We start from the raw sequence: 144,179 nt of genomic DNA on the forward strand, positions 1-144,179 counted from the left end.
CCCGCCACCTTGACGCTTGCTCCTTTCACTCTGAAACTCCTCCAAGAACTCCAAAAAATCAATGATGACTAGTTGTCCTCTCTGTTTACCTTGTTTGGGTCTGTCCACTATAGTTTTTGGGCTTCAACATCCCTAGGTCATGCTAGGGGCAATCGCATCGATGGGAGGCTGATTGGTGGTGACACTTCCGCTTTTGCCCTTTCCCTTGACCTTCTTGTGCAATGCTGCAAGTCCAAAGGGTAAGTGAGGACACTATAGCAAACCAAAGACATTAGTTGAACAAGAAAAATATTGCTTACCAATGTATGCTTCGGGTTCATCTTCGGGAAACTCGCCATCCACATAGTCCAAAAACCATGGACAGTCTCTCCACGTTTCCTTACCATGAAGCTTCTCTATCCAATCATTGGGAGAGAGATCGCTCTCCTCTCTCTCAGACTCCAGCGATGCATCACTGCGATGCTCGGGGTATGGACTACAAAGACATATCTTAAGGGCACCCAACCACTATCTACAAATAACAAGATGAATAGCTCCATCACTAAAAACACACGATTGTAATAATACATCCTGATAACATTGTACAACTCAATACGTACATAGCAAGCGTCAAACAGTACATGTGAAATATGAATGCTCCTCTATGTTGTGTGTGGCTCGTATGGCTTGCTTCCACCACACAAAAGCCTTGCCAAACTTCTTTTGTCAAAAAGCTTGCAGTGCCTCTCCAAGAGACCTGCCACAATTGTGTGAGGTGCGTGCATGTAGCTTCTTCAACATGGAGTTCTCGGCCCCCATATTTTCCGCCACACTCAATACACCCCTGCACTTTAAGTATTAGTGATGTGGTAATACTAGATAAGATTCAGTACTCTAATGTTACTATGCTTACCTTTCAAGCTGCCACCAATATAAGTGCATTCTCAACCATTGCGAGAAGGGCTTCTCCTACGTGAGAATAGATACCTCCACTAGCGACACATTGCCCTTGGCCAATATTTCAATCAAACAACATTTTTTTAATTTACCATTGGGATATATTTTTAATAAATTAAGGAGAACAAACAATGATTCAAAAGCAGATAGTACTTACTCCCCGGGACCAATGCATACCCGTGCAACCTCGAAGACTTTGTATGGGGTCATTTTACAACCCTTCTCTCCCCAACCCACAAAAGAGATGCATTTTTAAAAAAATATCTTTCATTCTTGGGATTTGCTATGAATGCTTTCTCTAGTCCTTTTGCACAAAAAAGTTATCGGTCTCTTTCACAACCAAATCATAGCTTGCTTTGTAATCATCTTCGTCCATGTGGTACTCTCTACTCTCCTTGACTGGCAAATTTTGTGTTTTCAGCCGATACATAGCATCGAACTCTTCCTGCAATACAAATCGCTCAATCAAAGTGATTTCCAAGAAAAACCCCGTGTGAGTACCTAATGCATGTGTATTATAAATTTAGAATGACCTTCCACATTAGTTACAGTAGCAAAGACATAGGTATTGTAAGCCATTTTGAACGGTTCATTGTCATCCCACGAAGTGCCCTCTCAGCTTGCACCCTTTCTTCTTCATTGAATTTTTCCAATAAGGATTGTGGGTCGGCAAGTGGTAATTTTTGCATCATAAATATGTCGTGTGCAATGTGTGAAACATAGGGACTCATGTCACCCTATTTTTTAATGTAACATTATATTAACAATTAATAACTCAAGTGCACCAATAGAAGTGTGAAGAATCTTACTTGTTGATCATGACGAGCACTAATAGAAATTCCACCTTCTCCGTGGGGTCAGCACTTCACAATTGTGCACTCAACCTTTGGTGTAGAGAATTGATCCAGCCACTCCCATAATCCCCAGTCTTTCCACCCATGAAGCCTATGGTTGTCATCCTATACAATGAACATTTTCTCCTCCATGTGAAAGAGCTCTAGATTGTCTCTAATTTGGACATCATATGTGACCCACATCACTAACTCTCTCCCATAAGTGCCACGCCTATCGAATGGTGTAGGATCTTATCCGAGAAAAGCTTCAAACACAATGAAGCGAGCCATCGTGGGTTGATAACCTCTTTCGGCTATAGAGGTTGTGAGTTCTGCCACACAACCATCATTAGAATAACCATCATTAATTCTAATGGCCGGGTTGGCCAAAACACAACAAAGGGAGATGCAAAGCAACAAGTGATTGTATGGCACAACATGTACATCAATCCAACTCGATGAGATGTGGCTATCAACCACAGATCAAAGAGATCGGTAAGAGGATCATTACCCATGTTTTTTGTGAGGTTCATCGTCGATGTGGCTGCACTTGTCAAAGGAGGCACTTGCACCGCCATCAACACGGACACTCTAACCACGGAACCCACTCTCTTGAGTGATGTGCAGAGGAATTTCTTCTTGAGTGGTGTAAATCGTCATTTTCTTCTTGGCGGTCCATGTCTTTGGACTATTTTTTTGTTAAAATTGACATTTTGTTTGTTAATTAGGGTGCTTATGGTTTCCAAGGAAAATATAAAAGGCGAGAGTACCAGAAGGGTTTGAAGGTGGGGGGAGAATATTTGAGAGAAATGAAACTAGAAATGGTGAAAGTGTGAAATGGAGACCACTAACACTAAGGAGAGAGTGGAGAGTCAAAAATCAAAGAAGAGAAAGGGACCTTTTATAGGCAAAAGGGGAGGGGGGGGGGCTCAGGGAGCGCATGTCAACAGGAGGGGGGGAGCAGCACAGCAGGGATCAAGGGGGGGTCAAAGGGGGGTAGGAAACACAGAGGAGTGGGGGGGGATAGCGCTCGCCCGTCACATCGGTTGTGGGGCTCCCGTAGTCCGCACAGGCCCGCGAGCGCACTTGGGTTGTCGTCCATGTTGCACGCCATGTGGATGATGGCCAAGTGTGCTTGCGGGCATGCGTGGCCACGTGATGCAGGTTTGTTGGCTCACGTGGCCCACATTGCCATGTGATGCGCACAGGCTGGTCCGTGTGCACCCATTGCCACGCGGTGCGGGCTAGCGTCCGTGTGGGTGTGGCCAATGAGAGGGAGAGAGATGGGAAGGTTCGCATGGCGGGGATGGGAAGAGAGAGAGAGAGAGAGAGAGAGAGAGAGAGAGAGAGAGAGAGAGAGAGGAGGAGGAGGAGGAGAAGAAGAGAATTTCAAGAGGGAAATTGAATAACTAATACCACACTTGGGTGATAGAAAGAGGGTTGTTCCCATGGGGGAGGGGACGAGAGAGGAGGGGGGCCAGTTCCCACGGGGGAAGGGGATACACACACACACACAGAGAGAGAGAGAGAGAGAGAGAGAGAGAGAGAGAGAGAGAGAGAGAGAGAGAGAGAGAGAGAGAGAGAGAGAGAGAGAGAGAGAGAGAAGAAGAAGAAGAAGAAGAAGAAGAAAAAGAAAAAGAAGAGAATTTCAAGAGGAAAATGGCATAACCAGTACCACACTTGGGTGATAGAAAGAGGGTTGTTCCCATGGGGGAGGGGACGAGAGAGAAGGAAAGGGCCAGTTCCCATGGGGGAAGGGGGTAGAGAGAGAGAGAGAGAGAGAGAGAGAGAGAGAGAGAGAGAGAGAGAGAGAGAGAGAGAGGAGGAGGAGGAGGAGGAGGAGAAGAAGAAGAGAATTTCAAGAGGGTAATGGCATCACCAACTACACAAGGGCGGCTACAGACGGTTGCCTCTCATGAGAGAGGGCAGCCCTTTTGGCTTATAAAAGGAGGCCATTTCTACATTTTGTAGTGTAAAGTTAATGCAACAAGGTGGGTGTGAGGTGGTGAAAGTGAAGCAAGGTGGGAGCTCTATTAAGGGTATAATCCCTTTGTAACCTACTTGGCTGCTTTCCCGTGGATGTAGCCCACATTGGGTGAACCACATATATTGTGTGTGCTTTCTCTCTCTCTCTTTCTACTCTATAATCTCTCGTGTGTGGTAATTTGACTCTCTCCAATAAGTAAACTACTCATTCATCTACTTAGCTACGTCTTATTTCCTAACAGCTGGTATTAGAGCAAGGTTTTCTCGTAGCTAAAGTATCTCAAGGAAAGGATTCCTTGAATTGAGTGGGAGTAATGGCGGAGGAAGGGAAGCTCAAGGTCAAGAATTTTAACGACAAAAACTACCAACATTGGAAGATGCAGATTGAAGACTATCTCTACTAGAAGGACCTTCATTTGCCACTAGGCGGTCTTGCAAAGAAGCCCGCAATGATGGCAGATGAAGCATGGATTGTCATTGACCAAAAGGCACTGGGAACAATCCGTTTAAGCTTGGCGTCAATGGTGGACTTCAATGTTTCGGAGGAAGACCACGGAGGACTTGATGAAGTCACTTGACAACCTCTACAAGAAACCATCGGCATCGAATAAGGTATTTCTCATGAAGTGCTTGTTCAATCTAAACATGGCAGAGAATGATTCAGTTGCAGAACACCTAAATGACATTAACACCAACATAAGTCAACTTCAATCGGTGAAAATAAATTTTGATGACGAAGTGCGAGCTCACCTTATACTATCGTCTCTATCGGATAGTTGGGACAGCCTTGTGATGGTTGTAAGTAATTCTATCTCTAGAACAAATACTCTTAAGTTTGATGATGTTGTGGGTGTTCTCCTAAGCGAGAAAATGCAAAGGAGAATCATCAAGTGTTGCACTACTGGTGAAAACAAGAGGAAGGCCTAAGAAGAGGTTCAAAAACCAAAAGGGTCGTGATCTCTCAAGACGGAGCAAGTCAAGCACAAAGTCAGTTCTTGAATGTTAGAACTGCGGCAAGAAGGGCCATGTCAAGAAGGATTGTTGGTCCAAGAAGAAGAAAGAGTCGGAGTCTCAAGACAACAAACTAACACATCAAAGGCCAATGTGGCAGGTAAAGTAGAGCAAGATGCTCTAATTCTCTCATTAGACAATGTGTCTAATTTCCTGAATAGTAGATTCAAGGGCTTCATTCCAGGCGACACCACACAAGCAACATTTTTAATTTTGGGTATGTATACTTGGGAGATGATGAAGCTTGTGAAGTTGTCGACAAAGGTATAGTTTGTGTCAAAACTGCTAACAAAAATGAATGTAAGTTTAAAGATGTTAGGCATGTTCCTTCTCTTCGCAATAATTTGATCTCTACAGGATAATTGGACGATGAAGGTCACAACATTGCATTCAAAAACAAACGATGGAAGATCTCAAAGGGATCTTTGGTGATTTCTAAAGGAGAAAAGGTTAGTACACTTTACTTGTGTACTGTCAGCTCGCAATCTTCAGCTTGTGCAACAACTAAAGAAGTCGACAGTGCGGTGTAGCACTACCGGCTTGAGCATATGAGTGTCAAAGGAATGCAAATCCTTCAAACAAAGAAGCTTCTACTAGGTTTGAAAGAAGTGGACTTAGAGTTCTGTGAAGAAAATGTTTATGGTAAACAAAAGAGGGTAAAATTTCAAAAATCAGGAAATGAAAGAAAGAATAAGAAACTTGAGTTGGTTCATTCTTATGTTTGATGTCCTGCAAGCACACCATCACTTGGTGGCTCATCGTCCTATGTAACATTCATAGATGATGCAAATAGGAAAACATAGGTTTATGTAATGAAGAATAAATCCGATGTGTTTTCCATATTTCAAAGGTGGCAAGCTTTTGTGGAGAATGAAACAGGTGCCAAGGTTAAATGCCTCAGATCCGACAATGGAGACAAATATTGAAGCCCAGCTTTTGAAAGCTTTTGTGCTAGCAATGGCATTTGGAGGCAAAAGACAACCCCAAGGACACCTCAACAAAATGGGATTTTGGAAAGGATGAATAGGATAATCATGGAGCAAGCACGAAGCATGCGGCTACATGCAAGCCTACTGTTTGAGCTTTGAGCGGAAGCAATAAGTACGTTTGTGTACTTAATCAACCGGTCACCCTCAACGGCATTGGATGGGGGAGTTCTAGAGGAGGCATGGACAGGTATACCAATGAACTATTCATTTCTCAAAGTGTTTGGGTGCAAAGCTTTCATGCACATAGATAGAAGCCTAGGTCAAAGCTAGATGCAAAGTCCAAAAAGTGTTTCTTCATTGGCTATGGAGAAGGTGACTTTGGGTATCGCCTATGGAATCCTGAAGATGGTAAAATCTTTAGGATTAGGGATGTAATTTTTAACGAAAAGAATATGTACAAAGATTGCTTGGAAAGAAAATGAACAAAAGAAACAGGTGATAAGTACATGGAGCTTAAGGACGGTGAAGACTCAAGGAGTGCAAACAGTATACAACAAAATCAACCAAATGAGGAGCCGCAACCTATTCCCCAAAGATCTACAAGAGTAAGTAGACCTCTAGAAAGGTTTATTTCTTCCTTCAACCATCTTTTGGTCTCAGATTTTGGAGAGAAGGAATCATACGAGGAAGCTATGCAACACGAATCCAAAGAAGAATGGATAAAGAGCATGCAAGTGGAGATGGACTCATCACATCGTAACCAAACATGGGAGTTGGTTGAGTTTCTTAAAGGTAAGCGGGAACTTCAGAACAAATGGGTGTACAAGCTGAAGGAAGAAGAAGGTGGGAAGAAAGGTACAAGTCTACGCTTGTGGTAAAAGGGTTTTCTCAAAAGAAAGATGTTGACTTCAATGATATATTTTCTCCTATTGTAAAAATGAGCTCAATTAGTCTTTTCTTAATCTTTGTGGCTGCTCATGATTTAAATCTTGAGCAAATGGATGTAAATACAGCATATACTCAATGTGACTTAGAGAAGGAAATTTACATGCTTCAACCAAAGGGGTATGAAGTAAAAGGTAGGGAGAAAATGGTTTGTAGATTAAAGAAAAGCTTGTTTGGTTTAAAGCAAGCATAAAGATAGTGGTACTTAAAGTTTGATCAATGGATGTTGGATCATGGATTCACAAGATGCAACTCAGATCACTGCGTCTACACAAAGAATTTGGGAGATGGGAAGTTTGACATCCTAATGTTGTATGTTGATGACATGTTGATTGCAAGTGCTAACATGCAAGAAAAAAGACCTAAAAGAGGAGTTATCTAAATCTTTTTCAATGAAAGATTTAGGTGCTGCAAAGAGGATACTTGGTATGAAGATATCAAGGGACATGACAAAGAAGATAATAAAGCTTTCTCAAGAGGATTACATCAAGAAAGTACTAGAAAGGTTTGCAATGCAAAATGCAATAACGGTTTCTACACCTTTGGCTGGTCACTATAAACTAACCAAGGATATGTGTCCAAAGACACATGAGGAGATAGCCTATATGTCTAAAGTTCCATATTTTGCAGTGGTACGTTCTCTTATGTATGATATGGCATGGACAAGGCCAGGCATTGCACATGCAGTGGGAGTTGTGAGTAGGGTCATGGACAACCCAAATAAAGAGCACTGGCAAGCTGTGAAGTGGATACTTAGGTATCTAAAAGAGACAACAACAAATGCTTTGTATTTTGAAGGAACTGATATTTTTCTTCAAGGGTATGCTGATGTAGGTATGGCAGGTGACAAAGATACTTGAACGAGCACTATTAGCTATGTCTTCATGGTTGGAGGCACAGCAGCTGGACTTCAAAGTTGCCGAAAGTGGTCCCACTCTCTACCACAGAAGCAGAGTATGTAGCAATGACAGAGGCAAGCAAAGAAATTATGTGGCTTCACAGATTCTTAGAAGAGCTTCGATTCAAATAAGACAATTGTGTCTTATACAGTGATAGCCAAAGCGCTATCCATCTTGCAAAAAACTCATCCTTTCATTCAAGGACATAGCACATTGAGGTGAGATATCACTTCATACGCACTCTTTTGGAAGAGGGACAACTAAAGCTAGGAAAGGTGCATACAAGTGAAAATCCTGCATATTTGTTTACAAAGGTGGTCAACAAGAAGAAGTTGAGCTTTTGCTAATCTTTAATTGGCAGTCAAGGATAAGAAGCCGGGATGGAAAGCAGTCATAGGTTTGGTTTGGAGATTAGTCTCCAAGTGGGAGATTGTTAAGTATGGAGCTTGATTTACCCCTTTTATTTTTTTGTATTAAAAACGCACATTTGTAAGGCCCCCATTATGAAGAGAAGCCATCGTGCGTGAAGAAAAAGCACTCATCAAAAATCCCAAAATATTCCTTTTTTCCGGAATATTATGGCCGAACGATGGCCGGAAAGTGGTCGAAGAACGGCTGATCATTTGGCCAGTTGGCCGGTGGCCAATGGTCGGTGGCCAGTGGCCGAATTCAATGGCTGGTGGCTGATCTCAAAGGTGGACTTGTCTTCTCAAGGGTGGCCACACATGGCGGATTGGAGAGTCCATTTGGACTTGTCTACACAAGGGTGGCTACACATGGCTGCCTCTCATGACAGAAGGCATCCCTTTTGGCTTATAAAAGGAGGCCATTTCTACACACAATTTGTAGTGTGAAGTTAATGCAACAAGGTGGGTGTGAGGTGGTGAGAGTGAAGCAAGGTGGGAGCTCTATTAAGGGTATAATCCCTCTATAGCCTACTTCTTGTTTAAAGTACTAAATCCATTAAGTGGCTGCTTTCCCGTGGATGTAGCCCACATTGGGTGAACCACATATATCATGTGTGCTCTCTCTCTCTCTTTCTACTCTATAATCTCTCGTGTGTGATAATTTTTCTCTCTCCAATAAGTAAACTACTCATGCATCTACTTAGCTACATCATGTTTCCTAACAAGCAAATGATGTTCTCATACAAGAAGACTACTGTTGATTTTGAAGTGTTATCTGGTAATGCCTTAGCTTCAACAATTTACTCACATAGCAAGTAGCCAATATGATGTATCGGTTATTCCTAGGAGTGATCTTCTTGAATGGACCCATGAAGTCCAATATCCACTTCATGAATACTCCTAGTGGTTGTGTTGGGGTTATGGCAACTGCTATTGGTCTTCCCATCCACTAACAAACATCACATGTCTTACAAATTGCTCTGACATGTGCCATCATGCTTTGCCACCAGAGGCCTACCTGTGTAGGATTTTCTTGTAGGTAATATCAATGGAGAAGTGACCATATGCATCCCCATTATGAGCCTCTATGATAACTTGCATCCTTCCTTGCATAGGCACACATCTCCAAATTACCCCGGTAATACCCAATATGTATAAAGCTCCTCCAATGATGGTGAGATTTAGACTCTTTATTATCAGTTCCTTTTTGTTTACATGGGGCCAATCTTTGGAAAACTTTCAAACTGAAGGAAGTCATGCATGTCTTGCCATTCCAGATATGGTCCTTGTAAAATAGCTTGGCATCTACTTGTTCATCCCGCAATGATGTGTCTGAGAAGCCCTCCGTAGTTCTTGACAAAAAATCAGCACCAATGTGTTTTCCTAGCTTATAGAAGATTTTTAAGCTCAAAATTCATTAAAAAATGTCATCCATCTAATCAGCCTACCTTGAATGATCACTTTGTTGATTAGAAAGAGGAGTGTATGATGTTTGGCGTAGAATTAGAATAGTTTTCCCAACAAGTAGTGTTATAAATTTGTGGCATTGAAAAGCATTCCCAGTGCTTCTTGCTCTATTGTGGAGTATCCTTGTTCAGTTGAACTGAACCAATGACTTGCAAAGTAGACTGGATAGTCCGTTTTTCCATCGGGCTAGGCCAGTATAGCCCCCATCGCAATTCCAGATGCATCCACATGTACATTAAAAATTACATCTTGGTTTGGTTGGCAGAGGATCCTGCTTATTGTCTCCTTCAAGCACTAAAAACTCTATTCACATTCATGGGTCCAAATGAACTTCTTCCCCTTCTTGGTTAACTCATACAAGGGTCGTACCTTAACTGCAAACATATGGATGAATCTTCAATAGAAATTCACATGTCCCAAAAAAGAGCTCAACTCAAAGACATTTGTTGGCACCCTAGCCTGTTGAACATATTTAATCTTATCATTAGCCATCTTAATTCCATTCCTATAGAGGATGTGTGTCTGAGGAGCTGACCCTTTGATACCATGAAAACTGGTTTAAATGGGTTCAAGCAAATACTCTTCTCTTGGAATCACTCAAAAACCATTTAAGGAAGAGTAGATGAATTTCCTCACTAGAGAACATAGTGAAATAATCCATAAATGTTGCTAAGAACTTGTGCAAGAATTCACTGAATATTTCCATCATACACCTCTAAAAAGTAGCTAGAGCCTTACAGAGTCTGAATGCCATGACTAGGTACATGAATGGTCCCCATTCAGTGATGAACATTGTTTTGGCTCTATCTTTGGGTGTGATTTTCAATTGATTGAAGCCACTATAGCCATCCATAAAGCTATACATCTGGTGACTTGCAATCTCTTCAAGTAACATATCTGTAAATGGGATTTGAAAGGGACCTTTGATATTCTAAGTATTGAGCTTTGTGTAATCCACACAAAACCTTAACTTCTCATTTTACAATTGGGAATATCTAGTCATATCTTGCAACCTCAGTGATGAGCCCTGCCTTAAGGAGATGATCAATCTCCTCTTTGACCTTCTTAGCATAGTCTGGGTTCATTTTGTATCCCTTTTGTCTCATTGGTTTGGAATCGAGCTTCAATGGTATCATGTGTTAACACACTTTATGATCAATGCCTTTTAAGTTAGTGTATTTACATGCAAGTACATTCCACCTCCTTGTCATCTTGAAGTAACTAGTTTGGACTTTCTCCTTTTTCTTGGTTCAGTGATTGTGCTTCTTTTTGTATGAATTCTCGTTGCATATCCGTTAAATGGGTTTCCTAGATTTTCTCATCCAGACTCAATCTCTGTTCTTCCAAAATATTTGTCTAAACTTTTTGCATTCATCAAAGTGGTCTCTGCTACTAGTTTGAAATTTAACTTCTGTTGGTGTGACTGTTCTAGTGAACGCCCACCAGCTGAATTGTTCCTTTCCCAATAATCAACTCCATGAACTAGTCTGAGTACTGTTTCTTTGCCTATCAGCCATTATAGCATTCATTGAGGCTAGCACCCTCTCAGTTTTCATTGTTGCGTATTTTTTACAAAGTTGTTTTAGTCAAAGAGGCTTTTTACAGCTGCTTGTATTGTCTGTCTTGATTTTAACTAAGAAGTTGGTTCTAAATTTCTCTTTACCCATTCTAATTTTCATCTGTTCAACTAGACGTATTGCATGAACTATCCTATGGTTAACCATTCATATTCTCAGTGGTGATGTCTTTAAATCGTGAATCCCCAATTTTTGTCATAGGAGATGTTTTCCGAGGATATTAGCTCCAGCTCCCCCCATCCAATATTGCTTCAAATAGAGGTTTCAATTTCCTCTTGAGCTTGTAATTGACTTGAATAATTGGGACCTCATCATTTCTTATGGCTATCAAGTCCACTGCTCTTACCTCAACTTTCACCTTCCTCTTCTATCTAATAAACTTTTTAGCTTTTGGTAATGTGCATCTAATGTCATCGAGCACTAGAGTCAACTTCTGGATTTGCTCAGAGACCTTAACATATATCTCATCCTATTCATTACCAAAACTACAATTTGAAGTGCAAAATCTTTCCTTTACGTGGCTATCTTTGCAATTCCACTGAGTTGACTTTCTCTATTTGCCGCATAATTGTGTGGTCTCTTTGATTGATTCTTCTCCAAGTTAGTGCCTCTAGCTTCAGTCAACTCTAATCTTGCTTTTATTACTTTCAACCGGACTCTTTATTGTAGCAATCATAGATTTATTCAATCTAGTCAATGTTTTCTCCTCACTAGACTCCATAAGGTGTTTCTCTTCTTGAGCCCCTGAAAGATGATCCTAGCAGCTAAACACTCTAGCTATTCTGGAATTTTATTTGACATTCTCTCTGTAATCTTTGCTGCTAGCTCTTGTTGTTCCTACCATTCATCAACTAATTTCTCCTTGCCTTTTACCTTCCATGTGGATCTCTACTGCTCCCATTTCTTGGTTTCAAAAGCATGCTTCTTAGGTTCTTTTAGAATTTCCTCAATGAATACACCTTTGCTTTTGGCCACTACCCCTACTGGCATTGGTTTAGGTGTTTTCTATTTAGATCCTTCTAGTTTGGCAGCCTCAATGCATTGATCTACAAAATGGCCATATTTTCCACAAGTATAGCAATATAAAATTATGTTCCTAGAGTCAGCTCTTTCTCTGCCCCAACAAGTACCTCTTGATATCTGCCTTGGCCACCTACAACACTCATGTTGGTCTTATTCTCCTTGGAGCCACTTCCTCCATCTGCCTTTACTAGTTCTATATTCGACAGTGCAATCATAGACAAGTTTTTCCTTTCTTGAAGTCATGAATCTTTATCCCGCAATTGTTACACATGACCATAAGCTTTACAATACATGCATTGGGAATATTCATCTAGTTGGTGATCTCTAGATTTGCAATGTGAAGACCAAATTTCTAGTTTTCTCATTGAAGGTCTGGTTTTTGCCATATCATCAATTTTCTTGGACATCTCCTCCAGCTTCTTTGTCTAAGATCCCTTCTTTTTACTCTTAGCTTTATCATCCAAGTCACTATCAGAAGAACTAGAGCTAGAGGTAGTCTTAGACTCTTCACTGGTCATCTTCGTGTCATCAGAATTCCTTCTGCTCTTGCATCCTTTCTCCTTTTTTGCTTGTTGTTCTAGTTTTAGAGCTCATTGTACCAGATCATTGAATTTCATTGACACGTTTTGGATTCTCCATGAATCTAGTTGAAGGCCTTTTTCCACTAGAAAATCTTCTTGGTGGCATGACTACAAGAAACTAACCCCAAAACCAATTGGGAGAGTGATCCATTATCAAGACAATTCAGCTCAATCCACTGTGATTTTCATAATTGAATCATATGGCCTCTTTAGATAGCTATTTTAGGTTGGGTTAAGAGTTAGTTCAGATAGACAAAGTTTAGGCAATTGATTAGACAAAGGCACACATACTAGAAACTTGAAATAGTAATTGAAATGGAAATGACACATAGAGTGCAACTGGAACTGAATTGTATTCAAATCAAATCAATACAATTGGAACAAAGTACAGTGTGAGCCAAAGGTTCCCTCTTATCTTACTGACAAGAGAATACAAGAGCACAGTGAGCTCCAAGACACTAGACTCAAGAATACAATATATTATCACTCCCCAAATTTTCCCCCTTTAAAATGAAGTAATGGGCCCTATTTATAAATGCCAAACTAGGTCTTTGATTGACTATCCAATTTGTAACTACCAGTATAGTCGTCAGATTGGATTACCATCCAGGAACATCAAGGAAGAGATTGAGAAATCAAAAGGAGTGAAATTCATCTACACAATAGAACACATTGATTGAGTATACCCAATCATGGTGGTTAAAATAATAATAATAAAAATTGAGAGTGTGTGTGAATCTCAAGAAGGTGAATGTTGCAACCATAAGAGATAATTGTCGTCTTCCTATCACTGATCACATCTTAGAGAGATTTCCACAAAGAGAAGCTTACACGTTCTTGGATGGAGTCTTTGGCTATAACTAATTAGCCATTGATCCATAGGACTAGCACAAAATGAATTTTACCATGGAATGGGAAATATTTTCATATAGAGTCATGCCTTTTGGGCTAACAAATGCCTCAGAAACATTCTAAAGCGTAATGAGCCATTCTTTCAAGGACTACCTAAGAAAAATCTTAGAAGTTTATATGGATTATTTGTGTGTGGATTCTTCCAAAATAGCATACCACTTTGAGCAACTCAAGAGTGTCTTTGAGAAATGTGGTCTATATACAATTTGTTTAAATCTTAAGAAACGTGTATTCATGGTTAGACAAGCCACTAGGAAGAAGGATGAATGAACCACAACTACATTCTTTGTTAAGAGAAAGAAAAGGAGAGAATTTGAGCTCTTGTAATCACACACACACACACACACACACACACACACACACAAAGATGGAGGCAAAACTTGTTCTTCTTCTTCTTCACCAACTCAAGATAAGAGGTCTACAAAACATAAGGGAAACCAGTACAACAGTCTAGTGTGAATTACTAGTGTGAGTGATGTTGGTGGGTAAGTATACCATCACTCCGATAGGTAACCTAGCTCGATGTAGTACAATTGTAGTATCATTGGTGAAGATATGTGTCTCCACCAAAGCATGCCAGTGATGTGATTACTGTTGGTGATAGCCATCCAAAAGTCATACATATTGAGCTTGAAATCTTAACACTCCCACTTAAACTCAATTCCATCTCTCGTATGCCAAGCATCGCTCAAAATTGTCATAGGTTCTCCACTCCAAGGGCCTTCGTGAAGATATATGCAACCTACTTATATTTTGCCATGTACTCAAGGTTACTATTTTCTGCCAAGACCCTCTCTCTGATGAATGTTAATGCACCTCAATGTGATTTGTTCTATCATGAAACACTTGGTTTTATGCCAAATGTATGCTATTGAGGTTGTCACACTAGATGACAACCGGCCTTTTTACCTATACTCCAAAGTCCTGAAGTAGGAATCCCAACCATGCTACCTCACATGCTGTCTTTGCAGCATCCGTAAACTCTGCTTCTATACTCAAAAAAGCAACTGTAGGTTACTTCTTTCACTCCTAAGTTAAGAAATGAATTTTGTGGTAGACATGTGATTGTATGTGCTACCAGCCCGATTTGCATATGTGTAACCATGGAGCTGCAACTCCATATCATCCCTATAAAAGAGTGCATAATCCAAGGTAGCACTCACAAAGTGCAATGTGGGACTCAATGTATCTGTGATTTCTGGGGAGGTTTCATAAATTGACTCACCAATCTAACTGTGTAGCTCAAGTATGGATGTGAAATAGTCAAGTAGTTCAAGCTAGCCACAATCTTCTTATACATTGTAGCATTCTCTATACTGGACCTACAACATTCCCCAACTTCAAATTTTGATCTAAGGGCATTGTAATTGGCTTACAATCAGCCATACCATACTTTTTCAACATGTCCAAATCATATTGTATGTGAACAATTCCAATGCCCAAGAAACATTGCAAGTTTTCCAAGTCTTTCATCTCAAACTTGTGCATAAGTAGAGCATGTGCAACCTCTACTTCAACCACATTATCACCTCTAACAACCAGTTCATCCACATAGATGTATATCACCACAATTTCTACCTCATTCTTCTACACATACAATGAATGATCCACATCAGACATCTCAAGTCCCAATGAAATGAGGAATACCACAATCCTCTCATACTAGGCTCTAGGTGCTTGCTTCAACCCATACAATGCCTTCTTTAACCTACATACAAGGTCATGTGGTCTCATATTTTGCATAACCATGTGGCTATTCCATATACACAAGTTCCTTCAAGTCTCTATTCAAAAAGGCATTCTTTACATCCATTTGTTTCAACACTCATCCTAAAAAAATGCATCCACTACAATAAACACACAAACAATAGCCATCTTGGCTACGAGGCTAAATGTCTCCTCATAATCAATCCCATATGTATGTGCATAACCTTTCATCACACGCATGGCCTTGTACCTTCTCACACTAACATCAACATTATTCTTTATTTTCTAAACTCACTTACATCCAATCGCCTTATTTCCCTTTGGTAATGGCACCAACTCCTATGTTCCATTTTCATCAAGGGAATCCATCTCTTCATCTATAGCTTGCTACCATTTTTCATCTTTAATAGCATCCTCAAAACATGTGGGTTCAACCTCTTTTGTGATATTCCCCATATTTGCACAACGATGGGCCACATAACTGTCATAAGTCAATCTCTGCACAGGATTTCTTAATCTTTCAGGCTGTATGGTCCAAGATCACTTCCAAGCACCTTGTTCCCTGCTTGCATCCTCCTTGCACCTAGAGTCTCCTCAAGGGTAACCTAGTGCACATCATGTTGAGAAGCCACCCCATGGCTTCTCACCATGATGTGCAGTAGGTAAACCTTATGGCCTAACCAAAACCTTCAATTGTGCACATATATTTTTTGCATCCACATTATCTCTTACATCAGCTCCTAAAAAATCTTTCACATCTGCATACCAACTTGCCATTTCATTGAAAACAACATCTTTTCTCGCCCTAACTTGTCTTGTGATAGGATTGTAATATTTGTACCCTTTTTTCTCAGTAAAATAGCCAATGAACACACACTGTTTTGCTTTTGGGTCAAGATTACTTCTTAGTTCATCTAATACATGCACATAAGTAATCCATCTGAACACTTTAAAGTCTAATACATCTAGTTTTTTACCACAAAAATTCTCTTTTATTGTCATATCATGTATTGTAGTAGCAGGGATCCTATTAATAATTTAAGCATCTATATCAGTAGCTTCAATCCAATAACAATGAGGCATATTCTTACGCTCTAACAACTTTTGCAATATTCAAAATTGTTTCTACCCTATGTAGAGGAGTCTTCCTCAAGTTCCTTCTCTTTCACAATCAATAAGGACTCCAAATTTTTAAATGAGGGAATTTTTTCTCAAAGATGGATACCAGCTTTAAAATGTTTGTATTCTGGACCGAAGACTTGCATAGAGACTCTGTGGGGCACCTATTAATGCAAGTGACTCGTATATATCCTTTATATTCAATGAATAGTCATTGATAGACAAGATTTTCTTTTGCACTGTATTCAGCTTAGTCTTCAATTGTAGCTTCCTTACCTTTGTGTTGGTCACATCCAACAACACTAAGGTATCACAAGCCTCCTGAGTCCTTAGGGGTATGAGCACCTTGTATGTGCCCAATCATAGTGTTTTGCACACTCACAGAAACCCCGTATACATGACCTTTTGAGCTCCATGGTTTTAATTTGTAAACATATTTATCCGCACAATACTTGCATCTCCCTTTGGTAATGGTGGTGTTGTCTCATGCTCTCCATCAATGTACTCCCAATAACATTTACCCATAAGGAAATTGGTCGTTCTTAACTTCCAAGCATGGAAGTTGTTCTTGTCTAGCTTCTCACTGACAATCTGATTGAGTCCATCATTGTTGGATGACATGTTTCCAACCCTTCACCATGTCTTTGAGCAGCCTCCTAAAAATAGTTAGTTACCACTTATAACCACAATATGCATATATACACTTGTTTCATAGAGCCAAATAATATTTGTGAACTCTATAGCTAAATGATGAATAGGCATGTCAAATTTTGTTTAATTTTGACGACAATGAAGGGAGGCCTAAATTAGACCCACAAAGCATGATTCTGTAAAATCTTTAGAAACACGGCAATCAAAATCCAAATGAATAATTTTTTGACGAGAAAGTATACTTTCTGTTCTATTAGGATTAACTATGGGATATGATAGAAAGTAACTAGGGAAGCATAGGTATGTATAGTCCAAGTAGGCCAAATAGTGTCCCATTCTGACTATTGACTTTTGGAGGAGAGCTCTCGGGACCTCTTTTTGATGTGTGCTTTTGGACTTATTGTGGCTTCTATGGTACACAGTTTTGCATGAGACATATGGCGTGAGTTCCTAACCTACTAATAACGAGTAGTATTGATTGTGTGTATGTTGTTAGGATACCTCAAAAAGACCATAGGTTAGCAGAACCTTCCCGAGAAAAAATGGTTGCAAAAATGTCCATAGACCAAACTTGAAGGGGGCCATAGCATAGGCATATAGAGCAATCCCACAAGCTCAGATGACCATTTGATTGGGGTCCAAGGAAGTGTATAGATAATAAGCCCAAATTTTGCCAAGTATTGGAAACAAGTTTTTCTTCACAAGAGGCTCCCACATAGAGGTTATAACAAATGTACCTTGGTGGGAAAAAAAGAAAACACCATTTGGGGCCCATGGCAATAGGAAATGGTCCGAAGGTGCACAAAGTGTCATTTTTTACCTTTGGTGGAAAATCAACTCCAAACAGATCAAAATTCAACATGGGGGTTCTACTCAATGTATGGGACAAGCTCAAATGCTTCAAAGTGGAAAAAAGTTGTCATGACTAGCGTCAGAGAAAACACCACGAATGTAAGAGAGCAAAGTGGAGAAGTCTAGTCCAATTCAACCATTGAAAGCCCAAAAATGCTAAAGCTTATGTACTAGGCGTACTTAGCATGTGTGTAATTAAAAAAAATCTTTGCAAAAATATGCAAGGATAGATAATAAGCGTGATTGTTATCTAGTAGCCCAAAATGACCCAATTTTGATAAAAGTTCTTTGCACTTTGCTTTCAGACGTTATATTGAGCCCATCTATCCACTAAGACAAAAAAAACAGTTTCATGTTTACACCTTGTCAAAAAACGCACTTATGCTTCTGCTTTCCAATTTTTTTATTCAAGCGACTTATGGAAGAACCAAATTTCACCGAAACCACATTTAGAGCTTCATCTCATCAAGGGCATACAAGTAGTCATAGATGAAGACACCTCTGAGCCCATCACAAAGAAAGTGGATGCCCTAATTTTCTTGCAATGCATGGAGGAGTCTAAAGGCACTACTTCTCTACCACAGATGGCTCCACGAGAGCTCGAGTTGGAAAAATGGCCAGTAGATCCTTTCAGTGCAGTGGCACAAGAAGCTCTAAAAGTAAATATTGAGAACTTGATATAAAGGACATATGGAAAGAGGAAATTGCCTAGGAGGAGGATGGCCTACACTTAGCAAATGTTGCACATTTGACCTCCCAGCAAATCATAAATACTCACCAACATCCATACCCTCTAGTGAAATATGAAGCTCAAAGTGAAAGAGAGACTGCTCACGAACCAACTAGTAGACCATGCAGAACCACCTCTGACCTAAAGAAAGTTTTGGTTAAAGAGACACCCAAGGTAGTCAATACTATACACACAAGCTTCTCAAGATTAGGAAAGATCCCACCACCTACGGAGTTCCATGAGTGGGGAGTTGGGATAGCCGCCAAATTATTATGGAGAAACATCCAACCTGAGTAAATTAACCTAGGCTCTCTCCACCAAAAGAAAAAAACACTTAGAGACTACATGATGAAGACACTTACAAACTCCATATGTGGTGTGTAATGGAAATGGCCTTTGAACTTTGAGAATAGCTGAAATAAGAGAATTAGAGTGAGCATTTTTGTGAGACTACTTTGAGAACATAGAGGGTGAACTTAATTAGCAGTAGCAACATAGCCATTATACTTAATTAACTTGGCATGAACAATACTTTTGCAAGAAAGAGAGTTAGAGAACTTGACAACAGTTGAGGACCGGATTTATGTGGAGCCGGTCCCCCCTCCAATAGGCTTTTGTATTATAGATTCTCCCATCAACAAGAGAGACTTGGTACAATACAATCTTTGTGCTCCTTGTGACCTAGGTGATGCAATGAACATAATCTTTGTAAAATGTTAGCAGCAATCTAACACGGATACCATTTTTCGGAGTTCTCATTGCAAAACACTTATTATTTTGATAAATCGAGAACATTATAACTCCTATTTTCTCGGATAAACTCTGTAATTAATGAGCCGGGGCTACAAGCTTCCAGATTGTATCAACCTGTCATGACCCATCTTTGGTAGAACTCCTAGATTATTAGTTTTGACCACCAAAAACCTTGACTAAGGTTTTTGGTAAGGAGTTTTACCCATCTTTGGTAAAACTCCTAGAACTCCTAGATTATTAGTTTTGACCACCAAAAACCTTGACTAAGGTATAAAAGCCAATTTTTGTAAGTTATTTTCAAGTTTTGGATAATGAAATACACAGCGTGAGCTAACGACGCTCACTCCTCTCCTTCTCGCGCTTCCTACTCCCTCCCCAGTTGTCACATTGCAGTCGCATTTGTTGCATTGCAACCACAGGTAAGAGCTCTACGCATTGACGTAAACACATCACAGTATTTCGTAGCTTTTGGCATTGCCGACCCGTGGTCTAATTCATCATAACTAGGAATTTAGACTTTCAAATCAAAAACTAATCATAGGCAGGGTATGGGGCATCTTTGCTAAGCATTTAGATACATTCTCGATCGAAAACGACTAGGTCAAAAATCCACTGTTGTTAATAATCACGATTTTGGAACTTGACCTAAAGTGGGGTTTGAAACCATACACATGTGTGCTTGGGTCTTATAAACATGTCCTAGAAGTTTCGTTACGTCTAGATGTCATTTGATGCTGTAACGGATGTGATTTGTTTGCTGATGAGCGATTGGCTTTTGGTGATTTCAGTCGCTTGAGTGTAGCTTGAGTTAGATGCAAGTTGTTAGTTGTTTTACGAGAGATTAACAACCTCTTGTAGCCTCTATGCACTAGTCAAGTCAGCTTCATCCCATGGATTGACAATTTAATCGTGGTTCTCACTAATAGTACAATAAGATAGGATGGTGAGGTTAGACATGCGTCCCACATAAAAAGCATTAACCATCCCCGGCCTCAGTCCCAAGGCCTTAAACACCTTCAAAGGTGGAGAGAGCTAGCAAGGAATGAGGGCAGGGAAGAGGAAGAAGAAACATTCATAGGAAAAAGAAATAGTTCCTCACTTATCATCACTCTTCTTGCTTAGCATAGCATAACAGCAGAGTGATGAAGTTGAAGAAGATTGCAAGCTTAAGCATTGGAGCATGGCTCTTGGTTGGATTTGCATTCCATAGCCAAGAGTGTTGGTGTAGGCTCTCAACTTCTCAACAAGCTTGGAGAAGGAGATGGAGTTCTTGCACTTTGCCCAAGTGAGGATGAGCTTGTGAGCATGTGAGAGAGAGAGTATATCCCCCAAGCCACCCCTAGATTCTCTTGGTCGACCCCTCCTTGTAGCTCAAGCTGAAATTTGATTGGACCCCTACAAGCCTAGCCAATCACATGCTTTGATCACATCAAGCAACCATGCTAGCCTTGGTACAAGTGTCCCTCTTTCCCCTTTGAGAGGAGGTCTTGATAGATGCATAAACAATTGATTTAGTTAACTAAATTATCATTGGACCCCTTGAGAGGCCAACCAATAGGCTTAACGCACACCATGAGGGAAACATGAAGAGGAACTTGACAAGTGTCCTATTACTTCTTTAGACCAAGCTAGCCTGTTGAGGGTGTGTGTGTTCTCTCTCATGCTCCTACAATGAGGGCTCGCCCCTTCATGAGGAGGGATATGTTTGACTTTGTGGAACACCTCATGCCCCTCAAGAACCTTAGTCATGGAGCACCTTAGCATCTTAGTCATTAAGCACCTCAAGCACTTAGTCAGCACAAGCACGACAAGCAACTCAAACTTGGGCCGGGTTCCCACCTCAAGTATAGCCCTAGCTTGCCTAAGGTCAAAGGATTTTTAACACTAACCTTTGGAGGTCTTTAATGAAGCTAACCCTAAGGTCTGTAAACTCCATGAGCTAGCCTTGCTCTTTGACATACCATCTCTCATTTGGACCCCTTTAACCTTGGCCCCGTGTTGAGATATATCCATAAGCACATGTCTATATTCTAACCCTTGTTCCCATTTATTCTCCAACATTAAATTATCAGTTTAATATGAGAAAATCGTTTGGGTTGGTTAGATATTAGATTTTATGACATTACTCTCTCTTGAAATCATAGTCGTCCTCGACTATGAGGTAGAAGAGATAAAGCCTTAATCATTAGTCGATGTTTCTTAGCGGTTAGAGGATCCTTTTTTACCCAATGACATCATTCCAACATGGATGACTAATCCATTTGGTGCTGGGGAGACGTAGCTGCCGCAAGCATGTTTGCTCTTTAGTCGATTTCATTCTCCAGAAGTAGAGAGACAAATTCTACTTGGTGTTTGAGAGACATCATTGTCACAATAAAAAAAGAATTAGTCTTATAAGACAAAAACATTGATCATTTAAAAGAAACATGTATATTTGCTTACTCTAATGTAGCATTGTTAGGATTGACAAGGTTCATACTAAACTTAAGCTATATTCCTTGCATCCACCTAGCATCTTCAAAAGGATAATTTTTGAACTTAATAAGATACCATTGGATACTTTTATCATGTCATAGTACCTTGCCTTCATGCCGAAGGATATCTTTGGGTTGTAGCACTTCTTCTTGGTCTTTGATTTTTGGAGGGTCTTCAATAATTGGTTCACTTAGTGGCTCTCCTTTGTAGGGCTTAGGTAGGCTCGCATGAAAAGCATTGTGTATGAGCCAATGGTTGGGCAGCTTCAATTGATAAGCCATCTCATTGAATTGACTTCAAGATTTGAAAAGGACCATAGTATCTTTTTGCTAGTTTAGCATATTACTTTTGTTGGCCCGAAGGATTTTTGCCCGTCGTTTGTCTCAATCGATCCTTGGGAAACTTAAGTAAGACACAATCATTTTCTTTGAACATTAAGGCCCTTCTGTGCTTGTCAGCATTAGCTTTTTGCCTTTGTTGAGAGATGGATATAGCCTCCTTAATCTTTTGAAAAGATTCTTGTAGGTCACAGCTATACTCATCGGTAGCAAAGATCTTCCCATGTACTTTAAGTAGCAAGAGACTTTTAGGTCTTCCCTCTATGATTTCAAAAGGTGATTTTCATGTAGAAGTATGGATAGTATTATTGTACGCACTCTACAAGGGGTAGATACTTCTCCCATTGTGAGCATTGATCTACTTCTGTAACATAAGTCTTTAGTAGATCGAGTATTGTAAAATTGGCTATCTCACTTTGGCCATCTATTTGTGGGTGATAGGCCAAAGAGAAATTCAATCTTGTACTTAGATTTTCAAAAGACCTTTCAAGAAATTATTGGTCATTCTAGGATCTCAATCTGACATGATAGATGTTGGCAATCCATGGTGTTTGAAAATCTGAGATATGAAGAGAGTTTCCATTTGGTGTGCCTTAATAGTCTTTTTGACAAGAATAAAGTGTGCTCGCTTGCCAAACCTGTTTATTGTCCATATTCCCATATTCCCATGGATAGGCTTGCGTAATCCAAAGATAAAATCCATGGATATACTCTCCCATGGTGAATTAGGGATTGGCAATGGCAGGAGTAATCCAAGTTGCTTGAGGCTCTTGAGACCCCTTGGGTTTCTTAGCCCCTCTGTGTTGGCTACTACAAATTTTCTTTCATTGTATCCATGTTGTGAGCGTGTATTACCATGTGTATTAGCAGGCATGTGAGTACTGTGTGATTTATTATCATCGTGATCATCATGAATGTGAGCTTGCACTATGGCCTCCTCAAGTGTTTTGGGATCTTGAGTCTTGACGTGCTTCTTAAGCTCTGTCATCAATCGTCAATGAACCCACGTACTTGTTAAAAGGCGTCTAACCCTTCCAACTTGAGAATAACATCCCAATAGTGTGAGATATATTCAAGTAATGAGGGATGTTGGCACATGGACATGTGTCCCAAGCCGTCCAATTTCTATCTACCTCATTTGTGGGCAAAAACTCTTTTCTAAATACATCGTCAAAGGCAACCCAAGTCTGTGGTATGATGTTCTTCTCCTTGAGAGACATCCACCATTTATAATCCTTGCCTTCTAGAGTCACACTTATTTGCAGTGCCCTGATTACATCCGGAGTACGTCCTAAGTTGTGAATTACATCCCACTTGTTGAGAAAGATATTCATTGTATCCTTACTACGCTATCGTTCCTCTCCCTTAAAAGTTGGTGGCTTTGTATTTTCAACAACTCGTCCACATCCTTCGGAGTGAGAGAGTGCAGAGAAATTTGGAGGGGACCTTGACCCTGACCAGAAGGACCTTGCCTCCTGATTGGTTATGTGCTCATGCATGTGTATGTCAAATAGGTCCCTTGGCTTGTTGTGGCATAAATTGTACCATTAAAGTGGATAATTTACTAACATTTTCATTTAATGATGCAAAATTCGTTTCCGTAACAGATATGTGTGCTTGAAGTGCTTGAAATTTCTGAATATCAAGCAAATTGTAAGTATCATCTCCTCCTGTAGCTTCACAGGGAGCCTTCGTGGGAGTATCCAGCTGCGAGCCATCATTGGGAAGATTGGGTGTATGGTGCTCGAAATCAAAAGTCATGTTGATATCCAAATCCATGGTGACTGTGGAGTGCTAGGAAGAAAAAGAAGAATACCTCGATATCAAAAGATTTGATGCAAACCCGTGTTATCCGTTGTCGTTACTAAAAATCACCGCTAATCACCTATGCTAATTACGTTATTTTTAGGTAAGTTTGTCCCTTCAAGTTCGCCACGGAACTTGTCTGCTTGACTATCGAATCCCAAACCATTGTCAAGAGGTCAAGCTTCAAAAACTTTGCAATTAGTCAAAATGAATCAAGAGCTATGGTCATCTTAGTTGAAAGCTGAAATTTTTCTGAAACGTCGGAAGTTTTTGCAAAAATTTGATGACTCGCCTATGAATTTTTTGGCCCCTTGTAGATGGACTTGGCTGAGGTTGTCACCTGTTCACCTTAAAGGCGAGCGGAGGGCTTTAGCGTGGGCACTTGCCCTAGGTAGTTTTTTTTTTATTTTCCCTAAGGACTTGGATGTCCGTGTGAATAGGAGGTAACACACAAAACTCCAAGTGCTAGCGATGGCGGTCAGGGCAGAGTCACCAAGTGAAAGAAAGAGAAACAACACTTGATGCATTGCTCTAGTGCACCCCCCGCCTACGTGACGGTTTCTCTTGAGCGCCCCCTCGTGCACCTTCTAAGCCAGGTTGCACACATTTTCTGTCAAAGTTGACAATGCAGAAGTGTAGAGAACAAGGGGAGTGAGCACGAGAGAGAGAGAGAGAGAGAGAGAGAGAGAGAGAGAGAGAGAGAGAGAGAGAGAGTCTCATGAACCAATCAACCTTGGCAATGAATAACTGAATGTGTATACAATGGTGGCAAGGGGTTGCTTACATAGCAAGCCCGGTAAATTTCCCTACCAAAGACTTTGACAAATAAGTAAAATAAATACCTAAAATCCAAACTAAATAATGGGATCACATTGGGCAGTTCACTTGAGATGCCTAAAATTTAACACCCTATTTGCAGCTCATAGTGGACATCAATAGTGAGACCAAGTTGATGAAGAAGCTACCATCGACAACCCAGTAGTGGCCACCAACTGGATACACTTCAGTGTTGCTCTCCTCAACTTTGTACCTGAAAGTAATGCCATCTTGAGCATCAATTGCCTTTGTAGAAACTTTGAACTATAAACCATACTACGTCCAATAATCCCCATTCATGAACTATGAACACATCACGTCCAAAATATAAAACTTCAAGATAATGAATTGTTGGAACAATCCATAATCTAACCAACAACAATGAATTGGCTAGCCCATCCATAGTGTTTTAGACGTCTGATTAGTTCCATGCCAGATGCATGTGCATTGAACTCCGACCTAGGGGTCCAAACACCCATAATTTGAACTCCAACACAAGGATCCAAATTAGCTATAGGGAGCATTCCTTATCCCTCTTTGCCACTCACAAGCCTCTCTGTGGCTGAAGCTAGTGGTGACATCTATCAATTGACTGGAAATCTGACGTCGAGGCCACTATGGCCACCGCCATGAGTGCCATGTCAATCTCCTCTGTCAAATCTTTATTATCATAACCTTTCAAATCACAATCATGACTGTGGCCGTATCTCTGGAGTACTGAGGCAACTAACTGAGTACTGGTACTGTCATCTTGTCCAACTGACCTTTGCCACTGTCCTCTAGCAGACTTCTCCATTTGCTTTTGACTTCACAAACTCGAGCCAAACAATTTACTGGGTTCCTTGAGAATTGTGCCATTGCATAGGACGCTAAATGGGTGGTTGACGATCCGTTATCCATAGCCACTCATTGCTTTTGGTCGTTGTAGTCATGAGCGATCAAGCAAGGGGAGGATATGTTGAAGTTGCAAGATCTGGTAATCGGGTACCTTCTCGCACTCCAAAAAATGGCTGTACAAACCAAGCCAAAAAAGAACCAAGCCGATTCAATTCCACCGCAAAAGGAACTCCACACCCAATGGGCTTCGCAAAATCCGCTATCCCTCTCTGAAATCCGAAACTCTCACTGATAGCCGCTTCGCATGTTTGCCATGTGGTAGGCCTCAAACAAATCCAAAGCTCCACAATAAACTGTGCATATCAAGGGCTAAGAGTTTCGTCCAAGACAAAGTCAATCTGCTCCACGACATTCCCAAACTGCTCCAAATATTGGGTACAAAACCCTCTCTTTAGTTCCACTCTCAAGCCGCTTCACAACTACTCACAAGCCGCCTCACCACTTCCAAGCCAATGCCCAAAGTCTATCCGTCGTCGGTGAGTTGCCTCCAATACCCAAGGGTGCGAGTCTTCCTCTCCTTTGAAGATGCTCCTCAAAAACTCTCCCAAGCCGACTAAGGACAATGTGCCCATTGTTCGATGCTCCTAGCATTCTAACACGCTGAGCCGTCAAGGGGCCTTGTTGTCAACAATGCACTGGGAATTGCTTCTCAAAACGCAGTCATGCAGTGGGTCCACAAGCATGGAGGGGCAACAGGTCGTGTGTTTCAAAAAGCAAGAGAGAGGGAAAGTGGCACTGACAACTGCGCTATGGTGAGAGTTTTAGAACGCCCGCAGCGTCCACCACTGCAAACAGCCACAATCAGGCAGCATTTCAAAATGCTGATGGCAGGCAGGGAAGCAGCCTAGCACACTCTGCTAGGCAGCACGCGTTTCAAAATGCAAGTGCGGGTGAGGGGGCATTGATTCAGCACAGTAGAATCACTTTTCTATGAACACGAACTCTATGCAATAGTGTCTACCTTGAAGGCATGGGAGCATTATGTGTAAAAAGCTCAGTTTGAGATTGTGTGTGACCATGAAAGCATAAAATGGTTTACACAACAAACTAATTTGAAGGGTTGAAAGGCCAGTTGGGATGAGATTCTTCAGGAGTATGATGCAAAGCTCCGGTATCATAAAGGACGATACAATGTGGTAGTTGAAGCTCTTAGTCAAATTCTTGAGATCAACTCTCTTCTATTCACGGAAATATGAAGTGAGATTTTGGACTCTCTTAAGGACATATATGAGCATAACGATGCATACTCCAAAGTGTGGAGCTATGTGAAAATGAGGGATCCTTCTCACTTCAATGTTGATAGTGTGTCGTTAACCTCCACACCCAGTTCTCATATATCGATTGATAAACTGCAAAGATGGAAGAATTTTTCCAACGATAATGGTACCTACTCCACAAGGGAAGAGTTTGTTTACCAATGGACGTAGACATTCAGAGCCAAAATTCTTTATGAGTGTCATGATAGTCCAAGTGTAGGGCACCCAGGCATTATAAAAACGTATGCTCTCGTAAGTTGACAGTTTTATTGGCTAGGTTTACACGGCTATGTCAAGATTATGTCTTGCATTTGCAAAAATGTCAAAGCAGAGCGCCTGAAGACATGAGGTCTCTTACATCCATTAGAGATTCCTAATGGTAAATGGGAAAGTATCTCTATGGATTTCATTGTAGGTTTACCAACCACTGTAAAAGGTCATGACTCGATATGGGTGGTCGTAGATCGATTGACTAAACTATGCAAGTTTATTCCAACCAAGTCAACAATTAAGATTCCAAAATTAGCTAAGTTATTGTGGACAATCTATACAAGTTGTATGGATTGCCAAGTAGCATTATGAGTGATCATAATCCCAAGTTTAACAATCACTTTTGGAGGGCTGTGCTTAAACAAATGGGTACACAACTCAACCTTAGTACAACGGATCACCCTGAAATGGATGGTCAGACTGAAAGAGTCAATCAAGTGCTGGAGGATATGCTACTAGCATACTTTAGCAAGAAGCAATCAGACTAGGAAGAGTATCTACCTATTCTTGAGTTTTCTTACAATAATGCTAAGCATGTAACGAGACTGGATTCAATCCTTTCATGCTAATGTACATTTTCAACCTAGGTCACCAATTAGAATGGGGTTGGCAACTGAAGGACTCCAATAGGTCAAGGATTTCATCCAAGACCATAAGCTTATGTTGAAACTGGCTCGTCAAAATGTCTGCCAAGCGCATGATTGGTATAAGAGGTACAATGATGAGAAACGTCGGCTAGTTACCTTCATGGAAGGGGAAGATGTATTTTTACGTGTGTCAAAGCATTCAAAAAGTTTGAAGACTGGGCCTTTTAAAATACTCAAGTGAGTTGGTGATCAAGCCTATAAACTCTCACTACCACCACACTCTTGTATTCATCTGGTATTTCATGTAAGTCGTTTGCGTAAACGCTTACATGGGGATGACAATGTCATTGACCAGTAGATTTTGGTTGATTTTGTTGAACGTCACCCAACCACATGAACTTGAACCAACCTTAGACTATCATGATTTATGTACTTGTCATCATGTACATTGACAAGCTTTAGTCAAGTGGAAAGATCAATCTGAAGAAGGTGCCACTTGGGAAAACATTAGTGTCCTTAAGAAAAAGTTTCCCACTTTTGTTTTTGAGAACAAAAACACTTCTCCAAGGGGGGAGTAATGTCATGCCAAGGGCAACCATAGGGGGTCAAGGACCGGGCCGGTGCATGGATTCCTACAAGGCCACATGCCTATAAATAGGGAAACTGGGAGAAGGAGTCAGCCAAGCAGTCCCTCAAGGCTTTACATGGTACATACGACAACTCTCAACTTATCAGTATACATGGCTATGAGCCAGATTCAATCAAGGACAACAAAATCACACTAAAATTCACTCTCAAGAAAACATTTACTTTTGAATTTCACGACAACTAGCCATAGAGGGGAACCAACATTAGACAATTTCAAGTTCCTCTTGTTTTTTTGTGTTTTGATCTTTATTTTAAATAAGATTTCCTATTGTGCAAATCAAAGTGCTTTGAAAGACTTAACGAGAAGCAAGGCTTCTAACTCGTGCCAAGATAATGTCCATTGACTTCAGATCAAGGGCATTGGCACACAGGATTGCAATATAGGGATATAAGCTCACATTTTACGTATGACATTGTCGAATTGTGATGTATCAATACGAGTACAGCTTGTGCAAGGCACTTAGGGTATCAGCTCAAACTATTGAGGCCATCATTGTGAGCCAAGGGCTTATCATTTTTCACATTCCACCCCATTGTTGTTTACGCTTCTGTTATAACACCAACTAATCTATCAAGAAAAAGGTAATACTTTGTTTGTTTCCAATGCTGTTTATTGATGCTTCTTCTTCTGTATTATTATAGGGGTTACCCATAGTTGTAACCTTCTATTCAATAACAACTGAGGCTGGTATATTTGCTTATGTACATTGCATATGTTTACAACACTACACATGATGGTTCTTATCTGTACTAGGCGTGCATAGCCTCGCTATCAGCAAGCAACTAATGGGATAACATGAATCGACTAAAAGAGCCCCAAGGCAAGTAAGTTCTTATTTTAAAAACCAAAGAAAATCTAGTATGACTACCTTCTTTTTGGTGTTGGGAATCTTTCTCTTCTTTTCATGGGGAGGTATGATTGTTTCAAGACCCAATGTGAATAAGATTCCACCTTGAGGGGTTTTGCTACTTATTTTGATCTAGTTGTGAATAAGATTCCAACTTGAGCAAATTTGCTGCTTAGTTTATAACATTGATTGTTCACTTTTTCACGTGTCAATCCTTCTATTAGACCATTTCAAGCAAGTAGTATCGAGAACAATTTAGTGGCCAGAAATTGTTGGATACCGAGTAAGACTTGTTAAGGTTAGATGGTTAAACAACATTAACATTAATGAATTACCACATCTAAGAGGTTTATGCATATTGCAGTAGGAAGGATTTATTTCTTTTCATAAAGCTATTTACCCTCCTCTTCCATATGTGCTATGAGCATATCTACCATAAGCATTGTGCAAGTTCGAACGAGTTTGTCAAAAATGTATGCACAATATGTGTTATGGACCCTAGTGTTTAGCAAAGGCAGATTTGGAGTGGCATGCAAATTCATGAAAATTTTACACCAAAGGTGTAGTATCTTTATGAAAAATTTTGTGGATTTATCAATCACCGTACGAGGTCATGATTCGGTATGGGTGTTTGTGCATAAGTTGACTAAACTTTGTAAAGTTAAATCAGTTCATCATTCAATCTCTAAAGTCAACCAAGTTGGTTGTTTATAATCTGTATTGATTATATAGAGTACTTATAAATATTGGGAGTAATTGTGACCCCCATTTACCAATCATTTATGGAGGACTATCTATAAACGGTTGGGTAGAAACAACTTAATATCAATACTACCCGTCATCCAGAGATGGATAGACAATATATAAGTGTTCATCTCATGCTAGAGGATATGTTAAGAGCATAAGTAAGCAAGAAGCAATCCAATTGGAAAGGTTATCAAGTGTTAATCTCATGCTAGAGGATATGCTAAGAGTGTATGTTAGCAAGAAGCAATCCAATTAGAAAGGTTATCTCTCTAGTTTGGAGTTTGCTTACCATGATACAAAGCATGTTGTGACTATGTTTAGTCCCTTTATGTTTAGGTCACGTTGTCAACCTTGATTACTAACTACGATGGGGTTGCCTACTACTGATGAGAAATGACAGTAAGTCAAGGACTTAATCTGTGATGATGCCTTGTGTCAGCATTTCACTTTCAAGGAAAGTTGAGAAGAGGTATTCTTACATGTTCCAACACCTTCAGAAAGTCTAACGTGGTTATTCCATAGGCACCTCTTAGATATGGTAATTCATTAAAAATTCTCAAGTGAGTTATAAATAAGAGTCTACATACCATGTTAGATATAAGACGGTTACACAAACAGTTTACAAAGGAAGAACAATGTGGAGAATCATGACATTTTTCTTGTTTCATTGAACTTCCTATTGAATCGTGTATCGGTCAGATGGACAGCTGGACTAGGGAGGGGTGCCACTATGAAAAACATTAGTGTTCTTACGAAGACATCACCACTTTTATTTTTGGGGACAAAAACGCTTCTCCAAGGGGGGAGTAATGTTAGACCAATAAATAGACCAAGGGTCAGGACTCACATGCGGTTAAGGGGTTTATATATAGCTGGCCAAGGACCTATATATAGGACGGTGGGGTGGAGAAGTGCATGTGATTGTCCCCCGCCTCACAATCTCGTTTTTGAACACTCATGACTAACAATAACATTAAGAATTTGGTTTTTTTACACCTTAATGTCAAGCATAGTGCCGCATATCTTCAAAATTAGTCATCAATAAGGGAATTTGGATAGAATCCCTTACTTTATGTCAACCAAAAAAGAAAATCAATGCATCACGGCCATGACCTTGGTGGTAACAAATATCCTAAAAACAATGCATTCCAAGAGACTACATTTTGGAGAGATGCTTTGACCTTGTTGGTAAGAAATATTCCACAAACATTCCAAGAATCTACATCTTGGACACTAATTTCATATAGAAGTTGTTGTCCTTCCAAGAGCATATGCAACTTGAATTATATGTCAGTAAAGGCACTACCAAGCATGGTGCCATTTTTCAATAGCCTATAATCTAGCAATGTCATCATAAAATTATTCAAGAAGTTATGCCAACAAAATATATGGCATAAAAAACACATGATTGGTCTTTTTGGATGCAGAGGCTTCTTTGCCAAAAATTTGAGAGTATTCATGAATTAATGATAGAATAGAGCTTCCTTAACTAGCATATCCCTCTAAAGTGTACCTCAAGGAACCATATTAGGAGGAAAGCGGTCACTTTACATTTATTGAAATAGCTGAGAGCTTCCAAGACTTGCCCCTATGATAGATCTTCTTGATAGACATGTTGCCGAAAGCATCTTGAAGCACTAATTATTATGAAAATTAAACTAGCCGCATATGTGGGATCTTGAAGCAAATGAAAGCAGAGAAACAATGGAAACTAGAAAATAAAGAGAATGAAATATTTTGATTATGTTGGAGTTAGGATTGCAGGAATGCGCTCACAACTTGGAGATGGAGAAGAAGCTCAAGGCACATAAGAGAGAATGTATTACTTGGTGTGCAAATACCCAACCCATTATAGCCTCAAGCTCATACATAGTATCAACTTGCGCAAAGAAATTCGACCACACTTCAGTGATAGAGAGGCCAAAATGTGAAGGTCTTTGACGCCATAAAAAACTTCTATGGCAGCTATCGAAGAATAGTAAAATAAAGGGAAGCTTACCAAAATACCCCTCTAACTTGTGGAAATTCCCATTTCAAAAACTCCCAAAATACATCCCAATATTTTGTTATAAATTCCCAAAATGCCCTTCAGATTTTCCAAAATTCCCAAATTACCCTGGTAGTGAGATGAAATTTCTCCAAAGATGAAAAAATTTGTAGCTTTTCATAAGAAGACCGATTGTTTATCAATACAGGATGCTAAAACTAGAATTTGAGTTGATTATGTAGGCTTTGGAGATGAATTGCTTGGTTTTTTAAAGACATAATTGCCTTTTTTTGTGAGGTAATCTATGACATATTACATGCTAAGCACTCGAAAACGGATCTCGATTGTAAAAAAGGAATAAAGATTAGAAAATCTTGAACAATCCAACCAAAATAAATACAAGGGTATTTTGAGAATTTTTGAAATTTGAGGGTATTTTGGTAATCTTTCCTAAAATAAAATAAGATTTGTAGGCAGAGGCCCAAAATGATTTTGGCGACCCTCAACACTATCTAGCACGGGGTCTTAATGACCCCAGGGCGATAAAAAGTCAACACCTTGATCTACGATCCCCTGGCCAGAGACTCAAACCTCTTGTTTGGCAGTCCGATGCCTTAACCACGTGCACGCACGCGGGGTTGCGGGGTTGCTTGTCCCCAAGGTGAAAGCACTCGCTGATAAAATGAACTCGAACAGGGGAAAAAGTAAACACGGATCACAAAAGTAAACAACGACAAATTGAATGGTATCTGAGTTTCGCGAGAAATGTGCTTCACTTTAACGCCGTAAATCCCACCGCTTATACTTTATTCATTCAATATCCAGTGTTGGATACTGCTGAGGGAGGCCCTCGGTAAAACAGAAAGGATTATGCTCGACTTTCCTTATAAATTGGTTCACATCGAGCGAGGATCTCGACTTCGTTACGTTCGACTCGAAGGCAAGCTCTCGTTCCTGCGTTCTAAGGTTCGTTTCTTTTCTGCTACTCGTGCCAAAGCAATCCTGTGTGTTTCCTTCCATTCTCACCAGTTACTGTTTTGACACACACACGTTGCATGCACTCGTGCTGATGAACAGTACCCAAGAGTGTAATTTTTTGCTCGGGACTCAACACAGCCCCTTATGGCTGTACAACGCATAAGGCCACATGCGTGCGTTCAACTATATCTGTGCATATGGCACATAGACAAACATGTCAGCGTGTCTTGTATCTGATTGTGTGGCCGTATAAATCCCCCTTTTTTTTTGGCAAGGAAAAGGAGCCGATTTCTACTACTTGAAAAACTCCTCAGAACGCCCAAATGGTGTTGATTATAAGACAAGTATAACCTGGTTACAAAGCAGGCCCAAAGGCAATGTGGCTTGTTGTATACAGTTTCTGAGATGTCTGTATGAATCGTTGATTATCTTTGTTCTACGCGTCAAAAAGCTGAGCAATTTGTGCATCAACCACCTCTTCTAATTCTTGCTCTGTGTACATCCTAGGAGTAGGAGGTTTCTTGAGAGCCGGTTTGAGGGGTGTTCTGTGGTCTGCGGCCACTGTGAGTGCACCTCATTGAAAGAGGTCTGGCTCATATATTTTGCAAATTTCGGGTCCTTCACGAAATTAAGCATCATCTTTGTTGCATCGCCGATCAACCGTCGACGCTCCATCTCTTCGATCTCCGCCTGCGTAGGCGGGCTGTACTCAATCTTCGTTGTGATCTCTTCACGCATCTCCGGATGCAGAGGAAGTCGACTGATCTCTGTCTGAAGCCATAAGTGTCGCGTAAAAAGGATCGGATTTCTCGTAGAAGAGAAATCGGCCGTCCTCTGATACCACGGTAATAGACTTGGATACTCCAAGTCAAGATTCTGCCACAAAAGTTCACTTCAAAACAGTTCACAGCCCAAAAATTGATTCGACACTGGCCCGGCGGAGTTCCGTGCCTAGAGATATTGGCCCCAAAGACTGAAGCCCCTTTCGGTATTTCTTTTTATATTAATCTGTGTTCAAAGTACAAGAGAGTAGGCAAGCGCTCACTCTCAGACTTTGCGTCCAGATGCTCTACAGAGTGGGAGGCCTACCCACGTATTTAAAGAGTTTACAAGGGATGCCAAAAGGAGAGCCCCAAAAGCTGGTAAAATTTAAAAGCCTTGTAAAAATAAAGCATTCAGGCTCTCTCTCTCTCTCTCTCTCTCTCTCTCTCTCTCTCTCTCGCGTAAAATAAAGCAATGAACCTACGTAGCCAAAACAGCCGACGCAAAACGCAAAAAAACTTTGCTTTCCGTACGCTCAGCCACGTGTCAGTCCGTACAGCTTCTGTGAATCGCGGGGACTGCTGTACAACATGCCACGTCAGCCCTAGCGCTGAATTTTTGCCATGTCCGGGAGCTGGCCAGAGAAATTGTGTGTGTGTGTATCTGCTGCTCCCCTGCAGGCTGCCACGTCATTGATTTGTGACATGGCTCTCATTGTTGTACTGGTATGTACTGATCTAAGTACATTCCAGTTTCAGTTTCGAGTTCCGGTGTCATTTTCATTTCCAGTTTTAGTGTTGTGTTATTTCGAGTTCCAGTCTCATGTTTCAGTTCCGGTCCTGTCTGATCTAAAGTTACAAACTGATATGAACTAACACTAACTACCAACCTGGAATAGCTGTCATAAGTGTTCAACTCATTCCATAGGCGATGCCATGTCATCTGTAAGGTGCAGCGAAAGTGAATGTTGATAGTGCTCAGGATGAGAGAGAGAGAGAGAGAGAAGCATACGACACCAGACGGTTCTCAAACCCTCCTCGAAGGGCCCCCCCCTCTATGGTGAGAGGTCTATGCTATAGATTGCACAAATCTTGTACAATAGTCTATATGCAATGGACTTGCCGACGATGTCGACGACAATGATGGCGATGACGAGGACGGGCTGAAAACTGAAAACGTAAGGGCTGATATGCTGAAATCTGAAAGGGCTGATCTATTGCGTGTCGGCGACGACGACGGTGGTGATGACGGCGACGATAAGAAATGAAATCTGAAATCTGCTGGCTGATTTGGAAAACGCTGACTGAACTGAAGGGCTGATGCGGATCTGCTACGTGAAGGGTGAGATCTGCGAAGCTATGGGCTGATCTGCAAGTGTCGATGGCTGAAAACCAAAAACGTTGGCAAGTTCTGCTGGGTATGAATGCTGGAGACCGAAAACGCTTGGCAATTCTGCAAGTCTGCAAAACGCTAGTCTGATCTGCAAGCCTGCAAAAATGCGAAGTGCTGGGATATGAAAACTCTGGCTGATCTGGGAGATCCAAAAACGCCAGGTGTCTTGTTAGCTGAAAACGCTAGGCTCTCTACCGGTTTGCTGAGGAGAAGCACTACAAGTTGTGAACTTCTTTTGTTGCCTCTTTTGCTTGTAGTGAGCGCCCCCTCTCTGCTTATAAAGGTCCATCTGGCTGGGTCGAGCAGTCCCCCTACAGCCCCACAACCTTGGAAATGGATAAATCAAATAAATAAAATCATAAAAATGCCTGCAAGTGAACTGCCCCCAAACTGTCTTGGAATTTGGGTGTACTGCTTAGGCAATGCAAATGTTGGGTGATACTGGGTTGTGCAATCAGAGGATATGCAACTACTCTTAAGTGCCTGGACATGCACGGCCTGCGCACAGGCTCACAAGTGTTATGAGCGCGTATAGAGCTAGAAGAGAGCAAGAGGAGGTGCTCACAATGTAGAAGGACTTGGGACTTGATGATAAGCTTAATCTTGATTATAAGACTTAATACTTTATTAAGAGAGCTAGATACAAAACTTGGATTACATGACTTGAGTACAAGACAAGGCTTGATTGCAAAGACAAGACTTGAACATAAGACAAGAACTAGAAGAGGGCTTTCCTCATAGGAGCCTCACAACTGGTGTTGGCAAGACTGAGGGGCTTGTGGCTCAAGACCCCTATTTATACTAATGCTTGAAGAGGTTACTTGAGGAGGTTAGGACTTTCTAGGTTCTTCTTGGGGAGGTTAGAATCTTGTACAACCTTCTTGATCCTTCTAGTTCTTCTAGAACCTTCTGGATCCTTCTTCAACTTTCTAGAGCTTTCCAGAAACTTCTAGATTCTTCCGGAATCTTCTCCAAGCTTCTAGAAACTTCTTGATCCTTCTAGTTATTCTAGAACCTTCTAGATCCTTCAACTTTCTAGAGCTTTCGAGAAACTTCTAGATTCTTTCGGAATCTTCTCCATGTTTCTAGAAACTTCTAGATCGTTCTAGATTCTTCTTGAGCCTTTCTAGCGATGATGCAGGCGACGATGCAGGCAACGACTGACTCTCAAGCATCCATGACATTACCCCCTCCTATAGTGACGAGTTCCAGGAGGAGTTGTGGTGTTCCTTGAGTTGGGCTTCCATGGATGTTGTTGATGGAACTCTTGGACTTTGAGAGATGCATGTTGTAGATTGTGTGCTGGTTCTCGGGTTCGTTCACTAACATCATAGCCTTTCCAATGCACCAAGTACTGTAACCTGCCACGCGAAACTCGAGAATCTAGGACTTTCTCGACCTCATATTTGTCATGTCCTTGAATCTCAACCGGAGGAGATGGTTGTAGGGCTCTTCTTGGGATCTTAGATGTGTGACCAGGTTCTAGGACTGAGACATGAAAGACCGGATGGATTTTCATGGATGAGGACAATCGGAGTCGATAGGTGACTGGATTGACTTGACGGATAATTTTAAACGGGCCAAGCCTTCGATAATCAAGCTTTTGACAGGGACGAGATGAACGCAGATCACGTCGGAGGAGCCACACTTTATTCCCTTCTTTGTATTTTGGATGCTGCATGCGATATAGATCTGTACTTTCCTTATACTTGGATTGAGCTTCTTTGATATGAATCGTAAGTTCTTTGTGAATTGCAGATAATTGTTGTGTAAGATGAATAGTAGCTGGATTCTTGACTTGATAGTGTCTGTGGATATCTTGTTTGGGATGTTGACCATAATTAGCAAAGAATGGAGTGTGACGGGTGGAGGCATGAAAACTGTTATTATAGGAGAATTCTGCTAGCGGTAGGAGCTCGACCCAATTATCTTGGTGATAATTGATAGTACAACGGAGATACTGTTCCAAAACTTGATTTACTCTCTCTGTTTGTCCATCACTGTGTGGATGATTGGCTGAGGAGAGGTTGATTTGTACTCCGAGTAGCTTGAATAAGCTTTTCCAAAAGCTAGAGATGAATTGTGGGCCTCGATCAAAAACTGTCATCCGGTAATCCGTGATAACGATAGATATGTTGTAGAAAGAGTTTGGCCGTACCTTTGCTGGTGATGGTTTTAGTGGTTGGAATGAAGTGTGCCATTTTTGTAAACCAATCCACGACTACTAAAATGGAGTCAAATCCTCGTGACAAGGGTAGCTCTACAATAAATCCATGGAGATGGATGACCATGGTTTGGTTGGAATGGGCAAGGGATGGAGTAACCCATGAGGACGATGACGAGGGGCCTTTGATCTATTGCAAGTGTCACTAGTGCCTACATACTCCTTGACAAGCTTCCACATTTGAGGCCACCAAAAGTCGCAGGAGAGAAGCTCAATTGTTTTATTAACCCCAAAATGCCCTGCTGGTGGAAGATCATGCCGTTGCTGAAGTACCTCCAAGCGTGTTGGTCCTGGTGGAATATAGAGAAGACCCTTATAGTAAATTAGTCCATCAATTTCTTGAAAATCCTCATTAACCTCTTGTCCTTGTAGTTGTTGTCTAATATTCTGAGCAAGTGGGTCTTTGGCAATTTACGTCTTCACCTTAGAAAGAAAAGTAGAATCTTCAGGAGCTTGGCTCATGGTGGCGTTTAGCTTAAGCTGCTCAGGTTTCAAAATCACTAACTCTTGTTGATCAAATGCTGCGTCGCCTTCTCTAGGTGCAAGGTAGGACCTTCTTGATAAGGCATTTGGCTTAGCTTGTTGACGGCCAGGTCTATAAGAGATAAGAAAATCAAACCTTGATAGGATACCACTCCACCTGGCTTGGCGACGATTCAAGACGCGGGATGTCATGAAGTATTCCAAATTCTTGTGATCTGTATAGACAGTGATCTTATGAGGAGCTCCTTCAAGTAGGTGACGCCAAGTGTCAAAGGAGTCGATGATTGCTAAGAGCTCTTTGTCATGGATTTCATAATTGATTTCTGCACAGCTGAGAACTTGCGGGAATGAAAAGCCACTGGATGTACTTGACCATCCTCTCCTACTTGGGATAGAATAGCGCCAAGGGCAAAATGTGAAGCGTCTGTTTCTAGGATGAAAGGCTTTGTAGGATCTGCGTGAATTAGAATGGGTGCGGTCGTGAAAGCTTGCTTGAGAGTCTGAAATGCTTTTGCGGCCTCTGAGTCCCAGACAAACTTATTATTTCCTGCCAACCTTGTGAGTGTTGTAACCACCTCGGAGTACCCCTGTATAAAGATACGAAAACAATTTGCAAATCCGAGGAAACATTGAACATCTCTTACCGAGGTCGGTGTCTCCCAATCAAGGATGGTTTGAACCTTCTTTGGATCCATGGAGATTCCCTTTTCAGAAATTACATAACCAAGAAATTCCACCTTAGATTGATGAAAAGAGCACTCACTTCTCCAACTTTGCATATGACGTTGATGCACGAAGCTTTTCAAGCACTAATCGTACATGGTGCTCATGCTCTTCTTGATCCTTGGAAAATATCAAGATATCATCCAAATATATTACCACAAAATAATCCAAATACTCCCGAGAGTATCGTTCATCAAATGTTGGAAAACAGCTGGGGCATTTGTGAGACCAAATGGCATGACGGTATATTCAAAGTGGCCATACCTTGTCCGAAAGGCTGTTTTCCATTCATCACTTTCTTTGATTCCGACTAGGTTGTAAGCACCACGAAGATCTATTTTTGTAAATATTCTTGCTTTGCCAAGGCGCTCAAGAAGCTTTGGGATCAAGGGAAGAGGATAGCGATTCTTGACGGTGATCTTGTTTAGGCCCCTATAGTCCACGCACATCCGGAGAGTTCCGTCCTTTTTTACAAAGAGTATTGGAGCTCTTGCTGGGGACTTTGAATGCCGTATGAACCCCTTAGCAAGATTCTCATCAATATTTTTCCGTAATTCTACCAATTCATCTTGAGATAGCTTGTATATTGGGCCAAAAGGGGGTTGGGTTCCCTCCTAAAGCTCTATAGCACAATCATAGGGTCGATGCTGCGGTAAGAGGTCTGCATTCTTCTTCTCAAAAACATCATTGTAATCTTGATATTGATGTGGCAATGCCTCCATGATTTTTGTTGTCGACGTGTCGGTTGGTTTTGCAAATATCAGGAAAGTTGGATACTTTTTGGCTGCACGCATGAAGACCTTGGCTCCAAGATATATAGGCCTATTATGCCTTCCCTTCTTTTTTTGGACTTTTCGTGGTTCAATTCTCCGAACCCTCCAATCGATGTTAGGATTATGTAATTCAAGCCACGGTAGCCCAATAACAATTGGACTGCTTGGGCTTTGTATAATATTGAACGCTATTCTCGAAACATGCTCCTGCAATGTTACTTCTATGGGGCGAGTTTCATACGTGACATCCGCTGAAGCGAGGGGACGACCATCAATGACTTCTACAGTTGCTGGATTAGACTTCTCCACAAGTGGTATGCCTTGTTCTTTTGCAAATTCTTTGTCCATGAAGCACCCCGTTGCGCCTGAATCTAGTAATGCTTCACAATCCATGTGCCTACCCGGCATATGGATCTTGATTGGCAACACAAAACTTGAAGTGGAATCAACGGGAAGAAAGAGACCTTTTTTTGCTTGTCTTTTGTCCAATCGGTCGGTCTCTATTGGGGTTGGACGTCCGTGTTTTCCGAACACGTTGAGGCCATTGCACCATGAACCTTCATCCTTCTCTTCCTTGGACACTGTTGAACCATGTGCCCCTGCTCTCCACAATACATACATAAGCCATTAATGCGTCGCCTTTGCTTCTCCTGGGCTGAGAGAGGTTGAAACCGTGCTGAATCAATTTGCATGGGCTCAATGCTTGATTCATGGCCCTGTTGAGGTGTGTAGCCAGTATGTGTCACTTCTGTTTGGGGTCGCAATGGTGCCCCAAGACGCCTCTCTTATCTCCTCTCAAATAGTCGATTATCACATTCTATTGCTTGAGAGATGAACTCGCTTAGTGTGTGAACCTTTGGCATAGTCAATAAAAGATCTTTTACGTCATCCTTTAATCCCCACTGAAATTGGCTAATGAAATATTCCTCATGCCAAGTCAGATCACAAGTGAGCTGTTGAAATTCGGATGCATAGACGGATGCAAGTCTCGATCCTTGGCGGAGATTTCTAAGTTTGGTTTCAACAACCCTTGCTCTATCAGTATCCCCAAAGGTTGCAGAGAACTCCCGCACAAAAGCTTCAAAGTCATAAAGAAGAGGAGATTCTTTTTCAAGTAAGGGAGCAAACCAAGAGAGAGCCATACCCGAGAGGAGGGTCCCAATAAGGATACCACTCTCGTTGCATTCGAATGAAGAGGCGCACTTGTTGGAGAAAACCTCCAAACTTTGATCTAGTCCCATCAAATTTTTCAGGCATGCTAACCTTCGGCTCCTTCTTATGTAGATCTTGCAGCTTGTGCTTGATGTGTGCTTGTCTCTTGAAGCTCTTGAATTTGATGTTGAGGATTTTGCAACACCCGTCCCAAGATTAGGGGTTGCCCTGCTTGAAGTTGAGCGTTACTCTCGCGAAGTTCTTGTAACTGAGCTTGGATGCTTTGCAATGCGTTGATGACACCTTCCATCGTCGGCTCCATGATGGCTTGAGAAGATTAAGAGATGGCAGTCTTGCCAAACTGTTATGAGCGCGTATAGAGCTAGAAGAGAGCAAGAGGAGGTGCTCACAATGTAGGACTTGGCACTTGATGATAAGCTTAATCTTGATTATAAGACTTAATACTTTATTAAGAGAGCTAGATACAAAACTTGGATTACATGACTTGAGTACAAGACAAGGCTTGATTGCAAGGACAAGACTTGAACATAAGACAAGAACTAGAAGAGGGCTTTCCTCATAGGAGCCTAACAACTGGTGTTGGCAAGACTGAGGGGCTTGTGTCCCAAGACCCCTATTTATACTAATGCTTGAGGAGGTTAGGACTTTCTAGGTTCTTCTTGGGGAGGTTAGAATCTTGTAGAACCTTCTTGATCCTTCTAGTTCGTCTAGAACCTTCTGGATCCTTCAACTTTCTAGAGCTTTCGAGAAACTTCTAGATTCTTCCGGAATCTTCTCCAAGCTTCTCGAAACTTCTTGATCCTTTTAGCTCTTCTAGAACCTTCTAGATCCTTCTTCAACTTTCTAGAGCTTTTCAGAAACTTCTAGATTCTTCCGGAATCTTCTCCATGTTTCTAGAAACTTCTAGAATCTTCTAGATCCTTCTAGATTCTTCTAGAGCCTTCTAGCGATGATGTAGGCGATGATGCAGGCAGCGACTAACTCTCAAGCATCCATGACAACAAGGGTACCAGAACACTCCCTAGGCTAACTTGAACCCTAGACCTTGAATAGCTTGTCCACATCATAGTTACCAGGGAACGCGTTCCAACTTTTCACGGGTCTGGAACGCCGAAATGATGTTCCGGCCGGTTAGAGTTGCAAAGAACGTCGCGGAACGCCAGGGTGTTCTGGATGACAAGTTGGTACCGAAACGTTTGGACCAGAACGGGGTGAAACAGGCCGGAACGGCAGAAAATGGGCAGATATCCCCAAGCTCCAATGGTCACAACGATTTAGATTCTGGGGGGGGGGGGGGGGGGGGGGGGGGGTTTGTTTCTTGGCAACCCTTATAAAATGCTCCCCCCTCACCCCTTTCCTTCACAATTGCAACAAGCCTCAAGGCTCTCTCTGTCCCTTGCTCTCAAGCTTTACCCTCAAGCTCTCAAGCTCTCTCTCCCTTGCTCTCAAGCTCTATCCTCAGGCTCTCAAGCTCTCCCCCTTGGGCTTGCCCTCAAGCTCTGTCTCCCTTGGTCTCAAGAAGTGAATCCACTCTCTCAGGTTCTCAAGGAGTGAAGCCTCTCTCTCCAGTGCTCTCTCTCAAACCCTCAGGATCAAGCTCTCTCTCTATTTCTCGGATAATCCATGGCCACTTCTTCTACCCCTTGCAATTATTTGAGAGCTCTAATCTGTACTTGCATGTGTTATTGTGTATGGGCATTGTGTCTGTTGTGTACATTGTATGTACTATGACCGCGACGCCGCCCATCACAATCAAGTCATAATAAGGTTGAATGGTCTTCAAATCGTGTTTCTTGTGGGTATTAGAGTCAAAGGACTCTAGTACTACTTGTATTCAAACACATAATGCTAAAAATTTCATTATTTGGGTGTTTTTTATGCCTCCCGTTCTGCGCCGTCCTCGTTCCGGACCCCTTGCCGTTCCCCCGTTCCGCAGGGAGGCCCGTCGCCGTTCCGCGTTCCGCGTTCCGCGTTCCGGGTAATTATGGTCCACATGCACATAGGGTTAGGTGTGCACGTGACATCCCCTCTGTTTTAAAGTGAGGTACTGGTACCGAACTGCCTTGTAGTCTGCCAACAACTTTGGGTAGTCTTTGAAAAAGTCTTCGTCAACCCACACGACTTCGTGGGTTCCTCGATCCTTGAACTTCAAAAAGTACTGTCGCACTTGTTTCTTTGAACCATGGCGAAACCGATGCAACAAGACTTGCTCCGGTTCCATGACTTCGGCTTCATCTATGATTTCTAGTTCTTCTTCTTTGGAAATGTCCTTTGGAAGTGTACCTTGAAACACTTTCAACCGAGAAACATGGAAAATGTTGTGCATTGATCATGAGTTAGACAACTGCAATTTCATAGAAACCTCATTGATCTTTTTAATGACAGGAAATGGTCCATACATTCTGAAAGACAACTTAGGACACTTCTTCCCGACTTGGTTAAGACGTTGCTTCATGATTCTCAAATAGACTCAATCCCCTTCCTTGATAGTAACATCTTGACGATGCTTGTTAGCCTGCTGTGAATAAGACTTCTGAGTCTTGCTTAGCCGAAGCTTCACCCTCTCAGTAATCTCATCCAATGATTGACTTTCAGCATTGGCATCAGGCAATAAGATTGACCGAACGAGTCAAAAGACTGGAACAGACGGCCAAATGCTCTGCCTCATACGGAGTTCTACCAATGGTAGAGGAATAAGAGTCATTCAAAATTGCTTGGACCAACGGGAAATGGAACTCCCAATGAGACTGTTGATTATGCACATAAGACTTTAAAACATCAAAAGCCAATTGATTGTGAATTTTTGTTTGACCATCTGATTGTGGATGAAAAGCAGATGAAAAATTTAACATTGTGCCAAAATTTTCAAAGCCACCTTGCCAAAAATTTGACGTGAACTTAACATCTCTATCTGAAACGATTGACTTTGGCAAACCACAGAGGAGGTACCAATGCTTAAGGAACAACCGTGCTACATCTTGTGCAGTGATTGTGGCCTTACAAGGAATTAACGTACAAAATTTGTTGAAACGATCAATGATTGTCAAGCATTGTGTGTTCCTTGCATGCAAACTAGGTGGAAGATTAGTGACAAAATCCATAGAGATATCTTGAAAAGGTCCTTCGAGAATAGGCAACGACATCAAGAGACCCTGCTGCCTACCCCTAGGGGCTTTTACTTTTTGACGGTTTTGTGTCGAAGACGGTGATGTCGACGACGGGTATTGTTGGTCTATGTCAAGGACGATGATGTCGACGACGACGACGACGACAATGACGATGGTGGCTGTTACAATGACGACCATGGTGTCGTCGTCAAGTCCAGGACTGCGATGACGATGACGAAGGTATTGCCGTTAAGATAGGGATGTGCGATGACGATGACAATGACGATGACGGAGGTGTCGTCGTCAAGATAGGGATCTATGATGATGATGATGTCGACGACGACGGCATCAAGGCTGAAAATGAAAAATGCTAGATGTTTTGCTGGGGATTTGCTACTATGGCAGTACTGCGGCCTGGATCTGCAACTGCTTCACCGGACTCGGGCTGAAATGCAAAAACGTTGGGACTGGAATCTGAAATCGCCAAGCTGATCTGCTGAATTCTAAAAACGCTAGGTTGATCTGGTACTAGATGGGGTATCTCGCAAGGATCTGCAACCAGAGGATGTGGGTTCTCGTAAGGCTAAGACTGGGAACTGAAAACGCTGGTGGTAGTGACTGAAAATGTTGATTGCTTGAGGCTGAAAACGTTGGGCGGATCTTGAGAAAACGCTGGGACATGTGGGTGCCTGCCCTTCTGTGTCCTGCTTCTTTTGCTTCTACTGAGTGCCTAATGGTTTCTTTTATAGCCCTTTAGCAATTTGCCCAACTTTTCCAACAAAAGTCACTTATTAAATAATAAGTGAAAAATGTGTACTTTGGCAAAAAGGGTTCTACTTTGGAAAATGCTCATGCTGAAATGACTGTAATGTAAGAGAGGGTATGCAACTATGAGTGGCCTGGGCATGCACATCCTGCTAGAGGCTCACAAAGTGCCAGGCTAGGTCCTACGCTAAGACTGACGCTAGACTATGGCAGAAGCGTGTCCACGTGGCATAAGTGAAGTGCACACGTGACATCTTGAGAGAGGGCAACACACATAGACGGTGACGAAAATACAACAAACCTTCACGAATGAGATAGTTGCTGGGCCCTTGGGTAGCAAGAGCCTGCAACCATTGCTCACCAAACTTGGAATTTGCATACTGATTCTTCATGTTGTCGAAAGAGACACCCTGAATAGAAACTGTGGATCTTGACTCAACAGCCAAGATCTGTCCTTTGCGACTTAACGCATTTGCAACAGGGTTAGCTTTACTAGGCACATACTGTCTTGTTGGCTGAAAACACTAGGCTCTCTATCGGTCTGTTGAGGAGAAGCACTGCAAGTTGTGAACTTCAGCTGCTGCCTCTTCAAGGAACTTCCGTTCCTTATTCCAATTCTTGGAGAATCAAGGTTCTCGCCTCTGGATATCACCTTCCAGATACAGGGCATGGCATCCCTGCAACTCTTTTTCGACTCTGTTCCAGAGTTCTCTTCCTGCAGAATAACTCTGCTTTCCTGGACACGAAGTCCTTCCCTTGGGAATTTCAACTTCCGGATCACATCTCGAGAGTCTACCTCTCTTTGATCCGTGGATTTGCTTCCCAAACTTGGGTACGAAACCCTTGGGCTTATTTGGCTCTAGTTTTTTAGAGCGCTTTCTCCTGTAGAGGCTCATGCCTTCCTCTGCTCCTACTCCCTGACTAAGAGGAAGTACACCTGGAAACAAATACTTAGAGATCATAACATGAAAATCGTTACCTTCAAAGTCTCGACGCTTGAAACGCAACTCGGTTCTCGAAAAGCAATTCCCCGGAAAAGATCTCTACATAGAAAATGCTCTCTTCCAATCCTACACACAAAAGAGGGGTGTTCTCGGGTTCCTTCTCGTAAATCAGCCTCGTCTACGACGTTTATGGGCTGAAAACAGAGAAAAACAGCAATATGTCGCGATGGAAGCACGCTCTGTAGGCACTTCTTTGCGATGGAACTCGCGCACTGGGTCTTGGCAACATCTGGTACACTTGGGACAGCCATGGGCATCACCGGCAATGTCTTCTTTGCGGATGAAATCTGCAGCAGCATCTTCTTCTTGCAAGAACTGATCTCCTCCTTTGAGTGAGGGCATGTGATGCTTTTATAGCTCCTGGCCCACGGCACGAATAGCTGCTCACGTAGAGATCGCGGCCCTTTTTACTTTTGTTTTTGTTTTTGTTTTTTTGTTTTTCTTGTTTTTTTTTTGGCGCTGTTTTGCCACAAAAAGAGAGAAAAATCGTTGGCTGGTTTATAGTGCTTTATTTAATCATAGATTGCCCACTTATTAAGTGGGCGGCAGGTCACCTTTAAAAATGGTCCGAATCTGTCGAAAAACTCAATAAAATCTTATAAGTTAAAAACAATGCTTTCGCAGCACTTTCCAAGCGTCTCTGGATGCAATCACATGCACAGTTGCAATGCAGACATAGACTTCCTCGCGAGAAAGCATCAACTCCCAAAAAGCAATTCCGCTTTCTTAGAAAGCATCTGATTTTCCTCAAAGTTTCCTCTGAATCCATCTTCATTCAAGTGCTTGCTTTTCCTTGTGCACAATTCCAACACAGTTCGGAATTTCCTCCTGACTATGGATATTCCCTTTCCGATGCACCCGTCACCCACCTTGTGACGCATCAAGATTACCCACCACCTTGTCCTTTCCTACCGAACTTATGATACTATCTCCTTCGCGATGCTCTATGTCACCCATCTTATGATGCATCAGAGATGTCCGTTTCCGGATGGTCAGATACTTCTTCCCGATGCTCCTTGTCACCCATCCGATGTGACGCATCAGAAGTACCCGTTTCTGGTGGCCTTACAGATATTCCCGTTCACAGTGCTCCTGTCATTACTCCGAACGACGCACTAGGAATACTCTGTACTCGAATGTCTCCAACGAGAAAAACCCTCACTTAAAATTCCAATAATTCATTTAGAATTATTTTTCATGGTGTCCCAAGCGAGAAAACCCTCTCACTTCTAAATCCAACCATTGATTTAGAATTATTTTTCTGTCAGATAAAGCCAATTTAGCAACACCCCTCTCACTTATAAACAATTGTCCTCAACTGTAGAGGTCCAACTGAACTGTCGGGGAGAAACCGGAAAAATTCCAAATCTTGCTCAATGGTGAGTTGAGCTAGTCCTTTCTCAAAAAAGAACTTAAAAATTAAATTAAACAAAAATTCTATAATTTTAATACTTACCTTACCGGTTCATGTCCATCCTCTAATACCTCGAGGATGTCCTTCACCAATCATCAAACTTACGAGCCATGTAAGAACTCGTTATCAGCATCTTTCCAATGGATCGGAAGTTTCCTCATCCAAGAATCTGTTAACTCACTTTCGCCTTCTCAATCCCGAGAAGAATAATCCTCCTAGAAATCAATCTACGTCTCTGTCCTTGCGCATAATCTTGCGTTGTTACTCTTGAGGGTATTAAAATTTTCCCAACTCTGCAAGCTTTACCTTGCAAGACTTAGAGTTCCGTCTGCTTACTTCTCTCTTGGCTTGTCATGGCTTCTTCCCGTGTCTTCCCAGAGTTGTCCTCCTTTACAGCGAAAGAGAGGAGACCATGCTCTGATACCACTGTCACAAACAAGAGCGCATAGCAATATAAAATATATTCGTATCACTTAATATTGAAGCCAGAGGATATATATATATATATATATATATATAGAGAGAGAGAGAGAGAGAGAGAGAGAGAGTACTGGGACCAGAAAATGGGCTGGTCCCCCCCTCCCTGTAAAAGTATCTTTATTACTGAGGAGAAGTCTATACAAGCACTTGAACCGAACGTATTACCACGTTCGTTCAAGAATAAGACTCGATGGTTCCCGGAAGCCTTGGCTTCCTATTCCTAGGGCAAAACCCTATTCCAAGGAACTTCTGTTCCTTATTCCAATTCCTTGAGAATCAAGTTTCTCGCCTCTGGATCTCACCTTCCAGACTCGGGGCATCCCTGCAACTCTTTTCTGACTCTGTTCCATAGTCCTCTTCCTGCAGAATAACTGCTTTCTGGACACGAAGTCCTTCCCTTGGGAATTTCAACTTCCGGATCACATCTCGAGAGTCTACCTCTCTTTGATCCGTGGATTTGCTTCCCAAACTTGGGTACGAAACCCTTGGGCTTATTTGGCTCTAGTTTTTTAGAGCGCTTTCTCCTGTAGAGGCTCATGCCTTCCTCTGCTCCTACTCCCTGACTAAGAGGAAGTACACCTGGAAACAAATACTTAGAGATCATAACATGAAAATCGTTACCTTCAAAGTCTCGACGCTTGAAACGCAACTCGGTTCTCGAAAAGCAATTCCCCGGAAAAGATCTCTACATAGAAAATGCTCTCTTCCAATCCTACACACAAAAGAGGGGTGTTCTCGGGTTCCTTCTCGTAAATCAGCCTCGTCTACGACGTTTATGGGCTGAAAACAGAGAAAAACAGCAATATGTCGCGATGGAAGCACGCTCCGTAGGCACTTCTTTGCGATGGAACTCGCGCACTGGGTCTTGGCAACATCTGGTACACTTGGGACAGCCATGGGCATCACTGGCAATGTCTTCTTTGTGGATGAAATCTGCAGCAGCATCTTCTTCTTGCAAGAACTGATCTCCTCCTTTGAGTGAGGGCATGTGATGCTTTTATAGCTCCTGGCCCACGGCACGAATAGCTGCTCACGTAGAGATCGCGGCCCTTTTTACTTTTGTTTTTGTTTTTGTTTTTTTTTTGGCGCTGTTTTGCCACAAAAAGAGAAAAATCGTTGGCTGGTTTATAGTACTTTATTTGATCATTGATTGCCCACTTATTAAGTGGGCGGCAGGTCACCTTTAAAAATGGTCCGAATCTGTCGAAAAACTCAATAAAATCTTATAAGTTAAAAACAATGCTTTCGCAGCACTTTCCAAGCGTCCCTGGATGCAATCACATGCACAGTTGCAATGCAGACATAGACTTCCTCGCGAGAAAGCATCAACTCCCAAAAAGCAATTCCGCTTTCTTAGAAAGCATCTGATTTTCCTCAAAGTTTCCTCTGAATCCATCTTCATTCAAGTGCTTGCTTTTCCTTGTGCACAATTCCAACACAGTTCGGAATTTCCTCCTGACTATGGATATTCCCTTTCCGATGCACCCGTCACCCACCTTGTGACGCATCAAGATTACCCACCACCTTGTCCTTTCCTACCGAACTTATGATACTATCTCCTTCGCGATGCTCTATGTCACCCATCTTATGATGCATCAGAGATGTCCGTTTCCGGATGGTCAGATACTTCTTCCCGATGCTCCTTGTCACCCATCCGATGTGACGCATCAGAAGTACCCGTTTCTGGTGGCCTTACAGATATTCCCGTTCACAGTGCTCCTGTCATTACTCCGAACGACGCACTAGGAATACTCTGTACTCGAATGTCTCCAACGAGAAAAACCCTCACTTAAAATTCCAATAATTCATTTAGAATTATTTTTCATGGTGTCCCAAGCGAGAAAACCCTCTCACTTCTAAATCCAACCATTGATTTAGAATTATTTTTCTGTCAGATAAAGCCAATTTAGCAACACCCCTTTCACTTATAAACAATTGTCCTCAACTGTAGAGGTCCAACTGAACTGTCGGGGAGAAACCGGAAAAATTCCAAATCTTGCTCAATGGTGAGTTGAGCTAGTCCTTTCTCAAAAAAGAACTTAAAAATTAAATTAAACAAAAATTCTATAATTTTAATACTTACCTTACCGGTTCATGTCCATCCTCTAATACCTCGAGGATGTCCTTCACCAATCATCAAACTTACGAGCCATGTAAGAACTCGTTATCAGCATCTTTCCAATGGATCGGACGTTTCCTCATCCAAGAATCTGTTAACTCACTTTCGCCTTCTCAATCCCGAGAAGAATAATCCTCCTAGAAATCAATCTACGTCTCTGTCCTTGCGCATAATCTTGCGTTGTTACTCTTGAGGGTATTAAAATTTTCCCAACTCTGCAAGCTTTACCTTGCAAGACTTAGAGTTCCGTCTGCTTACTTCTCTCTTGGCTTGTCATGGCTTCTTCCCGTGTCTTCCCAGAGTCGTCCTCCTTTACAGCGAAAGAGAGGAGACCATGCTCTGATACCACTGTCACAAACAAGAGCGCATAGCAAGCTAAAATATATTCGTATCACTTAATATTGAAGCCAGAGGATATATATATATATATATATATATATATATATATAGAGAGAGAGAGAGAGAGAGAGAGAGAGAGAGTACTGGGACCAGAAAATGGGCTGGTCCCCCCCTCCCTGTAAAAGTATCTTTATTACTGAGGAGAAGTCTATACAAGCACTTGAACCGAACGTATTACCACGTTCGTTCAAGAATAAGACTCGATGGTTCCCGGAAGCCTTGGCTTCCTATTCCTAGGGCAAAACCCTATTCCAAGGAACTTCTGTTCCTTATTCCAATTCCTTGAGAATCAAGTTTCTCGCCTCTGGATCTCACCTTCCAGACTCGGGGCATCCTTGCAACTCTTTTCTGACTCTGTTCCATAGTCCTCTTCCTGCAGAATAACTGCTTTCTGGACACAAAGTCCTTCCCTTGGGAATTTCAACTTCCGGATCACATCTCGAGAGTCTACCTCTCTTTGATCCGTGGATTTGCTTCCCAAACTTGGGTACGAAACCCTTGGGCTTATTTGGCTCTAGTTTTTTAGAGCGCTTTCTCCTGTAGAGGCTCATGCCTTCCTCTGCTCCTACTCCCTGACTAAGAGGAAGTACACCTGGAAACAAATACTTAGAGATCATAACATGAAAATCGTTACCTTCAAAGTCTCGACGCTTGAAACGCAACTCGGTTCTCGAAAAGCAATTCCCCGGAAAAGATCTCTACATAGAAAATGCTCTCTTCCAATCCTACACACAAAAGAGGGGTGTTCTCGGGTTCCTTCTCGTAAATCAGCCTCGTCTACGACGTTTATGGGCTGAAAACAGAGAAAAACAGCAATATGTCGCGATGGAAGCACGCTCCGTAGGCACTTCTTTGCGATGGAACTCGCGCACTGGGTCTTGGCGACATCTGGTACACTTGGGGCAGCCATGGGCATCACCGGCAACGTCTTCTTTGTGGATGAAATCTGCAGCAACATCTTCTTCTTGCAAGAACTGATCTCCTCCTTTGAGTGAGGGCATGTGATGCTTTTATAGCTCCTGGCTACGGCACGAATAGCTGCTCGCGTAGAGATCGTGGCCATTTTTTGTGTTTGTTTGTTTTTTTTTGTTGGGCTGTTTTGCCAGAAAAAGAGAGAGAAAAATCGCTTACTGGTTTATACTGCTCTATTCAATCATAGGCTGCCCAGTCACCTTTAAAAATGGTATGAACCTGTCCAAAAACTCAATAAAACCTTATAAGTAAAAAACAATGCTTTCACAACACTTCCCAGCGTCCCTGGATGCAATCATATGCACAGTTGCAATGCAAACATAGACTTCCTCGCACGAAAGCATCTGCTTTCCCGAAAAGCAATTCCGCTCCCTTAGAAAGCATCTTATTTTCCTCAAAGTTTCCTCTGAACTCATCTTCATTCAAGTGCTTGCTTTTCTTTGTGAACAATTCCAACATAGTTCAGAATTTCCTCCTGACTATGCATATTTCCTTTCCAATGCACCCGTCACCCACCTTGTGACGCATCAAGAATACCCACCACCTAGTCCTTTCCTATGCATATTTCCTTTCCAATGCACTCGTCACCCACCTTGTGACGCATCAAGAATACCCACCACCTAGTCCTTTCCTAATGAACTTACGGTACAATCTCCTTCGCGATGCTCTCTGTCACCCATCTTATGACGCATCAGAGATGTCAGTTCCCGGATGGTCAGATACTTCTTCACGATGCTCCTTGTCACCCATCCGATGTGACGCATCATAAGTACCCGTTTCCGGTGGCCTTACAGATATTTTCGTTCACAGTGCTCCCGTCATTACTTCGAACGACGTACTAGGAATACTCTGTACTCGGATGTCTCCAGTGAGAAAAACCCTCTCACTTAAAATTCCACTAATTCATTTAGAATTATTTTTCTTGGTATCCCAAGCGAGAAAACCCTCACTTATAAATGCAACAATTCATTTAGAATTGTTTTTTTGTCAGATAAAGCCAATTTAGCAACAGTGAGCGCCTCCCCTCTACTTATAAAGGTCCATCTGGCTGGGTTGAGCAGTCCCCCCTACAGCCCCATGACCTTGGAAATGGATAAATTAAATAAATAAATTCATAAAAATGCCTGCAGCTGAACTGTCTCCAAACAGTCATGGAATTTGGGTGTACTTTTTGGACAATGCAAATGTTGGGTGATACTCGGTTGTGCAATCAGAGGATATGCAACTACTCTAAGTGCCTGGACTTGCGGCTTGCGCATAGGCTCACAAGGGTGCGAGAACACTTCCTAGGCCAACCTGAACTGTCACACCTGAACTGTCACGAGGACGTGGTAACTACTAACCTTAGTTGTTGGTTTCTTTCCGTTGAATTTTATTTAATTTTTGAGACCCTCTTTTTGAAGTTGCAAATGGTCGGACATTGTATGGCCAATGTGAAACGGTAGTTTCACCCTCAAACGGGAAGTTGGTCGGCTCTGGAATCCGAGTAATAAAAGGGTATCTAGGCTCAATTCAAAGTCATTTAGGTCCCCTCGCTGCACTTAACAAGTTTTTTTTTTTTTTTTTTTGAGAAAAAGATCCTTCTATTAGTTAATGAAAACTGTCCATAGGGCTACATCCACCTCTGCAAGAGAGGGCTACAACAAGCATGGTGGGGAGACTCTCCCAATGAAAAAACAGCATATATACAATGGGGCTAAATCAAGAGATGGGAGGAGGGAAAAGCCACACAGGTGGACAGTAGTGCCATCTGAGCACCCCCTGGACCATGGAGTAGAACGGCCCAGGGCGCCAGAGTCGAAGGAAAGCCTCGCGGCGCTCCCGCATGCGGTCGGAGCTGCCCTGTAGTCCCTCAAGCTGTCCTCTGAGAGTATGGATCAGCTCTAGCCAAAAGTCACGAACAGTCTCTGCTGGTGGTACAAGGCGAGCCTCAAAGATGCGGAAACAACGGGCCCGCCAGATGAACCAGAGAGCTAGGCCACTGATGAGCTCCCAACACTCCGCTCTCACTGCTCCACTCCTGTGGAGTAAGGTCTGTAGCAGGCTGGAGTGTAGGTCGACCCCCCTGTATCACTATCATCCTGCTGGTGGAAGATAGCTCAAACTGAAGTGCTGGGCCCGTGAGGGTGGACCAAGCCGCTGCCCCCCAAGTGTACTGTTGAGCCGTGGAGAGGGCAGGCATCAGCCGAAGAACTCGTAGCCACACCTGCTCGGCCGGGGGACAGTCCCAAAGACAGTGACGCTGACTCTCCACCAACTGGTCACAGGCTGTACATGCGGCCGAGAGACCACTATGTACAAGCCAGCTCCCTACTGCTGTGGCTCTGTGTGCAACCAACCACTGGAACAAGGTGACGCGCCTCGGCTGTCTGGAGTCCCACAGCCTCTGCCAAAAAGCTGCCAAGAACTCAACTGTGATACCCTCCTCCTGCCAATGATGTGCTGCAGCGGGGCGGGCCTCACTCTGTGCTGCAAGTATATGACGTCCAAGCCGAACGGTGTACTAAAGAAAGGGACTCCTGGGCGGTCTGCAGAAGAGAATGGGTCCCTCCATAGCCACTCACCAGGATCCCACTGTACTCGTGCCAGTGGACAACACTCCCAAGCCCATAGCCTCCAATGTCCTGTCTCAAGAGCTGCTGGGTCAGGGTCTATGACGCAAGTCCTCCCACAGATGCCCACAACTCGGATCCTCTGGAAACAACACTCAGCTACTTGCGGGGCCTCTACTGCAACTCTCTGTAGTCGTCCCCCACCCTGAAGCTCGAAGAACAGGGCTGGGACAGTCTCTGAGCAAGCCCTGACTGAAATGAGAACCTCCAGTCGTGTGAAGGCTCCCATCCACCGGGGTGCTACTGGCTCGAGAGGCGTGAGCCAGTCAGCTGGAACTGACTCTGAGATGTCCTGACACATGCTCTGAACCCCTCTCATGCCCTGTAGCTGGACAACCTGCACCTCCTCTGACAAACCTGTGAACTCTAGCCAGTCACCTAGAGAGCGCGCTGGACCTGCTGCCATGGGACCCTAAGAAACATGAGGCCTACTCCCAACCAAGTGGCCTCGCTGAGTGCTAACCATGGGGTTCCAGACGAGGGGCTGCCGTAGGCGCTCCTCCGTGCACGTCGGCTGTCTCTGCTCTAGGCCACGCCGTAATAGCTCCCAAGAACGAAGCAGACTCACAGCGAATCGGTCCTCTAGTCTCCTGCTCAAACCAACTCGACGCAACTCTGTAAAGATCCATCTGGTCGAAGGTTGCCAAGGGCCTCCTGACTGAGGCACCCTGGCACGAAGCCTCTGCAACAAGAACTCCTTCCAGGGCTCCTCGCCTGGAAGAAGTCCTCTGACGACGAACTTCCCAAGAAGGGCTCTGCTCTGCTGTGCTGGATCAATGATCCCAAGCCCTCCCTGAGAACAAGGAAGTGTGATGACCGACCAAGCCACCTTGGCTCGGGCAATCTGAGTGTCGCGACCTGACCAAAGGAAGTTCCTGATCAACCTCTGTACCTGGCTGATGCAAGAACTCGAGAAGATCCAGCAAGAAGTGATGTACCACATAGTCGCCAACAACACCTGGTTGGCAACTACTACTCTACCAGCCAGCGAAAGTCGGGCTGAGCTCCAATGTAACAGCTTTCTCCTGATGGACAGGAGAAGAGGAGCAATCTGCTGCTCGGGGGACAAATCCAAACCAACCTGACAACCCAAGTACCGAACTGCAGTCCCTGGAGGAATCCACCTGAAACCCTCTCCTGGCATCCAATCTGGCACAGGAGCACTACCAACCGAGAAAGCCATTGTCTTTCTCCAGTTGATCAGTGCGCCCGATGCACAGCAGAAGGTCTCCAAAGCCTGCCCACATCTGTGTAAATTGGCCTCCTGGCCCTCTAAGTACAAGGCTGAGTCGTCGGCAAACTCAGCGTCCAGAAGCTCATCTCCCCGTAGAGGGAGTGCTAAGCCCCTCAAACCAACCTGCTGTGACACCAAAAATCTGCTCATCGCCTCCGCATAGAACAGAAAGAGAAAGGGGGCAAGAGGACAACCCTGTCTGACCGATCGTGTGAGCATGAAGCGCTCACCTCTACCTCCTGCCAAAAGCACCTGACTGTGAGCCTGTCTGTACATAGCTGACACCCCTCTGATCCAAGCCTCTGAGAAGCCCATCCTGCGTAGCGTGCCCTCTAGAAAGTCCCAGTCGACTCTGTCGTATGCCTTCTCAAAATCGAGAAGAAGAATCACAAGGTCCTCCCCACGGAGCCGTGCAAGGGCAGAAGCCTCCCAAAAAGTGAAGATGTTGTCAAGGATACTGCGTTCCTTGACAAAACCTGTCTGAGTCCCATGTATAAGGCTCTCCAAAAGTGGCTGAATCCTCAAACTCAGAGCCTTGGCAAGAATTTTGTAGGCTGAGTTGAGAATGGTGATGGGGCGCCACTGTCGAATCTCATCCAAGGAGCCACCCTCCTTTGGAATGAGGTAAATCAGGCCCTCACTCATGCTATCCGGCATCACTCCTGTGTGCAGAATGTACTGAAAGGCACTACAAAGATCTGGGCCAAGCAGGTCCCAGTACTCCAAGAAGAAGCTGGGAGTCAGCCCATCCTCACCTGGACAGCTACCACGAGGGAGGGCCCTAAGAGCCGTGTGCAACTCCTCAAGCTGAAGAGGTAACTCTAGCCTCTGCCGCATCTCCTTAGTCACAAGACAGGGCATCTGTGCCCAAACCTGCTCCCTGCATGCATCCTGTCTCTCTGACTCGGGCTCAGCCGACAGTAGCTCACGGTAAAAGTCAGTAGCGACTGCACGCATATCCTCAGGCTCACAAACAACTGACCCATCGGGTCTCCTCAACTGATTGACCTTGGCATGTGAGTGCCGAGGTCCCGCTGTCTCAAAAAAACCACCTGTCACTCTGTCACCCTCCTGAGTCCACTGAGATGCCTGTCGATGAAAGGCAAACTCATGGCGCCTCTCCTCTGTGCAAGCAAGCTCCTGTCGAGCCTGCTGTAACTGCTCCTCCAACCATGGACTGTCTGGATGCTGCTCCTGCATCCTCTGTAGTGAAGCAATGCCTCGTCTGAGACGCTGCTGCTCCTCTCTCGCTGCAGCCCGTCGAGCCAGAGACTCCTGGAGGAAGAAGTGGCTAAGCTGAGCTAGGCCTGAGGCCACTCTGTCTGCAGGTGGAGCCTGGCTATCCATGCCTTCTGTCCATAGAGCCTCGACCCTCTCTTTGAGTGCTGAGTCCAACAAGACCCGCTCTGGGATGCGAAGCATCGTGCTCCCACTCCTCTGCCTATCTGCCACTGTGAGAATCACTGGTGCATGGTCCGAGAAGGATGTCCCTGCCAGGATGCCCACTGATCCCCCCAAGTCACTGAAGTGGTCACTAGTGTAGAAGTGATCTATGTGCGATAGATTCACTCCTCCCACTCTGCGGTCCGATCTAGAGAAGGCAAGACTCTCTGGAGGCCTCACAAAGCCAGAATGCTGCCATGTATCCGAGACCCTCAGCGTCATACAAAACCTCTCCCAAGCTGCTAACTCGACTCCATGCACAGTAGCATGGCTGCCTCCGATCCTGTCAGAAGGGTCCTCCAACATGTTGAAGTCCCCTCCTACACACCACTGGTCAACCTGTGGCAGAGACTCAACAATCTGTGACCAAAACTCTGCACGAGCACTCGCCACATTGGGCGCATAGATGTTCAGGAAACCCACAAGGCTACCCTGAACCTTCATAGTAATCCACTGAGCCCTGCCTGGTACAATAATCCCTCTGCCCACAATGGCTTGCTGTAGTGAGTCCGCAATAGTCATACATACCCCACCCTGGATGCCTCCAGGCCCAAAAGCAGCTGACCAAAAGGTATCATAGCGTCCACACAAAATCTGACCACATCGCCGAATGCGGCTCTCAGACAAATGGTGCTCCTGAAGCATAAGGAGATCAATCTCTCCTCCCACAAGGCAACGCTGAAGCTCCTGACGCAATCGGCCCCGCTGTCGCTAAAACTAGGGCCCACCTAGTCCCTGCACGTTCCACGAGACGATCCTCATGGGGAGCGAGAGAGAACAGATGCTGCCGCAGCAGCAAGACGAGCTATCTTCGAAGCAGGCTTGGATGGGGAGTAATCCGCATCCGAGCGTCCTCTAGATAGGCGAGACTGCAATGAGTGCCTGGTCCAAGCCCAAGCAGAGCGAGCCGTGCGTAAAGCAACCTCCTCTGTCCAGGAGTCCTCATGAATGAATACATAGCAAGGCAAACACTGCGTATCAGCAAAAAAGTACACCACAATGTGTCTACATCCTGTTGAGTCTGGGGGTGTCACCGCAAACTTGGCCAGTGGCCACAACGTCTGCAGCAAATCTGTAACGCCAAGTTCTCCCATATGGTGAGAGAACTCGAGAACCTGTGTATGCAACCATCCCACCACTGAGTCGAGGGACCACTCTGTCTCAGTCCTGCCACAGAGGGGGAAGGAGAAACCAACTGTTGAGTCCAAGGCCTCTGTCCCCCTAGCGGCGAGGAACAAAGCGTGGACTCTGAAGCAGACTGCCTCGTGGTCTGCTGCGGAGTCGCCAAGAAAACGAGTAAACCCGTAATCGAAGAAATCCCAGCGGCGTCGGAGGTCAATGCTCGTCAAACCACGCGGGATAGCTGCAAGAGAAGATGTCTGAATCTGCAGAGGGGGCCGCATGGAGGGCTGACCCTCTCTCGCTAGGCGACTCGTGGCAAAGGCGCTGCCCAGAGATCTCCTAGCCGCCGGCGAGGGTACAGTCTCCTAAGCCGACTGAGGTACTGAAGCAGGAGGAGGGGGAGAAGGGGCTGGGGGGGGCGGGGGAGAGGAGAAGCGGGGTGGGGCGGCAGAGACATGTGGGGGGCGAGGTGGGGGGTGAGCGGTAGCAGAGGGCGGGGGAGGGCAGGAGGAGGAGGATGGGAGATCGGTAGGCGGAGCGGCTGGCGAGGGTGAAGCGGAGGTGGAGGCTGGCGAAGGAGGCTCCTCCTGCTCAAGAGGCCCAAAGCGGTTCCCCGTGGGAACCCACTGCTGCTGAGTAGGCACCTGGGGGCCACTCTGAGTGCCAGGCTGTCGCTGAGGCCCCTGGCGTCGACGGCCACGGGCCTGCTGCCACCCCTCCTCCGCTGGAGCCCCATGCTCGGAGGGTGGCGCTGAATCTGTGCTCTGCTGTGGCTGCGGCCCAGCCTTGGCAGGTTGGGGCTGAGGCTGGGATGCGGGTCGTGGTCTCCTCCGAGGACAGGCCTTCGCTAGGTGGCCCATCTATCTGCAAATGAAGCACTGGTTCGGGAGACCCGAGTACTCCACACTCTGTCGAAACCAACCCCCACTCACCCGAGGCAGAAGGATGACCTTCGGGAGCGTGTGGGTATCTCTGACCAAAACTCGAACTGAAGGGATGCGAGCCGCCTTGGCAGCTACTGATGCTGCCGTACGAGGTGTCTCCAGGACTGTCCCGATGGCGGAGCCAATCCTGGAGAGAAGTGGAAGGTACTCCCTCCGTAAACCCGGAAAGCAGACTGAGATGGGGATGTCTGCCTCCTCTACTAGCACATCCGAAGTCGGGTCAAAACCATGTCGCCACTGTCGAAAGTGGGCGCGTGATGCTCGGATGGCCAGTGGACTCGTAGCAATGACCTTGGAGGCCATCTCGGAAGTCTCGAACTCAATCTGGTAGTACCCCCGTCCGAGAATCTGGACATCCAAGATCTTGCCCACCTCTGCGAGAAGGCGGGCCTGGAGAAGGTCTCGCAGCTCTCCTCTGCTAGGTCGAGTGCCGAGAACCTTGCAGATGACCGAAGTCGCCTGCAAGCGCTCTACCTCTGCGGCAAGGCTCGCTTGCTCTGTCGGCGAAAGAGCAAGTCGAATGGTGGGCTCAGCGGGGTCGGGCGAGGGGGCTTCAGGCGAGTCCCTCTGTGGCGAAGCTGGAGCCTCCATCTGTGTCTACTGCTGAGGCGTAAGAAGAAGATGGCGGGCGGAATCTGCAACTTGGCACGCAAGGCACTGCCCCAAAACGGAGTTAATGCTAGGAAATTAACTCAAGTTGGCGGATACTAGGAAATTAACTCAATAAAGGCACAGTGCCAAGGTGGGGTCACCAAGAGAGAATTACCCGAGAATTGGGCTACATTGTATTTATGGACGCGGTCCAGTGGTAAAAGTTGGTCAGATGACCAGTGAGAGTCCAATGGAAGCATCTCCTAAAATTTAGGGAACTGTTGTTCTGGGCCATGAAATCTGTTTGCGTCATTAGCTCCAGAATGACAAGAGGAACATTTTATTACTCTGCCGCTAAGTCAACTGAGCAACCGGTTGAGATAGTTTTAGACCGGAAGATACAAAACGGGAAAACCATGCATGAGTGCCACTTGGCACATTTTTGGGCATTTTCCACCTTGAGAGAGAGAGAGAAGTGTTGAAATAAATGTGGGAGCTGCATTTTTAGTTCATATGGTGGATTGTTGCAGGTACGAAAGCTATTGTGTGCAAGCTTTCCCTCTCATGTATAGTGTAGTGCGAGAAGTGATGTCACACTACACTACTCTCTCTCTCCCCTCCGTGCATTTATGTGATGCCCCACAAGAGGGCTCTTCATTTGACCTATGTACAGTTGTGTGGTCTTATGCTTCTGTGCCGGATGTTGATGGTGCTGAGGACTTGGTTTCCCATGCGTTACTGAACTGATGATGGAAGTGGTCAGCCCTAGGCTCACCCTATATAGGTTTCTGCAAGTTGGTCGAGCAATGCAAGGGGGCCAAAATAATACCCCATTTCTTCATAAAATGCTGGTCGATGTCACTCATTAATAATTATAGTATTATTAATAAGACGTGCTTCCTATGCTATAACTACCTAGGCCAGATAACTAAAGTCCTTAATGCGAACACTCCCAAGTCCCTAATGCCTACACCTAGTAGGCACTGGCAGATGCTTTTGTACAATCGAGGGTATGCAACTAACTGAAGTTCTTGAACATGCAAGTCTTATGAACAAGCTCACAAAGATTGCTAGAACACTTCCTAGGTTGTTCCTAAACCCTAGAAATAGGAGTCATAGCTTGTCCACATGCACATAGGGTCAGATGTGCGTGTGACATCCCCCCCTTTTTGAGGTGAGGTACTAGTACCGGGTTGTGTGGCTTCTTTGTAGTCTGCCAACAACTCCAAATAATCTGCGAAGGAATCTTCATCGGATCGTACTGCCTCGTGGGTTCCTCAATCCTTGAACTTCAAAAAGTAATATCGTGTTAGCTTCTTTGAAGCGTGCCAAAAGCGATGCAATAAAATAGAAACTCCGGCTCCATGACTTCTGCTTCGTCTACGATCTTGGGTTTATCCTCTTAAAGAAGCTCCTTTGGAGGATTTCCCTAAATCAACTTCAACCAAGAAACATGGAAAACATTGTGCATTGACCACAAATTAGGTAATCTCAATTGAGTAGACACATCATTTATCTTTTTAGAGACTAGGAATGGCCTGTACATCCTAACTTGTTCAAGCCTTTGCTTCATGATTCTAAGATACACCCAATCTCCTTCCTTGATAGTAACATCCTAATGATGCTTGTGAGCCTGCCTTGAATAAGATTTTTAAGCCTTTATTACAGGCTGTCCAAGCGAGAATTCAATAGCAACCCACCAACAGAAATTGCAAATAGCTGAACTGAACTTGAATAGAGAGAGAGAGAGAGAGAGAGAGTTTCATCCCCAGATGCAGTAGCCCCAAAGATTGACACCCTTCCGGTATTTCTTTATTGATTGTTGATCTTAAAGGTGCAACTCCCAAGGGCAGAGTAACAAGCATAGAAGAAACGAGGCCCTTCTGTTCCTGGAACGGAGACAGGAACAACGTCGTTCTGTTTCCAAGCATAACCGAAAACAGGGGCTGGAACGGGGCCAAGAACGTCTGAAACACAAAACGGGGATGCGGAACGGCAGGCTAAGAATAGGAGCCTCTCCCTTAAGGCTCTCTCTCCCTCTTCCAAGTCCCGAGATCTCCCCCCCCCCCCCCCCCCCCCCCTCTCTCTCTCTCTCATTTTCACACTTCATTTTCAATTTTCATTTTTTACATTCAGTACTTTTTGAACTTGTACTTCAGACATTGTATTAGATTCACCACTTTGTATCTGAAGGTCTCATAGGTCATTTTGGCCTTTTTGAAGACGTTAATATATCATTTCATTTCATTTCTCTCTCTCTCTGGAGTCTCATCACTTATGGTGCAAGCTTCCGCTCCAAGCTTTTGTGTGGAGTCTGGACTCTTGTGGTCGCAACCAATTACTACGTGGCCTGATCGCATGTAAGCCTTAAGCATCATTGACAAGCATGCCTACATAGGATTCTACTTGGAGTCTTGACTAATGGGTGTGCGTGTGTATGTGTCTCTCTACTAACATATAGGTTGAGGCAAGCCTAAATTGAGCATATCTTAGGTTTACCGTTCCGGATCCCGTCCATTCCGAGCGCCCCGTTTCCATTCCCTGTAACTTTGCCCGAGGGTCCAACTCTCTGAGACTATACATCCAAATGCTCTCGTAGAGTGACCACCAGAGACTCTTATAAAGAGTACAAGGGATGCCCAAAAGCTCTTGCTCTAAAATCTTTGCATCCCCAAAAGCTTTGCTCTCCAAAAGCATGCAAAAATATGCCAACACTCCAACCAACTCAAAAAGCGGAAATCTGTATAACAGTGCCATGTGGTAATCAACAAGATTATACAAAAATTTATACGCAACCCTTCCGCTTTTGTCTTTTATGGTTAAGGCCCCTTGGCCCATGTCCATAAGCTCTTCAAGTTGGCCAAGGAGTTTCTAAACTCTAAACCCCTTGTCCTCTTGGCCAGTCTTTTTAGTTGGGTATGCCACGTCACAAACTCGTGACACCCCCCACTTGAAAGAATTGTAATCGCCTTCGATTACGTCTGCAAAAACAGCCAAAGGACAAAAGCTATCTCATTAGACACTGACTCTATGTACCCCTACACTAGACTGCTCACATCCACAAAGATGATATTTTTGTCGAGGGTCCTAGACACAAATCATGATCATTGTAACATACTTAGCAATCACATCTAGACCATGTTGATCTTTTCTTGGATGTCTTGATATCTTTTCTCAGATTTCAAACATGTCACAAGGAGGTGTATTTTTCCTACTGCCTTCTTTAAATATGTATTACTTATTTTTACTTTATTTTTGCTTGTTTTCCCCAAAACCCTTGAAAAAGGTGTAAGTGGACATTGTATGGCCAGTGTGAAACGGTTGCAACCAGACGGGTTTCTCAATTGGAAATCTTGGTCGGTCAATCAGTGACTAGTCAGGCTAGGTAGCATTGAATTTTGATGAGTATGCCAGCATGTGCGCCCCTAAATGGAATCTGGGCCACACGACTCACAAGAACTCGCTGGCAACTTTGTAAGTTGGGAGGAGTTAGGAAATTGAACCATAAGGAGCAAATTGGACACTTGTCAGCAAGAGAGCAACCTGCTAGACAACTCACATCCCAAGAAGCACAGGCCCAGCTTGGGGCCACCCAAAATGAGAAATGAAATGAAATGAAATGATATATTAACGTGTTCAAAAGGCCAAAATGACCTATGAGACCATCAAATACAAAGTGGTGAATCTAATACAATGTCTGAGTACAAGTACAAAAAGTATTGAATGTAAAAAATGAAAACTGAAAATGAAGTGTGAAATGAAATATGAAAATGTAGAATAGGTCCTCAATGACACTCTGGGTGTCGTGCCAATGCCTCTGATCCTCTGCTGGAGTCTCCGTCGATGGAGTGTGCTCCTGTGTCTCGGTCGTGGTTGTCTCGATCTCCCGAGCTCAATCGCCCTATCAATGAGGGTGCCTCTGGTATGAATGTGGGTACAACCCTGTGCTGGTGGTTGGTCTCTTGGCTCCCTCAATCCAAAGAAGTCTGTGATCTGTCTCTGTGATAGTCGTACTCCATGTCTCCTCAACAGACTATCTCTATGTCGATGTAGCTCAAGTAGATATAAGCCAAGGCATCTCTGATCCTGATACCTCATGACTCTATCTAGGGGTCCAAAACCCTCCCTGAATAAGCAATGGAAGCGCCCTTGTATCTCATAATACATAGTGCAGTGGCATATGTAGTGCAGCTCTGTCTCTGGCTCTCTATCGCATAGTTGGCATATCCCAGACTCCGGTGGTATCCCTCTGAATCTACCCGTCTCAATCTCCAGCTGGTGTGAGGATGTGCAAATCTAACCAATAGCACATCTCAGACCATGAGACAAATGAGTGTCCATGTAGCTCGGACGAATCACAAACCCATCTCCCGAAAGTTGGAGAAGATGCTCTTTGTAGAAAGCCATCTTCGCGCCCAACTCCTGCATCGGCTCTACCCATGTCCTCTTGGTGTCCCACTGTATAAGATCCAGACAAATGAGTCTAGTGATCTCCGTCCGTGTGACTGGTAGGGAGGGTGCATCCAGGGAATACTGAAAAGGAGGCAATCTATCCATGCTGAAACCATGCCTCTGAAACCATGAGGTCATTTGCGCATACCAACATGATGCGTCTCCCTGCATCGCTAACTGTCTAGAGGACTCAAGAGCCAATCTAGTATATCTGCCTCTATGTGTTTCCCATAGACTGTGCATAAAGGACACTGATCTGGTAAGAGCCTCAATCTCTATAGGAGGGGCGGCTATCTCCGCTCGAATAATCACATGTGGTACAGAGGCCTTGGCTCTAATCATCGGGATATCATAACTACCAAGGGTCTCTCCATGCTCCTCCAATTGTCATGATTCACAGATGGTCCCCAAACCTCGACCCCATAAAGCATAGCTGAAGCAACCAAAGTATCAAAGAGCCATAGCTTTGTTCGTGGTTCTTGAAACTGAACCTGCGAACACATCCTCTCTAGCCCTCCCAATGCCGCATAGGCTCTGGACAGTCTAGTCTCTGCTGCTCTCCTCAGAGTAAACCTCGGTCCCGTGAATACTACCCCCAGATATGTATATTCATCTGTGTACTCCACAATGTCCTGACCATATACGAGTGTAGGTGCCGATCTCTTGACCCACTGTGGTGTGGTGTTAAACACCATAACATTGGTTTTACCAAGGTTCACAGACAATCCACTACCCTCTGCAAAGCTGTGCAATGCATCCATGTCTTTGCATGCCCTCTGGCGACTCTGATATCAACACAATATCATCAGCATATAATAATAAAGGGATCCATGTCCCTGCTAGCTAAGCGCCTCTGTCGCCCTCTCTATCAATGTAGTCAGAGACCTCATCTACATACATACCAAAAAGTGTAGGGGACAAAGGACATCCCTGTTTCACTCCAATAGTGGAATGAACAATGTCAGAAATCCCCTCAAGAGTGTGTACCTGACCAGTCATTGAGCCGTATAAAGCCATGATCCCCCATATGATCTCTGTGGGTACTCCCAACTTCAGTAGCCTACGCATCAATCTGGCCCTCGGCACTGTGTCAAATGCTTTGCGGAAGTCCACAAAGCAACAGTGCATCCGTCTCCCATGTGCCGGACCCTCCTCAATAATGGCTCTGAGTGTAAGAATATGGTCCAAAGTGGAGAAACTCCTCCTAAATCCAGCCTATCCTGCTGCTCGTATACCCTCATTTTCTGCCCATTTACTCGGTTGCTGTTCAAGAATGGATGCATACAACCATGCCAATGTGTGCCCTATCATAATAGTACGGTAGTTCCCTGGCATTGTGGGGTCCCCCGCCTTGAAGAGAGGTACAATAGTAGATAATCTCCAAGACTCAGGTAGTCACTCACACATGAGACGGTTAAACAATCGTGCAAGAACCTCTGACAGTAAATCTCTAGCATGTATCAAGTGCTCTGCCACCAAACCATCATGATCATATGCTCTCCTAGTCCTCATCCTATCAATGGCGTTCTTCACCATCTCAGTGGTAAAGAAGGTACTAGTGGTTGGACATGGCTCTAGAGGGTCTGGCAGTGGTGGTTGCCTAGGCACTGTATATAATGATGCTGCATACTGACCCCAAATCTCGGGAGAGGTAATCACTGGAGGAGGTGAGTGCTCATGGAAGAGACGCCAGGCCTCACTTGAATCTCGACTCAAAAAGAGCTGATACAAATCACGTTTCATCTGGGCTAAAAAGGCCCGCTTCTTCCGTCGCACTAAACGCCGGAGGGCAATCCGAGACTGTCTATATGTAATGACTCCAAGTATAAGCTCGCTCTGAATCTAAACTCTCATCTCTCTGCACTCCTCACCATACCAACTATTCTAAGGCATGTTCCCAGAACGTCTTCTCTGATCTGGTTGAGTGTGTGGGTATGCCTCTGCTGCTGCCCCATGCAAGATCTCCGTCAATAGAGTGGTGATCTCCTCCACGGTATATACAGGCTCGGCTGCCCTCATCCGCCTGTAAATCTCCTCCACATAAACTGAGTCCGTCTCTAGTGTAAAAGTATACCGTATGTGTGCAATCCTCCGTGGTGTCTGAGAGGCACTATACTGGAAAGAGACTGAAAAAGTCAGGAGAGCATGGTCCACTGCTACTCCAACAGGTCTAGGTCCCACACTGAGCTCCTGAATACTGGAGATGAAGCTCGGTGAAGTCATGACATAGTCCACTGTACTGGCCCCATGTCTGTGTGGAAAGCATGTGAATCCCCCAGACGAAGGAAAAATCTCTAGACCATTAAGTATGGCCAAACCATGCGTAGTCGTCATCTCCATGAGATATCTCCCATACTCTGTGTGCTCTCTATCCTGCGAGTGTCTGTCAAGCCCCATCTCCGATATATCCATCTCTCTAAGCATCTCCTCCGAGGTATCATAATGCTAGGGAAAGTAACATATAGCAATGTATAAGAATCTGCCCAGTCTCACCCACATGTATCTCGCCTAGTCATCTCTCCGGACAATATGTAATAGCGGCTGCAACTCCTCCCTGAATAAGACTGCTACCCCTCCTGAACCTCGACTCCCATGCTGGGATCTAGTGTCTGGCCGACAAGCTGTCTCCCATGAATAACCAGTCATACTTGGCATCAACTGTCCAGATTTCTGATGTGTCTCTGAGTAAAAGACAATGTCTCTATCTGTGAAGCTATCCTCAAAGGCACCCACATCCAGCTTATATGATCCATTACAATTCCATGCCGCCATCCGGAGTGTGGTCCCATATGTCTCGCACCGTCATGTTGTGCGTCTTTCCAAAACCACTACTTTCCCTCCTCTATAAAAGGCAATTTTCCCCTTCTCCAGTGCTGCCTTGATCTTTGGCATCACCTCTTGCATATGTGCTATTTGTGCTAAAGTAAGGTCATCCCCCATAAATATCCCAGTTTTCTTAAGTGCTGGTCTCTTCTTCTGGAATTCCTTCCCTGTTTCCAAAGTCGAGAGACGCAAAATAAGTGCTTTCTCTTTGACATTTCCCTTCTCATCCACTCCCTTCTTTCCTACTCTCCAAGCACCTGTGTGCATAGGTTCCGGGATGCCCATGCGCTGCAAGAGTTCCTTCACTTCTTCTTCTACATTTTCGGTGTCTTTGATACCAGTAATACGCACATGGAGGGCTCTATTCCTCCTCTTCTGTTCCTCCTCAATGGTCATATTGATGATGGTAGAAGTCTGTGCGGCTTCTGGCATGCGGGCCTTCCCTTTCTTTGCACCTTCAATCCATTTTTCTGCTTCGTCAACCTTCTCTTGTGTTTTAAAAAGGCGCTCTGCCCATGAGGAAGCCTCTTTCGAGTTTTGTTCTTCCCCTTCGTGTAGAGTTTTCACCTGCTCCTTAATTTCTTCGAGCTCCTTTAACATCGAGGGCTGATTTCCCCCCTCCATTTTGGGCATAATTTTGCAAGCTGCAAGTTCCCCTTAAAGCTCTTCAATCACTGCATCCTTTTCCTTCATGCACTTTTCCACATTGGTTTTCCAAGATTCAAAGCTTGCAATTGCCTCATCCAACTTTTTCTGCATAATACATTCCATTACATTCACTTCTGCCCGCATTAGAGCTGCATCTCCCCTTTCACAGATAGATACATCTCATCATGCTTACCAAGCATCGCTTTATCCAATTCTTTCCTCATATCTGCATACATAAAATTCTTATAACTCTCTGTGTTTGCATACATCTCCTTCCTGAAGTCATCTCTCATAAAGCTGAGCTCGGATTTAATCATCACTTGAACCCTCTCCATCATTAAATCATCTTGGACTCTGACGGTTTTCCGTGCCCGTAGAGAGCTTGGCGAGAGTATACTACCTCTGTTCCTCCGCTTGAATGTCGCTTTCATTTATTTGTGGGGTGGTGAAGCCACTTGCATCACCATCCTCGGCTGGTTGGTCCATCCGAGAGAGAAGAACAAAGCGAGCAGTGAGTCAAGGCCCTCACCAGCTGCCACTGGTGTTGATGTGACAGAGCAATGTAAGTTGCTGTAGAGACACAGTGGGCCTGCTAGCTGCCGTAACAACCCTGGCTGCCCTCGCCCTCGCCTTGGTTGGCTGCCCTCGCCCTCGCCCTGGCTGGCTTGCTGGCCTCGCCCTCGCCAAAAAGTCTCTTCGCCCTGGCCTGCTCGCCCTCGTCCTAGCTGGCTGCCCTCGCCCTGGCTGGCTTGCTGGCCTCGCCCTCGCCAAAAATCTGTTCGCCCTGGCTTGCTCGCCCTCGTCCTCGCTTGCTCGCCCTCGCCCTGGCTGACTGCTCGAAGAGAGAGAGAGAGAGAGAGAGAGAGAGAGAGAGAGAGAGAGAGAGAGAGGGCTGATTTGGACTTTGGGAGTGGATTCTTAGGTTCACAACTTCAATGGAAAGCTTGCCTTCTCCCTTGTCGCATGTAGCGCGTTGATTCGCTCCCTCATGCATCTCTCTCCCCCTTACATATATGGTAATGCCCCTCTAGTTGAGCTCTTCATACGACTATGTAGAGTCTTGTGGGTTTGGATTAGCTAATTGCTAATCTCCCACACGTATGCACAATTTCATCGCGACATATTGCGAAACAGATGTAGCTCTATGGAGCAATGTGAGAGCATAGTTTATGATGCTCAAATGAGTAATTAAGTAGTTGTTATGTACTTTTTCCATACATAATTTGAGTGCAGAAGTTTGTACTTGGAGAGTACACCACCATGTTTGATATATGTGTGGTAACCAGTTTGGTGGGATTGTTTATTCGTCCAATGCTACATTTCCGAAAGCATGTATATCTTAGATTCCCATCATAGAGTATATGTGATATCATGAGATGTCAGTATGTATTATTGGCATGTAAGCGAGGTCGCTTGCAGTATTTCAAGGGGGGGTATATCATCAAGAGGGTTATTTTTCCTGCTACCTTCTTTAACTATGTATTACATACTTTTATTTATTTAATTTTGCTTCTTAACCCTTGAAAAGATGCCAGTGGGCATTGCATGGCCAGTGTGAAACGGTTGTAGCCAAAAATCAGTTTCTCACATTGGGAATTCAAGTCAGTCAATCAATGACAGGTTGGGCTAGTTAGGACTGAATTCTGATGAGTAAGCCAACATGTGTGCGCCTAAATGGAACCTAGGCCACGCGGCAAGTCTAACAACTTTATAAGTTGGGAGGGGTGGTTAGGAAACTGAACCATAAGGGGCAAATTAAACACGTCAGCAAAGAGCAACCTTTTGGACAACTCATATCCCAAGAAGCATAGGCCGGGCTTGGGGGCGCTCAAATTGAGAGGGGATTGATTTGGACTTCTTGTGAGTAAATTTTCAGGTTCACAACTTGAATGTAAAGCTTGTCTTCTCCCTCGTCTCATGTAGCGCAATGATTCCACTCTCGTGCATCTCTCTCCCCCTCACACACATGGTAATACCCCACTAGTTGGGCTCCTCACATGAGTATGTACAATCTTGTGGGTCCTATGCGCGTTTTCCAAGGCAAGAGCCTTCTGAACAAGAACCAGATTAGCTAATTGCTAATCCTCACAAGTACACACAGTTCCATTATGATAGATTGCGTAACAAGAGAGTTTTCTCGCATAAAAACTAGTCCAAATCAAAGGGAAAGTGTCCCATTGCGTGCGGGAGGTCCCAAGACATTCATAGACCTGTTTGCTCCGCTCAAAACGATCCAAAACTGAGAATTTCAGCAAAATAGCACTTGGGAAGCTTCAGGGAAGCCTTGGGGAGGTTATACAAAGTTTGGGCACCTGTCAGTGAACAACACAAGAAATTACAACCCGGAAATTTACTTACGACTTACCAAAAAGCTTCTTAAATGCAAGGGAATCCGTCCTAGACTTATACTTTTGACCTACAAAGATTTTGGCGCCGTTAATAGCCAAAATTGGGTCGAAAATTTACAATTTCAGCCCTTGACAGGTTTGGATAGCTTGGTGGGAGTTTGCTCTAAGGTTCAAATTGTTTGTTTTTAACAAAACAAAGAAATACCGAAAGGGGCACCAATCTTTGGGGCCTACAGAGTGTCGGTCTTTGTGTGTACAATGACAATCTAGTTGCTAGATGCATTTGTGTTCTCTCTCTCAATCCACTGTGTAAAATTAATAGGTAATTGAATTAGTACTGCCCTCTACTGTTGTGTACTGGCCAGTTTCACATGTCAATGACTATCCCAAACAAAGACAATACATTCACATAGCATGCATTTCATAGACCGAACTCTTAGTTCACACTAAACACTGAAGCGTAAACATTCAATCTAGTCATCTGATCTAGTCCAAAACTCTTGTGATCTAGTCCTTCCAAAACTCTTGATGCTCTAACATCAGTATCCAAACATCTCATCCAGATAGAAATCGCGATGCACTAGAATCACATTCACTTCCATCACATTCAGATCTTGCTGATCTCTAACAGATGTTTGATGCACTAAATTCATCAAATCATTCATCAGACAAAATTCCAAAGACATTGCCCCTTTCTTACATTACTCTAGCAATACACAGATGAAAGAGCATATGTAATGAGTTCAATCTAGATAATTTACAATTCAGCATACATTTTTTAAAGTCATCCTGTAGAATATTGTCAGAGAACATCAGTACCCCTAGAATCTCAAAGGGAAATTAGTTACTTTATTCAATCTAAGCAACCTCTTGTCACAAAGTGATGATGTCACGTGCACATCTAACCCTATGTGCATGTGGACAAGCTATCCCAGGTCTAGGGTTCATGAAACCGGCCCGTAGGGCGGTAGACGTAGGCTCACACCTGAAACTTTACTTTACTTAAATACACAAAGAAACTTTGCAAATAAAAACCTGTAATGGGAATTAACACTTCAAAGCACACACGGCTCGGAAGCTAGAATGCTCCGAGCAGACGCCGACAACCTGTAGGCCCCAAAACCTGGCACCCCTTTCGGTATTTCTTTATTCCTTTAGAGGGTAAAGTTACAAAACTAGAGTCCTAGGGATCTTCACCGATATCCAATTAGATCAGACCTGTTCTGGCAAAATTTCGGCAACATAATGACCCCAAAACTTGCCCTGAACAAATCCCCCTGCTGGAACTCGCTTCCAAAGACATAAACCCTTTGTTTTCAGCCCAAAAACAGCAAGTATAACTCGCTGTACTTACTGGTTTTTACCCTGTTTTCAGCCCTAAACAATCCCGAAACTGTCCTCTGATAGTGGGACACTATGCGCATAACCAATGCTGAAAATGCACCTGTAAGGTGAGGTTATCACCCTCACCGGTGCCTGCTTTTGGAGTAGCAGTTAACTCTCTTGTTCATGCTCAAAGACGCTCTTTCCTCTAGCGTTTTGCGGATCCAACACCTCAACATTTTCAGCCCAAGCATCAACACCTCTTGCGATTGCAGATCTCAGCACAAGCATCCTCACCATCAGCGTTTTCAACCATCAAGCATTCAGCCCATTAGGGTTTTGGAAGCCAATCAGCCCATTGCAGATCTCAGCCCTCAGAGACACTAGCGTTTTCATATTTCAGCCATAGCTAGCCTCTCGATACCATTGCAGATCCAAGCCAGATAGCCTAGGGTTTTCAGTTTTCAGCCCATAGCCTCTCAGTATCATGCATCTTGTGCATGATCCCATGAGCATCACAACATCTAGATCCATTGTATTAGCATTTGTGCAAGCTAAAGCAAATACCACTCAAGCAATGGAGTGGGCGGCCCTTGAAGGGGTTTTTTGGGACCCCAGCCCATGTTAGTCTTCTCTCACTCACTGAACCTTCACTCACAGTTCCATTCTGTCTTCTCTCTCTATTCTTTGCACATCTCTTATTAAGTAAAAGGAACCTTGTGTACATGTGGAGCACTCATCCTTAGCTACCACCATCAACACTTTCGCTACACCTAACAACACAAAAGCTTCTTCTTCAATAGCAAGACCCAAAAGTTGAAAATGGAAAAGCAAACAGCTTATAATGCTCTTATACCATTGTAGTTAGAAGGGTGCCATTGTGTTGACAGACAATAACAATTGGATTGGACACCACTGAATAAATCTGCAACACTTAAAATAGTGAATTTCAAAGGGAACTTCACACACTTGAGATGAAACAGGGATTGGACAGCACTGAATAAATCTACAACGCTTAGGAGCCCCCATAGGCCCTCCAAATTGGAGACGGTGTTCAACTCGAGTTATAACTCTTTCAATCATGGCTAGACTTTTCTAGTCCAAAGAGTGACTCTGCTAACCTTTTCTCAATAACGTTTTCCCAATAGCTAACCTTTTCTAGTCAAAAGAAAAACTCTGTAGAACATAAGGGTTCCTGGTTCTTGACTGCTTTTGCCCATAACTATGCTTTATTTCATCTTTTTTATGCAGGCGACATCATGGCTCACAGTCATGTTATAATCCTAACATCTGCCATTGTTGCGACTGGACTCCTTTCTTTTATTTTTGGGATCGTAGCAGAGAATAAGAAGGTATAAGTTGTCGTTATGTGCTGCTTCAAATGTGCTTGAGAGAGTGTTCTCATATGCTTAATTCTTTGGACAGCCGGGTAGTGGCTTTGCCACACAGCAAGGAGACTTGACATATTGTGTGTACCCATCGGATCCGTATGTGCCGTTGGGTGCTCTGTCAGCGATTTTTCTGGCTGCCATGTCAGTGTTAGGTGTAACGTCCGTCTTCTTTGCATATAATAACAAGGCAGTACCAGTGGTTTCGCTTGCAAGGAGTAAAATGCTGGTGACATTCGGCATTATTTCCAGGTAGTTCTCTTCTTCTTTCAAACTGCAAGCTTTGTTGTAATGCACAAATAAGGTAGGCATGCTTGGTTTTCTATGTTAGTGTGTTATTAATTGAGTCTAGGGCGTGACGGTTATTGGCCTGCTGTGCCTAAGCCTAAGAGGGCTCCCCCATAGGCCTGCTAACGGTGATTATGGAGGCCCTTCAGAAAAATTAGTGGTAGCCCCATAGCCTCAATCGCTTTTCTGATTACCTGTTGCATAGAGTTCGCGAGGTAGCCCTGCGATTTCGATTGGGGGTCCTTCAAGCACCCCCTACAGCTCACAATCGCCTTTGACAGGAAGACGGAGGTCGTTTTAATTCTCATTGTGAGCTTGTCTATCAAATATAGATAGGTTTATGGCTTGTAGCAGGTGTCTGTTGCGCCTCAAGCTCCATTACAGGGCTGTGTGTCAAATCCAGATGGCCCTCCGACTGTTGAAGGCCCTTCCAATTTGGAGGGCCTATGGGGGCTCTTAAGTGTTGTGTTGTCAAGGCAGTTAACTTCTCTCTCTCTCTCTCTCTCTCTCTCTCTCTCTCTCTCTCTCTCTCACACACACACGCAATTAGTTATTCCCACTGTTGTGTTTTCAAGGCAGTTCAATTCTCTCTCTTCCCCCTTGAAGTTCTCTCTCTCTCTCTCTCTCTCTCTCTCTCTCTCTCTCTCTCTCTCTCACACACACACACACACACACACACACACACACGTGGAGGCAAGCCCTTGTGAGTGTCGCAACTTCTTAACCTTGTTTTTCATGTAGTTTTACATAGTTGGCTATATATAACAAGGCAAGATTCAATCGTTCTGAGGCTTGAAATCAAATTTTCCTATTATACATGCAGCACCCTTTTTTTTGTAGCTGAAGGACTCATATTGTGGGCTATCATCACGGAGAACTCCCATCACGTTCATCGCATTCATACTACAGCAAATTGCCCCACGGCAAAAACTGGTCTGATGGGTGGTGCCGCTTTTCTAGCCTTGGACACAATGCTTTTCTGGTTGGTTTGCCAGATGTTGACCATGAATGCAAGGGCAGATTATTTGGAACTTGATGAAGAGGATGAAAAAGGCATTTACGGGCATGCTCCAGATTTTGCTGCAGCAGTTCCGGCACATCCTGCCATAAAAGCTTGATTGTGTAAATTCTTGTAGATTTTTTCAACTATACTGGCAATGTAGAGATACTCCCTTTATAAAATATGTGCTCAGAAATGAGCTTACTTACGGAACGTTCGATCTTCTGCTTTCCAAGTCTGTCCAAACAGATGGGCTCAACACCATAATAAACACTACAGTGTGAATTCTTGTATGACACTAGACACGTCAAGAATCATTATGGATTTATAAGGAGTAATTTTTGCTTTAGAAATGGTGGTGATTTCCTATTGTTATGGAGCAACTGAAGGGCGGAATGAGCTGACGGAGTCGCGCTTGATGACGGGCAACCTGGATTTCTATCCAAGAACCTTGATACTTTGGAGGTTTCGTAGGCCATCCGGATACACAACTATAAGCCCGCTTGATGGCCCTCTGAGCGGATCTACTCCCTTATAGTTGCGTATCATTCGGGGTAGCCTGCCAAACCTCCCAAGCACTGACGGTTCTTGGATAGAAATCCTGGTTGCTCATCAAGCGCAACTGTGCTGGTTTGTTCCAAAGAGTGACCACATACAATCTCAAGCGACGGAAATAGATCGTTGGGAATACAATTTGGGTGCTAGGTGCCATTATCTAAAAGATGATAATGAGGTAAGCCTTCAAAATCTGGGATTGTATGCTTGAAGCGTGGATTGTTACAGAGTTTGCTAGTTCGCATTTCATAGATCTCATTGTGCAGAATATTACACAACTTGATATTAGCAAGACATGGCTTTACACCTCTTATCACCAGGGGGCAAAAAATTTGAGGCTACTACTCGAATGCTGAGTATGTCTAAAACCTACACTTGACTACATTTTATGTTGCGAAGGAAGAGATGGAAGTTTGACATCTTTAGGGTAGTTAACAAAATGATTGTTCATCTTTTTGAGTTTTCAGTTGCATCATATGCCAAAGCAATGCTCTTGTGAACACTTAAATATAAAGTTTTTGATTGTGTTAAAGAAATTTTATTTTCTCAAGGCCAAGATCTACATTACAATATCCTCACACTTTGAACGCCGAGATTGCTTGTGTGTGCATACCAAGTGCTTGTTGCTTGGAAGGAAAAGACTAGTGCAGGTATGTATTTGATTAATGAGATCAAGCACCTCCGCCTATATATCCCTTTTTGGACAAGGCCTACAAATTGGGCCACTATTATAAACTGGGGTCCAGGAACAAAAGTCCATCAATATCCCTACAAAAGCTGGCTCAGAAGGGTGCACTCTATCACTCAAAACTACCTGATGCGTTAAAAAAATGTGAGATTGTCAACCTTAGAGTAGTCCCATGAAGGTAGTGATCTCCTTGGCTTTATTTGTGATATCATCTCCTCGAGCAGCCCCCCTATCCGCTTGGCAAGGTCATAAACACAATCTTTGAGACATCCTCAGGTTTGCCTCCTTGCTCAAGTTGGACAAACTACCTCACCGCTTCTTTCAAGAACTTGACCCTCTTGAGTAACTGAGTAACATCAGTTGCAAAATATGTGAGCACTTCTATGCTTCCATCTCAACCACGAAAATATTCTTTGCTCCAATTGCAATTCCCACATTGAACACAAAAGCCAATATGGTCCCCTCAAATTAATTGTTTCATGGTTAGGGGAGTTCTAAACGTTGCATAAAGGGCTTTAATTTTTGGTTGATTTTTCTAGAACACAAAAATAGAGGAATAATAGTCTTATTGCACTGCAGAGTTTTGAGAATTTGAAGTTCCATTGTCTTTTCTCCCATTTTTCCCATTTACACAAGAATCGTTATTTCTTATAGTTGGGATGTTGTAGACTTGTGCATCTAGTTCATGTGCCTGCTCTAGAACAATGTGGGTCAGGATTGGTAAAAAAGGGACCGAGCTCTAATGGAGCTCGAGACTCTACCTTGTATTAGTGGTAGCCCTTATGGTTGTAATTACTGCTCTGTGGAGATTTTCATCCATTACTTTCCTTTATGTTACCTACTAGCCCGCAAAAATTGAGACCACTTCATAAGGCCTTTTTAATTAAGCTATTCAACAAGCGTTTTTGTCTTGTATGGGGGGAAAGGCTAGGCATGCTTAGGATAGACCAATAGATTCAACAACATCCTCTACCTTTGTATCGTCTTTCTTCTTATCGTGTATCTTACTAGACCTCCTTGTATTTTTCTCTACAATGTGCTTTTGTTATCTTTTGTGCTGGCTCATAAGTATGAAACAACGCCACCTAATGTGTCCTTGATGATCACAATGCCAACATACCAAGTCTCTGCGAGTGCCAGAGTTACCTCACACGACCACACATCAAGCATAATCTTGTCCACGCATCATGAGTTGTCCTCTCATGCATAAAATCAACATAAATGGACTCTATAGGGTGCAATCCAATTGTATAATTAGTTAATGCATCTAAATTATCGAAATTTCATAAGAAATAGACTTAGGTTTTAGCGACTTTCCACTTAAAGGGTTCATCAAAGCAAGCCTAGTCAATGCATCAAGCACGCACTCTTTCCACACAAAGAACTTTATACCATCAACTTTCGTCAAGGTGAGGAGCGACATGATTTCATCCATATCGATAACTAGATGCAAGCAATATAATTGAAATTCTCCTGACATGGTTCCAAATGCAAAATAGTCCAAATTGATGTTGTTCTAAGTAATCAATCAAAATTCTAAACCATGCAACCACAAATAGTCCAAACCGATGTTGCTCTAATTAACCTAGTGTTTCCTAGTTCCATTCATATCATGTTGATGTAAACTACATCAACAATATAGTATGCATCAAGAAACATACACAAAGATTCATCTAGTTGTGTAGTATCAACATAGCCTCATTATTCATATACTTGTGTCAATTCCTCTCCAAATGTCAAGGAGACCAAATAATCTCCCACAATATTCATAAGAGCATACACATCAGCTATGCGTACCAAAATTGAGCATGAATATGTATGTGTCACACCGCATTTGGATATGTATCAACTCAACATTCACATCCAAAATCAGCACTAATACACAGAAATGCAAGCTTAATCAACTCTCAAAGAACACCACATACATCACCAAAATCTCAATGGACCACAATGCATTAAAATATGGGCATTTACATTTTTTACCACTCCTATACATTTGGTCTCTTCTTATTGTAACTATAGCAAATCTATGCAAAATTCAAAATTTTGATGTCACCAACGCGTTCGGAGAATGCCAATGTTAGAGTTTGAGATTCATGTCCGATGGTAGCACCTGTATCTCCCAGGAAGAAATTAGGAGTGAGGATTGTTTCGTGGCTATGCCTAGCCACACCTGAGGTAGATGTACTTTCTCGATCGTGCATTCAACTATGTTGCCCACGTAGCCGACTGCCAGAAGGTGGGACCCGTGTTCCTAGGCTTACTTAGGGTCAAAGTCTAATTTTTTTTACGTTTTCCCTTATAAAATGTGGGTAGTATGTCACTTTGGTGATTACATATATTCTACTAGGGCTAGACATCTAGTTATGGATCGTGGGGTTTCATTGCACTAGGTAGAGCATTTTCCGAGCTTCCCAATATTTCTAACACTTCATCTCTCGTTTGCCCCCCTCCCCCATTTGCAAGTCATGTTGTAGATCGGCTATCTGTGCCCGTTCGATGAATGGTAAATGTTGTTGCCTATCGATCTCGAGAGGAGATTTTCTTCTGGTTGCAAATGAGACCATCACCCAATTCTCCCTTTTTCACTGCATGTTTGAAATGGTATCAGGGACACGATGTGCTCTCAAGTTGGATCGGCAATTTGTGTGAGTATTTGGTGCTGAAATTTTGCAAGTAAAAGAGTCGGTTTGCTGTTTTTCTGACTTTTTTTACCCTTTTGGAATTGATTTTGAATATAGTGGGATGATTTGAAGGTTTTCCTTTATCCATCATGTCGTAGATTTGTCACATGCCGTTCTCTCATTCAATGGTGAGGTTGGATGATTCTAATTTGAACTTAGTCCATGATGAAGAAGTACAACGAGAAAAAGTTCATGATGGAGGACATGTACGCAAGGAGTGGGGAGATTGGTCCTAGTTCTACTCCGATGTAGGTGCCCAGTCAATCAACATACCTATCCTTCCTACCTTTCCCTCATATTAGAAATTGAATGGCAAGAACTATAACATTTGAAAAGCAGCCATGATGGCAGCCTTCGACTCTTACAAGGTTGAAGGTTTTGTCAATGATAACTTCTTGTAAGGACATGGGTCCTATGGGCAAGGCCATCGGCACAGCCGGACAGTGTGTACGCTAGGGGGAGGCTATAAAATAGCACGGTTGGGTGGAGACTAGCACACACATTACCACCATCCTTTCACTGGTATCCGAGCTATTTTTGGGAGGAGGCTAAAAGCGGCTTGCATGTGCGTGCGACGCCCCGCTCCCCCCCCCCCCCCCCACGTTCCGCAAACAGCGACGTCTCCGTTGTGCAGCAAAAAGAAGACATGCGCAGTATTCTGTGCGAGCAACGCGTGGACAAACAACGACAGTCGACCGCGACCGCCCCATCTACGCCCTCCACAGCACACGACCAAGGCAAACTCGACCGACAACTCGACAGCATCGAGGCTCCGAAGGCTTCCGTTGGCTACGCGCGTAGAAAGGCCCACTTAACCCTTGCATGGAGGAGGGTTGAACCCACCCCATGAGGGTAAGAGGCCAACACTTTACCATCAAGCTATTGGCCCTTGTTGAGGAAAGATGGTCTACTTGTGTTGAAAGGAAAACTAGAAGGAAAGGGAAAGCTTTAAACTTCAAGGAAGTAGCTTTACCCTTCCTTTTCACTTCTTGGAGGAAGGCAAGTTTTCCTCCAAAAATTCTTTTTTCCTCAAGGAGGTAGCTTCAAAGTGAAGAAAAGCCTTCACAAAAACGACAAGTTTTTGTGAAGAATCATCAACGGTGTTCTTACAAGGAATGACAAGTGAAGCGCTCAACTTCCCGCAAGGCGAGGTTCGCATGCAACGCAAATCGCGGAGCATACAAAACACAAAGACTTCAATTTCTCAAGGTACAAGTTGTCGTTTCTTTTTCTCTCTTTGCATTAGTGTGTGTTTATCATGGCCAATGAGGATATCCCACCTACACACACGTTTGATTTTGAGCACGTAGATCAAAATCAGGGCACCACGGGTGCTTCTGACACTAATATGCATGATGATAATGATCTAGGAGATCATGGATTTGTAGATATGACTTCTTTCAAGACTTTGGAACATCGCCAAAGCGTACTTGAAAGAAACCTCTCTGCACTCAATGGAAATGTTACCAATCTTACAGAGTTACTTGTGAAATTTATGAATTCACAGACAACTCAAGGAGCCACAAGTGGCACGGTTCAAGGGAACCAAGCTCGCACGACTCAAGGAGTCCAAGAGACAAGTGTTGCAGAAGATGCAGAAGGTAGCAATGCATTACTTAAGAATATCACCATTCCTGAGTTTCACGGGGAAGAGCGTGATCGCAACAAGGATGCGGTCAATACGTTCTTACACAAATGGAGTGATATTCATAGATTGAGACACACCCCGGATATGAAGACGGCTATGGAAACAAATCTATCTCTTAAAGGCAAGGCATATAAGTAGTGGATGACATTTCCAATAGATGCTCGTCCTCCGTCTTGGGCTACGTTTCAAGCTTCTTTCTCCAAAGAGTTTTTGGACTCCAATGAAGAAGATAAGAATTGGTTAGCATGGGATGCATGCCGCATGACTGGCCTCTCTCTCACACGGTACCTTTCAAGTATCAAAAAATCATATTAAAACTAGAAGGTCTAGATGAATTCCAAAAGATACGGGGTTTTACTAGGGGTCTTGACAAAGACTATCGTCTTCATGTCAAGACCCAACATCCAAAAACTTTGGAAGAAGCCATTAATCATGCACAAAGACATGATGATGGCCAAGAGAGGAAAGGAAATGTTCCCTACTCTAAGAATACTTTTGCTATGATCAATGTGGCTAAGAGCCAATGGCGAGGTAGATCTCCCACACGTTCCAAGAGGAACAAGAGACAATCTACCTCTCCACGCCCACAAGAGGCTAAGAAGCCTAAGCAATCACGAGATACTCCGCGTGGGTCTCTCAGCACTGCTGATTTTGAGCGTGCAAAGAAACACAATTTGATGCCTTTCGGACCAACATAACAAGAAAGATTGTCCTCTTTTGCAAGGCAAAGAAAAGGCCATGCACACGGTGCAACGCCTCAATTAGATTCATCTTCTAAATATTGTGCTGTAGAGGTTCTTCATATGGAAGAAAAGCACAAGTGTTGTGTGCCTGCTTCAATGTGGCAGCCCACCTTTGGCCCCCATGGTTTGATTTGTATGCATGGCACTATTAACGGAAAATGTGTTCGTATTTTAGTGGATGATGATGCAACTCATAACTTCTTGAACTATAAGCTAGTCAAGAAATTGAAGCTTACACAGACTCCTTGCTCTCACAAGTATGTGGTGGAGCAGATGTCTGGGAATGATGAAGTATGGGACACGATAGTTCAAGGGGTTGAGCTTATTGTTCAAGATCATACGATGACCCTTGACTTCCAAGTTATGAACATGGACCGTGCTGATGTAGTTTGAGGATGGGAGTGGCTGCATGGTTTAGGAAACACATTGCACACTAGTTATGAACACAACTCCTTATCCTTTATGGCCAATGGTAAACATGTGCTTTTGCTTGGTGGGAAAAATATACCATCTGCACCTCTTATATGTACAACCGAGCTTTCTATTTTGCAAAAAGCAAATTTAATAGATGAAGTCTTTTTGTGTTACTGCTTGTCTCCAAATCTTGTGAATTCTCAAGAGCAAAGTGCGGTGAATTCTAGTAATGGTATGCAAAGTGCAATGAATTTTACTGATAAACAAAGTGTTAACAAATCTAACGAGCAAAGTGCTCTCAATTTTAATTCTATAGAGCAACGTGCAACTCTTGTAAAACAAACATTACAAGAATTACAAGATTCTCCATCCCAGCATAACTCTAGTTTACTTTCTCCTTTTGCACGGCAAAAGCTGACTCACTCACGGAGTATAGTGATGTGTTCTCAAGTGATTTACCACCGGGTTTACCCCCTACACATGATGTGCAGCATGGCATAGATGTCTTGCCTGGCACTAAACCGGTGAGTAAACCACCTTATTGTATGAGGGCTAAAGAAGCCAAGGAGGTTGAGAGTCAGTTGGCTGACTACCTCGCTCGTGGTTTCATTAGACCTAGCACTTCGCCTTGGGCATCACCAATTCTATTGGTAAAAAAGAAAGATGGTACTATGCGCATGTGCGTAGATTATCGCGGATTAAATGCGATAACCATCAAGAACAAGTATCCTCTGCCTCGAGTGGATGAGTTGTTTGATCAAGTCCATGGGGCAAGATACTATACAAAGATAGATCTTCGTTCAGGATACCACCAGGTATGTATCCTACTGCAAGATATCTCCAAAACTGCCTTTAGAACACGGTTCAGGCATTTTGAATTTTTGGTTATGCCTTTTGGTCTAACCAATGCTCCAGCTACATTTATGACACTCATGGATAGTGTCTTACGTCCCTATCTTGGAAAATTTGTTGTGGTCTTCCTTGATGATATTCTCATTTACAGTAAGACTGAAGATGAACACATAGAACACTTACGATTAGTGTTTGAAAAGCTACGAGCTCACGCGTTGTATGCTAAGTAAAGCAAGTGCGATTTCTTTAAAACAGAGATACATTACCTCGGTCATGTGATCTCTTATTCTGGCATCAAGATGGACACTAACAAGGTCGTTGCCATTCTTCGATGGCCACATCCCAACACGGTTGAGGAGCTTCAAATATTTTTAGGCATGGTTGGATTTTATCGACAGTATATCCGTGACTATGCCAAAATCAATGTTCCTATGACGGATCAACTTAAAGCAAAAGGTAAGACCTTTTCTTGGGAAGAAGCCCAAAAACGCAGTTTCGAATAGCTCAAGGTAGCTATAGCCACTGCTCCCATCCTAGCAATCGTCGATCCACTTAAGCCGTTTGTGGTAGAGACTGATGCTAGTGATAAAGCCATTGGTGTGGTACTTCTCCAGGAGGGAAGACCTATATCTTTTGAAAGTAAAAAGTTAGATAGAGCTCAACATAATTATTATGTCTATGAGAGACTGTTACAGGTCTTATGCCGTTTGAGCTTATGTACGGGCAAAACCCCATTATGCCTACAAAGGAAGCGGTTATGACTTGGACCATAATGCCATGGGAAGAGGGCATGTCTACATAACATTTGCTTGCTCTACATATTCGCTAGCTTGAGAGGCGTCAAGAAGATATCGAACAGGCTAAAGAGAAGCTTAAGGAGGTAAGGTCGAAGAATAAAGAAGTATTTGATGGAAAGCACAGGCTAAAGAGAAGCTTAAGGAGCCAAGGTTGAAGAATAAAGCAGTATTTGATGGAAAGCACAGACTACGACCTCATGCTATCAAAGACAGTGACTGGGTACTTGTTTATGACAATAGCTTAGAGAATCAATATATTGCTATGCGAAAAATGGTTAAACAATGGTTTGGACCATATATGGTGCTTCATGTTTTTGATAATGCAACATATCAATTATGCAAACTTGATGGCATTGTGCTCAAGGTGCCTATTGCAGGAAAACAGATCAAGCTATTCAAGAAGCAAGAAGGTGACATTGTGCTTGAAGATCTCAATGTAGAAGATAATGTTATGTATGCATCGGACAATGTGTCTGATGATGCTTTTGATCAAACTAACTAAGTGCAATTGGCACAGACTGGAGGTTGTGCAGGTTCAGAGGTGGTGGATGTCGTGCAACTCTGCTTCCATGGAGAGAAAGTGAATAGAGGGATGCAGATTAAGCTTCATTGAAGGCTATGTATTAGTGACCAGTGGTCAGGGCTTGATAACAAGCCAACTTTAAGATAAAAGTATGCCGAATGCGACTAAAAACGGGGTCAAAAGTTTCCTTGTTAATACTAAAAGAGAGTATTCTTGAAATGGTCATAGCTGGGATTTAATTGATTAGAATTGCAGTACATGGAGTGCTCTACATGCCTCTCTTTACGGCTCATCAATCGGTGAAAAAGATATTCTAGTTTAAAGCTGGAAGTAGTTGTAGAACTGAAATGAACAGGGCGGATAGGGACGGATGGTCAAAGGCAGTTTCAATGTATCGATGCATAGTGCTTGATTTATGGAGCATGCTGGTCTTTTCAGATTGGCAATTGGAGCCAAGGTGAGAGAGGTATTAGCAGAGAAAGTGTTGGCGGGGGCCGGCATCCAGAATTGTTCTCTGGTCTTTTGTTTTTTGCCTCAACATAGTTTGAGAAGGTAATATACATCAAGTAATATTAGCAAGAATTAGTGGTGCTTTAATCGGAATCCCAGGCAGCGAGATATGCAAAATGGAAATCTGGAGCAGTTGAGGTTGAAGTGGTTGCAGGTGATTTTTTTAAGTTTTGATCGTCTCGGATTGCGGGCTTGACAAGATTGAAATGGGGTATCTCCCTTGGCTAATTTCTCTGTTTATCTACAATCAGTTGGGTTAACCCATTGTAAGGGAGTTTAAACTCCATATTCTACAGCTTAATTACATTATGGTGCTGATAACGGTGCCGCTTTGTGAACGTGCATCTTTTCTTGTTCATCTTAGCATATCCTTCTGTTTTCATAAATAATCTTATTTCAAGGCAACTACTGGTCTACCGTACGGTGTGGTGCTTCTTCCTCTCCTCACTTTTCTCACAGCTAGCAGCCTGGTGCTGTCTCGGCTCATCTTTGAATTCTTAAACCCCCAACACCACTTCCCTGGCTTCAAGTGTAGCACTACCTTCGGCAATAAATTGTTGACCGTCAGCACAAAAAACTTCCGCACAATGAGATACACCTTGAATTTCTTGCATGCAAAAACTAAGGCCATGACCCACTACTCAGCTTCGGTGTAGGTTGCCTCTCCAAGAATTATCACCCTGCTTTTGAAATAAATAGGTTTATAGCTTCTTCCCACCTTTTGCAATAGTACTACTGCCCCAATGGCTATTATGCCTATCGTCATGGAAACATACAAATCATCTTCATGATTGAGAGGGCACACAGTAGGCATTTGACACAAGATTACCTTCACCCTGTCAAAAGTTACTTGAGCCTCTTCATCCCATTCAAAACCATGCACTTGATGCGCCCTCTTTTGAAGGGGGTATACATACTGTGATCGCATCCAAAAAAATCTCGACAGATACTTCGACATGTGCACGAATGATGCCAAACCCTGTGCACTAGAAGGAGGCTCCATCAAGACTAGAGCCTTGACCTTTTTTTGGATCCGCTTCAATTCCATTTTGTAATACCACATGGGCCAACAATGATGCTTGGGGCTATGCTAATCTGCACTTCTTGGGGTTCAACTATCCTGCTTCTTCATCAAGCATCTAAAAAAAAAACCGTAGTTTTGGCAAATACTTGGCCCTGGAGCTGTAGCACCAGTGTCATCCATAAACTACCTGATAAATCTCCCCAAATAGGGACCAAAAACACCTTGTTCATTTAGTCTTGAAAGGTGGCATAGGCATTCACCAACCCAAATGAAATCCTTTTATGGCCAACCACTTGATTGAAAATCTCGTCCTAAAATGGCAATGAGTAGTGATTCCTCTTGGTCACGGCATTCAATGGATTATAATTGACACACACCCATCATCTCCCATTCTTCTTAGGAGTGATAACCACTGGGAAAACCCACTCTGATTTCTTCATGGGGTATATAGTACTTGCATCCAATAATTGATTGATCTCCTGCCAAAGGGCTTCCTTTTGAATTTCACCCAATCTCCTTAGCTTCTGTGCCTTAGGTTTGTATCCTTCCTTGAGGATTATTTTGTGCTCAACACCCTTGGATCCTCACAAATCCTTATACTCCTTTGCAGATAAGTTTGGAAAGGATGCACACAAATGGACATAGCTTTCTTTCTCCTGCTTGGTCAAGTCTCCACTTAGCATATTGACCACCTCTTCAATACCTATGGCATGCACCTGTGCTTGCACCTCCTTTTTTGCACAAGGTTCTTCCACAGTGATTCCAAACAAGTCAACATAAATCTTGAGTATATCCTACTTGCTTTCTTCTTCTTCTGTATCTATATAGCCTTCATCATAAGCCGTTTTAGTCTTGTACTCAAGTTGGTGGTGCCATAGTCGTTTGTTGTCGCCATAGGATGGAAATGGCTTTCCTTGGTCTTTAGATCTAGCACCACATGCCTTCAGGCAAGGTGAACACCTTACTTTCCCAATCCTATTTGGCACCTATTGCCAACAGCCATGGTCTAGCCAGGATGATTGGATAAGCATTATCACCTACTTTCATCACAAAAAAGTCAATTAGGCACTCAATGCCCATAACATTCACTCTTACATCATGGGCCACGCCCAAACACCTAGCTTTAGCAAAGTTAGCCATCCTCATCCATACATTCGACTTCGTTACCGCCTTAACACCTATTTCCCTCATCACAGTTTTCGTCATGACATAGACTTGTGCTCCACTATCTATATAAGCTTGAAACTCCATCATTTTCTCAATGACAGCATCCACCAAAGGAAGAACATCCGCCGGGCTACCTACCTTGAGTGCCATATTTTGTACCGCCTACACATTGCTATTATCCCTTGGCAGCCTGGTGCTAATGCTAGTTGACCACTATCACCTGAACTTTGGGGTCAATGCCAACAACTGTCATAATGTAACATTAGCTCTTTGACTTTGAACATCACTCACCAAATCATACTCTGGATGGCCACACCCAAGCTGAAAATCCACTTGTTTAATCCTGCGACACTTATGTTCTTACTAGTTTCAGGTTGTTCTTTCCCCTCCTATACTTTCTCCTTGCCGGTACAAGCTCTAGTCTCCCACTCAATTTTTGTCTCCCTTTCAGCTCTAGCTCTTTTGTTGGCCAACACTTTGGCATCCTGTTTACCCCTTGCAATGATGTTCACCCTAAGGAATTCATCGCCTTCTTTTTGGGCGTGCTGCACTCAATTCTCAATTGCCTGCTCCCTTGGACCATTAAATTGTGCTTGGCCTCCTTCTCTACCAAACCACTGGTAGATACCACCTCTTTCTCTCAGAGGGTGAGGGCAGTCAAGTGCATAATTCCCTTCTTCATCACAATTATAGCACCTTCAAGGTAGCAGCCTTGCCTTGCCCCTTTCTCCTCTTGGCTGTCCCCTGTCCATTACACTCAACCGCAGCTCTTGCATCTGCTCTGATAGATCTTGAACCATATGTGTCCACTGCTACAGAGTAGAAGCCACTGCCTTATTCCCTTGATTTTCCTCTTGAGTTGACTCTCGAGGACTTTGTGATTGAATAGGTGCCATAGCTTCATAACCTGCTACACCTTGTTCTATCTTCTTTTTAATTTTCCTACATTTTGATCTTGCAATCACGTCTGCCCCATTATAGTTCTTTGGGCTTTCAAAGTCCACTTTCTCTTGCAACTTTGAATGTAAGTATGTCATAAACTTATCCGATTTAAAGTACTCACCATTGGCTAGTTGCATAGCCACTGCTAACTCCGCCCAACATGCTTCAAAATGATTCAAAAACAAGTTGAATTCATCACTTACATCCTGATTTAGAGCTTTTAGCATCGCATCCATCTCAACTAGAGATGCTCCATTGTAAAAATCATGTAAAAATCTTGCCTGTAGAGCCGAACATGCCTTTCTCAGCTCAATCTCCAAAGCTTCGAACCATAGCTTGGCATTTTCGTGCATCACCAACAGGAAGGTTTTCATCTTGCTCTCCTCATTGGGCATTTGTAAAGACATGTACAATTCAAAATCTACAAGCTATTCATCAAGATTCTCCTCACTTGTAAAAATCGGACCATGGCTTCGGGACACCATGTTTATCAATATGAAAACCTGTTTTTTCCTTCACCAATGGGAGCAATCATGGTGCTCCTCCGTGGGGGCACCAAAAGATGGAAAGGGGGAAGGGGTACACACCCAAACGCCAAACTATTTTCCTCTCTACAACTCAAAGGAAACACAATGCCACAATCCATTGGGATTCACCTTCAAAATCCACACTCTTACTCGCAGATCACTGCCTTCACATTTCTCGACTCACCTACACTATACCAAATCACCATAACTTAACGCACACCCACAAGTTTCATTGTTTTTTACATTCCCATGCACTCAAACACCACACACTCTTTCTCCCTTTGCATGCCTAACCATCAGGGGCACGCACACGTTGATACACACACGGAGACACCCTGTACAAGGGAAAAAGAGAGGGGAGGAGGAGGAAATAGACACCACAGAAATGATGTTGTTCAAGGAGTCTTCCAGTCATCCATAAAAAACTGGTACAATCTTCTTTACAGCACCATATTTGCACCTCGGCTTGCCATAAACACCGGCTTGACAGCCTTTCCTTGTAGCTTCCTTGCACACAAGAACATACCTCCGTGGCAGCGACACGCTGTCTCCTTTTTGACTCCTCGTTACAAAAGAAAGGACCCTTCTTGGGCTCACTCCCACACACAATAGAGCTCAAAGGACCAAGCACAAGAAGTTCTCACCTTGCCTCAAAGAAGCCTCCTCCTTGGTTTCTCGCTACCTTCACAACAGAGTTGCCGAAGAAGATTGGGGAGCCCTCGTTGCTTTCTATTCCTTCAAAAAAAAAACCCTTCTTTCTTCTCCCTCTTTCTTTTCATCTATACCTCCTCCTTCCTTTTTTTTTAACCCCCTTAAAGAGCAATGACGACAGCGTCGTTGCTTCCATTTCCTCTTTTTCAATTCCCCAAAAAGAAATCCCTTCTTTCCACACATAACCTCTTTTGCCCTTTTCCCTTAAGTACACGTTGAGACTCTCCTTTGCATATTAAAAAACTCCATTTTTGCCTACTAAAGCCCCTATCGACCCTTTACTTTGGTATTCATAAATTTAAGCCCTTGAACATGTGGTTCCCATGCTATCAGTGCTCCCCCATGCCAAATTTGCCAAACACCCACCGCATCAATGCACTAGAACTCCGTCTTGCCGATTTGAAACCGTGAGAAATTTTTCCACACTACAACTTTTTTGAGCCCGTCAAACGAAACCGCCAGAAAATCAAAAAAATATTCGTGATCGCCTCACATTCAATTTGGTGTATCTAAGCACCTATGATTTTGCTTTGCAAGCCGTCAATTTCTACTGACTCCATCCCAATGCATGCTACATTGCCAAACCTAGTCGAGGTAAAAAAAAACACCTGATGGCATGCCTTTTAATGCAGATAACTTGGCACACACCCAGTTCCCGGCAAACTTTCAACTGGCCATAACTTTCCCATCCGGACTCTGATTGGCAATCCAAAAAGATCGTCATGCTCCAAAACTCAAGCTTCACATGCCTATTTGCTGATGTCAACTCTGACCGTATGTCCCCATCTGCCCTTCCCGTCAGGAATCTACAAAGGCTTCCAAATTAGAACTTTAATATCTTTCACATTGGAGCTCCGTTTGATGTGTCGTTTAGATGGGCTCCTAGAGCATCTGGGAGACCATATTCTAGAGCACCAACTCAGTATATTGGACACTTTGACTATCATCCCAATTCGCCCACATCGGAGGCCTCCCTGGCCCAAAAAACCGCTTTAAGCGTACATTTTTGCTAGCCCTTGCTTGCCCAAGCCTTTTATACCCAATTTAATGTTGGGCCCCGCACTTGTAGGCATCCATAGCCTCACATACATTGCTTATTGGCTCAAACCAAGTTTGCTTGCACCATCACCTCCAAACTCGTCCATAATGCACAAAAAAACCATTTCAAAAAATCTTTTTTTCTCTCAACTTCAAACCCTTGACATTCACTGCTCAAAGCTCTCATCATCATGCCGTAAATCAGGACCAAGAATTCACCTTGTCAATTTCAAGCCGTATAAACCACGCCACAATTGGATCTTTTTGGGCCTACAATCCGAGGCCACCAAAATTGCAAAAAATTATCTCGCCCCCTTCGGCCATCGACGACGTCAACTGCTTGTATCATCCGGATCTCGACTCCGTTTGAGGTGTTGTCACTTTGTATGGCCTTCATACTTTGCATACAAATCCTGGAAAGGCTCTAAAAACCTCAGATGGCACACTGATCAAGGCGACCCAATGGGCACAGAACTGGGTCCCATTGAAATTTCAATCGGCAATATATCAGCAACAAAGAGTCTAAATGACAATCTGAAAAGACCAACACGCTCCACTTAGCGAGCACTTCAAGCCCATGCATTCACATCAGCTTTGACCATTTGTCTCTATCTGCCCTGCCCGTCTGAGGTCTGCAATGCACTCCAACTTTGAACATCCATATCTTTCACTTTGTAGCGCGGTTTGCTAAGCCATCTAGACTAGCCTGTTCAGCACTTCAAGCCATACATTCACAAGCCAAAAAACATCCTTATAATCCTCCTTCACTTGCCATCCCATCAAGCCCTTTTTGAGGCCCATTTGGTCTAAAAAACCATATTCAGCATACATCTCCGCTACCACTTGCCTATCCAAGTCTTCCATATATCTACTTTAGCACTCTACCATGCACCTGTTAACATACATATTATTGCTTGTGCCCTTTGCTAGGGTCGACACACTTTGGCTGTAGCAACATCTTGGTGTATACCCTAAAACAACATGCTAAAAAACTCAAAAAGCAAGGGATGGGACCCTTTGTGGTCAGAATTTTGTCACCAAGTGGGGCCATCAAGCTAGAAGGATAAGAAATGACTAATTAGATTAGTGGATGCATGTTCAAGAGGTATCACCTGCTACTAAGCCAGGATATGCTACAGCACATTCATAGTGGAAAACAAAAACAAAAAAATGAATGGTTGAAGAAGCACATGCAGAAGCTAAAAATATAATGACTAAATGAAGGCTTCTAAGACAACAACAACAACATGGGAGACCATTGCGGATCAATGCTATTTTCCTAAATGAATTGGAAGAAGATAGAGTGGATTGAGTGATCAAGGTCAAGATCGGCAAAAATCACGTAGAAACCACCACTCTAGTTGATACTGGAGCCAAGGGAAATGTCATTTTCCCTCAACTCATATACACAGCTTGGTCAAGACGTAGAGCTTCACACGACACCACACAAGATGCAGAGCTATACTTACCACCATATCAAAGCATGAGGGTTGATAACCTTATTAGTCCAGATACCAAATATATTTTATGTTGTAGAAGATAATCAAAACCAATAAAAAATATTGCTAGGATACCCATGGCAAAGGAGGTACAATATTCAGATAGATTGGAAGTCCGATCTAATACGTATTCACACTGAAATAAAAATCAAACGGTTTCATTCACTAAAGCAACAAAAATAGACCCAACAATGGAACAGACAACTGACAAGGGCAAACAATCCTTGCATAATACAGGAATCATGCAATGGATTCCCAAAGAGTCGCTACAAAAACCAACACTTCAAATAAAGGAGACATCAGCCTCATCTGACAAGGCAAATGCGCAACAAAAGAGAAAGATGTATACCCCAAGCACCAGCTCTGCATAATGCAGGTATGGGTCAGGAAGGATATGATATATGCAATAGAATCACTCCAAACCTATGAGCCGAAATTGACTTCAATACCGTCTCACACACCCATACAAACCACTCATGCATCTTTCACGAATATATGGGTACCAAAGAAGTTGGTTCAAGCTCAAAAAAAACAAAAAATTATTTGGATTTCTAAGCACATTGTGTCAAAACTCGTTAAAAAGCCAAACCAACAAACAAAGCAATCCTTACCGATTCAACGACCAACCAAGTCAATAAAGCAAGTTTGGGTAGTCAAAGAGTTATGTCATGTAGCATAAAGAAATCAACCTTGGATATGGATCCTAGTAGCAACACCACACAGCAAATATCAAAACCATAGGCCACGTAAGGAAATACCAAAACAACAAGTGTGGTGGCTGAAACAGTGCAAGCAAGTTATCCACATGCCTATGAAAGCTTGTGTTGCACTACTCCAACAGAAGCTATATGGACCCAGAAATATTGCTCCATACACCTTGTACCCATAATTTCCAATTTGTCCAACGGGAGGGGGGAGACATATGGAACCATGGCAATTTATGCATATTAAAGGGCATTGTTTATTAATGGTTTAAACCTTGTTGTGTTTTATTACGATTTGATTTTCAACAAATGCTAAGTAATGTCTATAAGTACATAAAGGGGGATCAAGTTGTGGTAGGACAAAAGTAACCCCATACTCTTGTATATACTTTGTATATTTAATTTTTCATATTTTTGTCCCTAATTATATGGTCAACTTTGATTAAAAATTGAGAAAAGACACAAAAATAGACCAATATTGACTTAAATATTATCTATATAGTAGGAAAGATTATTTTCTTAGTTAGGAATAAGTTACCTAATTTTGGGTAATTTTTGGATAATTTTTGGCTTTGTTTTGCTAAATTTTGGGATTTAACATAAATTTTTTAGTATCTTTTTTAAAATTTTTTTCTAAAAAATTAATAAAAAATCAAGAGAAGCATTGGGAAAATTGAAGCCAAATGACAAAATACCATACCAGGAGGAACTCCCAAAAAAAATTTGGAAGCAAATTGAAGATGTCAAATTTTGGCCTAAATATCAAGGTGACCCAAAAGATAAACTTATCGTATCTGAGATATACGAAATCCAAATGTGGAAATTGAAGATCCATCAAAACTTTAAGGTATGCACAAGGAATGATGAGAACAAAAAGAAAAATGGAAATCCAGAAGCACTAGGCACTTATACTAACTTAGGGGGATTTCCTAGTCATTTTCACAAAGCGACCCTGCGGGAGAGAGCGAGTGAGCCAGTACACACGGAATTTGGAGACTCAATATGCACAATTCCACATCCCCATGGCAAGAAGAGCTAGCAATGAGTTCTATGATGCTTATAGAACATGTGCATGTATGCCAATTACTAGCCCACTCTCCAAAAATACAAATCGGGGTAGAGGCACCAAAGATAGAAACAAGATAAAAACATGCACATTGGGGGGTGCATAGGTGACCCAAACTGGAATGGAAAGGATCAAAAGAACCACCAAGGGGTACGGAAGGTAGATCCACGGTCTCAGCATGAAGAAATCCCCAGTGGCAAATACCGCGATCGTTGTCACCACTCTAAAAAGTGCACAAAAAAGTCACAGCAGCTTCACAAGGGCATGTAGACTATTTGCATGACAAGAAATCCCAATTTAAGTAGGTAATTGTCAACAATGCAATCAAATGGTTTTCACAAGGCAAAACATGCCATCCATACCCAACCTTGACTCCAAATGAATCAAACAGGGCACCTATAGGTACACAAGAATGGCAGGAAGCTACCCATGAAGTTTGGTTAAGAACTCTCTCCAGCGGTAGCTACCACGATTGCTACCACTAGGGCCATTTGCACAAGCAAGAGATTTCCCCAGTTTCCCCAAGCTAGGAACAGGTTGCCCATGCTTAGAAATCACCAAATGAATCACCCAAAAGGAAAAATAGCACAGATCTTACAGATTCCAAGACAAGAAGGCCAAAAATGACCAAAAACAAGGCAAATCAAGGGGCATTTCCAGAATTTTGATGCCATAAGTTGAGAAGTACCCAAAGGAAGCTAATACCATTGAAAGTTTAGCAAAGTTTTCCATAAAATTCAAATTAGGGCAAAATTTTTGTTTTTTGTGCATTTTTTACCAAACAAGTCACAATCGGCTAAAACTCAAGACCACATACAAAAATTTCTCGATGGAGTGCTCAAGAAAGGACCCAGAAAATAAGCAGGAAAGAGTTGAAGTTGATCAAAAAAACCAAGAAGACCATAGCAAAGCCATACAACTTTGGGAACATGAAAAATTGGGCAAAAGGACCAAATTCAAATTTTGTAAGATGGTGCATAGCATAAAAGGATTCTATACATCATTAAAAACGAGTGGGCCCCACTCTCTTGATGATTGGTCACAAAAGCTAGCTATCACGGTTGGTGCCACAGGGACAACCCACGCAATTTCCAGTAAAGAAATGCCACTTGAGCTATAGCAAGTGGGTAGTCCACTAATCCAGAATGATGAGGGGATCCCATCTATGGGCTTGGAATCGCAAGAAAGTATGCCAGGTAATAGGTGACCACACAAGGCCAAATACTTAGGAGACAAGATCCTTTTTTGCCTGGAAACAGGGTTGTTGAGATCCAAATTTATCAAATGGGGTATGGTTGGAAAGAGGAGGACAAGAAGGACTAAAATGTACAAAATTTCATCTTCATCTGACACAAAATCTAACTACCGTGGTACCGTGGTTATTGCCATCTACTCAGAATTGACCAGGGATGGTATTAGTGTGTAGGCTTCATCAAGGGGATCCTAATGACACCTCATATGCAAAAATTAGACATCCTGAACCAAGCCTCCAATCAGAACAAGCCAGTCAAGTCCAAGCAAAAAGTATGAAGGTCGAGGTCTCAACTTCACCACTCACAGCTGAGGAACAAGCCAAAAAGCTAATCAAGGACGATTCTTACAAGATGGTGAGCGAGTTTTTTTGAGCAACAAAAACAATGAGCGAGTCTTTCAATAAAGTTTTCCGTGAATAAGAGAGATTTTCAAAAGTTATAAGGGAAAAGAGATAGTCCTAGAGTATAACAAAGACATAATTAAAGAGACATTGCAAAACACATTTATAAACCACAAACCAAAATATTATCACCCAAAACAATGTATATTAAGTGACATGACAATGAATTTTCAAACAATATAGTACCATGGCAGTTGTGATAGGGTAAGGAGATTGTGGGACAATGTGAGAATGGGCCTCGAAAATGGCCTACGTGTCCATGGGAAGCTGGTAGGACAACTATAGCCCATTAGAGAGAAGAATTATTTCTTTGCTATCCCACGAACACATCCTAAGGTTACGTGCAGGGGTGTTTCCTCTATGTCTCTTGCTTTGATTGGCAAAGCAAGTTGATGTTGGTTGTCAGGCCTACCAGTTGTTGGGTTCCCTTAGAATGGCATGGTCTTCCATCTTGCATTTATGCGGGAAGTACAAGCAATTAGAAATTGAAGATGTAGCAGACAAAACAACTAATAGGAAATTTTGGGTTAGACCTTTCTATGTACCTGCGTCCACCCTTTGTGAACCTAATTTCCTCATCTAAACTTAGACTAAGTACCGCTATATTTTTTATGACAACCCCAAGTGGTATTATAGTCGCTCTAATTTAAAGTGGATGATGAGTGTTAATTTATAGTCGCATTATCATTGTGTACAATTTATCTCGTTATTTTGGGCCCTTCAACTATTTGTGCTTTTGTTAAAGTTTACCTAGAGCCATGTATAGCCTACACATGTTTTAGTTGAAATCACTCCAAAAACCAATAGAGTAGGTCCTTTCATGCCCCACTTAGACAACACAATCTTTCTAGTCCTCCCCACCATGGTGCTCACTTCCTCTTTGCACAAGGCTAAATAGCTTGTCTGCTATGAGCAAACCAATCAACATATATAATTCTCCCCATCAATTAGCTACTCTAGTATCAAAATCAATTGCTACATGTGTTGGACATCTACCACTACATGATTGGCCCCTTTCACCAACACTTATCACCATTGCCAATCACATCTTGCCTCGTATGCATATATATAGCCGATAAAATATTTGTGCTCTCTACAGGTGAGGCAGCTCTCATCTTGGCTAAGCTCTACAAAAGCAACTTCACCATCTAGGCAGTTAAATCAGAGGGGCTCTAATACCAACTGGAGCTGTCATCAATAGCAGTAGCCCAAAATAGAGTGACGACCTTTGCAGCCCTATAAAATAGCACTCTTCATCACTAGCTAGAAGGCATCTGCACCGACGAAGACTACTTTGGAGTATGTGGTACAATTTTTTATAATAAAAAGAAGAGGAGAATCAATAGAGATTCTCCTGATGTTGTCTATGTAAAATGGTCAAACTCCAGTTGGATGGTCACACTGACCGCTGGATGGTGGCACATGTGCATGCAACAAGTGTGTGGTGAAGGTTAGGACACTCTCTCTCTCTCTCTCTCTCTCTCTCTCTCTCTCTCTCTCTCTCTCTCTCTCTCTCTCTCTCTCTCTCACTCACTCATGAAGGCTACATGGAAGGGTGCTCTATCTCTATGCTATGATGCACATTATTGCAACACTCTTTTTCTCTCTACAAGTTATTACTGAAGAAAACCATGGCGGGCTGTAGCCTGGGCCTCTCTCTCTCTCTCTCTCTCTCTCTCTCTCTCTCTCTCTCTCTCTATCTATCTATCTATCTATCTATCTATCTTTTTGAGTATCAAGAACCATAATTTATTTACTTGTTAATAACCCACACAATATTGACTCTATTGAAATTGCTTAAGCTTTTGAACACTACTTGAATCCAACCCTTAAATCACTTGAATTTCTACAATTTCCTATTTGCAATGTCAGAACAAGTCCTTCGCAAACAAGGATCTATTCATTCGTTGGTAGTACTGAAGTTTTTGTTGACGCCAACAAATATATGTGGAAGGCTATGTTCCACCATCTTCCGCAAGCCATGTTGATGATAATGTTCTCTTTATTTAAAGTTCTCTAGATAGCCAGCTACTTGGTCAGCCTTGTTAATTCTGACGACTAGATTTGCAAGGAGATTACAAGCCATCAGAAAACCGCAAAGTCCAAGGGCTGCTCCTATAGCTGCAAAAAGCGGGTAGACCTACTAATGTTGACACAATCCACGAGGACATTGTGTGAGCAGCACTAGTAGATATTAGGTAGCTTCAAGGTTTGATTTTTTTAAAATATAAAAACCTCATGCATTAGTTCTACTTGCGAACACTGCTGGAACCAGTCCGCGCCCGCGCGGACAAGTTTCGACAGCTTACACACAAGGCCAACACGTGTGGCAAGAAGGGCACTACAATTGCGGCAAAAAAATTTGGCTTGAGCGAACACTGCCATAACCAGTCCGCGCCGGCGCGGACTGGTTTCGACAGCTTACCTTATCTTCATAATTGGCATCGCCATCATTGGAAGTGGCGGCATCAATGGCTTCATCAAGGTTGTATATGGCAGTACCGGCGGCAAGGAGCGCTCCAACTTTGGCTACTGTGATGGCTGAAGAATTGAAGGCTGCACGGGCCATATGAGAAACTAGCCGCATCAAGTGTTGTAGCAGCAATGGCGTCAGCAAGGGTTCGTTCTACTGTTTCAGCAGTAGCGTGGATAGCATGTGAAGACTTTGCAAGAGCAGCAGCAGATTAGGCTGCAGATGTTGTACAGGCAGTATTGACGACATTCTGCATCATCTTCGTGGCAGAAGCATGCATGCATTTAATTTAAGGTTGAGAGTTTGTGGATCGACTACCAATATTCTTGGCCACACTAGCAGGTGATGCAGAACTAGTTTCGGCTGCAATATGGCGGGAGGGCTTGGCGGCATTTGCAGCAATAGGATGCTCTTGGTGAAGGATCTTACAAGGCATGCCAATGTCGAAAGGTTTCGTTGGCTCAACAATGGTTGCACATGCGCCAATAAGATGCAGTGGAGCAACTCGGGGTAGTATTAAGACAGCCCGCAGAGCAATGTAAACATGTCGGTATTGGATGTCGGCTGCCAGAAGAACGTTGAGAACGTGGCGATACTGCATGGCATTATCGATATTAGCAATGGGAGCAGCAGATGTTGCAGAGCAGTACTTGCGAGCGAGTGAGAGAGAGAGAGAGAGAGAGAGAGAGAGAGAGAGAGAGAGAGAGAGAGAGAGAGAGAGAGAGAGAGAGAGAGAGAGAGAGAGAGAGAGAGAGAGAGAGAGTACACACACGCGATAGGTGGTTAGGGGGGGTGTATTGGATTGCGATAAAATGATTGGAGCAGATACATGGGTTTGTTATGTAGGTTGGGATAGGATGATTTTGAAGTTGGGATGTTTTATTTATTTATTTCATCAGCTCTTGCATGGAATCCATGCCCATTGGCATCATCTGTGTGCCCAATGCCCTCCCCTGGCCTTCCATAGATCAAGGCTCAATCTCCTCACACGTTGTCATGTCACTAGGTGTTTTGGATGTTCTCTCTTAGGAAAAATCTTTTAAGATTCTTGTTGGAGCCATCCAAGGGCATATAGATCCCAGGCAGGGGGGCATGCCATGAGGCAAGCTAGAGAGGGAGAGAAAATGCAAGTGCAAAGGGGAGACCAATTGCCATGCGATGACCAAGAGACACAAAACACAGATTATTATTTTTATATGCAAGTAGTGTGTTTGTCTGTAGGGAAGGGCACATGCTTGACTGGTTCAGGGCAAACATTTGTCTCCAAAATGAGCTAACGATAAGATCAAGCACCAGACTCTACACACCGATTTCAATCCACCCTTGAATGGCTCCAACAAGAATCTAAAAATCATAATGCCCCATCCATGCCCATCTCTATAATACTTATTTGACATGATCAAAATTAAGAACGATTTCCTCCTAGAACATAAACTTGTGGTCTTCAAAAATTTGATTGCAGCTTTATGCTCAACATCTGTTGTGTGTGAGCACACATTACTATTTAATATGTACTTCTATGACTTGGGATTTTATTAGGGCATCTACTTTTTGGTAATTTTAAATGTATGACCCACTTGTGTGGAGAAGCTGGTCCAATATAAAAATGGCATCGTTATTTTCTTCAATGTACCTTTTGCTCGCGTCAATTTGTCAAGGGTGTTTCTCATATCTGCTCGAAAATTGGCTTCGCTCGATTTTTTTTGCTCGTTGATTGGAAAGCCTCATCAAGGACTTGCTAGAAGCTCGAGAAGAAGCCCAGGCTATGACTAGCTTATCATTGTCTATCATAAAAGTCTCCAATCATAACAAGCCAGTCAAGTCCAAGCAGAAAGTATGAAGTTCTAGGTCTCAACTGCACCACTCACAACTGAGGACAAGCCAAAAAGCTAATCAAGGACTTTTTAGAAGCTCCAGAAGAAGCCAGGCTATGACCAGCTTATCACTATCTTTCATAAAAGAGCCCAGTCCAAAGCCAAAGACACTAGAACATGCCACAGGACAAGATTGCTCAGTCAGAGGCTTGTAAAAATGCAAGAAAACCCCATGACAAGTGATCAAGAACAAGAAACTAAAAATGAACAGTTACACAAAGGAGTAGATCATCCTAAGGGCTTGTTAAAAGTACAAAAACCTTTAGGATCGCTGGTTTACCTATCTCATCAAGAATTTAAGAATGACAAGTTCTCAATGCAATCAAAAAAATACAAGAAATATGGAGAAAGCACCATAAGGCAAGGTTGATATCCTTTCCTAGGCACTCTCTTAAGGAAACTCGACATGAAGGCAAATTAGAGCAAAGGATGGAGATATCCACTCAACCAGCAATCACACTTAGCAAGAAAGATGATGTCAAGGAATACATCCAAGAAACCGCCCAAGAAATGACAAAAGAAGCTACTCAAGGACCTCTCTTTCAAGAATCAACATCCAGTATGCCCAAGGCAACACTGATCTCTAAGCTGGATAAAGATCTGGACAAATAAATCATGCAAATCTCTCTCAAATACAAGAAGGAAGAAGAGAACAATGTCAATCTCAGTCTAGCAATAATCAGCATAAAGCAAGAGATGGACAAAATAAGGGCCGAGAACAAAGAGTTGATCGAGACCAACACAATTTTGGTAGAGGATCTACAAAGGATAGATGCACATATAGAAAATGTTAGTGAAGAGTTAAAAATTTTACAAAGAGCTTTATGAGAAAGAAGTGATGGCCAGGCAAGTACAGGAGAGTATAGCCCAAAGCAGTAAGCTTGCCCTGGACCAAAAAGAAAAGCAATATCAACATGCCCATCAAAGTGCCAAAAAGTCAGCATCATTAGCTCAAAAGCAAGGGTATCAATAGATGTGCTCAAAGGTCGAATAGATGATAAAAACAAATAGCTCTAGAGGCATTTACAGAGGACCCTCTACTCATCCCTACAAGTAGCTCTGAGCAAGCTGACATCTATAAGAAGCAGATTGCATATTTGCAACAAGCACTAGAAGTTTCTCAAATGACAAGAATTACATTGGAAGAGGCTCTACACACTAAAACAAGGCCATGAAAGAAGGGGGAAAAGCAAAGGACGAAAGCATTAAGATGATTATGAAGGAAGTGGAGGATCTAAGAAAGCAGCTATCAAAGATCGAACAATTCTAGAACCTCTCTCCCAGAGAGAAAGGACCCTTGGAAACAGGACCAGAAAACATAGAAGAAGAGATAGAACAAGAGAACAAACAGTTTGAAGGCCCGGTAGATGTGGGTACTTCAACTGAGCCTCATAAATCACCTCAAGAGTACTCAAGTCTACTGGAGGAACACTAGGAAGTGATAAGGGAAGTTGTGGCTAGGAACCTCCGCTACAAGCATCATTTAATGAAGTCAGATTTATTAAAATACATCACTCCAGAGCAGCTAAGAGAAGAGGTTCCTGAGCCAAAACTTCCCTACCCACTACTCAAGTGGCTAACAATAGAAAAGAAGAAAGAGCTACTACTAGCACTTTTACCAGATGCTGAGAGGAGTTACAAGTTTGACATCTCAGAATGGACCACGAAGCAAATCAAAGAGGCCAGACCAGCATGGAAATTGCTGCTCATTGGGAGATCAAGTAGGCAATAACAATGAACTCATTTGCTCCAACCCACTTTCAAATCAACCCAACATACTGCCCAATCATCAGGAGGAGAAGGTGGGGTGACTTTGAGCAACTGCTTATTTATCACCCTACATGGCTAAACTACCCAGTCTTTCCCAAACCAAGAGAGGCACCTTCACTCGCTTATATGAGGAATGCTATCAAGCAAATGATCAGCCTAGTATGAGGGAAGCCAAACATAGCATGCAAAATGATGTTAAAGATTTGCTACATGCTCTCAACATGTATCAATACGTTCAAAAATACAACAGCCACCAAAGTAAGGGGACTTCATTCTTGGAGGGATACAATGGACTTATATTCAACTTGAATGATACCCCAAAGATGAAGGTCATCTATGGCATGTTTCCTAGAATTATGTTCCTCCCAAGCCACTACATGCAGACCTTCGAGGAGGCTTTTTGTACGTGATGTTTTGAAATGGATTCCACTATTTTTATGCCAATTTGCAAGGATCTTTGGCTCAGATTTGTGGCCTACACCCTCTACAAATGAGAAAACCCTTTGACAAGAATCTACAAACCATAGGAGCAGGATCAGGTGCAGCAAATGATGCTAGCAATTCAACATGTTGGTGAATAGAAACAAAGAAAGCCCTTGCTCAAAGAGTAAAGTCTTGTTAGGGATGACAAGAAGCGGGGATGGGGAAGTGTTGAAGTAAGGAACTCAATCATGCTAATTTGGATGGTCCTGTAAAAAATTCATCCACTTAATCATTTTTTGCCTAAGCAGGTATTGTAAATCCTAAACTCGAAAGAATCGGATTGTCTCCAATGCAAGTTTATACTTAATGAAAGACTAGATATCCTAGTCCATTACATTTTTGAAGTAATTATCCGTTTCTAGCCAAATACCAATTTTGAACCTTGGGTATATAAGCCAAAAATTATAATTATTAGGCATCTGATAACCTTTTGAGCTCAAGTAGTGAAGAGTACGCCTACACTTGCATGCTCACTACTCTTTGTAGGGGTAAACATTGCTAATGAAATTTTACCTCATACTCTTGGCATCATGTACGTGTTTAATGTGCTATGTTTGAGAGAGAGAGAGAGAGAGAGAGAGAGAGAGAGAGAGAGAGAGAGAGAGAGAGAGAGAGAGAGAGAGTGTGTGTGTGTGTGTGTGTGTGTGATGCAATGAGCGATTTTAGTTCTAGGATGCCTAGTGTGTTTATTTGCTTGTTTTGAGTGGTTAATGGTGTTTCAAGTGAAACTAAGCATGGATAGAGGTAAGTACGCCTTAGAAGGAGCCAAACGACCCCTCATTTGTCATTTTGGGTGAAGGTAAGAGGTGGAAACAATTGCGGTTGCTCACCTACCCGATGGTGACTTTTGCAGGTTTTGTTGTTGACAACCTTTTGCCTATAGCCTAGAGACCCCTAATATCAAGTTGCATGTCATTTGGAGTTCATTTGGCAACTCTGCAACCATTAGAGTGGAAGATAGACCACACGAGAGACTTAGGTATTTTCTCCTTTAGTTGCTTCTTGGCTTGAGAGTGACACCTTTCTCCTCAATGCATTGCCATTGGAGCATCATATTCAATGTTTCCATGCACTAGTTGGGTCAGTTGTGTTCTTGGATTGACATATTTACGTTGGTTTGAGTTCTTTCTAGGCTACTCTGTCCGATCACGGTGGTCCGCCAACAATGTTGGAAGTCCTTTCAAGACTTTGTGTGGATAACTACATGCCATGAGAGAAAATGATTGCTTGGAACTAACCTTTGTGTGGTTCTAGCATTGAGAGGCTACTATGACATGTTATACCTTTGAGGACATCCAATCTTCTTTGGGAATTTAGAAGAAAGTGTTGATGATTGAGAAAGGAAAATTGCTATTGTTATGTCTTAAAGGCAATGTTGAGCAATGGTTTTGGAGTGTGTCTTCTCATATTGAAGACAAATTTACCCAAATTTCTACATCTTTGAAGACCAGATTCTTCAAAGTACCAACAACGGAGCAAGCATGGGCTTCATTTAGAAGGCTTCAACAAAATGGTGAAGACTACTACGCTTATGAGGAAGATTCTTATTGTCAATGGGCAAGATGTGATTTTAATTCAACTTTACTAGATTATGTAAAGATGGATTATTTTATTTTGATATTGTATCCTTTCCTAAAGACAAAGGTTACTTGTAGTGAACCATCTACCTTTGTAGAAGCAGTCTCTATTGCCTCAAAGAAAGTTTCACAAGTACTTCTATATCAAAAAGAGATTCCACTAAGGCAGTCTGAGGCGGGCAACAAGAGAGGTTACTTCTAAACACCCCTCAAGGCTCCCATGCTACTCAATTGGGGCTGGGGCAACCACAAGCAAGAAACAACAACAACAAACCCACAGCCAAACAACTGAAGGGGCACCACCTAGTTATGGGATGTGAACTAGGATGCAAGAGAGATCTTGTCACGACCAAGAGGAGGTGCAACAAAACACACAGAAACAATCTCGCACCAAGACACACATCAAATGGAGCAAGAGAGAGCTAGAGAAAAGGTAAGAGAGGGAGAAATGGTGTAGTTACCTGATTGACAACTTGCAAGGTAAGGTTGTATATTGTCACACTATCACGGAGCTTGCATAATCTAAACCAGCAAAATTAGTGAATGGTAAACATTGCTAGCACACACACATTTTCTTAGGGTGTGAGAAAATGTCTCACCACAAAACCCTTACAATGAACCAGAAACTTGGCAATGAAAACACACTAACCACTTTCTCAAACAAGCTCAAATGACGGAACTTAAAAGATACGAGTCACGTTGCATTCACCAAACCGCATGGCACAAGTGAAAGGACGATGATTCTAGAATGGAGACACGCCCTTGAAGCACCAAAACCTCAGATCTTTGAAAATGAAAGAGCATATACAATAGTGATTTTAGATCAGACACTCACACTCTTTCACTTTGCAATGTGTAGCATCAAAGCTTCTCTCACACAAGTGTGAAGCTCACAAAGTGGTTGCTACACCTAAGTCTCTCCTCATGCCTATCGTATTGGGATACTATGTAAGAGCTTGGAGATGATTTACAAAAGAAGAGGGGCCTATTTATAGGTTGGGGACTCCTCATTAACCTTATTGGTAATCCTATTTTACAAGCTAACAAATCAAGATTATGATTTGTTTTTTTAATATCAAAACATTGTGGGCCTGCTTGTCTGCTTGAGTCATGGATGTGGGCTCAAGAGAGTGCATTATTGATGGTAGATAAGATGAAAGTAAAGTTTTAGAGAGAGAGATAGAGAGAGAGTTTTATTATATGTACATGTCTTGAGGGAAGGTGCTTTTTAGAGTTTGGTTAAGGGTGTTTGTGTTAGTAGGTTAGGAGTTAGTGCTAACAATCACTAGAAAAATTTAGTAATATATTTACAACGGTTAAAATGACTTGAAGGATGAGAAAAATGACTAGCTAAGTGAGGGTTTTTAAGGAGATATAAGAAAAGTCCCCTAACTCACACACGCTAATGTACAATGAAAAGGTAGGGATAGCCACAGCGTTCGGGTGATTTTGGTAGGATGAGGTAGCTCACTAGGCAATTATGGATAGCCAAAAAACGGCTATCGCCACCATGATGCTCGAAAAATCTACCATGAGGAAAGTGTTTGAATCAAGGAATCATCTCCTTTATCACATTTCTTTCTTCTACTCAAACAAATATTGAAGATGATGTTTATATGCTAGCTAATAATCCAAGTGCTAAAGTGTGTGATAGAGATTCAAATGTGGCATCTCTTTTTTTGGCATTCACCGAAACAAACCTGCAACAATCGAAACAAGAGGATAATTCAATAATGGATACATCCAACCTTTTGGAGGACCAAACTCTTGTATAAGCAAAGGACGTTTTATGCACTGTGACTCTATGCAGAATGAAGACGTTAAAGGTAACTTGTGTTCTATGGAAAGTTTTGAGAGTGCTTCTTGTTTAAAAGAAGAGTGAAGAAGAAGAGGAAATCATAGATGAAAAATCATTGATTACATTGATTATAGAGAAATGATTGTGGATATGGACTCCCTACTCAAAAACAAAGTAGAAGAGTGTAAAGTGTCCATTCATGTGAGGATGATCTTCAAAAAGTGTGTGAGGGTGTTGAAAAGCTTTGGTATGACCCATGTGTGCTAAGCATGGAAGAACCTACCATACAAGAAGCCACGAATTCCAAAATTTTAAAGTGTAACCCATCAACCTTTGAGGTGTACAATGTGAGGAGTTTCAAATTTCCCAAGGGGGGGGCTTAGAAGTGGATGAAGAACCTAGGAGAATAGTACAAAACATGATCATAAAAGAAAATTATCACAAGGATATCGTTCTCTCCAACAGTGTATTATAGTGGGTGGCATTTCATTCATGGGACAGTATCCTAGCAAATAAGAAAATCCAAGTTTTTGAAGCTCCAATCAGCTAACCATTGGGTTTCACCTGTTCAGATTCTACCTCTCATCTCTTCACATACACCTTTCATCTTGGGCACCATACCCTCTTTAGCTTTAGAAAACATGAGCACTTGGTGATTAATGGAGATTTCCAAACTTCTTACATTTGGTTCTTGGGTATATGGAGATATTTCTTTGTGATTCTTTTGATTTCCTTCATAGATGAAAAACTTATGGATTGCTACATGTGGATCTTCTGTGGTAAAGTTGGAGGCATGGACCAAGGTTTCCTAAATTATGAAGGTCATGGAATTTTTAACTAGATGAGTCTACCCAGGTTGAATGACTTTTATGAGATAGAGTTTAGAGATATGCTCATACAAGATCTTGAAGATTGTAGCAAATACATCAACTTTGCACAAGAGGAAGAGCAACCTATCTTTTATATCTCATTCATAGTGGTGGAAGCAATGATGGATAACATTAAGAGTTGTAGCCATTTTCAAATTCTAAAAGTGATGCCACACCATATATTTTTTCTTGGAAAAGAAACTTCAAGATATCTGATCCTGGTGGCTACTTATGGAAAGTTCATCTAATGAAGGGGGTTTACCTAGCCACTTCATTACATCATGCTATTGGCTCTGGAGAGAATCGTTCATACCACACAAGGTCTTCTAATCATACAGTAAAGGTCCTTCAAGAAAGATGAAAGCAGACAAAGATAGACATTACAAGATTTACATGTTATAGATGTGTGAATAATCAATTGGGTAAATGGTACATAAATGTACCATTATCTAGGGGGAGAGTAATGATAGCCATTTTTTTGGCTATTTATATATGCCATAGTGAGGTACCTCACCAAAGAAAAATCACCTAAATTTTCATTGAGGCATGTGTGAGTTAGGGGACTTTCCCCATATCTCCTCGAACCCTCAGCTAGCTAGTCATTGGGTTAGTTGAGCCAAAAATTAAATAAAGATAAAAATGATAAATATTATGACCCATTTCTGTGTAAATATTTCATTTTATAGAGGGCCTAATTAAATATAGATGTTTTTATTATTATTATTTTGTTATTTAATTAAATACTTATACTTAGATGTGTGTTTTTTGCCTAAGTATCCTACGTACATAGACTCACCACTACCATAATTTTCCCTACCACTATGTATATCTTCTATTCTTTAAATAAACCTATTCATGTAAGCCTCTCTAAATTTTGATGTGAATCCACTCCAATGAAAAAATCCATAAAAAATACTTTTCCCCCAATCATTCCATTTTACTAAATTACTATTTTCTACATGCATTTTCTCTTACTTCAAATAAATAAAATTACATCAATAATTACAAATGAGGGACCCCTCACTTGATTCCCCTATACTTTTATATTATTTTTTTCTATTTTATATTTATATACAGGTGACAATATTCTAGATTCCATGAATTATTTATGGACTAACCTATTTTTTCCCTTCATATCACTATAAGAGATCAATTAATTATTGACGTCTGATTTTCGACAGGCATGGCGAGCCTCACTATATGCATTGCTAAAACTAAAGGAAGGCTTAGTTTTTTAAAAATCAAAATTTTAAATTATCGACGCCCATATCGACATGTATACGGACATGCAATCTGATGCCTGTACCGATGCCCACCTATAAAACAGAAACCGTGGGTTCATTTTTGCATTTTTGCCCCATTTCTTCTCTGCTTCTCCTTACTCCTTTGTTGCCAATCTCCACCATGACTGTAGATCTACAACGTTGGGGCTTGCTTAGTTTGGATTCCACTCGCACACCCTCCTGCAATAAAATGGTAAGCTATTTTTTTAAGATTTATGTTAGATTGATTGTGTATCTGTGTGTGTGTGTGTGTGTGTGTGTGTGTGTGTGTGTGTTTTCTTGTAGGTTTTGCGACAATCTTGTTGGGGTATAAAGCCCAATGTGGTCACCCAAGTAAGTGGGCGGGCCGCCAGGTATGTACACATATTCTTTTGTAAAAACCTAATAAGAACTCACTATGCTCTACACATTACAGTAGAGCGAGTTCACCATATCGTCGTGCTCTTCTTCTCGCACTCTCTCTCGCGTCGCACTTCCGCTCGTACTCCTTCAACTGGTATCAAAGCTCAGATCGAGGCTCAGGGCAGCATTTGCAGGTAGCCATAGTCACCTGCTCAGATTGGAGTGAGATTCGGCAGGCGAAGACACGGCCCCAAATCTTGTGGGAGAGCCCAAATGGCTGTGTTCTCAGAATTTCATTCTGAGGTCATCTCGGCCACCGTTCGGCTTCGACAAAGTTCTGCGCAGGCCATTTTCGACTACGTGGTCTCAGCGGGTGCAGATCCGGGTGCAGATCCGACTCTGCAAATTTGGGGTTTCGGCCTACGATTGCAGGTGCTGAGGATATCGGCACTCCCAGAGTGTTGATTTGTGGCTGTCTACACATTGAAGGACGGCTCACAGTTCTTGGAGGCGTGTCACATACGACACGGGCGCATCTACACACAGATTGTAGGCGACATCCACTAGTTCATCAGGTAGCTTGTGTTTGCTGCTTGATATTCCAGATTTCATCCTGACATTGCAGGTACTTCCACATGGGATGTATTGTCAGAGATGATGTATGTCTGTTGAGGGTTTGCTAGCTGTGAGTCACGCAACAAACAACCGCCGCAGCGGTTACAGCATACAGTGGAAAATTTGTGGATGTATGACTTTGTGGGAAGTCTATGTATTGTCAGATTTACTGCAGCCTTTGTTGAGGGTCGAGTGAGGTCTTATTGAGTTGGGGGATTCTCGAATGTTGAGATCCTTTCGGTGATACAGGTCTTGGAGCGATCCCTTGAGCACCCTTAGATAGGCAGCTAGGATGTATTGACTGTGAGTTAGACAGTTGGGATTGCATCTTTGCTTTACTACCGTTGAGGCATTTTCGAAGTCTATGCTTACAGGACAGTGAGAGACAGTACAGGTGCAGGACAGGTTTACCCACAGCTTACAGTGTTAGAGAGATAGTGGTTTTTTGAGCTGTTTTTTGGTCTATTTTTGAGTACACCAGAGCCATTTTACAAAGGAGACTCTGCCAAAATTTATGCAGAATCTAAAGCTTTCTTGGTTCATTTGACAGGTTGATATTGGTTCAGAGGTCAGTTTACAGGGGAAACTCTGCCGAATTTTTCCCAAGAAAGTAAACTACTGTGAAGCGTAGCTATGGCTGGATCACAGGACACTGCTCTTTACAATATCAAGAAGCTGGATGGAACCAATTTCCCATTGTGGAAGAAGCACATTTGGCACGTGTTGGTACAAAAGAAGCAGATAAAACCTATAAAGCTCAAGGGGATAAAACCAGAAGATATGGACGAAGATGAATGGAGCGAAATGGATGAATTGTCACTTTCTACCATTATGCTGACTTTGGCAGAAAGCGTTTACTTCAATGTAGCAGACGAGATGTCGGCTTATCAAGCATGGTTAAAGCTGAGTGATCTTTATGAGAAGCAGAGTGCAGCTTCACAGGTATACTGGCTTAAGAAGCTTGTTGACTTGAAGATGAAAGAAGGGACACCTATGTCCAATCATCTGAATGAATTCAACACAATCTACAATCAGTTGTCAGCTCAAGGTGTCAAGTTTGATGAACCTGTTAGAGCTATGTTCCTGTTGATCACATTGCCGGAAAGTTGGGACACTTTTCGCACAGCTTTGAGTAATTCTGCACCTCCAGATGGTTTGAACATAGCAGGTGTAGAAGAAAGTCTGCTTACTAAAGAAACCAATAGAAAGAAAATGGACAAAGGCAAAGGAACAGCCTTAGTTGTCAGGAGAAGGACCAAAGAAAAGTACAAAGGTGGAAAGAGGAATCAGTCTCGTAGCAAGTCCCGCAGTGCTTAAAGCAAGAGTGACATAGAATGCTACCATTGTGGCAAGAAGGGTCACATGAAAAGAGACTCCAGAGAATGGAAAGCAAAAAAAGGCAAAGAGAAAGCTGAAGACCATGGTGAGAAGAACAAGTCCTCAGTGAAGATTCAAGAAATAAATGTGACAAACACTGTTGCAGAGGATGAAAATCTAGTGTCAAGAGACATCTACTTCTTGAAGAATACAATGGACTCAGCTCTTCTTACAGCATCTGATGGAAATGCACTGAGTGACTAGATTATAGACTCAGGGGCATCACTTCATGTGTCTCCAAACAAGGAGTGGTTTACCTCTTATGTGACCACTAAAGATCATGTTCGGCTAGGCACTGGGCAGACATGTGAGACCTTAGGTGTTTGAGATGTTCAATTGAAGTTTCAGAATGGCTCTTCTTTCACGCTGAAGAATGTGAGACATGTTCCCGCAATTACAAAGAGCTTGATCAGCACAGGTTTACTTGATGATGCTGGCTACGTCACCACTTTTGGACAGAACATGTGGAAGATATCCAAGGGTTCTATGACAGTAGCACATGGAGTAAAGTCTGGAGGACTTTACATGATTTATGTATCAAATGTCTCTAAAAATGTAATCAATGTAACCGAGCAGGCGAACGTTTCTTTGTGGCATAGCCGGTTAGGACATATGTCCAAGAAGGGAATGGAAATCTTGTCTCGTTCTGGTTATTTGCCTGGCTTGTCATTTAATGATTTTGAATTCTGTGAACATTGTCTGTATGGTAAGCAAACACAGCAGCCACATAAGCATAGAAGCAGTAGAAGAGATACACAGTTGGCACTTGTTCATAGTGATTTGTGTGGACCTATGCCTAACCTATCTCTAGGGGGAGCTTCTTACTTTATGACATTTATAGATGATTACTCGAGGAAAGTATGGGTTTACTTTCTCAAGCACAAGGATGAAGCGTTTAGTGTTTTCAAAACGTTTGTGACACTTGTGGAGAATCAGAGTGGCAAGAAGCTTAAATGCTTACGCACTGACAATGGTAGAGAGTATGTTTCAAAGGCCTTTCAGGACTTTTGTGAGTCAAAAGGTATAAAACGTGAACTTACTGCTCCTTACAATCCTCCTCAAAATGGTGTTGCTGAGAGGATGAATAGGACCATACAAGAGAAGGTCAGAAGTATGTTGTCTAATGCACAGCTGCCAAATGGGTTTTGGGCTGAAGCTGTATCAACAGCTGTTCATCTTATAAATAGATCTCCTAGCAAGGTTTTGCAGAAGGATTTAGTGGGAGAGATGGTATGGTCAGGCAAGGTGCCCTCATACAAGCATCTCAGAGTCTTTGGCTGTGAGGCATATACTCACGTTGCAAAGGAATTTAGGAACAAACTTGAGCCAAAGAGTAGAAAGTGCATCTTTCTAGGCTATGGTAATTCTGGTGAGATGGGGTACAGACTTTGGGATCCCGAATCCAGAAAGGTTATCCGCAGCAATGATGTTCACTTTAATGAAGCCAAATATCATTCTAAACCAGAGAGGGTTGAGGAGATTAGAAGAGTTGTCTTCCAAGAAGATGGACCTGCACATGCAAGACAAAATGTCAGGGCTCAAGAGGAGCAAGGACAGGATAGATTAGAACCACAGGTTGTGGCTGAGCCTGAGCCACCTATTGTGCGTAGATCTGGACATGTCACGCGACCTCCTGATAGGTTTGTTCCATCTATGAACTAAGTCATGTTGACTGATTGCAATGAGCCTTCATGTTACAAGGAAGCAGTGCAAATGAAGGACTCCGGGAATTGGCAATTGGCCATGCAGTCAGAGATGACAGCTCTGCATAAAAACTAGACATGGAAGCTAGTTAAATTACCACAGGGCAAAAAGGCTCCACCTTGTAAATGGGTTTACAGGTATAAGATCACCGCTCATGATAGTCAGCCAAAGTACAAAGCAAGGCTTGTTGCCAAGGGCTTTAAGCAAGAACAAGGCATTGACTTTGATGAAGTCTTCTCTCCGGTGGTCAAGATGACTACATTGAGATGCTTTCTTGCATTGGTTGCCATATTAGATTTGGTGTTGCACCAAATGGATGTCAAGATGGCGTTCTTGCATGGTGATTTAGATGTGGAAATTTACATGCAGCAGCCAGAAGGGTTTGTTGAGAAAGGCAAGGAAGATTGGGTATGCCAGTTGTTAAAGAGTCTTTATGGCTTAAAACAATCACCAAGGGCATGGTACCATAAGTTCCACAAGTTTATGCTTTCTCAAGGCTACAAACGTAGTGAGTTCGATCATTGTCTATATACAAAGAAGGCTAAGGATGGCAGTTGGCTGATCCTTATTTTGTATGTGGATGACATGTTGATTGCTGGCAAGCACTTGGAAGAAATTTCAGCTTTGAAGTCAAAGATGGCAAAATCGTTTGACATGAAAGACATGGGTGAGACAAGTCATATACTTGGTATGCGCATTGAGAGAGACAGATCAAAGAAGTTGATTTGGTTATCTCAAACAGAGTATATTGACAAGGTTTTGCAACGTTTCAATATGGAGAAGGGAAAGGCATTGAGTGTTCCATTGCCACCATATGTGAAACTTAGCAAACAAGATTGTCCTGTGTTTGAGGAAGAACAGGCTGAAATGGATAAGCTTCCATATGCGTCTGCAGTGGGTAGTTTAATGTATGCAATGATTGCTACTCGCCCAGACATTGCATTTGCAGTGGGAGTAGTAAGTCGATACATGTCAAACCCAGGCAAGAAACATTGGGAGGCAGTGAAAGGAATATTGAGATACCTGAAAGCTACAAAGAGTATGCGTACATTCTATGGGAGTCAGGAGCTAAGTGTAAAGGGTTTTACAGACTCAGATTATGCAGGTGACTTAGACAACCGAAGGTCTACGTCAGGGTATGTCTTTACATTGGTTGGTGGAGCAGTATCATGGCGTTCTAGATTACAGAAGGCCTTCCCTCAGAGAGCTTTGCGCATTTTCGCAAGCAGTTAGGTGTAGGGTAGTACATCACTTCTCTACATCTCTTGTATATTAGCTTGTATAGTAGCTTCTCTCACACTTAAAGTACCACATTGGACTTTAAGTGGGAGGTTGTTGGGGTATAAAGCCCAATGTGGTCACCCAGGTAAGTGGGCGGGCCGCCAGGTATGTACACATATTCTTTTGTAAAAACCTAATAAGAACTCACTATGCTCTACACATTACAGTAGAGCGAGTTCACCATATCGTTGTGCTCTTCTTCTCGCACTCTCTCTCACGTCGCACTTCCGCTTGTACTCCTTCAAATCTCCTAAGCTATTTGTACTCACATAGGCCAAATGTGAGTGCTCTATCTTTTTCATTTCCTTCACACACACACACACACACACACACATATATTTGCACAAGATTAAACACATTACGTGCACACACATATTTTTAAATAAAATATTATATTAAAAATTTTAAGTTAAATTTATCATTATTCAATTTTCACTAAATATTATCATAAACAAACAAATATATTAAATTTTTTTATCTAAAATATTTAATTTAAAAGAAAATTTGTTGAGTTGTTTTGGTTTAGATTTATTTATATATAATTATTTTATATTTATGTAATTTTATTTAAAGTTTACGCAGTACTTTTAAGTTGTGACCTGTTGTAGGTCAAATTGTAAATTATGTTAGCGACATATGGTTAACTAGTGTTAGAATGCTTTAGGTTAGAGATCCATATAATTTTACCTTATAGTGTTAGGGCTAATTTGACCATCTTCGTTCGTTTAGAACTTGTCATTTAGGTTAGATTATTAGGGTTGACCATCTGAATCCGTTTAAAACTTGCCTTTTAGGTTATATTATTAGGGTTTGGCCATCTTAATCTGTTTAGCCGCATCTTAGAGTCCTATTATGGCTGTTAGGAATTGGTTGTGTAACGTTGGCTAAAGTTGGCCACTCTAAATTGGTTTTTGGCCACATTAGTTTCATTGTTTTAATATGTTAAGGGCTAGCGAATTAGGGTTAGCGGCTTTTGATTTGGCTACTAAGAGTTGGCGATCCATGTTAAATTGCTTAGGATAAATTGGCTTTTGGTTTGGCCGCTACTAGCTCGCTTAGGGTAAAGCGGCTTTGATTTGGCCTCTAGGAGTTGGCGATCCGTGTTAGGTCACTTAGGGTAAAGGCTTATGGTTCTAGTTCTTCTTTCCTAATATGTTTTAGTCCCCTTAGGGCTAGCCTCTTAGAGTTAGTGGCTTTTGGTTTGGCCATTCTAAATTGGCTTAGTCTTGATTCATTTATCCATTTCAATACGCTTAGGATTAGCCGCTTAGGATAAGTGGCCGTTCTTCTTGGTTGGGCTGTTTCAATCCGTTTAGGGTTAGCGATTTTTTGTTTGGTCGCTCTAAATTGGCTTAGAGTCGACCTCACATTAGTGTAGCCATCTCAATCTACTTAGGGTAAGCCGCTTATGATTTTAGTTATGTTTCTTCTTGGTTGGTCTATTTCAATCCACTTAGGGCTAACTGCTTAGGGTTAGCGGCTTTTGGTTTGGCTACTAATAGTTGGCAGTCTATATTAGATCACTTAGGGTGAAACGGCTTTTGGTTTGGCTACTAATAGTTGGCAGTCTATATTAGATCACTTAGCGGCTTTTGGTTTGGCTACTAATAGTTGGCAGTCTATATTAGATCACTTAGGGTGAAACGGCTTTTGGTTTGGCCACTAGGAGTTGGCGGTCCATGTTGGATCGCTTAGGGCAAAGCGGATTTTGGTTTGGCCGCTAAGAGTTGTTTATCCATGTTAGATCGCTTAGGGTAAATTGGGTTTTGGTTTGGTCGCTACAAGTTGGTGGTCCATGTTAGGTCGCTTAAGGTAAAGCCGCTTTTGGTTTGGCTTCTAGGAGTTGGCGTTCTGTGTTAGATCACTTAGGGTATAGACTTATGGTTTTAGTTCTTCTTTCCTAATCTGCTTCCATCCACTTAGGGCTAGCCACTCAGGGTTAGTGGCTTTTGGTTTGGCCACTCTAAATTGGCTTAGTGTTGCATTAATTTACCCATTTCAATATGCTTAGGGTAAGCAAATTATGATTTTGGTTATTCTTGGTTAGTCTGTTTTAGTCCGCTTAGGGTTAGAAGCTTTTGGTTTGGCCGCTCTGCTTAGGGTCGGCCTCGTATTAGTGTAGCCATTTCAATCTACTTAGGGTAAGTGGATTATGGTTTCCATTACGTTCTTCTTGGTTAGGCTATTCTAGTCCGCTTAGGACTAGCTACTTAGGGTTGATGACTTTTGGTTTGGCTGCTAATAGTTGGCATTATGTATTAGATCACTTAAAGTAAAGCAGATTTTGGTTTGGCCGCTAGGAGTTGGTGGTCCATGTTAGATCACTTAGGGAAAAGCGGCTATATAATCTGGTTGCTAAGAGTTGGTTATCCATGTTAGATCACTTAGGGTAAACTGGTTTTTGGTTTCACCGCTACGAGTTGGTAATTCGTGCTAGGTCGCTTAGGGTAAAGCGGCTTTTGGTTTGGCCTCTAGTAGTTGGCGGTCCATGTTAGATTGCTTAGGGTAAACGTTTATGGTTTTAGTTCCTCTTTCCTAATTCATTTTAGTCCACTTAGGGCTAGCCTCTCTCAAGATTAGTGGCTTTTGGTTTGGCCACTCTAAATCGTCTTAGTGTCGCATTAGTTTAGCCATTTCAATATGCTTAGGGTTAGCCACTTAGGGTAAGCGGCTTATGATTTTAGTTGTTCTTGGTTTTGGTTGTTTTAGGTCCCTGAGGGTTGACAGCTTTTAATTTGGCAGCTCTAAATCGGCTTATTGTCGGCCTCGCATTAGTATAGCCATTTCAATCCACTTAGGTTAGTCTCTTAGGATAAGTGGCTTTTGGTTTCAGTTGCATTCTTCTTGGTTGGGTTGTTTCAATCCACTTAGGTCTGGCTGCTTAGGGTTAGCGACTTTTGGTTTGGCCACTAATAGTTGGTGGTCCTTGTTAGATCTCTAAGGAAAAAGCGGCTTTTGGTTTGGCTGCTAGGAGTTGATGTCCGTGATAGATCACTTAGGGAAAACCTACTTTTGGTTTGGCTACTAAGAGTTGGCGATCCATGTTAGATCACTTAGGGTAAATCAGCTTTTGTTTTCGGTCCATGCTAGATTGTTTAGGGTAAAGGCTCATAGTTTTAGTTCCTCTTTCCTAATCAATTTTAGCCCGCTTAGGACTAATCACTCAGGGTTAACAGGTTTTGGTCTGGTCGCTCTAAATCGGCTTAGTGTTGCAGTTTAGACATTTCAATCCGCTTAGGGTAAGTGGCTTATGATTTCAGTTCTTCTTGGTTGGGCTATTTGAGCCCGCTTAGGGTTGGCAGCTTTTGGTTTGGTCGCTATAAATCAGCTTAGGGTTGACCTCGCATTATTGTAGCCATTTCAATCCGCTTAGGGTTAGCTGCTTAGCCCTAGATTGGTAATAGGACACTTTTGTGTCCTTGGACACTTTTGTGTCCTCTTAACTCAGGAACTTTCTAGAAGTATTTCTTGAGATGTCAAGGTTCTAAAGTGCTCTATATCAACAAAGCTAGCTAGCTTATGACATGAAAAAAAATTCAAATTCTTTTGGGCTATTGATTCCACCTTTAGAGTTGACTTTGAATAACATTTTTAAACCTAATTTGACCCAAAAATGTGTGCTTTTTTTGCCAATTTTCATGAAACTGGCATTAGATCACCCTGAAATACAACTTAGTGACCTTTAAAGTGCTACATAGCTAACATAGGTAGTTCTGAATATGTTTTTATGCTTCTACAAAATTGAAATTCTATGTATTGGAAGCTATGGCCCATTTACGAAAAATTCTCTGTGCTGATTTACCAATAAAATTCACACTTTGATGAATATTTTGTAAGTGTCTTTGTAATCAAAAGGAAATTTTGAGTGTGTTTATGGAGTTCTCACTATATAACTCTTCTTCCTTGATTTTTGGGGTACCTAATACCTTAAATATCAAACGACACAAAGGCGAAAGTGATTTTTCATCTTATCAGAATCAAACTCATTTTGAGTTAATACTATATTGGCTTCAAATTGCTAGATTTCACTCAATAAATGTGGTTCATTTCAAGCTTTGGTCCAAATATAGGTGTAGAATTCCAATATGTGCCAACTTGATAGCTTTATATGCCATACAAAAGGCCACATTGTGGAAGCTAGTTTTTTCATCTGTGTAGTTTTTGAACTTCATAGGTATGTTCCAAATTGTCTTAGAAAGACATGTTTGATGCTTTTTGATGATTGCTTGAACATGAAAGTAAAGAATCAAAGTGCCTAAAGTGGAAGCATTTATAAAGATAATGGAAGGTATTTACATGGAAACATTGATGATAGGTCAGCAAAATGCCAAAAATACACCTTTCTTGTACTTAATTCTATGATCAAAAGAAATATGTTGGGCCTATAACAACCATAGAATTTGGTCAAGAACTCATTGATGTTTATGAAAAAATAAAGCTCATTGTCTAGAGATTTTTTACCTTGTGTAAAATGGGATTCACCTAGCAAATATGTTGTTTTGGGTCGATTGACCACTCTTTTGGTTATGAGAACTCCTCATGACCATACAGTCAAAAGTTTCCCACATAAAGTGTGGCTTTAGCTTTGAGCTAAAGTAAGGATGTCTAAAATCACATACATATGATAGGAGTATTTGATTCTTTTTCCCAAAACCCTGAAAGGACACTTTGAAGTCATGTTAGATTACCAAGCTAGTGCTAATGAGGGTAAGCGAGCAGCTTATGGTTTTAGTTACGTTCTTCTTGGTTGGTTGTTTTAGTCTACTTAGATCTAGCTACTTAGGGTTATCAGCTTTTAGTTTGGTCGCTAATAGTTGGTGATCCATGTTAGATTGCTTAGGGTAAAGTGGCTTTTGGTTTGGCCGCTGGGAGTCAGCAATCCGTGTTAGATCGCTTAGAGAAAAGTGGCTTTTAGTTTGGCTACTAGAAGTTGGCGGTCTATGTTTGATTGTTTAGGCTAAATCGGCCTTTTGTTTAGCCGTTATGACTTAGCGGTCCGCGTTAGGTCGCTTAGGGTAAAGCGGCTTTTGGTTTGGCTGCTAGGAATTGGCCATGTAAAGGTGCTTAGGGATGCCCGTGTAAAGAGGCTCTATTGGAATTAGGGTTGCAGGAAAACACACATAGCTTGAAGAAGACGAATGAAGTTCAAGGCACACAATAGAGAGTGTTTTACTTAGTGTGCAATGAAAAGATAGATAGCCCTAGAGTGATGGGCGTATATACAATGCACGAGGGGAAAAACCTCCTAAGGAGGGAAAAATGCCTCGGTGGTCCTAGTGTGCTCACACACATCACTACTACATGTATATGGTAATAAATCCCCCCCTAGAGTGATGCAGTGAACGAGAGCTGGCACATGAGTAAAGGTAAGTACCATGCCCTAAGGACATGATCAGTCCACAAAGGGAAGTAAGCCCAAAGCTTTGTGGAAAGCTTCGACCTTCTCAGGAGACAATGCCTTTGTGAAAAGATCTGCAAGGTTGTCCTGTGTTGGCACATATGCCAAGCTGGTCTCTCCTACTGAGAGCCTCTCCCCTGACATAGTAGTAATGCACCTCAATGTGCTTTGTGCAAGCATGAAAAACTAGGCTCCTCCCAGCTGCAAATGTGCTCTTACTGTCAGTGTAGATAGTGTTGACAGTGTCCTATCCAACACCCGAATCAGCCATAAGGCATTTGAACCATACACACTCAATCGTCGCTGTGAAGACTGCCTTGTACTCATCCTCACAACTAGAAGTGGCCATAGTAGGTTGCTTCTTGCTCAACCATGATATACATGAACTGCCACGCATGAAACAAAACCACTTGTGGACACTCGCATGTCAAAACAACCAACCCAATCTGAGTCCAAAAAAGCATGTAAGTCTGGCGGCAATAATCCCACTTGGGATAAAACAAGCCAAGATGTAAAGTGCCACTAAGGTAGCAAAAAATCCTCTTGACAGCCTGCCAATGCTTAGACCCTCGCCTATGCATAAATCTATTGGCCTGTGAGACTGCAAATTGAATATCCGGCCTCGTGTGTTAAGAGTGACATATTTGGATCACCAACATCATGAAGACTCAATTTCAAACTTGTTTCCATGGGAGTGGCAATATGTTTGCAATCCTCAAGTCCAAACTTACATAGCAATGTCTCTATGTAACTTTTCTGACACAAGGCAATACCACCATCACGCTGCTTAAACTATATACCCAAGTAATGATGCAACAGCCCCAAATCTTTCATCTTGAAAGTAGCATTCATATCAGCCTTAAATTCAGCAATATGTCTCTCATTTGGTCCAATGATCAGCAAATCATCGACATAAAGAATTACAATGAGAAGTACATCACCCTCACACTTTACATACAATGTGCTTTTTGTTGGACTTTGAAAGCCTCATTTGACCAAATGAGTGTCATCTTTCTCATACCAAGCACAAGGAGATTGCTTCAACCCATACAAAGCCTTCTTACAACTGCACACTTTTTCCTCTTGTCTTTTCTTTACAAAACCGTGAGGCTGCGTTACATAAACTTCTTCAAAAATTTCAACATTCAAGAAAGCAGTAACAATGTCCGATTGATGTACATCCCAACCAAAATGAGCTGCTAATGCACATAGAAAATGCACAGTAGTCATACGAGAAGTGGGAGCAAAAGTCTCTTCATAATCTATGCCTGTTTGCTGTGCATAACCCTTTGCAACAAGAGCCTTATGGCGATCGATCCCACCATCCGGCTTGCATTTCAACTTGTAAACCCACTTTGTACCAATGGCCTTTTTTCCAAGAGGCAAATCACATAAAGTCCATGTGTCATTTTCTATAAGTGCATCATATTCTGATTGCATGGTAGTCATCCAATTTTTTGAATTATGTGCTTCATCAAAAGACAGAGGTTCCTCAACATCATGTAAGCTAGACACAGCCAAAGCATAACAATTTGATACATAAGATGCATGGCGAGAGCCTGAACGAATATGACTAGACAAAGGTGCATCCAATTTACTATCACGCAATGTATGCACAAGCCATTTTGGCATGCCTCTAGCCTGCTCATTTTCAGTCCTTTCCTCATAAAGTACATCATGTACATCTACATTAGTAATAGGCTGACCTGTAACATTTTTGGAATTCCCCATAGGCTACACATTTCCCTCATTGAAATATACATTCAAAATTCCACCACAAATAAGAGGCAACAAAGTGTCATAAATGTCTTGTGAGCTTACATTATTGTCTCTAGTACATGACAGCAACGGCTGAACACAATCTTCCACAAACACTACATCTTGTGAAACCAGAATACTCTTTGTTTGCTGATGATACAACCTATAACCTTTGCTTTCAGCATGATAACCAACAAAAATACATTTGACGGCCTTATCATCAAATTTTTTGCGTTGTGTTTGTGGCACCAAAGCATATGCAAAACAACCAAAAACACGCATGTGCTCAATAGAAGGCTTTCTATCATGCCATGCTTCATATGGAGTAATAGACTACAAAGCTTTTGTAGGACACTTGTTAAGTACATAAGTGGCACACATGATGGCCTCAAGCCAAAAAGAATGCGGCAAAGATTGACTTTTGACCAAACATCGTGCGATTTCCATAAGTGACTTTTTTTTCCTCTTAGCAACATTATTTTGCTGAGGTGTATAAGGCATTGTACATTGGTGTTTTATCCCACGACTAGCCAAAAATGCATTAAATTCATGAGACATATACTCCCCCCCTCGATCGGAATGGAGGGTGCTCATAGTACATTTTGAGACATTTTCAACCATAGCCAGAAATTGTTTGAAGCAAATAAAAACTTCAAACTTCACTTTAAGTGGAAATACCCATGCATGCCTGGAGTAATCATCAAGGAAAGTCACGAAGTAAAGGTAATTGCCCAAGGACAGAGTTTGCATGAGCCCACAAACATCACTATGTACAAGTTGCAACCTGCATGTCGCCCTAACTTAACCATCCTTTGGAAACTTCAAACATTGCATCTTACCCAAAATACAGCCTTCACAAACATGTTTGACAGGTGCTTCAAGAGGCGGAAAAGAAGCAACCATATCAGATTTCTGCGAACGCAACAAACTGGCAAAATTCAGATGATCAAAACATGCATGCCAAAGTTTTGCATCTGAAATAGCCCTTGAATCTGCAACTGCATTTTCAAAATTTTGTTCACATTTGTCATACAAAGTGAGCTTAAATAGCCCGCGTCACAAAAGGCCAGATGCAACAATTTCATCATCAAAACTGAGATCATGAACTGCACATCTGTCATCCACAAATTTGACTACAAGTCCAAGTCTAGCAAGTGCGGATATAGACAAGAGATTCTTCTTGATACCAGGTACATAAAGTGCATCAACAAGTGTGAAGGAACTGCCATTTGCAGCAGTAAGCACAATATTTCCAACTCCCTGAACTGGATAAGAGCCCCTTTGGCCTTCAACTTCGGACACTGCTTGATCAAGTGATCATTAGCTTTACAATAATGGCAACGCATCTTCTTTTTGCCCTTATCACCAGAATTTCCAGACGAATTGCTGCCAGCAGAAGCATTAGGAACAGAAGTTTTGCCACTCGTAGCAGAACCATAAGAAGTGGTTGCATTGCTGTTACCACCCTTTCTTTGAGAAGCATTAGAAGCTTACTCAACTGCACGCTTCCTAGTCCTGTTTTTTCTGAAAAGTGACTCTTGCAATAGCAATGTGCATAATGCATCAAACTTGACAACTTCAAGATTTCCTTGGGTCATCAATCTCCAAGTACTAGCAAAAGTCTGGTATGAATCTGGTAAGGCATCAAGAACAGTCTGCACAAGGAAACTGTCTGAATGACTTCACCCACAGAAATAAGTTGCTCATTGATATCCTTGATACTCGCAAGGAAAGTGTCCATATCATCTTCCTCATGCATAATCTTCGACTCCAGCTCTTTACGTAGCAATGCAATTTTTGCCTCATTGCGGCTTGCATAAAGACTAGCCAAAATATCCCAAGCCTGTTTTGCAGATTTCACTGAACGAAAGTGAAGAGTAATGGTGCACTACAGACAACACAATCAATGCATGAGCATGTGCATCCTTTACATCCCAACGAGCTTGTTCTGTCGTAGGCAAAACAACTCTAACAGCAGCAATTCTTGCAGCAAGACCTGCCACATCCTCAACATCACCTACATCCTTAAAACCAGGACGTACATCAATGCCCTGCCCAATATTCCAGATGCCCTTTGACACAAGAACATGTTGCATCATGTAAGCCCACATAGGGTAATTGTCCCCATCCAATCTATCCTCAGCAGCAAACATCTTGAACACATCTGTGTTGTTGTCAGCCATGGAAAATGCCTGCAGGCTTGATGTAAAAACTGCCCGAAATGAGGAGAAACTGAGTGAGGCCATCACATGCTATATAGCAAAACCCGTAGTAGACCGTATGGGACCTGTTACGCAGTATTTAGCACTGACAAAAATTATGCATAAAATGACAAAATTGCCTATGCAGACTTGGCTGTAGTGGAAACGGAGGCCGAAATGAGCCCGAATCAAAATTATGAGCAGACTAAGCTCTACAAGCTTGCCCAAAATTTTTGTTGACCTGCCAATGCTCGCCAAAGCTCATTAAAATCAGAGAAAATGAGCAGGCATGTGCTGGACCTGCTGGTGACTAAGCCCGAGAGGACGCACCCTGCTCTGATACCAATTGTTGGAATTAGGGTTGCAGGAAAACACACACATCTTGGAGAAGACAAAGGAATCTTAAGGCACACAACAGAGAGTGTATTACTTAGTGTGCAATGAAAAGATAGATAGCTCTAGAGTGATGGGCGTATATACAATGCACGGGGGAAAAAACCTCCTAAAGAAGGAAAAAGTGCCCCGACGGTCCTAGTGTGCTCACACATATCACTACCACATGTATATGGTAACAGGCTCTACAACAAATTTAGGATCACTTTAGTTTGGACATTTCAGTCTGCTTCCAACTAATTGGAGTTACCAGCTTATGGTTTGGCCGTTTCAATCCACTTACGCTTTGTCATGTAAAGGCGATTAGGGTAGGCCGTGTAGAGCCGCCTTGTCATGCCGCTCCGTTTCCATGATGGGTAAAAGAACTAAAGGATGTAGGTTAGGCTTCTTTAAAGCCTATATATTTATTGAGCAGTGATCAGGGCTTGATAACAAGCAAGCTCAATGCTAAATGAATGCCAGATGCGGATTTTAAGGGCCAAGAACTATGTTTTTGAAGCTAAAAGTGGGTATGTTTGAAGTGAGCACAAATGGGTTTTTATAGGAGACCTTTAGAGGACCAGGGATATGGAATGGTGCCACATAGTGGTGCTGAATGAACCCATATACCATCATTGCTAAGCATTTAGATGCATTCTCGGTCAAAAACGATTAGGTCAAAAACTCACTGCTAATAATAATTGCGATTTTTGCACTTGACCCAAAGTGATATTTGAGACCATAAGCATGTGTGCTTAGGTCTTATAAACATGTCCTAGAAGTTTCATAACGTTTGGATGTCGTTTGATGCTATAACTGTTATGATTTGTTTGCCAATTAGCGACTAGCTTTTGGTGGATTTTGTCATTTGAGTGTAGCTTGAGTTAGATGCGAGTTGTCTGTTGTTTTCCAAGAGATTGACAACCTCTTGTAGCCTCTATGCACTAGTCGAGTCATCTTCGTCCCATGGATTGACAATTATATTCGTGGTTCTTGCTATGTCTACAATAAGATAGGAGTGAGGTTAGACACCCGTTCCACATTTGGCGCAGCTACCGGGGAAGAAAGAGACCTAAACTAGGAAAAAACACGAGCGTCTTTTCTAGTTGTTCTTTAACTTCCTCTAAGATCACCTAGAGTTAAAAAATTTCTTTCTAAAACCGCATAGTTTAAGATTATCGTCTTTTGTTGTGTAGAGGTAGCTTGGAAGTAGGTTGTACTTGCTAGGTACCTTTTAGGATTTTTGGATTGTAGGATTAGATTAGGATTTTGAGAATGATTAATAGACGAAACAAGTTTTAAAATCCAGGCTCAAAAAACCACAAGAAAATGAGTGTTTGTGGACACTTTCCACAACCCCATTGCAGTAGAATCTAGGAGTAGGGTAAGTAGATTCCGAGGTGGGATCTCAGAACATTGCTCTCTCCAAAAGAATGAATTGTGAGTTGTTTATGTGAAGTTGCAGAATTTCAGGACTACGGCTGGAAACAGCACCAAAAGACTCTCAACCACTGAATCCGGCTAGAGATTATGCTTTAAAAGCTGTATGAACCAGTGGGTAAGCTTAAGGACGCATTTGAGGTAAATTTTCAAGAGTTTGCAAAAACTCATATTATTTACTTTTTATTGACTTTTAGGCCAAATTAAGTTTTGACTTCACTCAGAGACCTAAAATTGATCATTAAAAAACTGTCCTCTGAAAAAGTTGAAAAAAGTGCTCCTTTTAGGCCAAAAGTAAATAGTCACGATTATTTACTTTCAACTCAAAAGTGACCAAGGCTGATACCAAAGACTCTATGCATGTGTACAAACATCTTTTGTAAAGGCCCATACAATTTGGATCACCAAACTGACCAAAATCTTGGTAAAAACTGAAATCTGTACTGATTGTGACGAGAACTTGAGTGTGACTGGAAAATATTGTTCAAACTTAGTGAAACTTGACTCAGAGGCTTATATTGAAGTGTTAAGCAAGTTTACATGCTCTGTTGACAAAAAGATACAAAAATTTGTCAGAAGTGAATAATCACGATTATTTACTTTTGTCCCATTTTTCAACTTTTTTGACTAACCCAATATACCACTAGTTTTAGCATGTTATATTAAGCTCACAAATCAACTTTGGTAAGATTTGGATCATTGAAGTGAAAATTATGGCCAAATTTGTAAAGTGAGTCTACAGACACAAAATTGTTGACCATTTGAACAGGGATTATCCAAACTTGATGAAACTTGGCTAGGGAACTTAAGTTGAGCTACTTAATCATTCTGTGTCAATCTTGTGGCAAAAAATTAAATAAAAATACCATGAGTAAATAATCGTGATTATTTACATCTGCTATAAAATTGGATATTTTTGCACATTTGAGGATACCCCAAGGTGAAGCATATCAAGTAGACCACATAACTCAAATTTGGTGAAATTTGGATCACAAAAGTGAGACTTAAGCCAGATTCTTGAAAACTGAGTCCGTAGACACAAAACTGTTGTGATAACTTGGATAAATTTTGTTCAAACTCGGTGAAACTTGTCCAAAGACCTTAACAAGTTGAATACTTGGCAAAACAAGTCAAAAAGTGCAAAAATTTGAGAAAAGTAAATAATCACGATTATTTACTTTTGATACATAGAGATAGAATTTTGGACTTTTGAGCTTGTACAGTGTTAGAACAACATAATACAAGGCCATCAATCAATTTTGGTTTCAACTTAGATCCAAATTAGTACATGTTCACTCAGTTTCTAGGTTGCATATTAGTCCTTTGTCTTTTTGCAAACGTAGAATCTGAAAGTCTCAATTGCTGACTCACTTAGCTCAAATTGAAGTGATACACATAGACCAGTCACAATAGTTAGCAAAAATTGTACAGTCTTTGTGAAAGAATAGCTAACTTGATTAAAATTGATATAAGAATTAGGTTGCAGAAAAGGAATTGAAAGCTTGACAAGAGTTACAGTCAAGTCAAGTGGAAGAAACTGATAACAAGTCAATCCGACGGTAAGTACTTTATCCAGGGCTTCATAAGTCTATATGAACCTTAGATCTGGTCGTATACTAGAAAACCAAAGCATATTTGGAGAGACCTCTAGTAGAGTATCCACCAAGAGAGTGTGAATCAAGGCAATCACTTGGACACTATCTTTGAAGAGGTCTCGGACACATTTTCATAATCAACATCTTAAATGTCTTCCTATTCGACTCATTCAAGAACCGGAACGATAGTGCGGTATAAGCACATACTCACCTTTTATAAGACTAATGGCCATGGAGCTCAGGTTTACCAGGATCCTAATGAAGAGTATGCCATTTGTATTGATGACCATGACATAGAGTTTGAAGAGGAAATCAGGGTAAACAAACAAGGAAAAATGTATATGGATAAAAACGGAACTCAGTATTTGCAAGTTAAAATTCCTAATTTGATAGTGAAATGGGGGTTAGAAGTAAATACCATAATTCCAGATATGGCAGCAAAAGAAGAACCATCAACTTTAGAATTCGAGGGATACGATCAAGTTGATTTGAAGCCTTTGAAACGGCTTAGCAGGGATAATCCTAGGATCAGAGTCTATTGTTGGGAGGATAGAAACGTCAAAGATCTTCTATGGACTTCTCATGCCAAATCATGACAATTAACACCCATGAAGATCATCTATATCTTCAAAATCAAGGACAAGGGTTCAGCAGATCTACTAGCCTACCTATTTAGGGATTGTTATAACAATAACTTTGTTATGATGAGTCCTGAGGAGGTAGAACAAACCAAATACCAAGGGTACTCCATAAGAAATTGGATATTGGGTCAAGGACCAGGAACTATTCCAAGATAGGAACTCCGCAAGAGATCTTTTGGGAGCAGTGTTTAAAAATCCGAACCTACCTCATTGCAAAGAAAACCGGGTGACATTAAAGCCACTCTAGGGCTACATAAGTCACTATTTCCAACATTCTAGTTTGAAGGACTTGGGACAGGACCTGGGACAGGACCAACTCCCAGGAGACCAGGGGTTGAACCAAATAAACAGGTCAGACCAGCTGATTTTCAAAAATGGATCAAAAAATACAGTGGATCTGGGGATCCATATGACCACTTAGCAAGCTTTAAGCAAGTGCTAAGATCAAAACGCATATTTGATTTTCATACTCAATTTGAGGGATTTGGAATGACATTAGAACGAAAAGCACTGACTTGGTTCCAAAACATTCCACCAAGGTCAATCTTGGACTTAAATACATTAGCTCAAGGATTTATAGCTGCATGTTACAAAATGGGGATCAAACACAATACGGTAGCTCAAATCTATAGCTTCAAACAAAAACAAGGTGAGTTTGTTAGCGATTGTGCAATTAGAATGAAGCAATATATTGCAAGATGCCCAAAACTAAAAATACTTGTAGAAGAAAGATTAGTATCATTGTTTTTAAAGGGACCGCTCAAGGATTTGTAGCTACATCTTCCAAAACATGGATCAAACATAATACGGTAGCTCAAATCTATAGCTTCAAACAAAAACAAGGTGAGTCTGTTAGGGATTGTGCAACTAGAATGAAGCTATACATTGCAAGATGTCCAAAACTAGAAATACCTGTAAAAGAAGGATTAGTATCATTGTTTCTAGAGGGACTACTAAATAGAGAATTTCATGCTATATTGTATACCAAGAAACATAAGACTTTAGAAGAGTGTGTGTGTGTGTGTGTGTCAAATGCTATCAACTTAGGAGACAATTGTCATATTTTCAATGAAGAAGATGTCCCTAAGGATAATCAAAGTGAGAAAATAGCATCCACGAGACTAGCACAAGTGGGAACGGCTGCTACAGCACCGTTTACAACCATAGAAGACATGCTCAAAAGGATGAATGAAATGATGAATAACATGCAAAAAGCACCTAGAAGGGGACCAAGGCAAGGGATACCTCAACAGGGACAACCAATTAGGCCATAGAAATGGTGTGTAATCAAGGTTAAATGGACCAACCATGAGACCAATGAGTGCTATTACCAACCAAAGTATGATGGGAATGTTCAATATATGCCTATGAGACCACAAGGACAACCCATGTACAGATATCAACCTAATATAGCCAAGGCTCACTGACCACCGATGGGTATGGAAAGACCTCAACCCGTGTTGGGTCAACAACCTCCATGTCCTGGACATAATGCAGTGCTTGTAAAGTACATGCATTCAGAGGGAGGCATGGATGAACAAGCACTAGTGCCTTTTACACCCTATGTTGAGCCTAGTCCATCTACATTAATAGTACAAGGAGAGTGGTATAATTCACATCCACCACCAATGGAAGAACCTGTGACTTATACTACACTAGAGCTTGCACCAATGTACTATGTAGCTAATCAAGATATTAGACCTCCGATGGTAAGACCCATGATTAAGCCAAGAACAGGGAACTGTCATAACTGTGGTGCAGATGATCACTGGAAAATGAATTCCCAAACCTTGACAAGAACATTAAGCTAGTTGAAGCTTTTTGTATATATGTTACAAAAAGGGAGGACACTTCCTTGAAGATTTCCCAAAAAATCCTTTAAACAAGGATGGAGCAGTAGTGAACGTAGTCTAAGTGATACCTAGTAGCTCATCGGAGAGTGAACCTATTGTTCCAATCAAGGTAATCACCAGGGCCAGGCTAAGAAAAAGAAACAAAACTCCTCTGATGATTCGGAAAATACTAAAAATTTCTCTCAAAAGATCAAGAGAAGAAGAAGCCAAAGGTATGAGATGAGAAAACAAAAACAAAGGGCTGAAATCGATGAGAAAGCCTCTTAAGAAACAATTCCAGGAAAAAGTGAAAGAAACTAGAAGTGAAATCAAGGAAACCACAGTGAAATCTGGAGGATCAATTTTGGTAGACAAAATTTGTGAGCCAATCAATGCAACCTTGGAAGCTTACCAAGCGGGACTTAAAACAGGCCAAAACATGAAAAACAAATGGAAAAACTATCCTTCTCCAGATATGGAAGCAGTTAAGCTTAAAGCTTATCAAAATCTAGTAAGAATTACTCAAAAGATGCTGGAAAAACAAAAAACCAAGCTCGAGAGTATAGCAAAACTTGAGGAGCTTGTGGTAGGAACCAGTAAAGAGAAATCCGAAGTGGTGGTAGAACCCCACCTTGAAACTAAAGAGCCAGAACTCATAGTGTTCGACAGTGAAGATGCCTTAGATGGAATTTCGTTTGTAGAAGAAGACTGGCCAGGACACTTATGAGAAAAAGTTAGAGAGATTAATGATGGGAGCCTAACTTTGAAGTCAGCTCCTATAGAGGAAGTTTGGTTAGACAATTTACCTCCTGATATGGACATGGATGTACAATCCTTGTATGGGGATTGTGGCTCTGAAGCTTCACGAATGTCTAAACCAATGACTCTAAAAACACTACCCTCTTACTTGGGAGATAATGAAGACAAATCCAGAGTGTGTAAAACCACTCAAATAAAAAGAGCAAAAGAGACCCTAGAGGTAGATAACATCCATTCAATCATGTCTACACCCATTCAATGCACTCTTACTTTAGGAGAACTGTTAAAAATCAAACCATATCTATGGAATGATCTACAAAAAACTCTAGAGAAGATGGGGATAATAGAGCTAATCGCAAAAAGTTTGGAAAAATGGAAACACAAATTGGATAACAAAGAGATTAGATCCGTTCCAATGAAAAAGTTGGAAAACACTACGAAGGGGAAGAAGGAAACACAACCCTTCCAATGAGATATAATGATGTAGAAACCATGGAAATATTGGATAGTGTGGCAGGCATAGCCATAGCCACAAAAGCAGTATGCGAATCATGGGGAAAACCAGCCATTTGACAAACTCAAATGCAATCGCAATTGGCTGATGGACACATCGAAAGACCCTTAGGACTGCTTGAAAAAGTGATAGTTAGTTCTTGTGGAATTGATTATCAACATACTTTTGCAATCGTGGACTTTGGAAAGAAACTCAATTATGAGATCATCTTGGGAAGACCTTTCATGCAACAAGTACAACTCATACAGGATTGGGGAAACAATTACATGTACTTGAAGCAATTGGGATCAATAGCAAGTGTAATCTAAAAGATCACACTTATAGAGATGTCATGAAAACACCCATACAAGAATTTGACTCGGTCTCTTCAGTTAAAACTAAGCTTCCATCTTGGTTGAACAAAGAGACACCTATTTGGATGTGTGGAGCCTCAGAAAATAGGAGCCTAAAACGAGAAGAATGTATCTTAAAAAGGGATTGCACATATGAAGCCTATGTACCTGAACCCTTTCCGGAGCATTTGTTTGAGCCATTTGAGTGGACTCAAACTTTAACAACAATGGATGTGTGTGTAAATACGTCTATGCCTACTCAATTTTTCAATGAGGATAGCTATGACATAATTCCCATACAAATGATCTCAACCCTTCACATTGAAGACAAAAATCAAGAATCCAAGGACTTTATGAAAGCTCAACAAGTCTTGTCAAACCTCTACTATGATGCAACAAACGAGTTAGAAGAACATTCAGCTACCTCAGATGATTCAGGGTCGAAAAAAGAACATGCCAAGAGCTAAACTACTCATGAAAGGAGGGGAGGAAATCTTTTTTGACTTTCCAAATCAGAAACCGAGAAGACAAAAATGATATAGAAGAAAAAGAGACATGAGGAACTTGAAATCGAAACCTATGCCATCAGTCTCTAATAGAACACAGTTTTTGATGCAAATAGATGCACATGATTGTGTCAAAGACAAAATAACTGGTAGGTATTCTTTAAACGAAAAGCAAAAAATATCAAAAACATTGAGAAAAACAAGAAAGGAAACTCAAGAAAAACCTAAATACCAGGACAAGGATTCAACCATGACACAAGTTGAACGAAGAAAGAGGTATCAAGAGTTGAAGAAAGCTCTAAAGGAGATGTATACCATTGAAATGGAAACCACTCAAGAGGAAGGTAAAGATGTAATGAGTGTTCCATCCCATTACAAGAAATATACTCTCCAAGACCAAAAGATCATAGTCGAACAACCTGTCAGGGAACTAAGAAAACAGGGCGAGTCCTATGAAGGACCTGAAAACACAAAAATGATAGACCTGGCTGAACCAGGAGAAGAGCCTAGACCTGCCTACATTGCAAATGACCTGACAGAAGAAGAAGAAGAGCTTTTGTTAAGCTTACTGAAAGAATATCGAGATATCTTTGATCCATAAATCTGTCAACATACTATACCTATGAGAGATGATGCAAAACCAAGCATTCAGAGTCCATATACTCATAATGAAACATTTGCCAGAAAGATCAAGAAGAGATAGAAAAGCTAAAAGAAGCCGAATTCATTTATGAAATTAAATACACAGATTGGGTGTCTCCATTGTGGTAGTACCCAAAAAAAAGTGGAAAATTAAGAGTATGTGTCAATCTCAAAAAAGTGAATGTAGCTACCATTAGAGACAACTTTCCTCTTCCAATCACTGAGTATATTTTAGAACGAATTGCAGGAAAAGAAGCTTACAGCTTTTTAGATGGCTTTTTGAGATACAGTCAACTTTTTGACCCCAAAGATCAGCATAAAACTGCCTTTGCAACAGAATGGGATATTTTTGGCTATCGTGTTATGTCTTTTGGATTAACGAATGCTCCTGCCACCTTTCAAAGATTGATGAGCCATGCTTTTAAGGAATATCTTTGGAATTTCTTGGAAGTATATATGGATGATCTATGTCTACGTTCATCAATTTGAGCTTATCATTTTGAACACCTCAAAAGGGTCTTTGAAAAATGTAGAATTTATACGATTTGCTTAAATCCTGAAAAGTGCACATTTATGGGCAGACAAGGAAAAATTCTTGGATATATAGTGTCTAAAAATGGTATAGCTCTACTGATATGGATAAAATTCATGTTATTGTTAAATTGCCTAGACCGACAACAGTCAAAGGGGTTCAAGATTTCATGGGACATTGTGGATATTACAGACGATTCATTTACATGTATGCTGTAATTGCAAAACCCATATACAACTTGATTACACTCTTTGAATGGGCTGATGAGTGTGAAAATTCCTTCATGAAGCTTAAGCAAGCTCTCACTTCAGCCCCAATATTGAAAGCACCAGATTGTAATAAGATATTCCACATACATGTAAATGCTTCCAATTTTGCCATTGGGTGTATACTAGCTCACCCAGGAGACTGGAAAATTGATTTTTCTATTTCTTATTCTAGTAGACAATTGAATATGGCACAGAAAAACTATACAACCATCAAAAAGGAAGGATAAGGAATGATCTATGCCATAAAAAAGTATAGACATTACCTATTAGCTAACAAATTTTTGCTCTTTGTGGACCACCAAGCCTTATTGTACTTGGTCAACAAGCCATGCAACACAAGAAGAATAGTGAGATGGTTCATCATTCTTTTGGACTTTGATTTCACTGTTGTTGTGAAAAGGGCACCACTCACCAAAGAGGAGATCATTTGTCAAGGATTATATCAGGAGATCCACCAAGGGGAGTAGACAATGATCTACCAGATGCATATATGTTCTCCATGGAAAATGATACCCCGATGGTCAAAAATATGGTATCATTGATGACCATAGCTCAAGTGGATTTGCAAATACCACTTCCTATTACAATCAGATTAATTGAGCAATTGTCTATGTATCAATTACTAGGTGGAAGCTATACAAAAGAAATCGAGATGGAATATTGCCTTTGTGTATTAATCCTGAGGAGAAACCCAATACCTAAGTCAAGCACATATTACCATAGTGGGACTTCACTTTGCAGAAGACCAAACTATGCAACAGATCTTGAGACTTGGAGTATTTTGGCCAACCATGAGGAGTGATTTTCACTCATTTGTAAACAATGTCCTCAATGGCAGAAACAAGCACACATACCTTATGTGACATTGTTCCAAATATCACTCGTTCCTAAGTGGAGTAACTATCTAGTTGCTTACTTATCAAGCCGTAAATTTCCATAGGATATGAGTAAACAGCACCAAAGAGCAATTGAAACTGAAGCAAGAGACTATGCTCTTATTGGAAACCAATTGTATCGAAGAGGAAAGGATCAACATCTGCGTCTTTGTGCAAATGAAGATGAATATATTCCCATTATAGAACAAGCACATGCTGGATTAGCTGGCGGTCACTTTTCTAGTGAAACCACCGCAAGAGCAATCTTAATGGCAGGCATATGGTGGGCAACACTTTTTGCAGATGCCAAAAAATATATTCAAAGATATGATGCATGTCAACGAGCAAAAATGCCAACCCATGTAGATAGCATGCCTTTAAGACCAATGATGGAGGCTAGAGCTTTTGCAAAATGGGGTATCGACTTTGTTGGGCCAATACAACCACCTGCTTATAGAACCCAAGCTCAATATATCATTTTAGCTCCGGAATATTTTACCAAGTGGGCAGAGGCTAAAGCAACCCAAAAAAATGATGTCAGAACCACAGCCGCATTCTTGTATGAGAATGTGTTCACAAGATATGGATTGCTAATAGAATTTTCACTGATAGGGGAACTTATTTCCTCAATGAGGTAATTGAGTATCTGCTTAATGAGTTTATGGTCATCCATAACAAATCCGCTCCCTATCACCCAGAAGCAAATGGACAAGCCAAGCACACAAATAAAATTCTTAGCTCGGTATTGACTAAAGTGGATAGTTTAGGACGGACTCATTGGGAAATGAATCTCCATGCCGCTCTATGGGCTTATAGAGTTTCATTCAAGACAGCTTTAAATGCTACACCCTTTAACCTTGTTTATGGTCTTGATGCCATACTACCGATCGAATTTCTAATGCCGACACTAAGGGTAGCAAAGGATCTTGAGTAGACTAGACATGAATGGTCAGAGAGGCTTGAAGATTTAGCAAAGCGTGATGAGCAAATGCTAACATTTGTAGCTCACATCTATGCACAAAAGCGGAAACAAAAACAGTTTTTTAATTCCCATCTAGTTACAAAAATCTTCAAAAAAGGGGACTTAGTTTTAATCTATTCCCTTAAGCAACACATTCAAGTTTAAGAAAAAGGAAAACAAATCGTTTATCATTGAAGACGTATCTCCAAGTGCAGCAGTTAAGTTATCCACCCTAGATGGTAAACCAATGGCTAATTGGATTAGTAGATACCATTTTAAGAAGTACAATTTGCCACTAACCAATGAACTGCTAGAAGAGATGCATGCAAGCAAAGCAAAGAAAGATGAAACGACAGCAGGTCATTGATGAAGCCCAAGAGGAAGCTCGGCTTAGAGTACTCAAAAGGAAAGTTGCTCTCAAAAATCAACAAATACCTATTCCCATCGACACTTTGGAACTAGATGAACGACTATGGGAATTGCAGAAGGATGCAGTGTCAACGGATGATGAATGGCCAGATGGAATGGATCTTTGCATCAAAGTACAACTGAACAATCATATCACAAATGCATTGGTTGATACAGGAGCTCAAGTAAATGTAGTCAGTTATTCCACGTATAAGAAAGCAACGATTGACAACAGGAATATCGGCTATTAAACGATGCAACAAGAACCCAACATCGGCACTGGGAGTAGTCAACTTAAATGTGGTAGTACATGGATGTTCATGCCCTCATCAGTTTGTATGCTTACCAGATGAACACATGAATGAAACAATGATTCTTGGAATCTCATGGATGCGAACGTACAAGGCAGTACCAGATTGGGATACCAATCAACTCAAGCTATCAACCTAAAGGCGGACAACTCATTGTTCCAATTGCACCAAGAAAAGAAGAATGGAAAACAGATTACCATGAGAACAAACCATGACGATCAATCTTCTCCATCCTATAGACAAGCAAATGCTACAAGTAGCATGCAAGGAGTCCGGCATATCTGGGTACCAAAAGTACAACTCAAGGACAAGTCATTTCAAATTTGGGTGCCCAAAACATCATCTATTGTACCAAAGACAGTTCCAAGGTTCAAAACAAAAGAAGAGCATCTTCAAGGAGGGAACCTAAAACAAGATGGATTTGGAGAAAAATATAGCACTTATCTTCTCCGCAAACTGTAAAACCGATGAAGCAAGAGAGTTAAGTCTCAAAACACTCACCCACAACATTTCATCGAAGAAAAACCAAGATACCAATGGCGAGTTAAAGCTCAACAACCGTCATCATTGATACTGACAGCTCAGGAAATCAATGTGCCAAAGCATCCTGACGGTACAATAAAGCAAAGAGTACACAAGCTACAAGATTTTCTCTTTGTGAAACTGCAAAAGAAAACCTTGACCTCAGAAACCCTTGAGGTAATTACTCAAGAACCAACTTTTGCACCGCATAAAGGTTTGAATTGCATTGATCTTCAAACCATGATAGAGCCAACCAAGGCTATGCGCTCAACCCATGCACACAGTCATCCCGGAGTACGCCATTTAGGAGGGGTGGAAGAGAACTAAGTAATTAAGGACAATGTTTGAAGAGGGAAGAGAAAGTGGATGTTAACGTGTGATTTCTTGCAAAATTACCTAATAATGCCCTTACAAAATCATCAATAGGGAAAATTTAAATGATAACATCTCTCCCGATGAGTGTAAATAGTGTATATACTATCAAAAAATCATCCAAAAATGGTCTTTTTTTGTTATTTTCAACTTTTTTTTTTGATATTGGGACTCAAAAATGGAGAAATCCACCAAAAAAACAATAAAGCGTTGTTTCTCAAAGGATTTTCTTTATTATTGGTTTTTCACTTTGCTTTTTTAGCGTGTTTTATTATTTTCTTTGATTTTTTCACAATAAACATGTCAAAAATTAGTAATAAATAGCAAATGAGCTCAGATGGAGAAACTAAAGATACGCTGATGATCAAAAGGACAAGGCGGATAGGCACAAAAAAATTCAGTCGAATCGACAGATGGAAGCGAGAAGCCTAAATTAGGCCGCCAAGGCCTACTTTCGCAAATTCTTGCAGAATGAGCTAACGGAATCCGATTGAAGAAATTTTTGAGGCTAACATAGATTTCACAGCCTAGTAGGACTAACAGGGAAATTCGGAGAAAAATAGTTTAAGAAGTCCAAGTAGAGATATCCAAGGTAGCCCAAAATCACCTCATTTCCACTAGTCACTCTTGGAGGAGAGAGCTTTCTGCCTCCTTCGCACACGATTTCTGGAGTGTACAGTCATCCATTTACAGCATTGTCTCACTTGAGCCATGAGGGATAAAATTAATGAACAATTCTATATGGCCGGGTAGCAAGTCTAGGCTCAAGAAAAAACCCTAGAAACCCAGCTGTGCACAAAGTCGTATGACACAAAATTGATCATAGCGGCCTGTCAGCTCAACCGAATTGGATGAGACTTGAACTGTAGCATGCCCCTATATAATAGAACACTTCCATATTACCAAATGACCATTTGACATGGGTCGGGGGGAGGGGGGGTCCCAAGTAAATAATCTAGGTTTTTGCCATATGCTAGGATTGGATTCTGGCTCCACAGGCAGCTTATAGACTGGGTCTGTACACAATGTACCTAGATGGTTTCATGGAAATAGTCAAGGCGAGCTCTCGAACAATAGAAAATAGCTTGAAGGCTACAAAGCGTCAAATTTGATATATGAAGTCAAACTGACTCCAAATGGGCTAAAACTAAATGAGTAGCATCAGGACTATATAGCGGACAAGTCCACAGCTCCAAAAGTCAAATTTGATATATGAAGTCAAACTGACTCCAAATGGGCTAAAACTAGATGAGTAGCATCGGGACTATATAGCGGCCAAGTCCACAGCTCCAAAAGTAACTAACCAACTCCACATGCCATCTAGTCACAAAAATCTGTGGTTTCAGAGTCGACAAGAGCACGAAGTGATGCCTACACGACCGAACTCTACCAAATTCATTTTAGGACTTGTTTTAGATGTGTAAATATGTCTAGGTCATCAAATTGTCAATTCTTGCAAAAAAAGTGATTGTGGTATATAATCACGATTATTTACTTTTGTGCTTGTTTGGCTTGAAATTGATCTCTTCACTTCACCTATCACTTGTACACATCTATGACATGCTACATGTCAAGTATGAGACAAAATGATCGAGAAAAACTCTGAAATTGTCAAAAAACCATCAAAGTCTTTTCAATCCAATTTTTGAGTTATCTGTCACCATATCTCACACACAGACTCTACATCATGCTTAGAACCAAGTTGCAACAAAAAAATGTACAATTTGATGAAAAAGTTAATAATCATAATTATTTACTTTTTTGTCAAAATGGGTGCAATTTGCAACTTTGACCTTATGGCACCAAAGAACATGATGTCCCAAGTCCACTAATCAAGTTTGAGCAAGTTTGGATCTCAAAAAATTAAAATCTCTTTCAGAGTCTAAAAGCCTAAATCTGACACCATTTCCACCCAATGCACTCAAATGAGCCCACACTTCACTCAGAGCATCTAAATGCCATATGTTTCAAACCTATGATGTCAAAAATGCAAAAAGTTGGAAAAAGTCCCCATATGTAAATAATCGCGATTATTTACTTTTGTCGCAATTTTTGCATGAACTGCATGATTTTGATCTCTACATGTTTTTACGCATCTATGCATGCTCCAAAATTGATTTGAAGCAAAATGGACATCCTTTGTTAGCAATTCAGAATCAGGGCATTTTAGAGCGGAATTTGCAAAATTATCTAACTTTGACACTGTATTCGCTTAACAGGAGCAATGCAAGCGATCGACAAGGCAAAGAAAAGGTGTCCCAGAAAGAAAAGCTGCAAGAGTTGCCACCATACCAATTAGATCCAAGCTCAGTGAAGACAGCAAAGGCAACTTACTTGTCTAAAGAACAGCTCAAAGAAAAAAACACAACGGTTTTCACTGGTAGATTCAAGAGCGAAGAAGGAAACCAGGTAGAATTGGAAATGCTATCGAAGGAGATTTATGATGTAGCGACAAAGCCAGACACTAAGGAAGCTAACAGAAGGCTAGGCCCTAAGAGATTTCTATGACCAGGAACCATGCGGGGTGGATTTCTAGACAGCATCTGAATTATTATCCACGATCAAAGAAGATGGGTCGGCCCAAATCATGGATCAACAAGGGCAAAAGGTTGAAGTGGTAATTACTAAAGCAATAGTGGTCGAAGCACTAAAGCTGCCCACAAAAGGTGTGACTATGCGGGCCAAAGATAGAAAGACAGCGGGTACTTTTACCAAAGATATTGATGCTGCCACTTTTTTTTATCTCATCCAAAGGCAAGTGGAGGAACCAGCTCGCCTCTACAATCCAAATTTCGACTTCCTCTCAAAGAGACCACCATGGTACACAACTCCAAACCATGAGGTTGTGACTACTTTCACTCAAGTATTGAAGTTGACAACCAGGCGAGCAATAGATCATGCGCAGTATGTGCTTATAACACTGAAGGGCACCAAGAAAGAGGGGAAGATCATATATCTGGGCGCTCCAGAAGTGCTAACAAGAATAACATATCATGCTATTGGAATGGCCGACAATTTGCCACCAACCCCATATCTGAACACCTGGATTGTGTCAGCTCAACCTTCTCCAAGGACCACTCCATCAAGAAGAGAGTGTACAAGTCACATGAGGAATCTGCAAAAAGTTCCCATGAAGCCCATAGCAATGAAAGCTCTGAAAATAAAAAATAAGGACAAGGATTGAAGCAATGAAAAAGAAAGTAGCAGCTCACCAAGAGGAACCGCAGCAAAAGAAGACTAGATTTGAAAGAGAAAAGCGGACATACGAAAGGAGCCACCAAGCTGCGGGTGGTGAAGACCCCAAAAGATGGAGTCCAAGAGATATAGGGGACCAAGAACCCTGCAAGGAAAGGACCAGAGGATCCCAAAGATTTCCTTGAGCGGATGTATGCAGAAGCTAAAGCTTTAAAGCTGAAGGAAGCTCAAGAAGGTCAAAGAAAGGCAACGGAAGAAGCGGCTAAGCAATAGAGACAAGCGAAAGCTGATGAACAAAGTGATTCACATCATGACCACGAGGAGATGTCTCCAAGATCCACTTCACCCACTACGGAGCAAGAAGACCATCCCATGCCAAGTCCAAGCCCTTCACCAACTGGTAAATCCAATGAAGGCGAGGAAGCAAAGGGAAAAGAGAAGCAATAAGAAGAGGCCAGTTTTGAACAGCCAAGGGAACAGAAAAGACTAAAGCTGGACCTTCTACAACAACACAACCAGAATCAGCCGAGGCATCCATGAAGCCTCAAGAGGTAGAAGCAGTTGAGGCATCCACAAAGCCTCAAGGAGGAGAAGTAGAACCACCTCCACGGCCACAAGCAGAAGCCACAGCACCAACAAAAAAACCACAAATTGAAACGGTCCAAACCTCTAAACAACCCCAGTTTGAGCCTGAAGATTGTGAAACAAATGATGAAGTTATCATGCAAGTGAATGAATATGCAAAGCAAATGCAGCTGATGACAGATAAGATGCGAATAAGAGCACTTAGCCACATTGCTAAGGCTAAAGAGCTAGAACTAGTCATTGATGCTCTACAAGGAGAGCTAGATCACACAATGAACATCATTTCATATCTTTAAAGGCTAATTACAGAGCTGAAAAATGAAGCAGCCATACACCAGATTGCAAAGGAGAAACAACAGAAAGAGATGGAAGAGCTAGGAGAGCTCCTGACAAAGTTATCCGATGCATGCAAAAGCAAATATCAACAACTGACAAAAATAACCAATGAACTTAGTACAAAAGATCCAAGTACATCTCGATGTAGCTAATGCTTCTTTGTAGTACTCCGAGCAATGGATCAATGATCAAGCAGCATTTTTAAGACAGATAAGAGAAAACCCCGTTGTAGCCTCAAACAAGGGAACATATGAAGTCTACAAGACTTTAAAAAAGAGGAACAAGGACCTTCAGCTTGAGTTGAAGCTGGAACAAACGCAAAGACAAGATCTTGTATTGATGCGCGTCCAAAGAGAAGAGCAATTGCTCAAGGAAATAGAGGAATTGAAGAGAGTCAATCAGCTACTAAGAGAGGGACAAACTGAAACTCAGGATGAAGCAGGAACCTCTGAACAACCAACCATCAACATACCCTCAGTCTCTTTTGCTGATATGGAAACACAACCGCCGTCAGAAGGGCTAGTAGGAGAGTTAGATTTTCAAATTCTAATCACTGAAGCCGAGCAAGTGTCAATGGTCTAGCTTTCTAAAGTTGAGGAAGATGCACTGAAAGAGCAGATTGTCCAAGAAGCAGATGTTGAATGAAAAGTAGCAATCGATTGGGAATTAAGAGTTCTCCACTGTATAAATGTAACTCAACTCACTCTCAACCAAATCAATGCTCAATGGCATCAACAATCACTACCCTACCCATTGATAAAAGTGGAGCTACTACAAGAAGTTAAAGAAAGACTTTACAAAGATATGCACGCAGAAGGCTCAGATGATATCCACCCAAAATGGAGAAAAAATTGGCTGAACAAGAACTCTAGATACCTCATTCTGTTCACAAGAGCACCTGCAGCCCTACAAAAGGACCTTGGATTCTATCATGCACCAAGGGTAAGGACATGGCAGGCATACGATGCACTGAAAAAGAAGAGGTCAACATGGCTGAATTACCCATGACTACCAGCTCTAGAGCAGGGACCAACAATGGAAGAATACATGATGAAAACCCTAACGGGCGCCATGACCTTCTTCAAAAGCCTCCATGACCTCTCATGTGCAATGCTTTGTAAGATTTGTAGAATGTTGCTCACCTGCATTCAAACTTTTCACGAGCATGAGCAAGCAGAAGCACCATGGATGTCTTTCCTTGAAGCCAATAAAGGTCTATGTTATGATTTAAGTGGACAGCTTGCACAAGAAGTCCTTTACAGCTTCTACGCCAGATGTATGTTTCTGCCATCTAGCAATATATTGACATTTGAAGAGGCATTCTATACATGTTTCTTCACATGGCGAACAAAGATATTTGGGCCAGTGATCAGCAACCTTACATCAAGGTTTGTTGGCTATTCAGCCATTGAACTTAAAAACAAAGTCACTATGCAGTTTTTGCAAGTCCCTAACAAAGAAAGACGAATCAGATATGAGAAAGCCCTACATGCGCTAAAAGACCGCCTCGCCAGTCGTCAACTCAAAGACTACTTCAGTCCATGAAGCTGTGTCAAGGGACGACACAGTCGAGGAGGGGGGAAGCTAACTTGGATAACATTTTTTGGAGCTTTTATTGTAAAAACACTTATTATTTTGATAAATCGGGAATGTTGCAACTCCTACTTTCCAGATAAACAGTGTAATTGATGAGCCGGGGCTACAAGCTTCCAGATTGTATCAACCTATCTTTAGTTAGAGCTCCCAGATTATTGATTTTGACCACAGAAACCTTGGGTAAGGTATAAAGCCAATTTTTGTAAGTATTTTGTAAGGTTTTGGATAATTGAACACAGCGTGAGTTAACGGTGCTCACTCCTCTCCTTATCGTGCTTCTTATTTCCTTCTCGGTTGTCACATTGCAGTGCCGTCTATTGCGTTACAACCGCAGGTAAGAGCTCTACGCATTGACGTAAGCATTTCATGGTAATCCGTAGCTTTTGGTGTCACCGACCCACGGCCTAATTTCATCATATGTAGAAATTTAAGCTTTAAAATCATAAAATAAGTATAGGCAGGGTATTGGGACATCATTGCTAAGCATTTAGATGCATTTTGGATCAAAACAACTAGATCAAAAACTCACTGGTTGTTAATAATCGCGATTTTTGCACTTGACCCAAAAGGAGATTCGAGACCATAAGCATGTGTGCTTAGGTCTTATAAACATGTCCTAGAAGTTTGTAACGTTTGGATGTCATTTGATGTTGTAACGGTTATGATTTGTTTGCCGATTAGCGATTAGCTTTTGGTGATTTCTATCATTTGAGTGTAGCTTGAGTTAGATGCGAGTTGTCTGTTGTTTTCCACGAGATTGACAACCTCTTGTAGCCTCTATGCACTAGTCGAGTCAGCTTCGTCCCATGGATTGACAATTATACTCGTGGTTCTCGCTGTCTGGAATAAGATAGGAGTGAGGTTAGACACCCATCCCACAACAAATGTCTGAATTATCTGTAATTTTTATTTTAAGCCTTATTGTTAAAATTTATCTCTCTAATCATATTCAAAATAAATGTTATTCATCGATCCTTGTTGTTTTATTGAAATGCTACATTTATAGAATAAATGTTATTCATCGATCCTTGTTGTTTTATTGAAATGCTACATTTATAGAAGTCATAAAAATTATAACATATATGATATCACTTTTATACAACCTCAATAATGTATACACTAATGAATAACATCTTCTCAAAACCAAATGCTAAAGTTTCACTAAAATTCATACTCTGTTGTTTGTCTATGTCTACAAATAGCTAATATGCATTCAATTTAGAAGGGTATATACACACTTTTAGGATGTAAGACGTTCAATTTAATATTTTTGGATGTAAGACTTTCTATTCAATTTATAAATTGTTTGTTAAAACTGCACCAAATCTTAATTTTAGTTGTGTGCATCCACTCATAACAAAAAAAATTCCATGATACACTATTAATATTTTAAAATGAGCTAAAATGAGATTGGCAATATATACATTACGATGCACATGTCTTTTATTAAAACATTGTTTTTCTAAGTGGTAACATGCAAATTGTGAACTCACATCTTATTATCTATCACAATATTTTGAAATGTTTAGGGTTTTTAGCCTGTATTGTTCGATCTGGATGGTTTTCTTGATAGTTACTTGTTTTTAATATATTTTGCACAATCAAACATAGCTTTTTAAAGTGAAAATGGTTATCTATCTGTATTAATATAATCTTGCACAATTTTTTAAAGACTTTAGGTCATGGTTATGGTTTGTTTGAACTAGTGTGAGAGTTTCGGTGTACCTTGAAACTGTATTTGATATGTTGTTTTTATTGTCTAGTGCAAAAATGACGCAAGAGAAAAAGAAAATTATTATGTGTGCCATTCAAAAAGAGTGTATATTGGTGATATCTTCATGTGCAAATGGACACATATAGAAAATAAATGAAACTGACATCTTTATTAAATATCTCACTAGCACTATTCAGGAGAGCATAGGGCACAGATTGCGAGCAAAAGGCTAGTATGAGTTTCTGATTCCTAGAGGAATAAGAGAATTTGACCCTCCCCCCACAAGATTAGGATGGTGCTAGGTAATATGAAAGTGTGAAAGAGGATCTCCTCCCACTTGCGATACGGCCAAAAAAGAGTTGTGGGATAAACAACGGGAGGAGCAAAAGATAAAGACCAATCCACCTTACGCTAAGGTAGAGATGTAACATTTAAATCTACTTCTATGACATAAGCTTTTAGGAGATCAAGAATTTTTAGGTTAGCTATTTCACTTTGGCCATCCGTTTGGGGATGATAGGCCGAAGAGAAGTTTAGCATTATACCTAAATTCTCAAAGAGACCCTTCCAAAAATTACTGGTCATTCTAGGATCTCTATCCGACACTATAGACATTGGCAAGCCATGGTATTGAAGATTTGTGATATAAAGAGGGTTGCCATTTAATGGGCCTTGATAGTCTTTTTGACAGGTATGAAATGTGCTTCTTTGGTAAACTTGTCTACTATTGTCCATATTCTCGTATTTCCATGGATAGACTTGGGCAGTCCAAAGATAAAATCCATGGATACGCTCTCCCATGATGAATTAGGGATTGGCAACGGCTGAAGCACTCCAGGATGCTTCCCTCTATCAAACTTTGTCTTTTGGCATACCACACATTTTGAAACATACTCTTGTATGTTTGCTTTCATGGCAAGCCAATAGAAATATGTTTCTATCCCTTTTAGGGTAGATTGAATCCCTCTATGCCTTGCATAAGGAGGAGCATGAGATTCATACATTACTTTCTCACTTAGTGAGTTAGTAACACATAGTCTATTGCCATAGAGAAGATAACCATCTTGTAGGGTAAATGGTTCTTCCTTCTTCCCTAGTGCAAGGGCTGAAATCAACTTCTCTAAAATCAGGATCGATAGCATACTCATCTATCATTGAAGACAGGCTTCGCACTAGACCTCAAATGTCTTTGAGAGATCGGGCAGTGTAAGCACATGTTGAGAGATAAGCTTCTCTTTAAGCTTATTGAAAGCATTGTTCTCCTTGGTGGACCATATATACCAAATGTTTTTCTTTGTTAGGTCATGTAATGGTCCCATGATTTGTGAGAACTTTTCTATGAAGCGTCTATAGTATGCACACATACCTATAAAGATTCTTAGTTCATGCAGATTCCTTGGATTAGGCCATTCTTTTATTACCTCTAACTTTGATGGATCCATTTGGATGCCATCTTGAGAGATAATGTGACCTAAATATTGAATCTCTTGTAAGAAAAATTCACTTTTTTTTTAATTAATATAAAGTTTATTCTCTCATAAAACTTGAAATATTACCTGGAGGTGTTGTTTGTGTTCGTCTAATGAATTAGAGTAGATGATTATATCATCAAAGAACACTCCAATAAAGGTTCGGTGAGGCCTGAATAGCTTCTCCATCAAGCGATTAAATGCGACTGGTGCATTGGTCAAGCCAAAAGGCATGACAATGTACTCATAAAGACCAAACGTAGTGCGAAATGCGGTCTTTACAATGTCTTGATCAACTATCCTTATTTGATGGTAGCCACTTTTTAGGTAAATCCTAGTGAAGTAGGTCGACCCTGTAGCTTATCAAATAGGTCTTCTACGCGTGGAACGGGAAACCTATTCTTGATAGTAATCCTATTTAGTGCTCTATAGTCAACACACATCCGATATGTGCTGTCTTTCTTTTGCACTAATAACAATGGTGAACAAAATGGAGATGAGCTAGGCCTAACCATGCCTTTCTCAACCAACTCATGCACTTGTCGCATAATCTCATCTTGTTGAGCTTGAGAAATTTGATAAGGAGGTTTATTAGTCAGTGAGCTTCCTGGAAGAAGTTCAATTGCATGGTTGTCATTCCCTCTCTTGGGAGGTAGTTCACAAGGGATGTTGTCAATAAAAACACCTTGGAACTCTTTGAGGAAATTGGATAACTCTAGTTCCTTTTGATTGTTTATATTTTCTTTTGCTAAAGCATTAGGTTGATTTTGAGAATCTTCAACAAAAAACATGCACGCGAAGATAGAGCTCTTTATTGACTTGTTGACAACTTGCTTATGTACAAGGGGCATAATACTACCCAACTCCTTAGCATCTATGTACATATCTTTTTCAAAGTAGATTTGCCTTTTAGGGAATTTAACATTGGCAGCCATGCGATCAAACCATGGTGCCCCTAGGATTACATCCTCATGCTTGAGAGGAGAGATGAAGAAATCCTCCTTGTCCACATAGCTTTGGACATAGAGCCTAAATCTCCCAATAAAGGGAGTGATTGAGGCTTCTTGCCCCTTGAAAGCACCATTGGTAGGTAGGACATCTCCCATCTCATAGGCTTGGATGCCTAGCTTGGTGGCCAACTCTGTGGATATGAAATTGTGAGTAGAACCAGGGTCAAAGAGAATAAAAGCATCATGTTCTCTTACCTTTCCCCAAGCATGGCATAGAGGAGATCCTTTGTGATGAGCATCCTCTTCTTGAATTTCGACCAAGGTAGCTCTAGGACGCTCATTACGTGTATTCTTGTGGGGCAAGCACGATGGACATGCCCTTGCTCCCCGCACTTGAAACAACAGTTATCTTTTCGATAACACTCTAGCTCTTCGAGAGAGAGTTTGTTTTTGCCTTTATAAACTCCCTCTCCTTAGCTTTGTTGTTGTTGACATTGCCTTTGGGAGACTTTTGGATGTTGTCCTTTCCCTTAGGTTCATTACGATCCTTGTTTCCCGTGGGCTTAAGATTTCTCTTAACCCCTTGTTGGAAGTTGATTCTTAAAGAAACCATGGTATGGTGTATGACCGCAGATATGGTACGTGGCCTTTGGGAGAACATACTCCGCCATATCCTCAGTTAAACCCGCACAAAATTGTTGTTTTTGCTCTCCAGAATCCATTTTTTTGAAGACAGTGGCTTTGAGATGTAAATCCCAAAACTTGTCTTCATATTTGTGAATAGATTCATAGGGAGAGAGCTTCAAGCTTCGCCATTTGGTGAGTACTTTGTCTTTGGCATCGGTAGAGCCAAAAACTGCTTCATGATGGAAGATCTTAAAGCTTTCCATGTTCATGGAGCTTCACCGTTTGCTCGTGGGCTAGACCACCCTTGCCTGATGGACTTTTGAAAATGCATAGTTGCATGATGTAGCTTAGAGGACTCCGTGAAGCCCTCATCTCCAAACGCCGCCTTGAATTGCATGATAAAGGCCAAGAATTTGTTTGTAGCACAAAATGTGCCATCGTAGGTAAGGAAAGAGATGTTCTTTCCTCCCTCTTTGAACTTTTTAAGCTTAGACGATCTCCTCCAGGAGGCATAGGATTTCCTATGGCCTCTTCTTTTAGGTGATTCGAGAGCTGCACCATCACTTTCTTTAGAAAAGGAAGAGTATGAGGAGGATGGAGAAGAGGGTGACCTCTGTCTCACCTTTTTCTTCCCTTGTTCCTCCTTGTGTGCACCATCACTTTCTTCAGAAGAGGAAGAGGATGAAGAAGATGGAGAAGAGGGTGACCTCTTTCGCGCCTTTTTCTTTCTTGTTTTCTTTCTTCCCTCTTTGAATTATGGTGTAGAGAAGTATGAGATGGCCTTCTCCATTTAGGGGGTGTTGGAGAGCATTTTTCCCGCCGTCTTCGTGGAGCCATCTCCGCCGAGGTGGCAGGAGACTCACTTCTCGTTCTTTTGGTGGGGGCTCTACCGTTAAAATTTGGGTTCTCCTTAGGGAGGGAGATGTCTCATCAAGTAGTAAGTTTTTGAGCCGTTCATACGGATCCTTGTCTTCTTCCTTATCGGAGAGAGTCCTCTTTTGGAAGTCTCACAAGGAGCTTTCCTAGGTACTCTCTCTTCTTGGTGGGGAGTTTGGAGAATTCCATGGGTGCGCAATTGCTGTAGCACTTCACCTTGGAGGGATGGGTTGCCCAAGGCTTGTTGAAGCCTAGAAACAAGATAGTTCACATGCATAGGGGCATCATTAGTTGCTCTTTCATTAGCAAAATCAAAGCTATCAACATTCATTTCAATCTCTTTTCCCTTGTCAGCCATACTAGCAAATTTTAGGTGTAAACTTTTATTTGTACTTTGGCACTTCAAGACCTAGTTGCTACTC

General features: G+C 41.9%; 1 protein-coding gene across 1 annotated transcript; it reads left to right on the forward strand.

Moving 5' to 3' along the window:
- The first annotated feature begins 32,807 nt into the window (after positions 1-32,807).
- Positions 32,808-73,315, forward strand: LOC147421235 (keratin-associated protein (DUF1218)). The gene is made up of 4 exons (XM_086504151.1): positions 32,808-32,959; positions 71,553-71,653; positions 71,727-71,941; positions 72,801-73,315. The coding sequence occupies exons 2-4, from the start codon at positions 71,561-71,563 to the stop codon at positions 73,093-73,095; spliced, it is 603 nt and encodes a 200-aa protein (XP_086360277.1). The 5' UTR covers positions 32,808-32,959; positions 71,553-71,560; the 3' UTR covers positions 73,096-73,315.
- The last annotated feature ends 70,864 nt before the right edge of the window (positions 73,316-144,179 follow it).

This window comes from Adiantum capillus-veneris, chromosome 28 (genome assembly GCF_014529385.1).
Source record: "Adiantum capillus-veneris isolate H3 chromosome 28, ASM1452938v2, whole genome shotgun sequence".
NCBI lineage: Eukaryota > Viridiplantae > Streptophyta > Polypodiopsida > Polypodiales > Pteridaceae > Adiantum > Adiantum capillus-veneris.

Bases quoted from the DNA above. Each gene is read 5' to 3' on its own strand.
- LOC147421235 (XM_086504151.1), top strand. From the start codon at position 71,561: ATGGCTCACAGTCATGTTATAATCCTAACATCTGCCATTGTTGCGACT. The intron at 71,654-71,726 runs GTATAAGTTGTC...TTCTTTGGACAG, and splicing joins TCGTAGCAGAGAATAAGAAG to CCGGGTAGTGGCTTTGCCAC. The intron at 71,942-72,800 runs GTAGTTCTCTTC...TTATACATGCAG, and splicing joins ACATTCGGCATTATTTCCAG to CACCCTTTTTTTTGTAGCTG.